Source organism: Hippoglossus stenolepis, chromosome 11, assembly GCF_022539355.2.
Source record: "Hippoglossus stenolepis isolate QCI-W04-F060 chromosome 11, HSTE1.2, whole genome shotgun sequence".
Taxonomy (NCBI): domain Eukaryota; kingdom Metazoa; phylum Chordata; class Actinopteri; order Pleuronectiformes; family Pleuronectidae; genus Hippoglossus; species Hippoglossus stenolepis.
Genome location: NC_061493.1, coordinates 3,440,945 through 3,585,123, shown reverse-complemented (window position 1 = coordinate 3,585,123; position 144,179 = coordinate 3,440,945). Strand labels below are relative to the sequence as shown.

At 40.2% G+C, this 144,179-nt stretch overlaps 3 protein-coding genes across 9 annotated transcripts in view; 1 reads left to right on the top strand and 2 right to left on the bottom strand.

Moving 5' to 3' along the window:
- Positions 1-9,263, bottom strand: part of klhl20 (kelch-like family member 20) — a 13,510-nt gene extending 4,247 nt beyond the window's left edge. The window contains exons 1-14 of one of the 2 annotated variants that reach the window (XM_035170001.2): positions 9,138-9,263; positions 6,953-7,016; positions 5,381-5,638; positions 5,193-5,301; positions 4,642-4,848; positions 3,457-3,615; positions 3,194-3,288; positions 2,982-3,097; positions 2,657-2,840; positions 2,393-2,536; positions 2,054-2,187; positions 1,246-1,454; positions 926-1,032; positions 1-4 (exon numbers count right to left, since the gene is read on the bottom strand). The exon at positions 1-4 is cut by the window's left edge and continues 4,247 nt beyond it. In XM_035170001.2, the coding sequence (XP_035025892.1) occupies positions 1-4; positions 926-1,032; positions 1,246-1,454; positions 2,054-2,187; positions 2,393-2,536; positions 2,657-2,840; positions 2,982-3,097; positions 3,194-3,288; positions 3,457-3,615; positions 4,642-4,848; positions 5,193-5,301; positions 5,381-5,638; positions 6,953-6,975 (1,749 nt within the window). In that variant the 5' untranslated portion in view covers positions 6,976-7,016; positions 9,138-9,263. Of the gene's footprint in view, positions 5-925; positions 1,033-1,245; positions 1,455-2,053; positions 2,188-2,392; positions 2,537-2,656; positions 2,841-2,981; positions 3,098-3,193; positions 3,289-3,456; positions 3,616-4,641; positions 4,849-5,192; positions 5,302-5,380; positions 5,639-6,952; positions 7,017-9,137 lie in introns of those variants that run through there. The other variant, XM_035170002.2, reaches the window with a different exon arrangement.
- Positions 9,264-11,424: 2,161 nt separating this feature from the next.
- LOC118117627 (LIM/homeobox protein Lhx8) lies at positions 11,425-16,959 on the bottom strand. Of its 2 annotated transcripts, none has more exons than XM_035170003.2 (8): positions 16,634-16,959; positions 16,107-16,265; positions 15,257-15,378; positions 14,559-14,779; positions 13,371-13,474; positions 13,001-13,096; positions 12,297-12,477; positions 11,425-12,036 (listed from the first exon to the last, which is right to left on the bottom strand). In XM_035170003.2, the coding sequence occupies exons 1-8, from the start codon at positions 16,703-16,705 to the stop codon at positions 11,960-11,962; spliced, it is 1,032 nt and encodes a 343-aa protein (XP_035025894.1). In that variant the 5' UTR covers positions 16,706-16,959; the 3' UTR covers positions 11,425-11,959. The 2 variants fall into 2 exon arrangements, with proteins under 2 accessions (XP_035025894.1, XP_035025895.1); XM_035170004.2 differs by having other exon boundaries at positions 12,297-12,465.
- Positions 16,960-39,903: 22,944 nt separating this feature from the next.
- LOC118118215 (microtubule-associated protein 4) lies at positions 39,904-136,896 on the top strand. Of its 5 annotated transcripts, XM_035171226.2 has the most exons (16): positions 39,904-40,031; positions 58,552-58,751; positions 75,718-75,804; positions 78,409-78,648; positions 83,434-84,642; positions 112,241-112,608; positions 114,195-114,374; positions 116,473-116,587; positions 118,335-118,394; positions 118,673-118,920; positions 122,298-122,357; positions 126,373-126,465; positions 128,765-128,846; positions 128,945-129,054; positions 129,227-129,419; positions 130,336-136,896. In XM_035171226.2, the coding sequence occupies exons 2-16, from the start codon at positions 58,562-58,564 to the stop codon at positions 130,338-130,340; spliced, it is 3,240 nt and encodes a 1,079-aa protein (XP_035027117.1). In that variant the 5' UTR covers positions 39,904-40,031; positions 58,552-58,561; the 3' UTR covers positions 130,341-136,896. The 5 variants fall into 5 exon arrangements, with proteins under 5 accessions (XP_035027117.1, XP_035027123.1, XP_035027122.1 ...); XM_035171232.2 differs by lacking the exon at positions 83,434-84,642; XM_035171231.2 differs by lacking the exon at positions 114,195-114,374.
- The last annotated feature ends 7,283 nt before the right edge of the window (positions 136,897-144,179 follow it).

Sequence of the window (144,179 nt, the reverse complement as noted above, 5' to 3'; positions counted from 1 at the left end):
CAACCTGGAGAGAGACAAGCAGGAGTGAGATTATTTATTTACACTAAGGTTAAGTTAAGTGGGGGTTATCTAATAGTTAAGGATACAAAAATGATTATTTAATTACAACCGATATTCTTTCTGAATGGCGAGAGTACTGGTGTAACTATCGACAGTGTGTTGCATTATTGTTGGTTTGTAGCATCACTGATGCTAGGATAGCAAGTGTTTTCAGGTTGTCTATAGCGAGTCTGTGAGAGTTTATCAGCTTTAAACATGTTTGGGTAGTTTAACCTGCAGGAGTTTCTGATTGCTACTCTAAAATCTCTGATATAAAGCTAAAGCACTCCTCGGGATGGACACATCAGCAGGCTCTCAATGACAGGCACACAGAAAGAACAAAAAAACTTGGTAAGACTTAATTCAAATGACCAGAACGACTATGACCCAGGGAGAAGATCTCTCTCTCACACACACACACACACACACACACACACACACACACACACACACACACACACACACACACACACACACACACACACACACACACACACACACACACACACACACACACACACACACACACACAGTAAAAGATGATGAGCTCAAAGAGAGTGACCTATGAGGATTAGTGAGTTATCTGTGAGAGAATATAATTATGCGAGTACGAATGGGAGAGCATCAAACTACAGGCTTGCATTTCTTTTGTTGCTTTTTTTTTTTTACAAACAATCTCATTGACGTCAACCTGCTCCTGATGTGACATGGGGAAAATGCAAATAGACATAAATTGCAAGCATTTTAGCCTTTTATAATAAATCATATTTTTAAAATTGTGTCATGACTAAACTATATTTATATCTACATTTTGGGCTAACTGCCCAGATTGCTGCATTGATTAGTTTCATTTTATAGTGCCATGTAAACATTTTGTGCCACATACCTCCATGTGTTGGCGTCAGGGTCGTACACTTCTATAGTTTTGAGATACGTCGTCCCATCAAAGCCTCCTACTGCCATCAGCTGACCGTTGACCACAGCCAAGCCCACCTGCAGGTACAATTTCACTTCAGTTTCAAAAACACAATGAAGCTTTTTTTTTTTTTCACACAATGACTCATCAGATACCATGTCATTAAACCAGCTAACAGAATAACTGCACTTTAAACTACATTAGTTATTGATATATGTGAAACACCTAAAACTACCGACAACATGTTTCAACCACACAAAATGTCAACACATACACACAGTCTCCCTTACCCCGCTCCGTCTTGAGGTCATGGCCACCACAGGAGACCACTGGTTGGTTCTGGGGTTGTATCGCTCTGCACTGCTCAGCTCCGTGGTGTCGTCCCTCCCTCCAACAGAGTAAATCATGTCCTGGTAGACCGCACAGCCGAGGTGCTTCCTCCTGGTCCCCATTGGGGACACGGTGTGCCAGCGGTTCTCTTGAGGGTTGTAACGCTCCACTAAGAGAAAAGAGACACACGGAATAATGAGATTCAAAACAAGAGAATAAGTGTTGAAGGGAAATTAATAGAGATGTGGGAAACAACAGTGCACAGCAATGTGTTTCAATCACAACAACAGGGTTATAATTTTGCATAGTCCTCCATCCTCTCACTTATATATTCTCTCGTTCCGTATCACTTGAGGGAATTTGGAAACATTGTACTTTTCTATATTAGGTGCCTTCAGTGGTAAATGTATCATTATTAAAAGCTACCAAGTGGCAGTGACACACCAATATGTGCAGCAATGTGCCAACAAAGGCAAGGAAGAAGAATACTTCAATTCGGGACAGCAAACATAACCAGTATTCTATGTGGGACGTATGATAAAAAAGATTTGAATTTTTTTTGTTTGGAAGGAAATGACCTTGACAGGTTTTGTTGAATCTCAAGGATACAAACCATGCATTTTGTTAAAAAGCACAAAAGCTAAATGAAAGGAAAATAGGCAGATCATGTGGATCACCTCATTTACACCTGTCTTCTCATTTCTCGCCATTAGTACTGTTCGGTTGAGTGTTTGTAATAGTTTAACTTCTCATAAATAAGTGCAATACCTGTATTTAATGGTGACGTTCCATCCGACCCTCCCACAGCATAAAGAAATCCCCCCAGCACAGCCACAGCGACACCCAGTCGCCTGGTGCTCATGGAAGCCACACGAGTCCATTTATTTTCCTTAGGATCATATCTGCGGGACAGATACAGATACATATGTATGTGAAGTGGGTACATGTCAAGACTGGTAAGTTAAAGCTGTAACAAATAACAGAATGATGAAGCTTAACATGCAGAGAGGAGGCGAGAAGGACGATGGGAAAATTTGTTCTCGTATTTCAACACTGAAACTAATGAAATAATTAAATCCAAGCAAAAACACAATTTGGGGTTGATACCTTTCCACAATGTTGAGACAGGAAACACCATCCTGTCCACCTACAGCGTACAGATAACCACCGAGGACAGCTACGCCCACACTGGTACGACAAGTACTTGTAGGTGCCACATCACTGCTCCACTGGTTTGTTTTAGGATCATATCTGGATGACAGAGGTGGAACAGAAAAATTATTTTACTTTATAAAAGTGAGTAATAAAGAAGACACAACAGATAAGTAAACAGAAATATCTTCGGTGAAAACTTGAGCGATCATGCCGCACCTCTCCACAGAGTTGAGATACGACGAGCCATCGTGACCCCCCACCGCGTACAGCAAGTCATCCAGAACACTAACGCCGACTCCGCATCTCCGCTTACTCATCGATGCTACCATTCGCCACTCGTTGGTCTGAGGATCGTAACGCTCCACACTGGAAATGGCGTCTCCGCTGCACCAGCCACCAACTACAAGACACGCAGAAAGAGAAACAAGGTAAGTCTTTTTACAGTCGTCCACAGCCGCAGAGTTGAGTCTAGATAATACTATCAATTGACTGAAAAAGATGAATATTTCTGTATTGAATTATTGTGCCTGGAGGTACTGACCTGCAAAAAGTACCTCTCCACAGCGGATGGGTTTCCTCGGCCGTGTTCTCGGTCCTTGCATAAGTGGTCTCTCCTGTGGCAGCAGCAGGTAATTTTTAGCTTCATCAACCAGGTCTCTGAAACAACAGAATCACAAGTATATGATGCAAGTCATAAACCATTGTGGCATATTGTCACTGTATTTCATTCCAGGGTCTACAGACAGAACCCACCTGCACTCCTCGTCACTCTTAATGAGGGGATCTGAACCCACGGTGCCCACCAGAAACTTGGGACTGAGCAGCGGCAGACGGACATGTTGCAGGACCTGTACAACACACGAAATCCATCTAAATCCCCCAAAGTGTCCTTAAACTACGGCAGATTATGTTGTAATATTCAACTTAATATAGAGAAATGATGTGTGGCTTGTGCACTAATGGCCACACTGGCTGCAGTAGCTGGGATGGTTGTGTTAGCACTTCGAGAAACAAACCTGGGGCAGCTGCGGTCTGCGTTCCTGGATGCTGTATTTCACCCAGGCCATCACAGCATTGAAAACCTGCTCCTCACTCCGCACGTTGAGCTCATCGCTGGAAATGATGTCAATCAGCTGGTTTGCTGGCAGCAGCATGAACTCTTCGCTTTCCATGACCTACCAAAGAGCAGAGTAAAACAGTCAGCCAGCAGCTTGACCACAAGTAGAGGACAGTGTATTCCAATTCTCTACAAATCAATCAGTAAATCTAATTAAATATATATATTCCGATCATTTATATCAGTAACAAATTTAACTGATGATTTACAATAGACTTCCTCCCAAGTCAAATCAGGAATAACACAGTTGTTATAATATAATATTAATAACATTAATAAGGATTGTGACCTATATAGTTTTCCAGTGTACTGGTATTTTGCATGATGGCTCAATGGTAGGACTCAAGAGTCAAAACGTCTGCTGCCCATCATCAGCGTTAATAATCATTATAATCATTTTAATACCACCAAAATTCATGTGTGCCACTGGTTTGCAGAAAATGCAATAATTTAAAGTGTCCACCAGATGTAGCTGTCAAACTGTGGTTTGAATCTAAAAAACAGTCAGACTTCAGATAGTTGTTGTGCAAAACATATTTTTCAACTTCAACTTTTAGTTGTTGGTTTCTGGATGTCTAGAGCTGACTATGTAAGTTCAAAAACATCAAGAGCTACATGAGGCAAAATGTATAAAAATACAAAGCGGTGCTAAAATGGAGACATGATGTTTAGAATCATGACTGACTAGACTTCCATGTTTTCAAACCGCATTGTAATGACACTGTGAACAGAACAACAAATGTCTTAGTTACAACGTGCACACATTCTGAGGCTTGTGATGTGATGATAAAACATAACATGTACACATGTTATAAGAACCAGTTGTTCACATTCACAGGATCCATGCTATTGCAAATTTTCCAATGGTAACTTTTGTTCACATGCATACTTTAAAAGGTTTTTAAAGTATGCATGTGAACAAAAAACTCAGACTCTTATCTGGGAAAAAGGGTTTCTCTCAGAGCATTCCCTTTTCTACACTGTCTAAATGTACTTACATAATCTTTATAGCACAGTGCAACATGTTATGTTAAGAATTTTATGGGACTTTGGACTTTTGGACATACATTTTCTATGTTCTTACCTCTTGAAAATTGTGCTGGGTGAACTTGTCTGCGATGCGGAGCAGCTCGCGGCAGGAGTGTGTGTCGGCGAAGGCCCTGATGCCCAAACAATTGGAAGGATCTAGCTGCCTCTTGAGGAACTCGCAGCAGGCCTCCTGGATCTCAGCCAGCTGGAGGAGGCAGGCAGCAGGGAGCAGTGTCTGCACATTCCCCTCCTCTACAGTGACCTAAAGAGCAAGGAGGGCAGGACATCACAGATTTGTTATATAGTTTATCATAAGGCTACAAGTAGCAGGGCGACAGTTGACATGTCACCATCTCAGTCACAGAACTCGGCATCACCTTCTTACTGCCCCCCACAAGCCTCCTGAAGGCCACCTCACAGACTTCCTGTTATATCCTTGTATCCTTTCTTGTATGTTATTTAAGATATATTGGTATACTGTGCAACACTAAATCAATCCAATCAATAGTGTCTCGTGGCATTTTGTGAGCATTCATATTAATGCAAGCAAAACAGCACCAATCCCTGATGCCAAACCTTAATAAAACATGATGGTAGTGTTGTTACCTGGGAGGTGTAGGCAAAGTCAATGAGCAGCTCCATAGCCCTCTCATCGATGTCACGGATGACCACCTCAGTCTGCCTGCTTTCTGCCAGCTCTCCAGTAAACATTGCCCTGTGAAGAACATTAAAGTAGATCATGAGATGTAATGTTACAGCGAAATTGAACAATTTCCAAATAAAACTCTGGGTACCTGAAGTAGGGGCTGCAGGCAGAGAGGATAACACGATGGGCATAAATCTTCTTGGCCCCCACCACCAGCACCACGTCACAGAGCTCACGGTGTTTCCTCAGCAAGTTGATCACCTCCAGGGTCTGCCGCGGGTGTTTGTCTGAGACGTAGGGCATGCGTGCAGGCTGGGGGACCCCTTCAGGCAGTTTGTTGGGGTCCCCCAGAGTACAGCGGCTGGTGATGTCCATTCCAGTGGCGTCTTGGCGTGCGCTGGTGACCCTTGACATTAACCAGATATGCAATCATTAAGTGAGTAAATATATACTTGGGCTTCACTTCACATCTTGTTGAACCGATCAGGTGAGTTGGTTCTGTCAATAATGGTGGAGGGTTTGGAAACATTTTTGTAGGATGTCATGTGGATTACAAACTGCTCTAAACGCAGCAGAGAGAACTATGTGAGGAAAGATTTATTAATTTTGTGGGATGAGATATAAGAAGAAAGGAATTCAACATGTTTTTCTTTTGTTGCGACTATAGCCAAGCAAAAAACCACTGGGTTCTCCTACATATGGAAAATGCAAACAGTTTATCTGTCAGCAAATACAATGTTAAAATTTGCTGATAATGTTAAAGTACTGATACACAAACTGAAGTAATTTCACTAACTTTTATACAGATTTAATTTTATTATCAATAAAATCATAATCTAAACCATGCAAACTGTGTAACATTCAAAGAAGGAAGGTTTCAGTTAGCTAAAAAAGCTTTTTGTTTTACAATGAAAACTTCTTGTAATGCAGGTTTAAATACAACCTTAAATAAGTAAATCAAATGTGCATATAAAAACAGCACCACCATTATGAAAAAAGAATGTGTATATAAGAACACCAATGTAATCACAATAATATTAACAAATTTAAATGGTAGAACTAACAATCAGGGAATTTACCACAATATACTGTGAAACCAGTAATTGTTTCATCCCTAATCATGAGCTAAGAATTTTCCAACTAATCCTAATGCCCATTATCTCTTTTCCTTAATAACTTACCCCTTCCCTGTAGTAGTACTTCTGGTAATACATTCGCTGGAGTTTTATTTTTGGGTTCTGGACCTGGATTTGGTTTCGAGTCCACACTAGTTTATTTTTTACTACACAAGTGTTGCTAAGACTATAAATAGAACACTATTTTCTGCTCAACATCATTCCTTCACCTAACTGGCCATCAAGCTATTAACCTGTTAGAGGACAGACACTGACCACAGGCTTAAATTAAAAGCAGAGCTGTGGTCAGACCCACCCAGTCCTCTGGGGGTAGGTGGAGGGGGGTTGTTTGTGGAAAAGACTAGTCTTCAAGGGGAAACTGTATTGGTTTGTCTTGCACACAAGCTTAAGTGGTACCAGCAGGACGGGTGTCAAAGATTGAATACATTTTATTAGTGGCTATTTGTGATCGTTGTTGTGAGAATGAAGTCTTGAGTTTTGATTAAAAGGACTTCCCGTTTAATTGTGGAGAAAGACTCAGAAACACAGATTTATCATTCTGCAAAAGATCACACACACACACTCCTACAAACGTCCACACCTACCTGCGCATTGGCTTTGCTTCCATGCACTGAAGAACAATGTTTGGTCTCACACCTTGAGGTTAACCTACAAAAGCCAAGAAAACAAATTAGACTTTCTTTGTAGTCAGTGAAGAAATTGCATATGAAGTCAGCAGTGTTTACCAGGGACCAGGCTGACTAGCTACGCTCGCTACTTTGGAAGGCAGACTAATTGCCTGTTTTGTTCATTGGAGATTCTGCCAAGCCTCTGTCTAACTACCTGATGAATTTGCCTGGTAGCATTTTTTCTCAAAGAAATACACTTGATCTATTTGCCTCCAGTGAGTCATTATTATTTTTAGAAACACCTGTACAATCTATTGTGATCAGACACAGTCACCCTGCCTTTGTAAAGTTCATGATTAATGTTTGTTTTTTTTTACACTAAGTCAAGCAGGTGTTCGATCAACTCTGCTGTTTTGGAGACTGTAGTTTGTTGTGGTAAAGTTTCTGTATTATTGTTTCCCACCTTGTATGTAAATGAGGGACAGTGTAAAATAAAACCTTTCAATACAATGTAATCTGAAAACAGTGACCACAGATCTGGTACTTCATGTTTTCTACACAGACACAAAAACACAATATCCACAACAAGCAATGTAGCATTGATATATCTTGCATGTCATGGGGGGTATGATTTACTACACGTGCATAGACTCCTAAGCAATAGCTAAAAACAAGTCATATCTCCATAGACAACAATATATAAAGAACAACAGTTATAGATCTGCATTGAATGATCTTTTAAAGGATCTTTTGTAGGGTTAGGGTTAGGAATTTGGTTTGAAGTCTTGAATTGCTCAGGAATATTCTCATCAGCTGAGTGCATCTTAAACATAAATACACATAATATTCATATAATAAATAGTAAGAATCTGTTGTTTCAGAAATGGAGGGGCAGATGAGCCGTGTGACTGATTGGGTTGCGATCATAATAATATCATTCCTGGAGGACCAGCGTTCTATGTAAATCAGTAAAAAATGTACTTGCCCAAAATATATTACAATATGATAGAGATAAATTAGGCTGTAATAAATAATATATCTTACAGATTTAGTTAGTACACTGTTCAGAGTGTTTCACTTAGGTGTTCAATTTGAGTTGCATGATATCTAATACATTTCGGACGACTGCATTTCCCTATACTTTAAATGAGCTGGTTGTGTTTAAGTATTAAGAGGATAAATGTGTGGTTGAGCTGTATTGTAAGGGTGTCAGTGAGTTACTGAGAGCATATTTTACATGATTCTTGCTGTTCTGGGTTTGTACCCTCATAGATGAATGCACTTCTGGTAAGTTGCTTTGGATAAAAGCGTCAGCTAAATGAATGTACTGTATTTTTCCTTTTCTGTTGTGATTCAAATAGGAATCTTCTAATAACCATTGCGTCATCATTGAAGTAATTGTCTATTTGACACTGAAAACCGATTGGACTCCAAACTAGCTGCTGACAGACTTTACACTGACATTATAAACATGATCGCAGATTAGGATTCACGACTGTTGAACAAGATCAGATGGTCACTTAATGCTAACATCAGCTTTGTGTCAAAATGTCTCATGATGGCTCCTTGTGTTTTATTTGTTTCTATCCAGATAAATGATTCCCATGACTATCAAGTGGCTTAAGATAGACTGAGCGATTGTTGTTAGCAATCAATCAGATAGACAGATCCCGGGTGCGCACTCTGCCTATCAGTTAGCTTCTTACAGTTTCCAATGGCTTGCTACTAATGAGGATTCACTGAGATGTATAGATAGTTGCAGCAGAAGCCAACTGGTTAACTGAAAGAGACTGAGTAAAATGCGCAGACTTAGCAAAAATAGTGAGCTAGCAAAACTAGCCGAGGATGTCGGGAATGCTATGTGCTGTAGCTAGCCCCCGAGGCAGTGGCTCCACAGGCGAGTCTATCTCAAAACACAACAACAGCCTGACATTTACTCCACACAACCACGTAACACAACATAACAATAGCTTAAGGGGGTGATTTCTTAGCAGAAATGTCCAGGGTGGCCCCGGGGGAGTCTCAGCATCAGGTCAAATATATAAACTGTAATGCTAACGTGAACTAAGTTAATGTTAAGGCTTCAGAAACGCCCGCTGCTAACACAGTTAGCAGTGAGAGCTAGCTGACAGGGAGAAGGTACGGTAAAGATTGTGTTTACCTTATATTTCCATCCTCACGACACGTTAAAGCCGCCCAGGTCGCTAATGTTTACAGTTTTAATGTCGGCTCAACACTGGGGGGCTTTTCTTCCTCGGTTATATGCACATGCCAAACGCCAAACGCCACTTCCGGATCACTCCTTTTCAAAATAAAGGTATGGCATGACGTCATTGTGCGGTATACCTGCAGACTGTGGATGTGAGTTCAATAAAGACATTACAAAGTTGTTATGTTGTGTGTTATTACATGAAGCACGTTGTGTTTGTCTACACCTGATATATATATATGAAGGTCAGATAATATTTTATGGGCAATTAATGCAGAAAACCAGGTCATTTATGAGCATTTAAAGTAAAATAATACTAATATAAGTAATATATAAGTAATAATACTGAGTCATTTTGTTGGTTGGCTTAGGTAATTCAATTTGATAATACTCAAAACAAACGGTTACACAACTGCTTCACTATTTTCATGGCCGCACTAACATCTCTACAGGGCCCAGAGTAAAACCTGAGCTGATGGGGCCCTTTAACCCAGATTTGCAGGCTCCTGGCGTGTTCGTCAGACCATCATCTAGCTTTGCACCAAAGTTCACCAAACACTGCTGCCACAGTTTTAACTTATATTGTGCTAAAGAGACAAAAGGATTGACAACACAACCTCCTTTGAGGAGGTAAAGATATCTGTAGGCCTGAACATGCACTAATGCTAATGCACTGCGATGGCTCACGATCAGCGCGCTAAAGGTGGAAACAAACTGGAACGACTACCCCATTATGACCGTCATGTTTTATTCAACTGAATTCAACCAATTGTTCAAATGTGGGTAAAAAATGAATAAATAAACTGTAATGACCTGTTCACATTCAAAATATACAGATGAAGGCAGTTTACTTTGTGATGCAGCAGAGGGCGCTCATAAACTTCACTATCAGCTCCATCGATAGTGGTTGAAGTCAGAACCACTTCACTTTTTGCACACTTTATCTATCTATCTATCTATCTATCTGTCTATCTGTCTGTCTGTCTGTCTGTCTGTCTATCTATCCATCCATCTATCTATCTACATTTAGATGTCAAATGATACTGAAAATCTTAAAATAACAAAGTGAAAACACGTATGTTTCTATCATTTTGCTAATTTATGACACATCCCCCCAAAAAGTTTCTTGAATGTCAGTAATTTATAGAAGCCCCCCCAAGCACCAGTTACAGCTACTAGCTCTGTACAGCTGGATTTAGGTTGTTCCCCTCATTCATCCCATCCTATTCAGTCACATGGGATTTGTAAAAGGCCATGATCTGACAAGCTGTATTGCCATGTTTTCATTCAGTTGAATCTAGTTTTGTGTCATGCTCATTTTTGTATTCTTTTATCTGTTTTCATTACCACCAAATTTAATTGAGGATTTTAAATGATTTTATTTGGGGTTACGTTTGGTTTAGTGCTGATTAGTTTTATGTTAAACTTGGGGATATTGTTTCTGTCAATGTTTTTATCAGGTCCTTTATATACAGTATGATTAGTTGTTACAATGCACATTCTTTCCACTTATTAGTGACACTGACAGCAGTAATCTGATCAGTTCTCTAACCTCAGCTGACATCTCAGCTGTTGAAAATTAAAACTTGTCTTTATGACATAACTTTCAGTTGTGTTTTGTTTTAATCTCTTCAGGTCTTGTTTCACTAAGAGGTCAGCCATTAAACTGTTACATATTCACCATATTGTCTTTAAGACAAGGTCACTGTAAACCTTCAGAAAACCACTGATTCGCTCAAATCATGTTTATTCTCATAAGCATCCAAGTTGTCTGCCTTGCTCCCTCTCTTCTTCTCCCGTCCACATTTCACTCAGGCTCTGGGTGCGGAACAGTCAATTGTCCTGGGCCCTCGGCATCCATGTCTGTCAGTGCAACTACAGATGCCATGGATCCTCTAGACGTGTGAATGATGTTTGTTTTGGCCTCTTGTGTATTTGTGTAGTCTGTCCTCTTTGCAGGTTTTCATGGTGGAGAGGTGGTTGCGTGGCTCATAATCTTGTCGCCATTCTGTGCACACATCTGTTGCACGTTTGTTCATCCTGGAAGTGGGATGTGTCATTGTTTCCCCATCCTCAGGTTTCTTCCATTTCATCCAATTTTTTGAGAACTAAAATGTACTTTGAGAGAGAAAGTTGTGCACATGGCAGGAGGAGAATGTAGGACATCCATGTGTGGTGTTTATGGAAATGCCTGTGCTTGTTCATCTTGTCAATTAGACTAAGAATGTTTCAGTCAATGTACCTTCTCCAGTGGTTTTAATACACAGTATAACCAAATGCTGTATTTTGCTAGTAGTCTTTACAAAGAGAAACTATTTGAGTCACACTTGTAAATGTCACAACTGATATTTTCTCAGTTACATTTAAAAAAAAGTTTTACAGAAAACCAAAGATATCTTATATTTTCCAACAAAGTGCCTCATCTCATATTCTCCAAATAAATTAAATTTATAACATATACATCTTAGATTAAGTTTTACATAAAGTTCCATCCCAAGAAAATCAACAATTTACTTGACAATTTCAACTTATTCTCACCTGTGAATCCCTGTGTGAATGAATGAAATTAATTCAGTGACTTAACAGTCACACAATTGTTCTCTTTTTAACTGTCTGCTCCCAGATTGGTCAGTGAAAATGTTATTGTTTCATAGCTGTTCATTTGCTAATGTTAACGAATAAATCCCATTCAATCTTTGACTTTTTTTTTTTTTTAAACCAAGAATAATGAGTTGCTTCTTCTTCCCATCAGATCTTCATCAGTTTTCAGGAACTCAGGCATGGCTGACTGGCAGCTGTGTCAGGGAGTGGGACATAATTGGCTGAAGCAACAACGGATCTGGAGTTTGGACTGGGCAAGTAAAAAAAAAAAAGAAATAGATTTATTTAAATCAGAATTTTACAGTTATTTCCTATACAATAAATACTGAACCAATTGCAATATGCTATCTCACAAACTTATATGTAAATTGCCTCTATTAGTTTTACATGGCAACCAGACAAAGGCTTTACGCAGATGATTCAGAATGTAACACCAAGTTAGCTGTGTCTGGTGCATCTTGTGTGACATAACTCTTGGTAATGATAGTGAAGTGTGAATGTGTTTCTTACCATCCATGTAAGTCAATGTAGTGAGGAGCGGTGTGTCTGGGGAAATAAATGTTGTATATTGCAGATCGTCCATCAAAGGTGGTGTCAGTTGACCAGGGGCAAATGATGTCATCATCGATGAGGAAGCAGGATGTGGGCAGACATGTTTCTTTTGACGAGCTCGGCAGTTCTGAAACCACACCTGAAGGTGGTAGAATGATTTAGGTGGTTAAACCATACACTACTTCACCCCTTTTCACACAAACGCATACCTAAACAATATATTTGTGTATGAGACATTAACATTTCTTAGATTTCCCACTGTTAACAGATAACACAAGTGAAAATCTGAATTCTCCATGTTCATGAAGCTTAACTTTTTAAATTCACATACATAAAAATAAACCCTGGTGGCATTACAATATACAAATTCAGAACGTTTGAAAATTTCTGATTTCTGGAGAATTATACCTGCAAATAATACAGCTTTATCTAATAATACTAAAATCGTATTTATTATATAATAAAAGTGTCTGTCAGGCACATCTCATCTGGCTAATTTCAGTGGACTGATTGACAGTGATTATAAGGACTTATCCAGTTTAAAAAACGTCACCAGACAAAGCCATTATTTTTCTGACCTAACTCCTGAGATCAGTCAGCATGTTTTAAATAATTAAATCCCATAAGAGCATCTCTTCTCGAGTTAAGAACACTTGTTTCACCTGAATAACTCTGCGGCTGAGACCAGTCATCTCTGCCAGTTTCTGGAGAGTCTGGGCATTTGGGTTGTTGTCTTTAGCAAACTGAGTTTGCATTATCTACAGATAGAGATGACAGAAGGGGACAGGTTTATATGGTTCACAATATAGTCACATTTGAGGAGTATTAAAGTTTAGAAGAGAACTGCCCAACAGTATAGTTGAGCATTTGCTCAGGGAAAAGCACCTGTGTAATGCAAACTTATATTATTTATCTCATATTTTGGAGACAGGCATTTTACTGTTGTGGAAGTCAATCAGATTTACTACATTTAGAAGGAAAACTTAACCTTAACAGACATACACAGACACACACATCCCTATTTGGCAATACCTGTAACTGGTCAACAGTGAAGCTGGTCCTGGCCCTCTTAGCAGGTCTTGGCATGTTACTGGAATCATCTTTGTCTGCCAACTCATCCTCTGTTTTGGGTTGCTCTTTTAGACAAGACACATAGTATGTTACCAGAATCGGGATGTTTTGACATGTGGGACTCACTTAAGGGTCCTGTTTCACATCACTTCCTCCTGTTGGCATCTTTCAAGTCTGTAGGCCATATACTAGTAAAGTGACATCAAAGACATATAGATCCATTGACTTTATATGGTACTGGGAAGAGTTCACTGTCAAGTATTCGGACACAATTGCCAATGATTGTGTTGAGCAGGTTGGTGATGTAGGTGTTTTTGGGAGATGTGAGTTATTGATCATTTTTTTTTATAAACTTTGTTACTGTTGCCTTCACCACAGACAACACTAATAAAGTTTCATGTGATTTCTACATTGAATCTGTAGCAGGTGTTGGCCTGATGTATATTGTAATACATTAGGAGACCACATCATATAATGTGATTTTAGCTACTTAATACACATGCAAGCTGTTTCCATTAAAATTATTGAGTGTATGAAGCCCTGTAGATATAGTTGAGGAGTTTAGGTAAGACATTCAGGATATGTCAAATTTAAAGAGTCTCATCTTCAAATCTCTATTCATGTTCATAGTAGAGATGACTAGAGATGACTGCACATGTCTCAAATTAGCTGAACACTGAAGAGCAATTAAAGAATGCAGACACCAAATTACTGGACATTTAACAAATGTTTATTTACATTGTGAGTTTTATTAAACTAAATGGTATTTTCCACATGTTGTGATTCTATTGATCCTCAAACGAAATACAGCATTGCTTATGTACTTTAGTTACAAGTGACAAGTGCCTTGGCACATGTAGTTGGTGTCAGTGTCATCATGACCAGACTGTAACAGGATCCATGAATTATTTTGATTATAGGGATATAGTGTTTGAATTAGGGACAAGCTAAAAACATGAGCACTATGTCTAAATGCCTGGCTAAACTCAGGAGCTCCGAAGGATGGACACTATAGTCACCAGTTGGATAAGACTATTATTAATATGCATTATCTGACCCTTTATACTAAGACTATCTTGACTTTACCTCAAATTCATATTTGGTAGGGCAATTAAGTGTAATATTTAATGACTTTTTTAGCACACTTACCATTTTCTTTAGCACGTTTGATATTCTCCATCATAATATCATAGTGTGGCCGGCAGAAGACCCTGTTCTCGAGAAATCCACATTCCTCTCCAGTGGACAGCTGGCGTTTGCAAGAGGTGCAGGAAAAACAGGCCAGGTGGAAGGTGCTGCCTCGTGCCCGACGCACCCAGTCAGTAGAGTGTATGTTACGGCCACAACGAGCACAACGAGTCCCGTACTTCCTGAAGAAAAATTAATGAAAAAAAACAAAACAGGAATGGGTGGAGTGTGAGGGTTAACAGTCCCAATCATACATTCAAAACTTAAAGAAGCATTAAATAAAATGTTGCTTGTATCCTGGCATCCAGTGATCCAATATATTAGAAATCAGACCTGTGGAAGAACAGCCCTCAGATTCCCCTTTCAGCAGACCTCGTCATACAAAAAATGATTTTCCTTTCTTCTGCTATGTATTTTGTCGATTGTGTCCCATTTGAAATTCCAATTTTTCCAATATGTATTATTGTCTTCCTTTTAATCACAGACCATATAAAATGCATATTTTCAAGTGCAATCTTTGTCACCATTATTCTCCTTAATTATATGATCAGGTATTATAATATGTATTTAATGAGTCGTCAAAAATAATAACTCCCCACACTTTTTTTTTATTCATAAGAGACATGCTGGAGATAAATGATGCTATAGCTGTGACTGACCTGAAGTAGTCGAGTTTGCAGAAAACCTGTTTATCTTTGATGTAGCAGCTCACGTGTCGCCCCAGTGATGTTTTACACACACTGCATGAGAGGCAGCGCACATGCCAGCAAAAGCTGTTCACCTGAGGGGGAAAAAATAAGATTTAAACAACAAAATGGTTTACTTTAACTGTGTAACGTATAGCTGGCCAATTATATAATACCACATGTGAAATTCATCCATTTATGTATGTACTTGCATACCATTTTTCACACATATACATTTATACATAAACACATGGAATTTTACATTCATTTTGTATACCATACCTGCCTATATACACTCATAGCCACTTGTATATGCCTATATAGGGATAAGTCTATTTCAATATCTCCTTATACTAATGCACAAATACAGTGTTCATTCTTGTGCAATCATCACGTCCCACTGCTCTTAAGTACATTTCCCAACAAACAATATTTCCTTAGTCAAAGGTGTTTTGTTGCATGTTTATTTGACACACACACACACACACACACAATATATATATATAAAATTCCATTCAGTTGCCTTTTTGTTGTGTTGGCCTCTGTAACAAGTGTTTTTTCCCGACTGGGGATGAATAAAGTTTCGAAGACATTGCTTACAACCAGGTTTATGTTAATCTCAATTTAGATTAAGCAGAACAAATAAAGAAAGGTGGAATAGCAGTATAGGGAACTTAGGTGAAGAGTAATACAAAAGGTTAATATACAAGTCAAGACAACAGTAGCGCTGGGTACACGGATGCTTCCTTCATGGCCTTATAGCTTCCTCCTAGTTAGCTACAATCAAAGTTATTTGACAGTGTAGACATGATGTCGGTCTGACCTTGAGCAGGTACCGGTCCACTATCTCCTGGCCGCAGGAGGTGCAGAGGGTTTTCCCCTGCAGGGAGGACACAGCGTGGACGGAGGAGGAAGAGGACGAGGAGAGGGAGGAAGGAGAGTAGGAGTCTTCCTCGAAGATATCGTCAGGCCCGGAGGAGCCCTGGTACAACAGAGACCCCACAATGTAAAGACAACCTTCAAAACACACTTCTCACGTTCTTTGCGTTATTGAGTATACATGTCTATATCTTAAAATGAGAAGCAGAGTATCAGTGACTTATATTTTCAAGATGTCTGAAACTACTCAGCTCGGGTAGGGTCGGTTCGGACGGAGTTAGTTAAACAGAGCAAAATGCTACATGCAGGTTCCTGTGTATTTACTTGGCGGCACTCTGAAGTGCGCAAACTCCCATTCGACTGAACCTCCCCACTCCCACGGACCGAACTAACAGTGTCTCACGTGGAAACTGAATTAAAAGTGTTTAACATGGAAGCAGAGAAAAGCGTGTTTCGCGTGGAAACACCTACTGTGTCGACACAGCCGTGTCCGCGCAGCAGCTCAGTGAGAGCAGCCTCAGGTCCCCCTTCGTCCCCCGACATGCTGTCAGACACTGGCACGCGCAAACCGACTGACGAGCAGGTACGCTAACGTCGCTGTCATCTCCATGACAACCACCGAGGTCAGCCCACTGCCCCAAAACAGGAGACTCCTGGAAAACGTTCCATTCATCCAAACTCTTCTGAAGCCTATCCCTGCTCCTGTTTATTTCACGCGCCGCCACATTTAATGTACAAACACGGCCGTGCACTTCTTCACTTCGGGTCAGATGTCTGTGGAGGGGTTCTCCTCCATTTTCTACCTGTGTTCAGCAGGTACACGTGTGCGGGTGCGCGGACAGCGGGGGGGGCGGCGCGGCGGCCCGAACGCGCTCACAGCTGCACTTCATAAAGGCAGATTGCGTCCACAGCAGCGCACGTGCACATGATGAGGAGGAGGACGGGACGGTTCCAGTGACGCTCGTGCAGGTGTTCGTGTCTTCATGCTAACAGCAGCTAAAGGGCAGCCGCCGTTACCGACAGTTAAAAAGCAAACTAACACCGAAATAACAACAGAAAGGACACATTTAAAAAAAGATTCATATTTTGAATAAGTTCACCCTGACACCATTTGCATTATATTTAGCCAGAAAGGGTCAACATGTGTTTGCTAAGTAGCCTGTAAGCTACAATAATAGTGATTACTAGCCTGTACCCCTGTTATTATCACTTTTATGTCTCAGGCCTATGGTCTCAATCCTGTATATAAAGAAGGGCCTGCAGGCCTAACTTCACTAAGACTTTCTACCTCTGTTCACCAGCAGGAAATAATATATGCTATTAAATTGTATAAAACTGGTGCTTTTAGAAAAGGCTGATGATATGTCACCAAAATCCAAAACAGTATTAGTTCTTTTATGAAACTAAACATGTAGTTTAGTGCAACTAAACGAAAAATAATGATGAAGTTAGTCGTGCAATAAAGTATCAGTGACATGAGGACATTTTAGTTTTAAACTGCTGTAAAATTCAACTACTAAAGTACGTGTCTTTAAAGTTTTAATTAGTGGAACAACTTCTGAATCATAAAGTCTTTACGTAAAATGTAGGAGTTGTGTAATTCTTTAGAGAATTATTACGAGTTCATGCAACGTTGCATGTAAAAAAATACACACAAAAAAAAATGACATGCAGCACACTCACCACGCTGTTGGAGATACTGGAGTGAAACATCTTCCCGCAGCCTCCGCCGGCTGCTGCTGCGCATCCCTCTGCAGCCAGGTGTTGGTGCTGCACAGCAGCCAGATGTTTCTTTGTTAGTCCACTGTGGTGCAGCTCGTCACACACCTCTGGTTCGCTTCTTGTTCTGAGGAGAGCCGCGACCTTTCCATTTAAAGCAGCCCCCTGTGCGCCTCCCACCCAGACGGCCTGGACCCGCCCGCCCCAGGGACAAGTCTGGGTTTATATTGTGAGGGGATAATGTGTAGGCCTAATAATGACTAGTGCTACTTATTACTTTAATAACAACAAAATGTAATTATAGTCTTTTCATTACTGGATCAAATCTTTTTTTAAATTTGTTTGAGATATCTGTCCACAGATATAAACTATAGGCCTATGCGTTTATTGTTATAGTCTCCACAGCCTTATAAAACTGCAGCACTTAAAGAAAATCTTTAAAAACGAATTTTCCTGTGAGCGACACAAAATCCTGCTTCTCAGTGTTTCTCATGTTATTTAGTTTTCTTGCCATCAGGGACATTATGAACACAGAACCGGTCATGTTTGGGGAATGATTAGTATTTGTTTAGTCATCCACACTGTCTGTGCAGCACAGCTAAACCTGTTCATTTCATTCTTTGTGTAGATGCGTATTCCAACAACATATGTTTCATGGGTAAATTGGCTGAGGCTTGGAAAAATTCTATTTTTTGACATGCAAAAAAATAATAAACTCCTGCACACTGTCAACACTGTAAATATTTAGGACCAACACATTTTTCATCAAATGTTGTGTGTGGGGAGTTGATATTATTTTGTAAATGACACTGTTTTTTGCAACCTTGAATAATGCTCAATAATCTGCATCTTCATATTCTCTGAATACAAAGGCTATTGAAAAATCCTTGAACTTTATTGTACATTTTTTAGAACACCCATGATTTAAGGCTATAAGCATTTGTTCTGGGTCAAGAGGGGGTCGCCAGCACACAGTGATCTCCCCTCTCTAGAAAAGACGGAGTGCTGTGTCAAACTGTTAAGTGAAGGTGATGGCAAGCCAAAGACCGGGGGTCAAAAAGGCATGAATGAAAACATTCTCAGAGGCCATTTTGTGGATGGCAAGTTAAGAGACTGGGTCAGAAATCTCATGGGTCTTTATGTCTGTAATCCAATAGCCCAGTCCCCCAGCCTGTATTTATAATAAAATGAATGATCTGAAAGTGTGGCACAGAGTGTGTTTAGGCCTCAAAGAGAAAATATAACAGGGTTTCAAATCTAAAACTGAAATAATTAACAGCATAAATATGATGTTTTGTATCTAGCCCGAAAACAAAAGACAGAAAAAAGAGGATGAGGACCTTCACTCCAAATGTTGAGGTGCAATCATTCTGTAACTTGTGTGCAGCACTTTCAGGATTTTCAGTACTAAACATGTTTTACTATTTATTCTGCAAAAACCTACACCTACAAATGTAAAACTTTTGCAAATGTAGAAATTTAAAGCAAATTTTAGTTTTATGAATCTATCCAGTGAATTGTAATTGAAATTAAAATTCTTAATTTTGATAGACATGGAAATATCAGACTGTCTCATTCTAGCAGTAAAATACATAATGAATAAACAAAACACATAATAAATAACAAAATATTAATATATTGTATATCAATCAAACCAATGGGTTAAATTTGAGAACAAACTGATCTAACTCAGAAATAAAATCCTACCTGTGGTTAGGACTAGTTGGACAAATATGGAAAGTCTAATTAACCATAACTGATCCATGCTGGACTTTTGTTGTCACATTAACAATGATAAACATGCAGTTAAATTTGTGGAATTGTCACAGTTTGGTTTGGTTTAGGCACAAAAACGATTTAGTTAGGTCTAAATAGCTACTTCCTTAGAGTTACCTCACCTTCGTCATCAGGGTTACAATAATAAACTCAGAGATAAGACTGGCGATGGATAAAATAAATAACATTGACACGGGAAACAAACCCCAGTTTCTGTCTCATGGGAAAGTCTTTCTAAATTTGTTGTATCATTTAGCGCCACAAAATAAAAAAAATATTAATGAAAAATATTGTTTTTAAACCTATATTATGGAAAATGTAAAAGAACCCCATATCAATTTCCCAAAGGGCAAGCCAACCTAAAAACCCAAATTCTTTATAATCCTAAAAGATTAGAAAAAAAACATTTAAAATTACCTAAGTGATTATCAAAACTGCTGCAAGTATTTTTTTGATTAACAAGTTGATAATCAATTCACTGACTATTTATTGAACCAGGGTACTTGTTGGTTTCTCAGTTTCTATGCTGCCATGTGAAGTTGCAGCCAATGGGGGCCCAACAGTTTTTGCTCAAGGGCCCCAGCAGGTTAATGAAGCCATGCTTGTGGCAGACGACTCCACTCCTAATCCAGGCTCTTCCCAGTGTTTGAGGGTTTAGGACAACACTCCTCACAGACAGCATCTGCTGATCCATTCAGATCGACAGAGGCAGCTGCCACATCAGCTGATTAACATCATGGCAACAAGAGAGATGCTAAATGTGAATTTTGGTTTTTGCTTAGTGCAGTTATATTTTCCTTTAGAAAATAAATAATGGTTAATTGATGGTGCGGCTGCTCAAAATCTGACTCCTATTATGGTCTTAAAGTGTTATAGTTTATGGCATAATTGCTGTAGACGGGGGAAATTGTCTGGCTGCCTGAATTCCCATTAGTTTAAAATTGTCTACAGGTTAAGGGGGTCATAGAGCTTTGAATATCTACTCACACCTGCTCCTTTCAGAGAATAGTGGGTCATTTAACTGTCAGCCTGTTAGTGTGCATGAACACTGGTCAAACAATCAGTCACAAGACATCAAACAGGATTAGATTATGTTAGCACTGATCAGATGCAGCAAGAATATACTGTGCGCAGCCTACTGTAAACCTCCAACATTTACTCTTAAACCTTTCTTTAAACAAACATTGGTGTGACTCTTGGTGTGAATATTATCTAATAACAAAAGTGCAGCGGAGTCTCCCATCTTCTGAATTGCACGTTTATCATGTTGACGTCAGCGTTCGTGAGCAGCGGCAGTGTTTGTCCGTGGGCTTGGTTTCCCTCTTCAGCCAAAAACAATCCCAGCATCCTACAAACACACAGTTGTTTGTGGTGTAAACCCACACCCCAAGTTTCTTTTAGTTTGACCACGATATTCTTTGGCTTATCTCACTGCTTGTAATACATAATACATGCATGTGCGTGTGTGTGTGTGTGTTTACATGTGTGTAAATTCATCTGAGATTACTAAAATAAATGTCAGAGTTGCTGCTAAAAGATTGAATGTGTTCGTGCGTGGAGTTTTTGAATTGAGAAAGAGAAGGTGAGACCTCCTTCCATTGCTTGTGTGTGTGTCTGTGTCTTGACAAATATATTGATTGCAAATAATTATCAGGCACTGACAACATATACAATGTAGTATGTTGTACAGTAGATAATGATACCAAGAATGGACCTAAAAGACTAGATTATACATACAGTATAGTATTACTGTGTATTCTGAAGTCTATAGTAATGTTTTATTCCAATCCATTCCCTCCATAATTCATAATTCATACATTTTGAAATGTCTCTAAAGATTCTGGGTCGTCCAGTTCATAGTTATCCAATTGAATCGAGAACAACTGGACCTGATTGTCGATACTTGAAGTCGTTGAACTTCTTATTCAAGAGGCTTCTTCAGTTCAGAACTGAATGAGACCTGGAGTTGTTTGCTGGTGTTAAATCAAGCTGCTCCCTGTGGCAAACAATGGATCTGAATCAAGCACTTGTGACTATTCAAAGCTACATGAGTCATGTGACCCACATTGTTTTAAAGGGTTCTGCTCTCACCCTTAAAAGGCAAATAGTTGCTTTTCACTTTACACTATACCTTTACAGATTAAGTTTTAAAATTCGAAAAGTCGGGCGCCATGCAAGGGTCAGGATTATCTTATTCTAAATAAACAAATAAACAATATAGGTCCATCTCCAAGCAGCTTCATCACTAAAATAATGTGCATGCTCTGATGTTTCAGTAGCAACACTTCTAATAACGTCATATAATATATCAGTCAAAGAGGATATAATAAAGACTTTTACTTTTGATGCTGATACCTATTGTACACTTATAATATTTTATAATACTATTATAAATTATATTTATATACTTTTGAAAGTATATAAAACTTTTGAAAAATTACATAAATGATGCATTACAACAATCTTTCATAAATATGCTTCGGCCTTGTCTCCCTCTGTAGAGAAAAAGGGTTTTTATCACATGGCAGCTGTAGCTTGACAACTTTTCTGTCCACACAGTCCACAGTTTTTAGTTTTTTAGTTGAATGAATCAGTTTAACACATCAGTTTAATACATCAGTATATTGATCATGTATGGCTCCCTGAGTTAACACCTTTTACTCTTGTGATTTCAGTCATTTAGGGAAAAAATAACAATGATTTGATGCAATAACAGACATTATTACGCTGAACACTAATTGTTTCAAGTAAAACTCCGAACCACAGAGATGAACTCACAGCTTCAAAACTGCGTCTGTCAGTTGATGTACTGTGAAAAGCATGTTGTTATTGGTGCTGACAGACTTTCGTCCCCTCCCCTTTTCATCAAAAAAACTATATCATATTCTGAGTGTTGTTATAAATGTTAAACATGCAATGAGTGAGTTTCTTGCTGTGCACCTCCATCTGTTGGAGTTTGCATGTTCTCCATGTGCCTGCATGTTTTACTCCCACAGTCCAAACACATGCAGACTGGAGAGAACTGGACACTCTAGATTGTCTGTAGGTGTGAATGTCGACGAGGATGTTTTTATATGTAGCCATTGTCAGACTGAACTCTAGAGGATGTCTCCACAATTGTGTCTGGACTTTCTCCTGAGTTTCAACAACGCAGCATCTCATCCTGAGATTGTTTTTTAAATTTTTGCATCTGCAAAGTTAGAAACGTCACGAACCATTCACTTGCTATGAATCCTGCAGAGAATCTCCTGCAGTGTTCTCACATCGGCTCTTTAGGAAATTCTCCTGAGTTTTTACTGGGGGCTGGAAGAAGAAACTCTGCAGAAAGTCTGCATGCTCTCACATGGACATTTGCTTTCTCACATACAACTCCTCCAGAGAATGTCTGGAGATTCTCGGTAGTTCAGTGCTGTCTGTAAGCAGCATCAGCCATGTGATGAACTGCCGAACTGTCCAGGATGTATTCTGCCTCTTGCCCTGTGTCAGCTGAGATTGGCTACAGCCACCACATGACCCTCAAAGGATAAGCAGTATAGATAATAGATGGATTGATGGATGTGCATATAAAATCTTTGTTCCAATCTTTGCAACATCAGCATTTAGTTATAGTCATATTTTGTGGTTGCCTGATGAATGTAGCTGAAAACAAGATTGATGAGATTGGTGAGACCGAAACAACCTTTGAGGCTGAGGGCCCTGAAACCAAAACAATCAACATCTCTTGTGTTACTTTGTACATTCCACAATTGTTATTAAGAAAATATTTGAATAGTGCAACTTTTATAGTCTCTTGATCCCTCAACAGTATCCTGCGACCCTCTGGGATGTCCTGACTCCTTGGTTGGAGTTCTAGTTTTTATTTGTTATCTACTGAATCACATTTAGATGAGTTGATGGCTTTAGAATGTAGAAATCCTAACGTCTGGCTTTTCATCCTATCTCAATGCACACATTGTCAGTTTACACAACTCTGGATAACACATTGTCGGGATTTCTCTACATGGTAAAACTATTAATGTTATATGTTTATTAACTTCCAATATTTTTTGATAATGAATGAGATAAATCTAATATTTTTCTGTTTGTCTTCATCTCTCATAAGAATCAAAGGAACAGATCAAAGTCATGTCTGTCAATCTGCTGACGAACTCTGTTAAAAACCACAAACTTTGAGTCACTCTTGTTATCAGAGAACTTCCCTCACTTCATCTGCCGCGGCACGCACAGCGAGCCGCCACTGTTTTATCAAGTTATATCATAATCACAACAAACCACTTTATGTCTAAAAGTAGACTTCAAAGCTGAAAGGGGGGTAATTTTGGTTTTCATTCCTTCTTTTTCTGTTTCTTTATTTCTCTCTGTAATCCACCATCTGTACTTTCTTCCTTCTTGCTTCATTCTTTCAGTTTCCTTCCTCCTCTCTTATATTCTCCCATTTTGTCAGTCTCATTCACCCTCTCCACTTACATTTCACTTTACTTATTTCTCTCCCCCTCTCAGCCCTCCTCCGTCTATCTCTCCATCCATCTCTGTCTCCTGCTCTGGCTGACATGTCTCTGTGTTTCCTGTCTTTTGTGAAACCCTCCTCTCTGTCACATCTTGTTTTCCTCATCCTATCCTGTTTTAATCCAGCTCCTGCCCCCCACCCCCTTGCACAGCAGAGTCACGCTATTGGAGGAAACGGATGAATAGTGGCTGCTGAGTGACAGGTTATTCTGGGCTGACTGTGGAGGTAAACATGGCGAGGTAATGGAGGTAAACGTCTGGTCTTTTGATTGTGTGGTACACAAACAATGGCCAAAGGTTTTTTGAAGGGCAGTAATAAAGTCTGGGGTCTTTATCAGAAAACTCACAAAAATGTGTGAAAGTTTGTCTCTACACTGCTCTCAAAGATGTGAACAATCTCTTAGTTCATGCTCCAACCTGACTGTGGGTCAGTTATCTGTAACAACATGAATCCAAATGGACCAATCTGCTGCCTTCAGGCGTGTTTCAAGGGACCTGATGACCTGCAGACTGTCCATACACATAAATACTTAGAAAATAGTAAAGTTTAAATGCAAACCCCCACCACCATCATGCAAATGCATTTAGGCAAAATCCTTACATTTTCGTATGCATTCCAATGGTAACTCATCTCCTAATCATGTAAGCAGTTGTATCATTGTAAAATGCAGAGTTTAACTGCAGCATCACTTGTGATTGATTATCCGTGTTGTGTTCTACACTGGTAGCAGAGGCTCATGCCAGTTGTTTTCCTCAGGAAGGGGGTCATGTGATAGGAGAATGATCACTGGATCTGTGGAGGCTACAGCGACTAAAATGAGTGAGTTTTCAATCTAAAGAGTAGTGTGGACACCTGGCGTATCCGTATAGAGTTGATGCAAATAGACACATAGAAGTTTGGATATGGCATAAAATCAAGAATCTTTTGGTAGAAGGTTTGTGACATGGGGCCGAGGTAGGGGGCGTTTAAACCATGGTGTCATTACAGTCTACTGTAGCCTATATAGGCAAACATATGGGGTTCTCACAAAGTTGTCGTTACTGTCTCTGGGGCCCCCTTTCTCAGTTTGTGGGCCTCAGGCTGGAAAACATTTTTAAGTAACATAAAGACAATATGCAATAAGCATTACTGGCAAAACTTGTTATGTCTGTTGTTTTATATAGACATTTCTCACAGTATCCTTCTGTGTTATTTTCAACATGTTGTATCATATTAGTCTGTGTAGCTTTATTTGTATAGCACCAAATCACATTATACATAATCTCGAGGCACTTTATTTAAACCTCCAACAGAACCAGACACAGAGAGAGAGAGAGTGTGTGTGGGGGGTCTGCCTCGACCGGTTGGGTTGAGATGATGAAAGAAATGGGGAAGAGAGAAGAGGTGAGGGGAGAGCGAAGTAGGAACAGTTTTGGAACAGTGACAGTTCTTTGAGATGAACTGACACTAGGGAACAATTTTACCTTGTGTCTATTAGCTCCGCAGGATCCGTCATAATTCTCCCTCTGAATGAAATTTCACTTTCTCAGATATTATCTCTCTGACCACAAAACTTGCTTGTGTGTCTCTGTCACAATGTGAGAGCTGCCTGCTGGGCACCCAAACTCTTCTGTAAGTAATTACTGTCTGCAATTTATCCACACTCCCAGAGGGAATGTTGGCATTATTCACATTGGTTTAATTGAGAAGCCAAAGATCATTTCATTTATAAACAGGCACAAGACATAGTAGCAAATAAAAATAGAGTTAAAATTGATTATGTCAGTTTATGTCATTGAAAATGAAACTGACATCAATATCCTGCCTCTGTCAGAAGGTGTTAGGCCAAATGGGACACACACCCACACAGAGGAAGTGTGTGAGGCCCTGTCAGTCTGGTAGAGTGGAAGACAAGCCTGAGGAGGGAATGGGACCACTCTGTAATTTATTCACACTGCTGGCCAATACAAACCAAATCCTTAAAGTAGTACTATCTGATCCAGACATGCAACAGGTCTGTTTTCCTACACACATATGCATGCATACACACACACTGTCATGTTCATTAAACCAGTTTGTGACTTGTGGCATCTTCCTGCCAATCATCTGCAGCCTCAGAAGAAATCCAGCTTCATCAGACCAGGCTACATTTTTCTATCTTCAACTGTCCACTTTTATTCATTGAGGGGGATTTGACTCAGGAGGCAAGGGGTTGTCCACTCTAGGGTCAGCGGTTTGAACCCATTCTCCCCCATTCCAAGTGTTCTTGAGCAAGATACTACACCCAAAATTGAGCAGTATGGTTTAAATAGTAAAAGATTATAGTGAAAAATCCATCACCAGTACATCAATTGCATTGGATTTGGCTCCAACACTGTTTACCCCTGAGACTCCAAAAGTGTTTTGTGGACTCAAACACTTCACCGACCCCTCCATCGGCATAGTGGTGAGTAGATAATGAGTGCATTTTCATTTTTCTGTGAACTATCCCTTTAAGGTAAAGGAGCAACGGTGCCAGACAGAAATGATGCTGTCACATCTGAAATTCAAACAACCCCAAATCCCTGGGTTCATAGGTTAAAGGATATGAGGGTGAATGTTGGAGAGAGCACAGGGAGAAGGTTATGGTTTCTTAGGGGAAGTAAGGGGAGACCTCTAGACCCTTTCTGAGTGTTTATATAGTGGTGGTAGGATATCCTGCTACATGATGAAATCATTACAGACCTCTGTAGTCTTGGTTTCTCTGCTTCTCTCTCGGTCTCTGTGTGTGTGTGTGTCTGTGTTCCTGTACTTATATCTTTGTGAGGACCATTTTAAGCATAGACCCTACAGAGTGGGGACATTTTGACCAGTCCTCACTTTTTCAATGGGCTGTTTGAGGGTTAATACTTGGTTTTAGGGCTAGAATTAGGTTTAGGTTAGGGTTAAGAATTTAGTTTGGATGGTTAAGGTTAGGGTAAGGGGTTACGGGAATGTATTATGTCAATGAGTGTCCTCACTAACATAGAAGTACAAATGTGTGTGTGTGTGTGTGTGTGTGTGTGTGTGTGTGTGTGTGTGTGTGTGTGTGTGTGTGTGTGTGTGTGTGTGTGTGTGTGTGTGTGTGTGTGTGTGTGTGTGTGTGTGTGTGTGTGTGTGTGTGTGTGTGTGCACCTAAGGTTAGAAGGTCAAAACCCTTTGTTGAAACAAACTGAAGTCAATGAGCCAAATTAGCTGCAGCTTGCAGATCTGAACAACACAGTTACAAAATATTGTTCAAATTTTCAGTTCACTTCATTTGCCCAAATCTTTAATTTGAAGTGTTATTTTTCGTTTTTGTGTGTCTTTTGTTTGTTTGTTTGTTGCCTTTTTTTTGCGTGCGTGTGCGTGTGTGTGTGTGTGTGTGCGTGTGTGTGTGTGTGTGTGTGTGTGTGTGTGTGTGTGTTAGATCTTTCTGCTGCATTCACCATCAGGCATGAGAGCAACATGAATTTTCTCATCTAACTCTCAGCAAATAATTATATTTCCCCAAATGTAGAACTCCCATTACTATTGCGAGATAGGGCATTTTAGCAGCACACACACACACACACACACACACACACACACACACACACACACACACACACACACACACACACACACACACACACACACACACACACACAAATATATTGTTAAGAATTTATTTTGATATCTGACATCTTTAACGTTAGCTCACACAAACAGAAAACATGTACCCTCATGATTAGGTTTGCATGATATATATCATCATCATATATTTTTGTCAAGTGATGTTCTCGTTCATGTTTTGTTTGATGATTACAGTTTTTACTTCAAGACACAGATACTCACACACACCACTACTTTGTGTAAGAGGCTGAATGTGCCTTATCAAGTGTCACACACAAAAAAAGGAAAATAAGAATTTCCTGTGTCTGTGTTTTTCTTGCACTGAGTCGCTGAGATTCTTTGAAGTCACTGTTATAGTGCTCTCTCTCTAAAGTGCATGTGTGTGTACGTACAATGGCAAGCCCATTCATACGTTTCCCTGTCCAGCCAGAAGGAAATTTTACATTTGTCACCCTCATGTCCGTCTGCGTACATGTTTGTGTGTCGGCGGAGGTCTCCTTCATTGGCCATTTGCTCTCTGACCGCATAAAAGCAACGTGAAGAGTGCAGAGATGCTGACAAGCAGAGCTACAACTTGTCCAACAATGAGCCATGCATCACCCGGAGGCTTAGTCATACAAACATGGAGTGAAAGAGGAAACCAGAATGAATGGGATGATGAAAGAAAGCGAGACTAAGATGCTGTGAGGCCAGGAATGTGTGAGTTACTGAGTCCTGTGTTTATTTAAGTAGAAACTCTTTTCTTTTAAGAGCCAGACTGATATTTTGTACCTGAGCAGTGATTTAAAATTATTATGTGAACTTACTCAAGCACCGGATTGTTTACCGCACTTTAGAACAATGTTGAGATCCTGGGACTTGATTTTCTATTACTTTTTAATCTCAGTTATATTGTATTTTAACACCACAACACTTTATATAACAGCTGGAGTTAATACTTCCTTTGCCTAAAACAACATGTTATGTATAAAGCCAATATTTCACAATTTACAGCAAAATTAGAATAAAAACTTTTCCATTCCATTAATCATCTCAGAACCTCTATATTCATCCTGTGACTCTGGGCACTCGACCTCTTCATTGGGAGCCGGTGGTCTTTATTGCATAAAAATTAAGGACCTGAGTATTTAATCTCACCACTGTCCCGAGGTGACAGAGTGCTGTGTTATGAGAGAGTCGGCCACTTCATCAATCACATAAAAGGGGATTTTTTCACGTCACTCTGATGACATTTAAATCCCTTGTGGGTGCATCTTGCGAGGTAGGCTAACAAGCATATTAGATACATATTATAAGCTATAAGCATTAAACACACATTAGCTGCCTCACTTTGAAGATCCTCTTCCGGTGAGTGTGCTGAAAGCTGCGTGATCAAGTTCACCAACAATGGAGTAACACAAAATTGTGAAACAGAAAATGTGTCCTGACCCATTGTTTGCCGCTCAAGCTCAGGAAATGTCAGTTCATCACAGTGTTACTGCACAATCTCATCCGTCATCACAGAGAGTAAAACTGTTAAAGACCTGAGTTTCCTTGATAGCTTGTCATTCTTACATTGTCTCACCACTACTCAGAAACTCTAACTTGTATGAACCTGCACTGATCTTTTCAATTCAAGAAATGTCTGTCAAATTGTTTCCAAGGGAGTGTAACTGTTTCTGTGTTATCCATGTAATTACTTTGGCACACGTGTTGCTGGTACAGTTTGGCTTGTAAGCTACTTTGGAAAGTCATGAGGAAGTTAACACATGTTGTTTTTTCTTTATATTGATCTTCAATTCCATCTTGCTCCTAAATGCAACAGCGATTTTATCACTATTTCAGCATGATATGTAAAATGTATTTACTACAAACTACATTTTTACTAATTTACTAATTAAGCAAGACCTATAATATTGTAAATTAATACAAAATTAAAAAATGTCCTACATTACATCAGTATAGTGAGTTTTGAAATATGTATAAGATGTGCTGTATATTTTGTTTATAAATGCCATATAGAGGGACTAAGAAGATCAAAACTATGTCAAAGTTGCAGAATCCTGTCCGCTAGGTGGTGCTGTATGTCTATACTATGACTGTGTGCTGTCCCACTGACAGATTGTGTTGTTCTGTTTTTACAGCAGCAGCAGGAATGTGATGATTGACCAGATGATTTTGTCTGAACCCAGAAGAAGAACACATAACCGTAGCAGTTGTTTACCTAAAAATTTAATCTAAAAATGTTACTTGGCCTAATGAAGCATAAATTATTCAGATAATCAAAAATTATTGTGAAATTTATGGTGATCAAGAAATGGATGTTTTACTGTAGTTGCTATAGCTAAATGATTTAATACAATTTTATTACAGGAAAAACGTGTTGTGTTTACATACACTGCAGTAGACTGCCCAGAACACAACACGCTCCCCCACCAGTAGATGTCTCTGTAAGACTGTAGATACAGATACAGTCTGGACTAATGGAGCATGAAGGAGACAGTAACAGGTAGTGTGGTCGAGTGAACTCTTGGATGATGTAAGAGAGCTGAACACAGCGTAGCCTCTCAGCCTTGATGCCATTTCCACCAGAGGCCACTGGTATTAGAATGAACAGGGATCACCACAGTTAAAGCTACTGCTGACAAGACACCTCAAACTTGAATCAGCATACGTTATTAGTCTATCTATTATGTAGGTTTTATATTTATCATTAGAACCTATACAATACAGTTTCAAGTTTCATGATGAAGACCACCCTCTTCTCTTCCTTTCTCACGTTGGTCAGTTTAAACAGAGCCAGAAAATATTTGACAACCACATGCTGGTGATATATACACGAGGAGACATATGGTCAGATACAAGGCAATATGAATTTTTTACTACATTGCCTGGGCCTGCAGGGACAAGGGCTGTTCTACTCTTTTACAGAACAAGGTATGACATTTGTGAAGGTCATAGCTGCACTTGAAAAGCTCTGTGTTCCTGAAGTCAGCGTGGTAGCATGCTGAACACATTTAGACAGCAGGCAGGCAAAGGGAGTATACACTGAAGGTATGGAATTGCCTTGAAGCTTATACGCTGTAGCCTGACATGCACATTTTTTTCTTTGTGTGAGCAAGTGCCAGAAAAATTATGCAATCAATCCACATAATCATCTTTTTAAAATGTTTTCATCGACCCTTTTGGGCTATATGTCTCTACAAGTCCACAGTGAACTGTAATTGGTCAACTTGGTAATGATAAGGATAATAGTAGTAGTAGTACATAGTAGTAATACTACTACTACTAATAACAACAATAATAACAACAACAATACTAATACAAATAATAATAATAGTTGTAATTCAAAATCCACATAACAAACTGCTAACCATGTCTGTCAGTGGCCGCACACACACACAAGGCAGTTGTATTTAGCTAGCTCATTTTATACAAAGTATAGTAAAGTGCTGCACAGGGACATTAATTAAGACAAAAGTAAATGAGAACAATTTACAGAGCACAGTTTAAAAAAATTTTGGAGAAGAATAATTGAAATAGAGTTGAATAAAATAGAATAAAATACAATGTCTGTGAAGATTCTCAGTCATCAAGGTCATGGTATAATATGACAAATATAGTTATCAGGACATCAAGTCGAGTTAAACCTTTTTAGCACTTGGATAATAACATACAATGATGGTATGTAAAATAGTTTACTTAAAGCCTCTTGTAAATCAAAAGGTTTTCAATCTGGTTTTAAAAACTGCAGTGCATGGAGCATTCCTGACCATTGGGCACTTGATTCTAGTATAATTTTACACGATACCCACCCTCCTTCAGCCTCCTTTGGTTCAGTGGTTGTACACCATCATCAACATGATCTGATTCATTACATGCACCCCTTCTTTTATTGTAACATCTTCATTTAACAAAAGAGCAGAATTATTTGATTCTATAATGATCTTCTACATTTGTGTTGACAAATTATTGACATCAAGATTGTAAATCAATATTAGGAAAAAATTGATTAATAATTCACTCAGTACTGTAAGAATACCATTAACATACATGCCCTTAATATACATACCACTAAAAAGCTGTGTGAAAAATGTAAACACCACAAAAAGGTGAAAGTGTTGACCACTGAGAGGCACATGGAGGTCAACTGAATCACATACAGAATACATTGTATTACCTGTATATGAAATCCCAAACAACCAATCAGCCTCCAGAACATCCCCAACAGACCTGACCTTTTGTATTTTTACAGGATAAACTTTGACATGAGCATTTTGTTTCATTTTGATATGCTGTATCAGTGAAGGCAGAAATGTCAGACACCAGGGGATAAATGTCAATGGTCAGGTGCAGCACTACCTGCCTCACCCTTCCTTCCTCAGCCCTGCCTGACTATCCTGCCTTCCCCCACCCATCTTCCCATCTCTAACCCAGACACCCCCTGTGCAGCTTTGCCCCAAATCCTCCCAGAACCTTAAAACTCTTCCAAATCTGCTTTCTCCCAGCCCCAGCCCCACCACCCCCACCCCCACCCCCAATTCAGTTCTGCCAGTCATCCACTGCTAACTCTCAATTATTGAATTTCATTATAGCTGTTGGCACTGGCTCAGAGAAACAGCACAAATTCTTTCTCTCATGATGATAATGAGTCAAATAGATGGGATGTGGAATAGTGTGTGTTTGCTGCCGCCTGTTTGACTAAGAGTGAAAGTGTTAATGTTTGAGTTTTAGTGGTATAGCATGGCATATCCAGAGTATTAGTGTGTCAGTCCCTCAGCTAAGCCTCTGCTCTACAGGGGTTCTCTACTTATTTAGGTCATCAGATCTCTCCCAGCTAAAGTCAAAGAGAGGAGTGAGGGAGGAGCGACTTTAGAAGGTGAGACCACCGTGAGTGTCACGAGGAGAATCGATGGACATGTGGACTGATTGAACAATGGTCTCTATCGTATATTTGGGGTAGCTATAGGGAGGAGGGCAGGTGGGATTCAGATGAACCCAATTTTCAAATTCCAGTGGACAGAAACAAGATAAATTTGATGAGGAAGAGATCCTTACACAAAATATGTATTTTGCTGGAAAAATGGCAGTATCAACATCACATACCTCTCAACAAAAGTCTATACCACTATGTGTGCAGCCTAATGAAAAAATATGTACTCCTATACAGAGGTGGTACTCATCTTAACCATCATAACCATAATCAAAACTAAAAGTGATTCCAAAAAACACATTTCTGAAAACAGAGCCAAACTAAGTGAACACTAGATATACTTTATATTTTGATGATATTGATAGTTATAGTAGTTATGTGTTGAACACCATTAGAGTCCACAGTTGACATCCAAGCATTACCTCTCACAGCACTAAACATTTGCATGTAATCGCACAACAAAGCTTATCTGGATAATGCAAACACTGCCCGCTCCAACCCATTGAATCTTCATTTGAATTTATCACACAATCAAATAACTGGTTCGAATAAACATCGTGACATCTGTAGTATTTACAATAAAGGGACACATTTCATTGAAATTATTAAGAGATACCATTATTTCTATGTTTGACAGTGAGCTTACTCTACCAGTTAACGTTAATTTGAATCAGACATATGATTTCAATGGGAGTTTTCATCACCCTGTAAGAGAGCATGACACATGAAGAGACTCACTTGCATGTACATGGTGCAGTGAGCAAGTAAACTCTGATGCACATGATTCAAGGATACTACACACATAGTAGTACACGTAGGTGACGTTTATGTTAGACTGAGTTTGAAACCTTTCCTTGCAGGAGATATAGGGCAGCCTGTTATACATTAAGTGTAATAGAGGTAGAAACTCCCCCATGTCCCCCATGCAATACCTGCTCAATTTGTATGTAAACATATTGATTTCAGTAACTTCACTAGACCAGATTGTGGTGTTGTGTTATTCCACCCTGCTTTGTATGTTATTGAAGACCTCTTAGGCACAAATCTGTACTTTTGTATTCTTTAGAATTTTTTTATGCCTATGTGCCAGTGACAGCCAGGGGCTGGAGGTATTATGTTTTCGGGTTGTCCATCTGTCCCATTGTTATGAACACGATATTTTAAGAACACCTGAAGGGAATTTCTTTACATTTGATACAAACGTTCAAGGTTACCTCATGTTCTTGTGAATGTAATCAGGAACACTCTTAGTGAATGTTTGTGCATCTTGCACTTGGACTTATGGATGAGCTGATTGGAATTTGGAGGTCAAAGGTCACTCTTACAAAAAACCATTAACGTTTAGCTAAAAAATGCTTTAAAAATCTTTAAAAAATGTGGCTAAGATTTCTACTTAGATGTACAGACTAACTGATTAGATTTGGATGGTCAAAAGTCGAGGTCATGGTGACTTCATATGAGTTTGGGAAAATAATTGATCTAGACTGAAACTGCACTGGTTTTGGCGTGGACACCAGTGCATGTTTTTTTGTGTTCTTTTTTTGTAATGCACTGGTTTATTGTTTTAATGTTGTGGAGCTGGCTGCAAGCTAAGTTTTCCACCAGGAATAATAAATGACTGAACTGAATAAGTTGATGAACCTGGTAACTCCACACCCACCAAAGCTCAGCATGTTAGCGTTGTATTTATGGGCATGTTAGCATATGTCAATCTTAACATTTAGCTTAACGCACCACTGTGCCTTAGTAGTCTCACAGAGCTGTGCACATGGCTGTGGACACTACTTTTTTTGTGTATGTGTGTATGTCTGGTATGTGTGTGGATTTTGTCAGTGCTTTGCCAGCAGTTTGGAATGGTTAGTTTAATTACGAGTAAAGAACGAGGTATACATGACAGAATGTATGAATTTTGTATCACATACTGTATTACTACAGTATAATGATATCAGTAAGAGACTTTTTTTATGTAATTGTCAGCATCTGAAGTAGGAGGACTAACTAACTTTGAATTCTGTGCCATCTCTTTAGATTTTACTGAGGGGGCAGAGGGAGGATTTCTGGAGAGGGTGTAATGATGAGAAGGATGGAAAAGAACGAGGTGGAGGAATGATACACTGAAAGAGGAGAGAGGGTGTGACAGACTGAGTTTGAGTTAGACAGGAACAGAGATGTGATGACAGAGAGAGAGAGAGAGAGAGAGAGAGAGAGAGAGAGAGAGATGATGGTGGCACAGTATTATGTAACACTGTGAGGAGAAGAAGAGGTGGAAGGAGAAAACAGGGGGTGATGCAAGGATAAATGGAGGGATGGACAGGCAGTGAAGCAGTGTCTAAATGAAAAAAAAGCAGCTCTGACTCCTCCTCTGCATGAACCTGATGACGATACGCCACACCCTCTGAGTCATCAAGATCCGCTGCTGCTGCTGCAGAGACTCAGTTTACAGGACAGATGAGATGAATGAAAACACATCTTACAACAGGTTCATGCTTATTTTCATTTAATCAGGTCAAAGGCTTTGTTTGCATTGGGATTGAACTTGCACTTTACCTGAAAGTCTCCTGAGATAGACTTCTTCAAGAGAGACCTGCAACAGTCCCGAAGTGAAGAAGAGTTCTCAATCTTCAACTATTCAAATGAAAAAACATTAATTTAGTATTTAGTATTTTTGATGAAGAGAACTGAAAGTGAGCTGACCACAACTCTATTTAAACAGATGAAGTACAATATTAAAGCTGCATCAACCAGCATTTTTACATGAACAGTAGATGATGTAAATGGGTTGCTCGGTCAGGAATAGACCCATAGAGAAAGATCACCGAATCTGCAGTTACCCAGAACTTCAGTCTCTTTCAGCTCATTGTTTAAGGGGACACTAGTGTCACTCTTTCCTCTGATCCTGACAGTCTTGTTTTCAGCAGTAAGAGTTCTGATAAACCCACTGTACTCTGTACCAAGTTAGTGACTATATAACTGGACAGGGGGGTATGGTGTAAAGCCATCCATTTGTTTGCACTGGAGCTGGGTTGAAGCCCACAGTTGCATCACAGGGTTGGCACCATCTTGAACGTTTTTCATGCTGTATGGAAATATGTCCCATTATCTCAGACAGACAACAGAGACTTAAGATACCTAACCAAAGAACAGACAAATATAATTAACACAAAAACCAACACAACACCAAAATCTGACTAAACGATACCAACTCAGACAATACATATTATAGGTTATTGCAGTCTTATCAACAGGTCCGACAATAAATAAACAAACAAAATAAATGAATAAATAGATATATAAATTGCTTCATGTTATTCCCTTAGATTATTAGGGAGAAAAGCAAAAAAGTGAACCTGGTACTCGACTACAATGAGCCATTGTGCTGCTAGCAATATCACAGAGCAGGTAATACAGTTTACAGCAGACTGTATAAAGTAATTGTGTGTACTTGCGGAAATACTGCCAAGGACACACAACATAGCTTTCGTGCTATGTGTGCCATGCTAGCTGTCCATGCAATACTTGTCTACATGGGAAATAAACTCCACAAACAGCTGAGCCGACACCAGGTTCATGGGAGCCAAACACTGTCATTACAATGGCTACTTCCTTGCAAACAAAACCACAAAAACAGCAAAAGCTTGTTGTTGACTGTGCGATTGCATGCATAATTCAAATCACAACCTGCCGTATTCAGTGTATAGATTGTAGCACAGAGATTGCTCTGATTATTTCTCAAAGCGAAGAGGATTTTGAAAATGTAAGGGGACACAGAAGGGGAGGAGAATACTGCCAATGGCAGCTTATACCAATGGCAGCTTATACCCTCAGTTGTACATATGGCAAATCAGACCAGCCATTGACCTAGACATGGTGTGGGAGTAGAATGTCATGCATCAGATAATTTACCCAAAAAATCCTATTTAAACATGCTCAACAGATCAGTCACTGTAACTTACAAAAGTAAGGGATGACGCCGCTGTTGATGCAGTGGAATCAATACGTTATGTCCGGCCTCCACCTCCCCAGGCAATACCCCTCACCTGAACTCTCTGAACCAGAGACTCTCCTGCTACGTTGTTCAAAAGTGGGAGGCAAAGTCCGGGGGAAAGTCTGGTCCCAAATCATCCAGACATTTTCTGACTAATAGATCATCCTCAGTAAAAGAGCATCCAGCATCCAGTGGTTCAGTTGGGATGTGGCAAAATGCTGTTGCAAAATACCATAACAGGAAGAAATGCATTCTCATATTGTTCTTATATCGTGGTTAGTTTGCCAGTTTGGACCGAACACCTGTTAAATAAAAAACCTGAAGCATGGAGAAGATGAATGTTTTAAATATATAAAAAGAGGACATCTGTTATTTTGGCATGTGTATTTGTTTACTGCATTTTTGCTCTTGTGTGCACACAGTTTGTGATATTTGAGAGATTACAAAACCCCCCACCAAATCAAATGGGAGCCATAATCCCCTATAATCCTATAGAAACCTCTGCCTCTCCAGCAGCCAGTCAGTCAGTCATCTGGCTAGCTAGCTTCATCAGAGAGCATCGGAGACCGTCATCCAGTGCGAGAGTCAGTCAGTGAGGTATCCAGGCCCGTCAATCTTTTAAATGCTTCAATTCACCATAAAGGAAAAAAAAGAGATTGGAGGAAGATGGAAGAAAGAACGGTGTCCAACCATGAGTTCGATTGTCGAGAAAATGTACTCACACAAAGTCCAATATTAAGATTTGTTTATTAAGATTTACCACCCTCAGCTCTGGATGGTCCACAAGAGATTATTATTGTAACAAACAAGCACAAAGCAGGAGAGCGGAAACGTAATTTTGTGTAAAAACAAGTTAATTCAATAATTTATGGTACTTTGATTGTATAATATATTTTTGTGTATTGTACTTTTGAAAAAGTATTTTCTTCTTGGGTTTTGAATTGTAAATTTTCTATGATAAATGATGCATTTTAAAATTTAGAAAAGTAAATGATCGGCAATTGACTACAGACTTGACAGTAAAGAGTCCAAAGCATATACAACTGTTTGTGATCACGTACAATTGATAGTCACATCAATCAATCAATCAAATTTTATTTGTATAGCCCATATTCACAAATCACAGTTTGTCTCATAGGGCTTTAACAAGGTGTGACATCCTCTGCCCTTAACCCTCAACAAGAGTAAGGAAAAACTACTAAAAAACCCTTTCAACAGGGTTAAAAGAAGGTAGAAACCTCAGAGAGAGCCACATGTGAGGGATCCCTCTCCCAGGACGGACAGAAGTGCAATAGATGTCAAGTGTAAAGGAGAACATCAGAAAGATAAAGGTTTTTGCAGCATTGATTAGAATAAACACTTTGTAGCATAATGGAAGGTCAATGAATTGGTGGATTATTGTCAGTGATGGTCGAGTATCTGAGGAGAAATATTATATATCAAGCAGTCCTGCTGTAATCATAGTCTATGGTCAGCAGCCACCACGATCATGATCCACCATCAAGATCGGATGCCACTATAGTCCACAGTCATTGTCCACTGCCGCCATCAGGATCCACCATCAGCTGCCACCTCGATCGTGGTCCACCACCACTATCTGATGCCAACACGATACAGGATCCGCCATTATTATCACGATCAGCCAGCACGATACAGAATCCACCATACTGGATCCACCATTACGATCTCTGATACGCGATCCACAGATCATAATCCACGATGTGGCCGCAGCCGCGTCCCTGGATCTGCGGACGATAAGGCAAAGGGACTCCAGGGAAGAAGTCAAGTCAGTAACATGTATTGATGAGATATTAATTTCTTTGATGTGATAAGGATGGAGAAGAGGAAGGAGAAGCTGGGAAGAGAAGCTCCGTGTGTCATGTGTCCCCCGACATTCTAGACCTATAGCAGCATAACTAAGAGCAGGTCTAAGACAAGCCTGTACTGGCTCTAACTATAAGCTTTATCGTAAAGGAAGGTTTTAAGCCTACTCTTAAACGTACAGATGGTGTCTGCCTCCTGAACTGAAAGTGGGAGATGATTCCACTGGAGAGGAGCTTGATAGCTGAAAGCTCTGGCTCCTACTCTGCTTTTAGAGACTTTAGGGACGACAAGTAAGCCTGAATTCTGGGAGCGCAGTACTCTAGTGGGTTGATATGGTACTAACAGCTCTTTAAGATATAATGATGCCATATTATTAAGGGCCTTGAAGGTGAGGAGGAGAATTTTAAATTCTATTCTAGATTTAACCGGAAGCCAGTGTAGCGAAGCTAATACTGGAGAAATGTGGTCTCTTTTCTTGGTTCTTGTCAGGTCACATGCTGCAGCATTTTGGACAAGCTGCAGTCTTTAACGACTTCCTGCTGGAGCCTGATAATAAGGAATTACAATAATCAAGTCTGGATGTAACAAAGGCGTGGACTAGTTTTTCTACTGTGCTGTGCTGGTCACATCCAGATGATTCTCTGGATCTGCACCAAATTGCTCACACTCATACGTCTGTGACTTATAGAAATTGACAAAAAGCTCAAGAAAAGTCCTATCCTGCAACATTAAGGAAAGTGATTTAAAAAAGATTCCTGCATCCACACCAACGCACAGGGAGGTTGTGGTTCAGGAGGTAGAGCGTGTCGTCCACCAACTAGAAGATTGGTTCCATTCAGAAGTGTCCTTGATACTGAATCCCAAAATTGCCCCTAAAGGTCTTGTGTGAATGGTCTGAATTGAAGTGCTGCATGAATGTGTGTGAATGGGTGGATGACAAAACTTGTAGAGCACTTTGAGTAGTCTAGAAAAGTGCTCTAAAAATACAGATCATTTATCATTGACACAAATGTGACACTTGACACCATTTATTGTTTTTTTTCCTGGCTCATGCCTCATTCCTCCTGTGTGGTGCCGAGGTTTACGTCAGGCTTCCTATGGTGCATGGTGGCAGGTTATGGATGATTGTTACATGTTTGATACATGTTTGCCATTGCTGTGTTTCATCATTGTGTTGCCCAGTTTTGTGTCACCTGATGTAATTTCCTTGGGTCCATGTTGAAAATGCATGTCCTGATTTGAGCTTGTCATTCCTTGGATTTGCTGTGATGGATTTCACAAATCCAATAAAACAAATCAAGTCAAAACTCTCATTTTTTTTATGGTGGCCCATGAAGGCATCACCAGCTGCCTGCTGCGGATTCAGATTCCCCCCCCCCCTCCTCGCTTCTGATTGGCTGAGGCGGTGGTCCAGGGGGCGGGAGCTGTGTGAGTGTTGGCACCAGTCTGCCTGGTTCACAGAGAAAGGTGGAGACATTTCTCACCGTCACACACTCCTGACTGTCACACACACTTTAACACACACTCAGCCACAGGATCGGGACGCAGCTGAACGGTGAGTAGCCTTAAAAACCACATTTATCGTGTGTCATCGCGTGATCGCGGCTGTATCCTCGCGTTGCGCCGTCCGGCCCCGTGTTTATGAATGAATGATGAAAAATCCCTGTCATATTTACTGGGTTATCCGGACAGTGGTGCGCGGGTACGGGCCTGTGTTTCCACTGCATGGCGGATGATGGTGCGCGGTGTTTCCCATCTTAATGATGGAGGGGTAGTGGGCGTGTGAGGGGCGATGGGAGGAGGAGGAGGAGGGCGGGGGTCTCATGCGGAGCTCCGTGGATCCGTGTCTCTTTGTTATGGTGGTGCCGCAGTCAGGATGGTACACCCCTCCTGTACTATCCCGGGGATACAGTAGTACAAAGCTATCTCCATGGCAGCCCCGCATCAGCTCCATGTGCTCGCCTTTGATCATTGATGACTGCAGTGTGGCCTCACGGCATCTAACGACATTTCACATCTTAATATTAATAATCCTGCATAAGTGACCTGCACTGACCCATGACAGTGACTGTGAGGGATCTACTGGCCCGTGTAGTGTTTACAGTAGCAGTGCATCTTTGTCGAAGGCAGTCAGGTGCAGCTCCACAGCTACAAGGCCTTTGTTACATAAAGGGTCTTTTTCCCGGATTGTTGCACAGCATATGCCCTACACCAGTTTTGGGGATATTGTGTTATGCTCTATATAGGGACCAAATCTGCCATTATACAATAATACCCCACCCCCCACCAGCCCACTTGACACACACATTCACACAAATGCACACAGACACACGTACAGTGCATCCTCTGTCTCAGTGTGGATTAGTACACATTGTTCCCCCAATGCTCGTGTCTTTCTCTCTCTGTGGCAGTGTCTGTCGCAAAATGGATCAGGCTTCAGTCTATTTCATATGTGAAATTGCCTGTGCAGTGACTGAGGAGGATTAATGAACCGTAGATTCTGAAATGTAATAACGTGACGTAGGTGTATGGACATTTTTAATCATCTGGTGCTGAAGTTTGAGTAAACATTGTAGTATCTGTCCTATATCCTCTCGTCCCTGCGCTTCAATGATGATGCAACACTGAGATATTTTCAGCCAAGACACACGGCTGCACTGTTACATAAAAGGGACACATTCTGTGCTTCAGCTACACGTTCCGGCTACACAACCTGACATGTTCCGTATATGTTCCGCATCCTGTGGGAGGTTGAAGGTGTAGAGAGGAAGTGTGAATTATATGATGTTTCGTGTTGGCAGGCTCTGTTGCATCCTGCAGGGTTGAAGAGGTCACAGTCATCTTTTCTGACACTCCATGCTTGTGTGTCTCTTTATGTTGGTCTTCTGTCTCTCCATCTGCCTACCTGTTGCCTTTTTACTGACAGTCACATTGTATGTAATCAAGACATTAAACCTTATTTATCTTTTGACATAACGGCGAGGCAGAATTAGATATATCTGATTCAGATGGTTGGAAATGAAAAAAACATTCTGGTAACACAGGACATAGCAGATGAAAGATCAAATTTATCTTTCTCTCTCTCTCTCTCTCTCCCTGTCAGTCACAGTGGAAAGCTGCAATTGGCCGTTGGTGCGCAGTTGAAAACATCCATAAAGTTCAGCGATGCAACTTCTAGTGACTGTCTGCTCATTGGCGAGCTGTACAAATCTTCCGCCATAAACAGGCCAGGTCTACTTCTATCCTCAACAGAATGCTTTTCTACTGCTTTTAATTCAGAAATAGCAAGATGTCCACATGGAGTTGGTGGAGTTAGTCTAGTGGTGTTCACTGTGACACTCACGGCAAAGAAAACCTTCTCAGAGGGTACAGACATCGCAGGATCTTTTTAAACTGCTTGGCTGAAATCCAAGCAACAGTCTGTGACATTAGCACCAACCTCCGCATGAAAGTGGATACAATTTCTCAATCCATCATCATAAGAGGAAATATATGGGCTAGAAAACAAGATACAAACCACTCAGTAGCATTAAGCATTAGAAGGCCAGCTTGGAATTCGCAGAAGCACATACAAGGGCTGCAAAAGCTTTGGAACAACATTTTCTAGACTGATAAGCTCCAAATGAGCCAAACCAAAGTGATAGACAGGACAAAGATTGGAGAAAGAAATGATCTGCTCATGAAGAAACAAGCTCATTTTGAAGCGGTGTCATGGCGGCTTCTGAAACAGACTCACTAATCTTTATGGATGATGAAACTCATGATGGCTGCAGCAGAAATAATTCTTATGTCTACAGAAACATTTTCTCTGCCAATTTATAGAGAATTGCCTCCAAACTTCTTCATGCAGCAAGACAATGACCCAAAACACTCTGCCAACACAACAAAGGGCTTCATCAGAGGGAAATAGGGGAAGGAACAGAAAGAGGCTGCAGTAGAAGGCTGGAAAAGCACCACAGATGAAACAGTTATTCCCGGCAAGCTTTATTCAACCAAGGATTTACTTTGATACTAATTGTTCCTTTATTTTCTTTTTCAAAATGGGACAATCTGACACAAAAGGTGTTTGTCTATACCAGGATATAAAAGATGAAATTCCGTCTCATATTCATCTTTTGATCAGTGTCCAATAAAAACCAAGGAATTGGCCTTGACCTCCAGGTCGGTTTGCAAAAAGGAAGGCCTACAACAACATCTAACCACTATTGTTATTATTGATTAATCTTCAAGTTGCTTCCCAGCCAACAATCCATCATCCCTAACACGTTTAATAGATCATATGACTGTGAGAAAAGCAATGAGTCAATTTTTGAAGCCTGAACTATGAAATATTTAAATTGAATGAGCCCTTATTCACCAATCATCTCATTGCCTCATTGAGTGTAAAATGCTAACTGATTATCGGAACATATTGCAGGTTGTTTTTCTGGGGATCAGCTAGTTCATGTTTGAAAATATTGAATGTGCCCTAGTAAAAAATAGCTGAACAATAGGTAGCCTATAGTTTGCCTACAGGGTATGTTGCTACTAATACCTGAAAAATATAAATACAGTGAGTGCTCCACAGCACAGATCCTCAAGCAGGCTGCCAGGTTCTCTGCTTGAAGCTGGTTTCAAAGGCCTTTTTAAAAACTTGATAATAAACACATATTTCAATAATATAAAGATTTTTTTATTTTTTTTATGCTTTACAAAGTGAAGATCTTATTATGTTCATCTGACTGAAAATGGGGATAACTACTGTAATGCCCACAAGAAGGCTCCGGCAGGGGTTGAGGTTGGCCCACTCATACTCCCTTGCCAGTGGACTGATGATCTATTCCTGGTTCTGTGTGTTGTGTGTGTATGTGTGTTGTGAAACATACAGTAGTTAATTTACCCACATTGAATGCCCCAGTAAAGATCCAGGGAGTGGAGTCCTTCCAGCTTCCTTGATGATCCTCAGAGTCTGATTTGTGCCAGGAATCACAAACACTGCTGTTTACTCACATGGAAACCACCCTCATTTCAGTGAATTATTTAAAACAATGTAATAAATAGATGTGCCCATTTTGCATGTCTGTGTAGTGAGTTGACATTGACTCATTGACTGATTATGTAAAGGCATTTGGGACAAACATCACGCGAATCTGTATGTGTGCCTCTGGACATTTTCTCATCGTGTGTCTCCTCTTTCAAGGCTCAAATGAGTGCACTCAGGTTCCTCTGTAGGGTCTTGATGGCCTCTTACTGAGACAGAGGTGGTGTTTGTCCTTCACTTCCTGGAAATGTTGTAATTAAATACATAATTTGTCTTGATGGTGGTCCCTGAAGGTGGCCATGCACCTTATATCATCTGGTGAGTCCTTGCAGGCCAGGGCCAGTCTGTTTGCATCACAAGCCACAGCCCCTGCTGGACAGATGCTGCAAAACCCCTTTTCACTTCATTCATAAGCATGGGATTCAACAAACAAAAGAATCTCACTTGGGCATAATATAATTACCCATCACACTGGCTACCTCTTCAGCTCTGCAGTAACATTTCTGTTGAAAGACCCTTCTTCCAGATTACATTCTTAACAGCTGTCTCAACAGTATTTGCTCTTTCGTCGGCTATAGGTACCCGGTCTAGGAAGAGATTGAACATGTCCCTCTTTATCACCGTATATAGCGAAAGCATAGGCAAGTAGTCAGTTAGGATTTACTTAGTTAGGAAATTAAGGGATTCTGATGTCAAACGTAATAAATGTTCCCATCCTAGAAATGCAATGTAGCCTGGACATAGATGCTGGAAGTCAGTAAAAACACATCTGTATTGTCGCCTAAATGCTTGTTATGATCTGTTCAGATTCTCAGATTTGGTTTCTATGGTGACTTGAGCTAAAATCTTAAGCATGTCATGATACGATGATACTTATTATTATTCATCTGGTCAATGTTCACATTGGAAAAAAGGATTTATTTTTTATTTTTTAATGAAGATATTTAATTTAGGCATGGGCATTATCTTAGATATACTTAATATACATAATATATCCAAGCTGTTGGCACATATGTTTACTACATTACACACACTTGCCCGCCCATCAAGGCCACTTGAATGTGTGCCACGTACATATGTTAGTTTTTTAATTCTTTTCATAAAGAGATAGAGCAATAGAAGCAAGGAAGGCACCAAAGCAAATTGATACTGTAAGTGTTGAGTTTGGAAATGGTAGTCAGATGGAGGTGGTTGTGGTTCTGTAAAGACCTTCTGTAAATCCATTGTCTGACAGTTGTTTGTGTATTCCAAGGAAGATGTTGAGCAAACAACAGTTATATGCAAAATACACAGCAATAAAAGTAGCTGTACCACAAATTTGTTTATCATTTGAAATGCTACAACCTGCTAAACCAAAAAATGCATAAAAATCCACGTCACTTTAGCCATTTTCAGACATGAACTCAGGAAAATGTCCAGACCCAAATGTCCGTTTACATATTAACAATGTGGCAGAAAATCGTCTGGGTCAGATGTGTTCATCACGTCCAAGTGTGGGTTGGCGTCTGGGTAGAGCATGCAGTCGGCAGGACATAACTCATAAATTCTGTATTAGACATCACAGCATTGGCCCACATCAGCAAAAGCTCTTGAATCTTGTTGTCTTTCCAAGTTGACATCTTCTCCGACATCTTCAAAGTATATGGTTCTTCTTTTTCATCCTGAGATATTTGTATTTAAGTTTTTTTTCAGTTCTGCATCTCCTGAATGGTAGAAACGTCATCAACAGGCCCACTAGCTCAATGTGAACTCTCTGGACAAAATCCTGGTGTATTATCACATGGGCTCACTCAGAAAATATCTTACTATTATTAAAGTTTTTACTAGGGGGCCGTCAGGAAAACTCTGGAGAATGTATGGAGCAACTGACTCGGACATTTGCATTTTCACATACTGCCCCTCCGGATAATATCAGGAGTTCAGTGCAGGTCTGCAAGCAGTCTTTGTGATGCTCACAGTCATACCAGCATGATGAATGTAGTAGTCCCTGCAACATATATCTGAATTAAATAAATTCTGTTTATATTCAGCTGTGGTTTCCATTAGAGAACAATTGTAAATGTGCATGCAACAAGAGGGAAATCACAACCAAGTTAAATTTAACAGCAGATAAATGAAAATAAATAATGACCTTATGTACTGTAAGCCTACACACCTTAGCCTAGCTCAGCACCAGAAGCCATGTGAAAGACATTTGATAACTGTGTTAATAAACTGGAATCTGTAGGTACACAAGTATTAACATGTTAAACTTAACAAACATTGTAAGCATGCTAACTGTTAACAGTTGCAAAGGTAAAAATAGATAGCAGGCTACTGTATTCCACAGTGGAGGGTGATATTGTAGAGCTGTGCTTGGTGAATTGGGTTTGAAGTGAGCCAAGGTGGCCAATGCAATGGGTAGTGTGAACAGCTACACTGGAACATGCACATCTATGAGGAGCCAAAGTTAGTGGGATGAAATAGAGTAACGACAGACTGCTGATGCTAAAGACTACAAGCAATGAGCTTCATGGATTATCAGAGATGTTCTAATGCATGCTTGTTGTGATAATGATGATGCCATGATTTCTGATTTAGGGATTGGTGGGATTACATGCAATCCCTCCCAGATTACCAGCCAAGCACTGTAGGCAGGAAGTCAGGCTAGCAGTCATCCAACCAGATATGGTTAACGTTTTCAGGCAGTGGGCCATTCAGAGGCGGTTATCCACCCAGTTAACCAATGAAACAGACACGATAGTCACCTAACTGGCCTACATTGACTGTATAGGTCATTTGTTAAGCACAACAGTGATCAGCTATCTCTGCAGGAAATGTGTAGACTCATTCATTAAATCAGTATAAAGATGCTGTATGGAATGTGGAAGGTAAAGTCTTCAAGGTTCACAAAGACAGTAGTGATGCTGAGTGCTTGTTGCAGAGAAGTGCAGAGAGGATGTCCTGAGTTCAGATAAGAGGATCTGCAGACGACAGCTGCACAGCCAGGGAGCAGGATGACCAAAACATATGGATTTGCAAGCAGTAAAGACATGGAGGGAGAAAGTGAGATTTGGATTTAAACAGCATTTAAATCAGTTTCTATAGCATTTAGGCAAAAGCATTTTATCTGACATTTACGGTTTTGGAGGTGGTGAACTCAGGAAGGAAGTTAGCAGTTTCGAGGTTATGGAGAAATGAGAAGGATCAAGCTGCTGATTTTTACTAGTGACCAGTAAGAGGATGCATGAGATAAAACATCCACACCTCTCACCACCATGTAGGATGGTGGACTATGAAAGTGGTCTGACAAAGGAAGCCTGGTTTCTGCAGCAGAGGTGATGTACAAACTGCCCTGTGTTACCCAGTCAAACGCTATAGAGCGTAACAGTTACTGCCCACTTATACCAGCTCACATTTCAGAAAATTCTTATAAAATATGTTTTAAGTCAGGAATCAGGCCGACCAGCTACGAGATTAATCATGACCATAAAACATTTGATCCAGAGCAAAACAAAGGCAAAGGTACAAGACTGTACATAATTATTTTAAGGGTGATGGAACTATACGCACCCCACAAACCATTGAGAATGATCCCCTTCGACCAACTTCCTGCGTGCTTCGGGAATTTATTTTTAATTTTACACGTCTTTTATGTATTTATTTGTATAGTGTTTCATATACTGTCTAGTATAGTAACTTTTAAAGTGTGGTAGTGTAACCATAGTGTTGTTAGTGACATGGTTCAGTGCTTTGTTCCCACTTGCAATCATGGGAAATCATGGTTGCTCTTTGGTAAAGGTATTGAAGTAAATGTATTGATCATTGCTGACATGATTTTTGTGGTTATGGTAAAAATTCCATAGTAACAGTGAGCACCACCAATCAGAGATGTCGCTCTTACACCAAGGATTCTGGGTAGTGGAGTACTTTTCCGTGACATTGTGAATTAAACATCTTTTTCATAAAACACAGTTGATACCAAACAGTATTGTGGCTTCTGCAGGAGCAAATAACACTGTTTCACAATCTCGTAGCTTGTGGTTTCAATATTATGGCTGATGATCAAAATCTATATTCAGAAAATGAAAGGGATTTTTACTTCCGGAACCATGATGATGAGCTCTGTGTGCCTATCAACCTTGGAATACAGGACATATATCTGTTTTAATTAATGTTTTGTCTGGATGTGCCCCTGGAGTCCGGTGAAATCCCTCGCTTATGTACACTCCACGCCCCCGCTAAGTAGAGCTCAAAGAGAGAGTGATTAGTCGGGGTTCCTAAAATACCATGACTCCTTCCTGTATTAGTCTGTCCAGCTGGATATGCTGCCTGTTTACTTACATAGGCACCGTCTTTTAGTGAGTTGGTGCATTAAGTAAATAATAGAGTTGGTGTTATTCACCTGCAATATTGATCTTTTTAAACGAGTTAAATAGGCAGATGGGATGATGGGTGAGATGGGCTGGCCAGTTCATTGGAAAGTGAAGCTGGGCACTTAGATCCTGATTTTCTAATCCTCATTTTCTATCCATCATTCTATGATACAAGTAAATAATTATCGAAAGTTGAATTATGGCAAATGGCAAAAGAAAAATATAATTTAAGAAAATGTTTGATTGGTTTGTTGGTTTTGTCCTTTGACAATAGAAAAAAGAATATTTCAACCATACAATCATAAATGGCATTCAGTAGAGCACCCAGCCCCAATATTCCCCTTGAATACTCAAAGCTGCACCATATTGTCTGCATTTTAGGTAAATATCTGAAATCTGTGAAAATGTCCAAAAACTTGAAGTATGATAGAAAGTGGAAAAAATTTAATCCTGTATCCACCTCTTTGTCCGGATCTGCCCCAAAATGGGAAAGGTTATTCTTTAGCCCTTTACCAAGTTTTTATGGAAATCCATTCTGTAATTGTGTGTTATCCTGGTAACTTACAAATGGAGAGGGGTGAAAATATTTTGTCATTCTTCTTCCATGAAAGGAATGAAAGCAAAAGAGAAGGACAAATGTGGATCTGCAGATATTTCAGTTTTATATCACAGCACAGTCCAGACTGCAACATGTAAATAACATTAACACAAGCTCTGTGCAGTTTTGAACAGATCTTTTGACAGCTGCAACAAGGAAAATCCTGCTGCACACAGCAGAGAAACATTTCTGACGGGCCACCAGAAATCCATCCCATCGTCACACAGCCACATCGATCAGGCACAATCAATCAGTGTGGCAGTTAATGTAGTGCCATGACCCCACATAAACAAGTCAAATGACAATTTATCTGGCAGATGTTCAGCCGCATTATAAAATGAGTTGGTTCTGAACTAGGGTTTATTCTGTACAGTGTCTGTTGGGTTGGGGGATTTGCATCTGGAGAGAGAAAATCTGATTGGTGTACCGCTGGTTTGATGCTGTGTGTATGTGCATGTTCAGTAGGTGAGTGTTGTGTGTGCAGTGTCAGCAGTAATCCAACCTGCTGCTCATCAGAAACACTGTGTGTGTCCGTCTAAGGAACTGCTGAGTCACCATGACAACTGGCTGGGCAGCCATGACAGTACTGTGTTACCACGTTAGATGCAACACATCTGGGATGTAAAAGTTTCAGCTTTAGATGTGTTTTTTTATTTTTATTTTGTCCTCAGAGTTTAACCAATTGAGCAAAGGCTAACACCATCATATAATCTAATTCCTATCCTCTCATCACACAGTATCCCTGCCATCAGAATCCAACATGTGTTGTAGTGGGTTTTTATTAAAAACATAAAAACAAACATGAAAGGGAGATGGAACTTTCTCCATCAGGCCCATAGACACGATTCAAACATTTCGCTGACTGTCGACTTTCAGAATCGACATCTCTGAAATGAAAACCTAACTGACTCCCAGACACATTTCAGCTGCCCAGATCGAATAAATGAGGCTTCTCATTTATCCTCTGGGTCTGCCGGCCTTCAACATCAACGCATTCTGTCATTTTGGGAAGTTCTCAGTAGTAGTTCTCTTTGTAACCTCACAGACGACATTAATATTCAATCTTCTTAAGATGGGGAACAAAACTTGGTGGAATGTCAGGGAAGAATCCATAAAATGTTGGATCTTGATCAGGGGCGGATATAGGATTGTTTTATCGCTTTGTCTTAGTAATTGATGGATCTTGATGACAACAATCAGGCATTTTTAGGGGACTGATATCTATGAGTGTGTGTAATATGGTACAGATGATTGAATTTAAGGAAACTATTGGTGGAGGTATGCACTCTACTGAGTATAAGAATAACATTTCTAATAAAAGAAAAGGCTCCTGTTGGTTTTTGGAAGAATGAGGCTGGTTCTACTTTTCTCTTCCTTTCAACACAACATATGACAAGTTCAGAAGCAACCCAAGTCTGTCAGACTTTTTGATTTCCTTAATTTCTGGGGCTCAGCCTCATGCCCAAAGACTGAGTTCTGCTGAAGAGATACAAATCTTTAGAAGAAAGATCAGAAATATTGTATTTAGGTTCATTTTTCTTTTTCAGGAAAATAGTTTTGAGACAGCAACACACAGAGTGCAATTTGGTACATCTTGGACTGTTGGCGAAGGTTTATGCTCTACATTCTAGTTTTTATTTGTTATGTTCATGTTTATATTGCCAGACGAATGGTTGAATGCACTTTTTCATATACTTTAGTTTATTTAACTTTCTGCTTCAAATTCTTTCCCACTGAACTTAACTTGTAGACGAGGACTCATTGGTGAAATTCCAGTCGCACTCACTTTCAGTCTTGTTTCTAAAGAAAGTAGTTAAGCTGATCTCAATACACAGTTTTTTTTACTGCTTCTGTTCTGATTCCCAGTCCCATTTGATAGACAATTTGCTTTTTTGACTAGCGTCAGTTTTATAATCTGTTGCAATTTGCTCAGATTTTAATCCTATGTACAGTATTAGTTGTGTGATGATGAAGAGAAAATCAATGTTCATGAAGGCTTGTGAAAAAACTGTTGATTTAGTGTCCAATTATTATCTCATGTTGACCACCTTTAATTTATCACAGTAGGACTGGTCAGTCAAGTCAAATGTATTATATCAGATTCACAGTGATCAACTCCCTAATCTTAACTCCTCTTCTTGACAACAGTTATTCTTGCAGCATGTCCTGGCGTCTATTTATCTGTTGCACTACATGTGAACCTTCAGTGGGGCTGGAAATGAGCTGCAGTGTCCTTCAGTCAGGTCAGAACTGGGAGGAAACTGATGTGCTCCTCTGTTCATCAGGTCACATGAATCTTTTCTGTGCCACTTTGCATAATACAGTCCTCATGAAGTCTAGCCATAAAAAGACGTCTTGTTGATTGACACTAACATATAAAGTGTCATAAAGCATGATATATTGTGGCTAGTTGGCAATGTAGTGGGTAATCCATGTCATGATGTGGCAACAAAGCCGAGATTTATGGTTTTGAAGAGAGTTGATGAAAGCAGGAGGAGGCAGGTTCCCAGGGTCACTAACCTCTCCATTCACTGCTGAAGCATCATTAGCACAAACACTCAGCAGATATATTCTTCTGTGACTCACCACTGAACCGGAACTGACCTACGGCTGTAAAGACATCTCACATCATACTGTGGAGCCACAACAGCTGTTTTCTGTTGAGTTGTGAAAGCATATTGACTTGAGGTGTTTGTTAAGCAAGGTCGTTTTTTTTTAATTTATTTTGGTTAAAAAGACAAAATCCTGGAAGTTGGATGATGAACCACTTTTTTTCGTACAACTTAACAACAGTGATTGTCTGACCAATGACAATTTGGGCAGACGACTATTTGTAGTTAAATATTTAGATTTAGATTTAACGTTGAGAATATTAAGATTTAGTAAGTGATGAGGAGTTAAAGTATTCATGTACATTTGGTTAAATAATGACTTTAAAAAGTACACACCCCTTTTTTTTATGTTTTGGAGTGGTTATTTTAAAACATGAGCCGCTTAACAATAATCTTCCCATACAGATGAACAGTTGGTATCGATCAGGCTCAGCTGAGCGATTTAAAGGGATAGTTCACAAAAAAATGAAAATTCACTCATTATCTAGTCACCACTATGCTCATGGAGGGGTGGGTGAAGTGTTTGAGTCCACAAAACACTTTTGGAGTTTCAGGGGTAAACAGCGTAGCAGCCAAATCCAAGCCTGGAGCCGTGTTCGCACCCTCGCCTCAATGCTCTTGCCAAAGGGGCGTGAGACGAGATCAGCGAGAACTCGCGATAGCTGCAGAAGCGAGAGCTTGTGTTGTTTGTGTGCCCCAACGTGAAGGCAGCTCCAGAGGAGGATATCAGAGAAACATTTTGCCTAAAAACATGCTATACCACAGGAGCAGTATGGAGGCGTTTTCTGTTTTTTTCAGTAGTTTTTTTAAGTTTGAAGAAGTGGTCGCCATTTACATCAATTGAATTGGATTTGTCTGCAACGCTGTGTACCCTGAGACTCAAAGTGTTTTGTGCACTCAAACACTCCACCCACCCCTCCGTCGGCATAGTGGAGAGAAGATAATGAGTGAATTTTCATTTTTGGGTGAATAAACTCTTTTAAGACAAGATCAATTATGTAACAGTTTGGTTCCCTTTGGCAAACTCCAGGCGTGCAGTGATGTATTTTTAGAACACCATATCTGGTTGAATAGCATTCAGTCATGCCAAGGACACCATTCTTCATGCAACCATGATGTCCTTCAACCTAAACAACAATATAATGTAGGATGTTGGTCCCTATAAACCCTGATGCGACCCCTGAGAGCATCTCCTGAAATACTGCCCCTTTGGTGGCAGACGCACTAGACCTTCATTGTCATTGATACAATAATGAACGCGGTTAAATGGTCATTTGGATAGGTTTAGGAAGATAAACAACTTGGGATAGTAAATAATCATGGTTTGGGTAAAAATATATATTGAAGTTTAGAGTACCTTAGTGGTCATGGTTACGATAAGGAACATGTTTAGGTAAATTAAATGTTAAATGTATTTATGTAGCACTTTCCAGTCTTATCAGCCACTGTACTCACACACTGCCATCACGTGTTACCACCAGGGGCAATAGGACATCAGTATCTTGCCCAAGGTTACTTCAGAGTTCAGACTGAACTACCAACCTTCTGGTTAATGGGTGGCCGGAACTTCACATGCTATTTTTTTCTTTTAGTTTCCGTTACAGATCTGACATTTTTACCAGTTCTCATTCGAAAAGCTGTTCAAGGATTAAGACTTGGTTTTAAGGGTCAGGTTAGAATTAGGTTTAGGGTAGGTTTTCAGCTTCGATGGCTAAGGTTTGGGTATAAGGGGCTAGGGGATGCATTATGTCAATTAGTGTCCTCACAGAGATAGAAGTACAATTGTGTGTTTGTGTGTGTGTGTGTGTGTGTGTGTGTGTGTGTGTGTGTGTGTGTGTGTGTGTGTACTTGCGTGAGAACTGTCAGTGTTTTGGAGAATGAGATGATTACTCAGAGAGGGCGGGGTGGTGGATGTTGGAGCAGGGGATTGTGGGTACAGAGATAGTCTTTAATCCCTCAGAGTGCAACAGCTGTCCGACGATTCCTCCTCATCGCCATAGTTTTATCTCTCTCTCTCTCTCTCTCTCTCTCTCTCTCTCTCTCTCTCTCTCTCTCTCTCTCGCTCTCTCTGTCTCTCTCTTTCTGTCTATCTCATACACACACATATACACACACTTAGCTTTTTGCTAACCACCAGTTACGCAATGTTTGTGTGTACCATTCATTTTGAGCATCTCTGAGCAAGTTCAAGCTGACCTGAAGTCAGTCATTGGTGTTGCAGTTAAGACCTTAATGGTGAGTTGTTGGACCTAATGAGTATTTTCTTTTGAGGCTTATTTTGTGGATGTATCGACTGATCGACAGAAATGTCCGAAAAGATGAAAACCAGTTGCATCGTTGTTTATTCAAGCTCAGGAAGACTCATTTAGCTAAACTTAAATATATTGACCTTATTGCTGTTCAAAGTTCAAAAAGCTATTTGATAATATTTTATCTTCAATTTACATTATGAATTAATTAATTAATTAATGAATAGACTCATTATTCCAGCTCCAAACTAAATGCATCATCACTGTAAGAAATTAAGTTTTCTAGAAATGTATTTTACAAATGTCATTCTGAAGGTTTATTCAGGGTTTTCAGCTAAATTTTAGAAAAGTCAATCTCATCAAATTTATTAAAATATAAAAGTAGTTTAATACAGACCAGCCAGAAGGAACAAACACAAAGCACAAATGGTAAATTATTTGCTAAGTTGATGAGACTATATACAGAAGTTTAGTTATTTGTTTTCTGAATGTAGGTGGTTTTGGTATTACTCATGTTGTGACGACCTGAATCTGTGTGCACAGTAAGCAGACATGTCTTCTCTATGGGGACAAAGAGTCCACGTTACATGATCTTTACATTTTAAGGCGTTCTGAGGTTAGGTCCTAGGTAAAGGCTGGACTAAGTCTCTAGGAAATCAATGCAACTCAATGAAGTGTGCTCTGAAGTCCAAGTTTCATGAAGGAGGTAACTGATCAGCCCAGTCTGAAGTCTCCTATGCATCACAAAGCTCTTCCTGTTCCTGTATTCATTATGCGGTGTAGTATGGGCTTTGCTGAGGTCCATTCTCCATGTGGTTGCTAAAGGACTGGAAGAATCAATAAAAACAAGGTCAAAACTTTCAGCAATTTATTTTTTATATACATACACAACCTGTCATGGATATTTAAAATATGTAAATTAAATAAAAAGGAAAATCAAAAATGTGATTCTGAGTAATCTCAGGCCTAATGGGTGAGAGAAAACATAGAGCAGCAGGTCCAGCCTCCTGAATATTCTAGCTTATGAAACCTCTCCAGTGGAGCGGTAAATATTGCAGAATAATAGGCCAAGAGGGTAATGGAGGGTAGGAAGCTCCAATTTAGGATTGGTTCATTTTCTTATTGAAAAGATTAAATTATTGAGTTCATTGTGTGTGTGCTGTGTGTGTGTGTGTGTGTGTGTGTGTGTGTGTTTGGTACAGTCACAAGACAATGACAGCTTGTTTGCTTGGAGGGTGGATGGAGGGATAAACACAAACCGCAGAGAGAAAGGGAAGTTTGTTCAGGGGTCATGCTGTCTATGAGATGGGACCAGTTTATATGTTTTATGCTTATGGCATTTGGCAGGAGTAATGAAGTGTAACTCAAATACAAACTCACTTTGCAAGTCATTGACAAATCATTAAGATTATGTCAAGATGAAGCAGATTGACTTTTTCACTTTGTCCCTGTTTGTCTTTGCAGTTCTTTCAGAAATCACTCCGTCACAGCTCATGTGGCAGATAGGCTGGTGTATTTGCATCTGATTTCTGTAAATATAGAGTCATGTACATTAGTATACAACAGTATGTGACACTAATTAGAACAATACCATAGTGAAAGCAATAGCTCTCCTTATTTGATCTCAGAGCAGCAGTTTTGTCCCATTAAAGGACCGTTATGCTACTACAGTATAAGTGTCCTGTTGACAAAGTCTGGAGCTTTGCATCTTCTGTATATTTATGCATGTACTGTATATTAACCTACTAATTCCAGAAATCTCTGTCTGTCAGTCTGTCTGTCTGTATTTGGCCAAAGTATCTCGAGAACCCTTCATCTTATCGGCTTCACACTTGCTGGCACGAGTATTTTTAAGGGCCCAAGGAAGTGCAATGTTGAATTTGGTGTGCATTTAGACACATGATCAAATTTGAATAAACAGTCAACCAGCACTCTGTAACAGTGGCGGTTGGGACTCGTCGTGTAAGTCCTCAGTCACAACAACAGCCTGCTCATGATAACTGCAACAACAACTTATTCAAAACTACGGGTTTCTGCATACGGAGTCGAGCTTCATTTTGAATTTGAACAGTTGAACAGCTCATTGTGGAGCAGCAGTGGTGCAGCTTCAGGGTTCTGTAGACCGAGTCCTGCAGCAGGTCTTTACTTGCTGCAGCCTACTTTTACCGTTTCAGAGAAATAGAACAGGCAGGTTAGGAAGGGGCAGTGCACTAGTTGTGGATAGTCCTGGGATCTCTGACGGGTGAACGGCTATAGCTAGCGGCAGGCAAGTGTGGTTTTTAAAGTGCACTTGACTCAGGTAAACGTGGAAGTTACAATGGGACTTATCTCAAATTGGTTCAAGTTTTCTTCTTTCCACCTTGGTCAGACAACATCTCTGTTGATCAAAGTGTTGCATTCTCTGTATAAGATGTGCAGTAGGTTCGAGAAGTTTTAAGACAGCATATTGAGGAAGTACAGGGTCCCGCGTAACGGAATCTGTCAATCAAAAATATTTTGAAAGGACATTCGATGTCTTTGCAGTCAATTCAGGGAAATGATGAATAGCAGAAAGGTGAAGATAAATTTAATAGAAATGTACTATAACTAAAATGAGGTATGTTTCAGTCTGGTCCATAAAGTGAGGTAAACAGCTGTATCGTACACTGAGTTGTTGTGTTTATCTAACAAGTGAGTGAAGGTGAAAAAATAACCAACAGGCCTCTCATGTTCTTTTACACAGTCTGCTCCTCCCTCAGTGAACCCTCTATTGAGACTTATCCGAATGTTTTCGTCTGGGAAGTTAAAGAAACATATGCAATAGTCAGTCTTTGACTGAAACTACATTAAATGGCAATTCCCTCAATTTAAACACAAGTGCATAGATTATAATATCAAAAAATATGGACTATTTGATGGTATATATTGTTTCTAGGACATTGGGGTTTCATTTGTTTACAGTGCTGAATACAGTTGATTCAGGGGTTTTACCATCAGAGGCTTTTTCAATCAGATCATCCAAAATTCATATTTTAGGTTTGACCCTCACTTTTCTCAGAATAAACCCTGTCAACCCGGTGCTTTCTTCTGGGCACTAAAACTAATCTAATCTCTGAAAAGAGTCATAATCTGAATCAAATGAAAAAATCCAACCATCTTTTTTTTTTTTTTAAACCTACAATTTTTATATGGACATATTGACTCCTATTTTCTACAACAGTCCAATAGAACTGTATTGAACCATTTACATGTTTGAAATATGAAAAACCTATACAAGGAGAAACAGGGGCTGGATTGTGGGTAGGAATGTGAGGGAGGAGTGGGGAGTGAAGGCAGGAAGGTAGGATAGGACAAATTATTGGTTATTACAGGAGAAGGGATGTCCTGCTGTTTTTGGATTCTGTTTTTCGTATTCAATTCTTTACCTTCACTCATCTTTGTCTCCTCCTCCACCTTTTCATTGTCTGTCTTCTCCATCCTTTCTCCCTTTTTACTGTTGTTCTCCTGTTCCTTTTCTGTCTTGTTCTCCTCCTACTCGTTCTGTGTGTTTGACAAGCTTCTGAAATAAGAAATAGTCTTGTTCAGCATGCAAACACAAATTCTCTATCAATCAGAAACAAGCTAGCCGTTATTCTGCAGTGAAAGGATCAGCTGAAGCATCGCACCTGCAGCTGTTTGGAGGTCAGGAGGCTGATCTGCTCGTCACTCTGACTTTCTCTCTTCCTCTATTCCTCCTCATTCTGCAGGTTCCTCTCGTTTTCTACCTCCTGCACTTTCCTCCTCCAGCTTTCATCTGTCAGGCAGCTCCTGTTGCAGACTCACCTCTAGTGCATCAAAACAGGGGTTTTACCACTACACATTTTTATCAAACGTATCAAAAGTCTGTTTGATTTTGGAATTATTGTTTTTCTAAGCTCTCAAGTAGAGATATTGGTTGGGCCATATATACTGTACATATAGTACATACATAGCTTATATATAAGGTCGACTAAGTAAAAAGCCAATTTCATTCTATACAAGTTGATTAAGTCTAGACACAGTCCCCCTCTGCTCCAAGTTTTGCTTTTTGTTACTTCACTTGAATGTTGGACTTTCACTGTGCAGAACAATGTATGTGAAGAGTTTCACACTAAATGACTGTTTTCACATTCATACACAAGAGGGAAACTCCTCCATGCTCAATTTAAACCTCAGTTCAAGTTTGTTTGAACCTTCCTTTCCAATCTCACTTCTCCTGCCTCTGAACCTACATTCACAAATGCTCTTGACTGCTATTTAATAAGGATTATTTTTGTATCTGGCATAATGAAAAGAAATAAATTTCAAAGGAGAGCATTGTTTTACCGAAGTGAGTTAACAGAGACCGGAGAGAGTGAAACACTGGAAACAGAAACCTTACGGCCAGTATGGCTCCATATACTCTAATATGTTTTAATTTGGTAACACATCACTGTTGCTACGTTTTTACCTGGTGTCCACACAACTCCAGAGTTTTTGAGCTGAAACTAAGACTTTTGGAAATATTGCTGGCCCTGTTTCAGTTTAATAACCCCGGGTTGAGTTTTTAGTTTGGATGTGCAAAAAACAGATGTTTGGGAACGTTTGCTTCCTGATTGGGTCTTATGAGTGACAACTTGAACTACCTGCGGCAAATGCCAAGCGTTGTTAACACTTTCAGTAACAGTTTCACTTCCGTCATTTGTACAGGAAAAATAAATCCCTGCTCTTTCTTTTCACCATTGTTGCTCCTGATTCGTAGACAATCTGCTTCCTGTTTTACACCGACACACGCACAGTGTACGTGAATGGTCATGTTAATGGTCCTTACTCTTGTTGAGGGTTAAGGGCAGAGGATGTGACACCTTGTTTAAGCCCTATTAAACAAATTGGGATTCGTGAATATGGGCTAAACAAATAAAATTTGTTATCACGTGTGTTACTCTGGAGGGAGATTATTTCTGATACGTAACCAAAATGCTCATCTGGGCGTTATTACGTATTAGTTTGGATGTAGTCTATGATGTTTCAGTTTTCTTTGTTCTTGGAGGATTGTTATTATCAGACTGCACCTGCAAGCTTTCGGTCAATTGTGTGAACTAGTCATCTGAATTGGGTTTGTAGAAGGTGTGAAGTGGTGAGTCTCACACCAATGACATGTACGGTGAGCCTGTGAAGTGGAGTGGGAAAAGAGATAATAGAAAAAATAGCAATAAGCAAAGAACAATGAAAGTAATCACACCTATTTCTCCATTTTCTCCACAGTACCAGGACTATGGACCTGACACTGCGAGATGCTCTGGGTGGGGGTGGAAGTGGGGTCCCAGGCGGGGCCCCTGCCGATGCCTTGCTAAAGAGAGACTTCATGGCCTCACTGGAGAAAGAGAGCTATGATGACAAAGTGGCAGAGACAGTCTCCAAGAGTGACTACCGACCTTTACTGGATGGAAAGGACACCAAGAGCGGTATGTCCCCCTGAGCGTCTATGAAAGATTTGAACAGGGAGTGAGGGCTTCTTTAGGACAAATATTTGTCTGTGGAGGAGTTCAGGCACTAGAATATCTGTCTTATTGCTGAACTACCTCATAAGAAAAGAAAGTCACATCTGGATCTTGAATCAGGCCTCAATAATGTATCTGTATCAACCTGTGTTTCACCATCATGCGTTACCAGCTCATCATCTGGTTTATTTGGAGCAATATCTGCATTGCCACCACATTAACTTTTGCAAGGAACTAGTAATTCTTGCAGAAATTGTGTTGAAAATGTACCACTGAGGAAATGCAGGTGAACAATGTTCTGCAGAACCTTTTAGTTCCTTGAAGAATGTCCCAGGTACTTTGGTCAAAATGCAGCTCATGTCAATGGATATACAATAAACTAGGCTCATCTTAAGCTTTTTGGGTGGCTCTTACTATTCTTTGATTTTTGTTTTCTTCTTTCATTCTGTTGTTATTTTATCGGCTTTTACTATACTTATTATATTGTTTTTATCTTCTCTTATTGTGATTTTATTTTGCAGCACTTTGGTCAACTCTGCTCAAAAAGGTCTCTCCTCACCACCACCAGCAGCATATATCTCAGTCAGTTTTGCAGTGTAATTGAAAAGAAAGCTGAACACAAGTCCACCACTGTATTAAGTTTAGAGCTGGGTGGTCATGAGGCCAGAATGGGACCCACATCAGTCACAATGGTTGATGTAGGAAAGGTAGCAATAGTTAACATTTTCCACGTTGCTTGGCTCCAGGGATTTTACAACATAGGTGTATTAAGGTTCATCATCGGTGTCAGAAGACCAGTTTGAACTGTGTAGTTATATCATGTATCTTTTTTTTGTTCTATTCTTTAAAATCTAACTTTAATTTGTCTTTTATATTGTGTTGAGTTTCTTTTCTTAATGTGTTTTTGTCTCACATATCAACTTGGCTCTCCAAGCAAAGGGCTTGAAGCTGGAGCAAAAACACTCTTTTCAATAAGTGCCTGCCTCTGCCGTCCCTGGCTGTGACATCCATTCATTCTATCTCTTATTCCTTTTTCCCAAACTCGTGTGTTTGCTCTTTCTTTCCGTCTCTGTGCCACTCCTTCCTGTGCTATGTCATCCTACAGTGCTGTATTAGCATCCTCACCATCACACACACACACTTGGCCCTCAGCCAGTGGCCCAGTCTGGTCCAGTGGGCTAAATGTTGTCTTGCTGTCAGTGTTCTACATACAACAGCCCAGAGCTGGGGCAACCAAGAGTTTTGCAACAGCTCTAAACCATGACACTGGACAACAGGCCATGTTGGTCAAATTCTGTTTCGTTAGAAGCCTGACCACATGAATACGTAATATTCACCTCCTGTGTTACATGCTAACACTCCAAACCAGCATGTCATTGTGACAAAATAATACCAATGCTTCAGGGGACATATTAATAAAAGCCTGGTCAAATGGGTCGAGCTCCTTTTATTAACAATATATATTACCAAACCATTACAAGCACTATATCACGGCACATAACAGAGTGGAGGAGATGGACATTGTGTGGATGCAGATCTGCGCATTAATATGGAGTAAACTAGTTTATTTAGGCTTTCACTCCAGCCATTCTTTGTTTGAGGGAAGTACCACAGGCATTCAAAACAAAACTGTGTCTTTTCTGACACTAAGATCAGTTTATTGAAATCACCTTGTATCTCATGCATATGTCGTACAGCCTCATAACTTGCTCATCATGATTCATGCTAATCATATAGTATAAAGGTTAGTGACGGAGAGCGGATAGCGTCATATATATGGATAAGATGTTGGCAGGTTTGACGTATGTGACACTAAACAAAGGTGGCACATCAGACTCTGTTGCATGCAAACCACCAGCCTGTCATAACCTCTCACATAGCGGCTGACATGCCAATGCACAGCTGGTATGATGATGATCACCAATAGCAGGGCACATATACTGCGGCAGTGTGTGACACTGTGTGTGTGTGTGTGTGTGTGTGTGTGTGTGTGTGTGTGTGTGTGTGTGTGTGTGTGTGTGTGTGTGTGTGTGTGTGTGTGTGTGTGTGTGTGTGTGTGTGTGTGTGTGTGTGTGTGTGTGTGTGTGTGTGTGTGTCAGTTTCTCGGCCCGACTTTTTAAAACCCTGGTGACTATATGGGCCTGTAGGCTGCGTTCCTGTTGATACTGTGGAGCAGGCTGTGAGCTGACAGCAGATGTTTTACCACAGGGTTTTCTCAGATGTTTTAATAGCACTACTCCTCAGTCCAGCACACATTACACCACTGAATCACATGTGATGGTATTTTAACCAAGGGGCCAAAGGTTGAGCCCCTGAAGGATCCATTCTGAGTCCAGCACTTTCCTTCTTCAAGAGAACAAGTATAGAGGTAATTTGATACTTAGGTTGTGGAGATGGGTGTTGAGCCAAGGCTGCTGTATATTGCAATGTGTCATCTCTATAATCCATCAGCGTCAAGGTCTCCTGCATTGGTCAAACATTAAATAGTACCCGCTTAACACAGTGGTTTTAACAGCTCTTTACATTTAAGGTAGATGATTGTCTCTTGTACAGGTGGTAAAAGTAGAACTCTGTTGTTTGACAGTTTTCAGCTATACAGTGATGAATTAGACATGATTTAGTTATACTGTATTAGATTTTTTGTAGAACCTCATTTTATTAGAAAATGGAGTAAAGTATGTAACTTTTAGTTTTGGATTGTAGTTTGTACACAATACAATGACCATTGGAGGACTGTTTAGGTTTTGGGAGAACAGGGAAAACAGATGATGGACAGTTGATTTGAGCTATGATGCTGTTTGTCTATAACATGCACAGAGCTGTCTTCACTGCCTCACTCATTCCAACTGGACAAAATCTTGCTCAGACAGTAGGTTGCTACTTGACGATGCGCTATTCACAGGTTTTTTGTCTCACAGCATCAATAATTGATATGTTTGAGCAAAAACACATTTTGTTGTGTTGCTTCTGCTGCGCAGAATGGCGACAATAATATGATATGACTGCAGGAACCAAGTCCTACAATTTAAGTCTCATGTCCCTTTACCCACGGATGTAACCTATAGGAGCGCACGAGTGGCACGTGTACTGGACCTTTATTGCAGATGAAACAATAAGTCAAGTTTGTGGAATGGGAACGGTCTGATTAGGTTTAGGCAAGAAAACTATTTGGTTAGTTTCATGACAAGATTGGGGTTTGACTTAAAACAAACAGTTCCCAAAGGTAAGGACCTCATTGTTAATAGAAACAATGTTGTCTCCTGTGGGAAAGTCACGTGTTTTGACTTACTCCTTTGCTCGTTTCATAAATACGACGACTACTAGAGGTCTTCGGACAATTAAATGCAACTATGGGTCATAATAAGTTGCTCACACTGGTGACGTATTGGCTTACGTACAGTCCCACCGCAGATGAAGCATATTCTATGGTTATCCGAATTTTGACTGATCAGGGTACATACCTGATGAGTGTCTCCCCATCTCTCTCCCTTTTCTTTGAGTAACTGTCTCTTTTATTTTCTTCATTCTCTGCCTCTTCCTCTTCTGCTTGTTTCCTCATTTAACTTGATTTACAAATGTGTGTTTTTCCTTTCATTTCTGTTTTAACAATGTGGAGGCCATATAGCAATTTGAAGCTGCAGCAGTGAGGAAAGGTTTAAATAAACCTGACTCAAGCTCAAACCTCATCTTTTCCTAAACCGCTGCAGCTGCTTTACCACCACCTTGTGGACTGGAGTTGCTTAACCCAATTTTCTAGCCCAAGAAAACTTAGGATGAATGGATTCAGATTTGTAATTTGTCCACACATGTGTGGCTAAATGTAAATGAATGTGTGGGAGTAACATCTGGATTTTATCTGCACCTACAATGATGCGCTCTCATTGCTGTGTGCACATCCTCTTCTCTTAGTAACAGTCAGTCTATTTATTACTATGTGCTTACTGAGCTGTAGCAAGTGCTTTGGAACTATTTTTCTTTGCCCAAAGTTTGTTTCTCAGGCGACATAAAGGCTGCCAAGCAATGTTGACGAAGGGCCTTATGCAGCCTGACAGAAACTCCTTCATACACACCCTTTAGGCAAATTGATCACTAAGTGGTAGATTACTATAAACGAATTGTGTAGTCCCAGAAACTATGGGTAGGGTAACGTCAGTTTTTAAGATAAGGATGATATCACATTACTATTATTAATATCACTAACACCCTGACTAAGCTGCTTACTTCTCTCTCTCTCTCTTTCCCTCTTGCACTGACTTGCGAACACAAACACAGGTGGACAACTCTGACCACATAACGATCGATACTTTTCATAAATGAGTAAAATCTTTCTTTATAGCTGCGCATTCATTCATAATTCAGCTTGTCCTGGCTTGGCTCACGTTCTTTCTCTCTCTCTCACATTGAGACACACACCCTGATACACGCACTCACACACACAAACAGATCGGACACATGTGTAAACTCAGACTTGATAATAAAGACAGAATTTGTAAACTTAGACTATGTATGGAGAGCCAGTGGACACGACGGGGCGTGCTCGGTTTGGCTCGACTCGGTTGGCAGTGAGCAGCGCGAATGATACAGAGAGGAGCAGTAAATAACTGAGAGAGACGGTAAAAACTGTAAAAAATAACAATTTTACTGTCCAAACGTGTGAAAAAAGACCCAAAATGATCACTGTAAGCAGATTACTTTATCACTATAATTACTTAAACATCATTTGTTTAGGATCGATTCTGTCCCAAACTTTTTGATCCATATAAACGATTGATCACTATATCCCTGATCTGGTTTTCACTGTATTTCAGTTTTTTGGTATGCTTCAATTATAATCATTAACAATTTGTAATTGATTTGATGTATATAAAAGGTAGAAATAAAATGCTTTATGTAACTTCTGTAATAAATAGCATCTTTTATCATTTCAGGTATTGTTTTTTAATATTTTCTCTGTGGCAGCCTGTACTTCTCCTGTTTTAAGATAGTAAAGTTAACATGTATGAATGTGAATATTTGCCCTGCAGCCATCGTTAAATGTGTGAATGTCACAGATTATACTCGTTCTACATTGTCATTTTTGTAATTAACATATGCAATTTATGTAAAGTTTGACCATTTCACCATTCTAAACTTCCTTTGTTCGGGTGTACAGTGTATATGGAGCCTGATTGAAATCTAATCCACTGTGAGATCCTGTAGCAGCAGAATAGAGGTGGAGTTGCACTGCAGTCTGCTGCTGCGTTTGCTGAGGCATGATAACACATCTCCGCAGTGTGTGCGCATACAGTATGTGCACTTGAGACAAGGGGGGGAGAAAAGTGGGCGTGTGTGTGTGTGCATGTGACCAACACATTGAACTCTGCAGTAGCATTTGTATGTGTGTGTATCTGAGGCTCGGTTTGACCAACAGTAGCTTATAGTTCATCACAGAGAGGCACTGAGGCAAAAGAGTAAAGCACAGGTTGTGGCATTAATTGACTTCCATACCTGACACACAAACTCAAACCAACTAATGGAAGCAACTAGCAACCAGCTGCCTTTATCTACAGGCAATTAGATGTAAGAGAAATCCGATGGAGTAATACATTTTACAAAGCTCCACCTCCACTGCGCTCCCCACACACTGTAAGTAGGATGCATCACACTGATATAGATTTGTATAAATTATTCAGTAGCACAGCTCAAAATAGTAACACAAAGAGGGAGTGTTCCTGCTACGAGCAAACAACAAATAGCATTGATTTAGCCCCGGTTTAAGAGCTAAAACCTTTAATGGCTTTTTGGGCTTGTAATGTGTGACTTGTAGCATTGTTGCACAATGTGATGGCTGGAGCTTAAGAAGGAAAATGACAAGTCGTTCATCACAACATTAATTTGATGTTGTACTCACCAACATAAAAGCTGGGATGTGGGAATATGGTAGAATCATTACAACAATGGGAGGCTGGACTAAAAAATGTTTTCAGTCACATCTGATCTGAAACTGAATCTCATCTGATCCAAATCATTTGAAATCTCTTATTGAATCTTTCTAGGGTGTTGTGAGGGGAACTTAATAAACAACAACAAAAGCAATAATAACAATTAAAAATAGTAATAATAATAACATATTCTAAGACTTTCTAGACACCTAAGGGCGCCTTACAATATATGAAGAATAAACTGTATCTGTATAATTACTGCACACTATTCCTTCTCCCTTAATCCAAAATAACAAGTTCTTATGTGATCATGATGAATTATGAACAGTGTGCGCAAGCAGAGGTACGTTGTTTACCCATTTGATGTAAGTACGTGTCTGCAAATTACATTTCACAGTAGTGAAAAGTTGTCACCGTCTCTGGAACAGTGAGTCAGCCAAGTCAACTGTGTTGCTGAGTCAGCACATGTTGGAGTGCGTCACCATTTTTTTTATTGTGCAGACGCTTGTCGTGTCACAAACAGGCCAGAAAGAAAACCTATAAAGGCAGCAAAGCTTAATGAATGAATTTGACTCATTTTTAAATCTATTCTACAAATTGAAATGGTTCATGTCTATGTAAAGCATGGTTGAATTGACAGTCAGACACACTGTGAAAATGAGAACGGAACAGTTCTGGAAAGTAAGGTTGAGTAAAAAAGGGTGGGTGTCAATTTATGAAGGACAATAAAGTTAGTTTTTTTTACATGAGATGCTTTAAAGGGGACATTGTATGCCCATTTTACCACAAGTTGATATGGTTCCTTGGGGTCTTAATGAAATGTCTGTAACATACTTTGGTCAAAATACCACAAGGATCATTTAAAACAGCACCCTTTTTACCCTGTATAAAACAGCCCTCCACAGAGTGACCTTATATATACAGTCTATGGGGCTGAGGCGCGGAGAAATGCTCGTCCCGTGTGAACAGCCAGGCGGTTGCGCGCTTGGGAACGGCGCTGCGCTGCCTCGCAGCCTCGCTGCGTCCGGTGTAAACCGGGTGTAACGAGTGTGGGGGACGGGGGGATGAGGTGGGGGTGGCCCAAGGCCATGTAGGAGACTTCCAGTGCCTTGTTAAACAAAACCCAGGAAGCTCATTCGAGTCACTCAAGCATGATGTTTCTGACTTAGAGGAACTATAACAAAACGCGAGTGTTTTTTTCCCAGGATTTTGGGTTGGTAGACATGCCAGATACCCACATTAACCTGTAGAAGCACTAACAAAGTGGAATTTGCATGCTATGTCCCCTTTAAGTTTCTCATTGACAGTAATATGAGATTTCCAGGTTACTGGGCTCAGGTCAGACCAACATGATGCAAAGAACCGAGACATTAGACATGTCAAACCTAAAGGTGGGTGATAAAACAATAATAATAGTTATCGGAAATATCCTTTCTATGAAAAGCAATATAGTAAAGATTCATTATATACTGATATAATGCTAGTGTAGACACCGTGAGGAGGTATAACACATAATTGATCAACCTCAGATTTGTTTGTGATTCTCTGCTCATAAAGAAGAGCTTGAAACCACAACCTGCACTCAGAAACAAAAATCTGTTTTTAGACTTCAAATAAATAATAATATGACATATGGACGATTCCATCAACCATCGACATGGCTGGCTGCCATCATGATGTTGAGCCAACATTGAATCGATCCAAACCGAGCACGCTGCCATCTCCTCCTTCTCTCCATACATTATCTAAGTTTACAAATTCTGTTGTTTTTACCCATGTCTGAGTTTACACACATGTCCGATGACACTGTGTGTGTGTGTCGGTGTGTGTGAGAGAGAGGAAGAGAGCGAGCAGAGTCAGTACGAGCTGAAGAATTTACTCATTTAAGAAAAGGTTTGGATCATTATGTGGTGATCAGTGTTGATATTGTGGCGTCATTTCAAACAAATCCATGTACAAACTGTAGCGGGTCAGAGACGTCAGCTGAGTCTGTGTCGGTGTGTGTGTCTTTCTGCGTGCGCCTCCGAGTAAAGTAGGAAACTTTGTTTAAACCATTCCCCCCCGACGGAGTTGTCCATTGCGCTGTTAAGTGGACATCGCCCAACCCTGTTGGTCGTATCGTTCAACACGGGTCAGGCTAAATCTAGTGAGACCCTGTAATCACTATAAACACACATTTTGCTTCTCTATTGCTGATTCTCCTCTCAGCTCTCTTGACAACGTGGAACCACTTAGTTGAAGGGCGGTTTAATACGCACTAGAGGAAAGAGTATAATCCTGAGAGGAACCTGTTTGTTAGCGTAGAAAAGCAGATCTCCCAGAGGTATCAGCACTTTTCAGTCTGCCAGTCACAGGATTTGCATCATGTACTCAGTGGCCCTGGGACTGCTCCAGTATTACACAGTGTCTGTAGCTCGTTGTGATGCTCTTAATGGCATTATTTGAAGTATTCACCATATGATATCACACGTCTTTTTCTCGCACTTTATTTCATTGATTTGTTATTTTTTATGTATTTCTTGCAACGCGTGCTCACTTTATATATATCCCACCATCACCTTAAAGGGATAGTTTACCCAAAAATGAAAACCACTTATTATCTACTTACCACTATGACGATGGAGGGGTGGGTGAAGTGTTTGAGTCCACAAAACACTTTTGGAGTTTCAGGGGTAAACAGCTTTGAAGCCAAATACAATTGACGTAAATGGCGACCACTTATTCAAAGGTAAAATATCAACAGAAAAAAACATAAAGTGCCTCCATACTGCTCCTGTGGTGTCATCAAAGTGTCCGTAAGCCCCGACATTCAAATTCAACTCGAAACGGCGTCATTTACACCATGTTTTAAGCCAAAATCTTTGCTCTGATTCTCCTGCTAGTTACTGCTGCAGTAACTGCAGCTATCGCAAGTTCTCGCTGATCTTGTCTCGCGAGAACTCACAAGTATTTCGAGAATTCACGATAACTGCAGCAGTAACTAGGAGAAGGATAACAGCAGACATTTAGGCTAAAAACATTTTATAAATGATGCCGTTTCGAGTGGAATATTTTTTGGGTGAACTATCCCTTGTATAATGATAAATTCAACTCCTCTACACCACACCCTTTTCCTCTCATTCCCTGTCCTCCTGTCAAAAAATGATCAATAGAAGACCAAAGTTGTATTAATTGGCCACTGATGAAAGTCAGCATGAAATGTATTTCCTGTTCGGTGTTGCTTTAAGAACCAAAGCCCTCTAAAAGAAACATGAACCAAAATACAGTATTTGTGACCCTTCTTTCCAAAAAACTGCATCTTTGGCAGAGACCCAGTCTCTAAGCATGAGGCTGAGCTAGAAACCAGATAAGAAAATCTGAAAGTATGACAGACTTTTTTCTGGTCCGCACGAGTCCACTTTTAAAAGGTTGCACCCATAAACCCGCCAGGACCGTTTAACAAATGTTACCCGTGATTAAACACACATGCTGACGACGTGCCTAGCTTGAGGCTATTAAGGCTAATCTTTTTGGGGGCTTTTTAGCGCTGAGAACATATTCACCACTGGTTATTTTTGTCTTTATGCGATGCATTTTGATGTACGGACTAGTTACTAGTTCGTTTTGGTAGTGACAGTTATTTGAGCAGAAGTGAAAGGTTGTGTCTTTCACAATAAAATAAATCCTTGCGGCTGATTATAGGCTTCATTACTACACAATCACAAAAACCTGCTTCACTTCTTACTCACCTTTCCCCCACATTAAGCAATTTTTTACCTTTTACCCATGAATTTAATATCAATATATTTTTTACCCATTACACATCTTTTCTGCAGGGTAACCCAGTTCCCTGCAGCTACCTGACCCAGTACAGAACCCAGGGTCTAAATTGTTGTGTTGACGTGAAGAAAAATGTAGATTTCAAAAAGAAATGGGAGCTTTTTCTTTACGGGCAAAAAAATACTGTTAGAATCTATTTGTTTCATAGTACCGACAGTACCTCAGCTAATATACAACAACATTAAACTGTTCATGTGTCAATGATATGTATCTAAAAGGCAGTGTATCACATTCAGCTGCCCATTTAATGAAGAATCATTTTTATTAGGTTCCTTCTGACTACAGCTCAGAGCTTTTATTATCTGTCCCTCATCACTCTGTCTGTTCCTCTCCTCTCTTCTCTTTGTCCCTCTGCCTTTCTCATCCCTCTCTTAATTTTCTTCCCTCACCCCACTGCTCTTTCCCGCATTAAGCGCTTGTCGATCTCTAGAGTAGGTGACAGCTGTGACGGTGGATGGGATGCCACTGTTTGACACTAACCTCCACTGTCCTTGACATGAAGAGCGAGAGCAAGAAAGACTTGAGTGTTGTTGACAACATGCAGTCTGCACACAAATATTAGCTGCATGAATTTAAGGCCACAGAGCAGGAGAGCATGGTGGAGCAAGATGGGATTTCACTCTGATATTTCACCTCTATTTTTACTATCTTTTGTGTAATATTTTCAGGACTTGGAGAATCTTGCTTAACTCAGACTTGCATGATTTATTTAACCAACCTCTTTAACGTTAACCCTTTTTGGCTATTTTGGCGATTTTTAATGCTTTCGAATTTGCCTTTGTATACCACATAAAATGTGATGACATTGTTTGGTGTCTTTTGTTAATGGCCAATATTGCCTATAAAACACAAATGTAAGCATTTGTTGAAGTTGAAAATGTCAGTGCAGGTTTTAATAAATAAAATTATCTTATAGACAGATTATCAAATCTTAATGATTACAGCAGGACATTTAGTTTGAAGCAAATAAAGCAGTTTGATGCTGACCTTGTTGTCCAACTGTAAGTGGCCTATGAACATGTTTACATACAGTGGCAGCAGATGGACCGCCATCATCTGGAACTGCTGTGAGCTGAAGTGCAACTGGATTCAGTCCCGAACGGTTCACTCGCAGTGCACTTCAGAAAGCCCCAAACCACTCCAGAGGCCCTGCACAGCCGGCTGCCCTGCCCTCTGACCTGTGCAAAAAAAAATTAGACTGTCCTCCTCTAAATAAACAAAACCACAGAGGTCATCTTAGCAAACAGCTGATTACGACCCATAGTTAGGATTTAATGTCAGATGATGTCTTGTGGTGGTATTATGAAGCAAACAAAGAAGTTTGCTAATGTCTGGAAGGAGGTCATGGTGGCTGGATGCACTTTCACACAGGAGACTGCTGTTTGTTTTCATTGTAAAACCAATAACTAGTTTTGTATCTTTGATCCATGATTCTTTTTTTTAATTATTATTATTACATCATGGTATATATTGCTCTGTATAGTGGACTATATATTGATTAGTGAGTGATTTAGGACAGGCCATAGTCTTTTCCTAAGTATTCATCAAAAACATTAAACAAACAAAAAAACTACACACTCAGACCAGTGTGCTGCAGTATATAGATGCTTTTTTTTTTACTTTGCCATGCGTTAACCACGCTAATAAAGGCCTTTTGATTTTTTCACAGCAAGAGTGCCTGCTGTGGGTAGACTCCTAGAGGTTGTTACCATGAAGACAAAGGTCTAAATACACTTTTCTCTATCCTATGGGTCATATAAAGTGGAACAAGTGGCTTATTATTTAGGTTGGAGGAATTGTTGGAAGAAACGTGTAAGATACACACTATATCAGCTCATTTAAAGGTGCACTCAAATGACTAAAATAAAAATTAATAATAATAATCTTCCGTACAGTTAAACAAAAAAAGTAATTTTATTAGAGCCAGTCAGGTTTATTTTTCTCAGAATTGACAAGGCCACTCCAAAGTTTGAAATTTCAGTCAAATTAGCAATAAAATCAATGTGGTATTTTAGTATAAATATAAATATTGCTTTCATTAAAGGACATGGCAAGAATATTTAGTGTCCTTCTTATTGTAAACAAATCCTATCATTAAATACACCCTGACTACCTTACCCTGTAGTTGGCACTTTGCCCCAAGCTATTTTTTAATCTATTTGAGGTTAATCTTCATAAAAAGGGTTCCTGTACAATTTTTGGAAATCCTCAGTAATTTCCTAAAAGAGCTGGGCACCGCGATTTTTAGCAAGCTTGACTCAAACATTAGTGCATTTGTTGGGGACTATAATTATCTGCAGATTAATACACATTAGATGCTCTGGTGCGTTTTCCCAGCAGCAGGAAGGTGTATGTGGGCTTGATTCTAATAGTGCCCATATTCTGTAACAGTGCAGTGCAACCAACTGACTGCTTAGTGAGTTATGACAGAACACATTTTTTAATATCAATCAGGGTGTCAAAACCCAAGTGCAAAGCAGCAATTATGGAAAAAGTACACTTGCTGATGCCAAGTACACTTGGTGATATATATATATATATATATTATATCGCAATAACGCTGAGGCTAAATGTAAATCTGACTAGCTACTGGCTTGAATGGCAGAACTATGAAAGCCATGTGACCCACTCAATAGATCCAACATCATTACCTCCATGCCTTTTTAAACTAATCACCTACTGTCATAGGCAACAAAGTAAAAAGCTGTCCCATTTAAGAAATTACATAAAATGCAATTGTAATTAAAGTAAGATAAAAGGAATAAAAAATGTATATATATATATATTCAGAATTGCCTCATATATAGATTCTTGGCCTACTCTTCTATTACCTGTGTGTATGCATTTTGCTAAAATGTTTTGACCAACACTCTCTGCATTCTCAGAACTTTTTACTCTGTTTTTCAAATTTCCATACAGAAATCGTAAAAAAGGGCTTTTGCTTATTCTGTACCTGTGGCTTGGAATATGATGCAGAAGGAACTAAAGCTCACAGAAAACCAGAATAAAAGAACTGCGGCAGATTCTATAAGATGTTGCTGTTTTTAACTGCTTGTGTAGTTGGTTGTGTTTTGCTTCTTTAGATCTTGTTTTCAGTTGTGTATTTGTCCGTCACTATGTGTTTTTGCCTGTTTTATATGTTTTTATCTACTCTACTACCTGTCTTTGCCAGGTCTCCCTTGCAAAAGAGATTCTCAGTCTTAACGGGACCTTCCTGGTTATATAAAGGTTTAATAAAATAAATAACCATACTACATTCTGTGCTGAAAACCTTTTGAAATATTCTTGAATCTTCCATCCTAACTGATCATCCTCTGAAAAGCACATATTTATAAATCCATTTCCCCCTACTATTCAGCTAAACATGATTTAAACAAGAGGAGCTAAATAGGGAAGGTCAGCTTTGCATCTTACCAAAGACTGCAATGAAATATGCAGAGTAATGATGCACAAGTAAATGCAGTCGGTATCTGGCTCAGGATGAGGCCATCAAACTGTATTTCTTCAAACTATGCAATGGAAGATTTTTAAAAATGTATTTTGACTTTTTTTCACTTGTGCAAAGTCTTAAGGAGCCTCCAGCGCAAAAACGCTCTAAAAAAAGTTTGAAAAAAGAAAAGTTTGACCTTAAGGCTTGATACTGGCTGCTCACCTCAGAGGACTGTCTAGGTTCTTACTGCAGGCATGCATACGCACACAGTGTGTGTGTGTGTGTGTGTGTGTGGGCGGGGATGTCTGAGAGAGATAAAATAAGAGAACAAGAAGGTAAAAGGATGAGAACAAACTTTTGAAATGGAATTCACCTCATGCTCCACATGGGTCTAATTTATTTATTCATTGTCATTGAGGCTCTACAGATAGGGTGACTATGATAATGTCAAGCCCCTGAAGCGTACTGCACCTTCATGCATGGATGCCAAGAACACAGCATTTTCGTAGCCGAGTAGCCTTCAAAGGTGTACGTCTCCTAGAGCTCACTTTTAATATCATTGTATCTTATACAATGACAATAAAGCTGTCTATTCTTTTCTATTCTGTTCTATTCTAGAAAAGACCAACTGTCTCTATGAGAGCTAACTGTTTGCATACTGCCCTGTTCTGTAATACAGAGGCACCATCAGATTCTTGCCTATGACTCATCGGCTGGCAACGGCCTTGAGAGCCACACATTGAATGAATGACAGTGTGGTCCATTTGGTTTTAAATTGAGGACAGAACATATTTAACATCATGTTAGTCCTGAAAACAGGTTTAACATAATAATGACTATTTTAATCAAAGTGAAAACTGGGACAATGTGGTAGACATGGGCAACACAGTCAACAGAATGAAGGCACACTGCCCTCACCCCCCCACGGCTGCTACAAAGCGCTGGTCCCCTATTTATTACATTTTTTATTAATGTTGAATGTATCGCATGTGTAAATTGCTCCAAACACGGCACTGCACTTCCTTGGGCAATTTACAATACACATTTCCAAGTGTGAATTTGATTAAATGAACGCGAGATATGCGTTTCACATACAGACAGACAGACAGACAGTCAGCGTTTACGGAATTAGTAGGTAGATGTCATTTAGAGAACAGTGGAGGCATTAATTTGTGTATCGTGTGTAGCACAACACATTTACACAAATTTAACTGGAACATTCTTTCTAAGCTTTTCAGATACTGAAACATCCTGCATGCAAACATAGAGAAAGCATCAAAACAAAGAATGCAAAGCAGTACTGTAAAGTAGTGGCAGCTGAAGCGTGATCGACGAGGGGGAAAGTAGACTGAGAGAGAAAAGAACCCTGTGGCGTTCGGCTCAATATGACTCTGCAGTTAATGCGTCTGCTCTTTGTTTGTGTGGTTTCAGTTGAACCTTTATAGACCGCATCCATAAATAAACACTTGCTGTCACAAACACACACAAACACTAGATCCAACCTCACATTTAATGCACACTTGTTAAAATTTCATGATATCCACCACAACACTGATATTGTCCTTGTGCCAAAAATAGGTTGTTTATACCAAATTGATAGAAAACAGTTTTTCAGCTAAATTCAAAACTACTGTATCTCTTTAAAACAGCGACATATTTTAGATATAAAACATGAATTGTGTTGCATGTGTCTCAATAATATGTGATATACCTCTGTACAAATTGAATCATATTTTTTATTGTGTGCCACACTGTCTCTCTCCCCCCTGGTATTTCAGCACCATGGACAGATCCATACTGGGAAAGAAAAGAAAATCACATTGCACTTCATCAAAGTGTTTTTCATAGATGTTATTTTCCAACACTGTCTGGATCTGTGTCTGGCAGAATATTAATCCTGATAATACTTTAATTAATATACATCTTGAGGTTTTCTATTTCTATTTTATGCTACTGAATATTTCAGTCTTACTATGTACGTTTCACAAGAAAATATTGTACTTATTTCTCCAATACATTTATTTCAAATCTATGATTGTTTGCTATATATTAAGATTCATGGTTTACATATGCTTACGTGTGTATTTAATACACCGTAGATATACCCTTCGTGCATTATATAATCCAGCTCCTCCTTAACCAACTGCAAAAAAAAAGAAATGCAGGAAATTATTTAATTTAAAGATCTTGACTCAAAGTCCAATCACAGCCTATTTCCAGAGGTTTTACAGCCTTCATCAGTGGGCGAATTTTGCAATGACATGTTGCAAAAAAACCCATTGAAACCAAGTGAGGGGGAGAGAGAGAGAGACCTGTATGAGGGTCCTTCCTGCTATTCTAATTTATGCTTCCTTATATCCTCCCTCTTCTGTGACCCAGAAACCAGTCTCAGTCTGCCACCATCAGAGATGTTACAACCCTTATATGTGTCTAAGTGCGATTAGAATGTGTTTATTGGGACAGTGAGAGGAGGGGTCAGGCTGTGGTAGATTTTATTTATGTATCATGTTCACAACAAGTAAACTCAATGGCCTAAACATAGATATAAACATGAGGAAATAGGTAAGTTGGCAACATAAATATAAGAATATAAGCATGAGTAAAATGCAGAAACTGAATCAATGAAGCACCAAGATAACATACATCAAACCACACAGCAAAATAAACACAAAACTACAACACAATCAGGAAGTTCCACCAAAGGAGTTCATATACACACACACACACATACAGTAGCTAATATCTGTGGCCACAGGGCAGGCGGTATATCAGCAGCACCTCTAATTCATGTTTAATTAAAAAATAAAATTAAAAAAGCATCTGTTGAATCAGAATCTTTCTTTTCAGCTTTGTTTATTTTTAATTAATAAGTAAAAAGCCTTTTTTCTTCTTCTCCCTCTCTTCTTTTTTGAGCTGAAATAAACATCTCCAGTCTGATACAATCACACAGTTACAGTTATTATTCCATCAGCCTGAGCCAGGAGAGTTTATTTTGCTACTGCATTTGTGCACATTTGACAGTTGTGCAAAAACAGCAACAGTAATATTAAACATGTATTTTCTATTCATTTCTTAGATTTATTATTGATGTATATGTGTAAATGCTGGTATGTGTCATATACCAACACATATCGTTTCTCTAAGAAACGTCCACCATCAGCAAGTGTTGTCTAGGGAACTGCAGATGCTGGCATCCTCCTCCTGTGTAACCATGGCGATAGTCCCCTCAGTGACACACTGTGTCTGGTTGCATCACCATCAAAAAGACCTGTACACACATACATGCATACACACACACACACACGCTCTCACACACACATACACACACACACACGCTCTCACACACCACACAACACTAACACACACACACACACACACACACACACACACACACACTACACACACACACACACACACACACTAACACACACTGTGGTTGAGAAGCGGGACCTGAAAAAGCAGTTCACTGAGCAGAGTGACACAGGGATTTCGGTGCAGTTTTCTGTCTGTCTCAATGTGGGGAGACAGAAGAAAGGCTGCATCATGCTGCATCATGCTGCATCATGCTGCATGTGTTTTAGAGGTCATGAATCCTACATCTTGGTTGAATATCTTTTTCAGATATGTTAAACCTTAAAATGTGTGTCATAAATAACCTGGGCAGATAAAGAAAAGGAAAAAGAAAAACAGTTATCACACATCAAAATAAAGCTGCCCTGTTTTTGGTGATGATGGCGCTAATGCTCTATATCTCCTTCAGGTCCGGGGATGATGTCATCAATGATGTCATCAGGCGGATACCAAGACCCACCTGGGCAGCCTCCCTTCAGCACTGGCAGCCTGTCTGGTAAGCGGGGAAGGGGTGGTGGTTATTATTCACACAATTTTCCCACTTTCTAATAATGATAATGAAGATATATGTATACAAAATAAATAACAACATGCATTATCAAAGTGCCACCTGTAGGTCAATCCTCAAAATAACAAAACAAAGAAACAAAAAAATAGGAGATATCCCTCTTAGCATATACAGTAAACTATAAAAAGGTGGTCACTTTATTAAGATCCTGTTGGATGTTCCCATAGTCTGACGTGGGCATGGCATTTTCTATCCCATAAATTCATCCTGCCTTTTCACTCCTCCCTCTCATTTTCTACTATGTGAAAAACGTCTCCATCATTTCACTACATCCCTGAAGGCAGCAAGACACATGTCGATAAATCTGCACCCTCTGATTTGAGAAGGGCTGTGCCAGAGCACAGCACCATTACACATGGCTGCCCACTGTGTTTACCTTTAATAAATTGAATGCGAATGACACCGTGCTGCCACAAAGTAACCTCAAACAACACTGCACATGTCACACTGGTCTGTTATGACTCAGTATTCTGTTGTTTAATGTCACATCACAGCGGCTCAGAAATCCTGTGTCATTGCCATGTGCGTCAGATTTGAGGCCAGTGCGTTGAGGATTTACTGCTCTGCACCATCTAGACCACAGCATTAGAGAAGCCTCTTTCCATTTGTTGAGCTGTGGTCGTCGTGCGTCACTATGAGGAAGTGACCAGCTCAAAGTCAATTTATTAAATACCACAGTCTTTATTTATATCCCAGTTCAGCCAGCCTTTCTGCACTTTGCACTGCTGCACCTACAAGAACTGAAATAGGCACCCATGCGGACTGTTCACCCACTTTGCACTGGTCACCGCTCTCACTTAATACAGGGCCCTCTCAGTGGAGTCAAAGAACAGTAGCCAGACTTCTTTTAGGATCCACTTTACCTTTTCACCTCCTGTCTTATTTATTAAAAATGGTTACTGCATGAAGTCTTTCTGTTGGAAAGGGTTTTTAAAACTGTGATAATACTAAATGTTTTTCTTTTTTAATTTTAGTCATTATTTGGGTTGTCTGTCCATCCCATTCTTGAAAACCATATCTCAGGAAAGCATTGAGGGAATTTCACATGGACTCACCGATTAACTGATTAGAATGATGGTAAAAGGTCAAACTGTGACCTGATAAAACACTTTTTTGGCCAACTTCATAATTGGGCTCGTTATCACCAAAGTTGACACAAATGTCAGATATTTTATAATTAGGACGTTTTTACATTTTATCTCCAAAACGTCAAAAGTCAACTTGACTGTGAACTTAATGTAAAACTAAATTTCATTATTATCATTAGTCAGCACCATAACTCAGAAACAGAAGTGTAGATAATAACCATAATTTCTGAAGCTTGCCTGGTTGGCAGTGTTTTGTTTTGTTGCCATGGTCAAGGTCATGTGCTCGCTAAATCAGTTCATTATCCAGTCACAGGCCGAGCTGTTAAATAACATTGAAATTCATGATTATCTGTGCTGTGATCATGAAGGAGGGAATCAATATAACCATAAACCTTGATATATATATAGAAAGGGTTTCATATATACACTCATACATACATAATGATAAGAAGTATGCAAGTGGATCATTTCATTAGCCTTCTTATCTTTCTTTATCAGCCTTTTGTAATCCTAGTTAAGTCATTTTATAGAACAAACACCTTTTTGTTTTCTACTGTCAATATACTGTACTTGAAGATATGATACATAGTATGTGAGGTTAACTTTACGTCAATAGACTGTGTGATCAATCTCAGTGGATAAATCAGACAAAACGTTTTACACATGTAGAACAAACATTATTAACACTTCATTTTATTTTTAATCACAATTTGGATTGAGTCATGAATCTTGGATTTGATCCCACATTAACACAAAGTGATATGGGAAACTGGTGACAGCTCTGTCTGTCACTTATCTTCATTCTTATATAAAACTGCAGTGATATTTTATCAAATATTTATTTTTTATTAGTAATCCCCATTTAAATTGGAACACAGGCACCACATTTACAGTTCATAGACCACCTCTAATTTCTACAGACAGGTTTCTGAGCTATGTCAACTGTGAAAGACAAGCTCCTGAAAGGGTAGACTGATTTGTTGGCGGTTGATTAAGTTGCTTTAAAGAAAACACAAGTTCACAATTACCGCTATCAATTTGTCATTGTGACCCTTTGTTGTGTCCATGTTGGATTTTGTGCTACGAAGAGAAAATGTGTAACTCTGGACAAAAGCAATTAGTCTAAGTCAGTGTGTGTTGAATTATGTGATTGTAGAATGTTTCAAATGATTCTGACACGATTTATTACTGCTGGTAGAATATAGACGTTATACCACTGAGTGGGTGATTGCGCTGCCTTATTTCAAGATTTCAAGAACTACTACATCAAATATCATAACAACCATTTTTACATATACTTAAATACAACCAGTCTTGTCATAGTTTACTACCAGCACAACAAATGTATGTACATAATATACAGTACATAGCAATTATGTGTAGATTTTCTATAGAGGCAGTTGGGTGATGATGATGTAACTCTGTGTTTGTCTCCATCCATCAGGCTTCTCTCAGTCTGGGATGGGAGGGATGATGGGGTCCAGCCTGCCACCGTTCCAGACCAGCATGAGCTCCACTTATGGCATGCCTGGGATCGGTTCAGCTATGGACACCCAGAAAGGTTCCGGCCTGTTCGGAGTGGAAAGCAAAACCACCAGTAATACCAGTGGAAGCAGTCCGTTTAAGACCAGTGATCCATTTTCTTCTGGAGGTCCAGGAATCCACACTATGGATTTTTCTGCAGGTATCGGTTGATTGCATGCGCCAGGCTGCGTTCACACAGACATATGACCTGCGTGTAAAAACGCAGCACTTCTGATTCATTTGAAGGGGGGGGGGAGTGGGCTGACGCAGAGCGAGGGTATTGTTCAGCTGAAATTTGAACCTGGTTCATCGTTTGCCGCAACACAATCTGCCGTCGTCTGGCACGGTACTAGGATGGCCAGTCACACACGTGTTCCTCCAGTCCCTTGCGTTGTTTTAACACAGGCCAACCAAATGTCTTTCTGAATACGGCCGTGAATCGTGCTGAGCAGCAGAGGAGAACAGAGTCAGGAAAATAGAGACCGCATAAACTTTTCTCGACAAAAACCTGAGGTGAATAGTTTCCCTGACACTTGGGATCCAGAGTAAAATACTGAATAGGAGTTTTCATGTATGTTTGAGGAGGGGTTGGTTGGATTTGTCATGCAGTTAAGAGAGGAGGGTGGAGCTAAAGCTCTGGCACGAATTGATAAATATAAGTTGTGTGAGTCTGGTCATATCTTGTATACTTGTTATTTAACTCAATACAACCTAAAATCTTTTTTGTAGCTTTAGAAATTTGGCCTGTGTGTGGCAGGGCAGCCGGGGTAAGTGATGATAGTGGTAGCGTAAACGCATAGGACCAGCTTTTACCAGCAGGTGGCAGTCTCTTCTAACACGTCTCACTTATCAAGCTGGAACAGCTCCAGCTCCTGCTTATATGTTGCTGGTTGACTCATTGCATTGCTCTCCGTGCACTTTGTTCTTCTCTTTATCTGCTGAAACACTGGATCCACAGACAGACAGGATTCAAGGAGCGACTCTTTGAAATGATACACTAGCTCCTACGATCTGAAGAGGAAAACAGCCCACGTGAAATTTCGAGGAGCCTTTCATGAATAGTTAATGTTTATAATATCATCAGCTGTTTGAGTTTGAAATAGCTGAGCATCAGCTGGTTTCCACGCAGTAGAAACATAAATCCACTTTAACAACAAAGACAGAAGTGCACAATGTCTTTATCAGTCCTCCTGTGTAACTGTGCCTGAACACTACGCTTATCTAATAGAGGCTTGAGTAGTTATTTCAGATAAATGTTATCAAAATTTGACTTGTGTGTTAAGGTTCACATAAAAAAGCAATAGAACATTTATTTAACAACAGGACGCCAGAATCCTGAGCTGAACTTTTAAGAAGACTTTTAATATTTAAGTTTCTTCCTCGGACTCATTAAACATTTAGCCAGAGCTCTACTTTATTTTTAGCTCTTCTCCCCTCTAGTTTGTCGTCGCACTGAAGATGCTTCTGCTTGCTCAAAGGCAGGTTGTTATGTCCCAGTTACTATTTAAGTTCAGCCGCTGTTGGAGCAGATACATGATACATCACTGAGACAGATGACAATAAGCACAACAGATGTGTAGCCCAACAATAGTGGCTGCTGTCTCGTTAGAAGGAAACTGTAGATAGTTGGTTTAGCTATAAAAATATAAATTAATGCTTCCAGTAACATTTAGGTTGTACTGTGAGACAGTGACATGAGTAAATCTTTCAACTAGCTTATTTTTATATGTGCCAACACTACAAGGGGCTGGATTATAAAATTCTCAGTTAGCACAACTTGGCTCTTAATAAATGCTGACACAGTCACTGGGGAATGGCCTTGTTTTATGTACCCTAACCCCAACCATTGTATTATCCCTATTAGGCGTGGCACAATAAAAAACAAACAATAAATCCAATTTACTTCAACACACACTCCTTTATACAAACATACAAAAAACAACACTGGCTACCGACAGTAGTGGCTGCTGTAATGCCCGCCACACATTTCACTCTTGTCTTGTTAGAAGGAAACATGTTAAGCCATAATAAAAATATAAATTACTGCTTCAGTCAAACGTTGAGGTTACACTGTGAGACAGTGATATACCCCATGCTGCTACTTTACATTTCACACTAAATAGCCGCTGACATATTATAAATGTGCCAATCCTGTTACATTAGATGACAACAGTGACAGGGGAGAGTAAAATATAAGCTTTAGAAAGACAAACTCATTCATTGATCTTCCACATGTCATCCACAGTCTTGAATACAGACAGGAAAAAACACTTTACAATACTTTAAATAAGCACATGTTAATGTTGTGGCCCTGGTTTATTTAAATTGATGTGTGACACTTACAATTTGTAAAGCCACACTACTTCCCTCTGTCATTACTCTTCCCAACCAGCCGTCTGCTCTGTCTGTGTTGCCCCCTCTCCTTATGTCTCTGTGTAAATCCCTCTATATTCACCTTTTCCTTCTGCGTGTGCAGGTCCCACTCGGCTTCAGTGAACTGAAACCCATCTGCACAAAATGTCCACTTGCTGCTCTTTTTCATACGCAATGCCAGTGCTCCATCATTAATGTTTCTCTGGGCAGTTTTCCAGACTCCAGATTACTGAGTACTCCCATTAAACACCTCATCACATTAAATATAAATGGTAATGCTCTGGCCTTGTCTCTTCATTGAGCTGTTTTTAGCTCTGCCAGCATCGACTGTGGGGAGAAAATAGCAACTCATTTTGTATTGCAGGAGAAGGGGCCAGATTTAGAGGGGAATGCACCTTTTTCTAGACTCCCATTAATATTCAGTGATGAAAGATGGACTGAAAGGCAGTCTGGAGATGGGATGATGAAAACTGAGACGGAGAGAAAGTAATTTGGACAGGAAGAGGACATGATCAGCAGACTGAGATGAGCTGTGTTAGGTCTTCCCCTCTACCTGTCTCTTTCTATCTGTCTGTCCATCCCTCTGTCTCTCGTTCTCCTTTAGCTGATGAAATGCTCGTCTATAATAATAATTGTAATAAACATGGCTTCAAAGCAGAAAGCAACATTGGGAGATTGTTGGAACAGACAAATGAAGAGATCATATCAGCACACACTGAACATTTTTGTTAAAACCTGCATGTTTTTCTTTTTGTGTGATTCTGTATTTCATTCCATACATTCAATCAATGTGTAATTTTGGGTCATTTGAGTGTTTCTGCATGTGACCAAATGATCTGTGTTATTGCTATGAGGTTTCAGACCTGCATGTATTTATTGTTAATCATGCTTGCCAGATATTTGAAATACGCTTTATTTATTTACATTGTTAAGGTGCTTGAAAGTGTGTCTGTTTTGCTCTGTTGTGCTCTGCACCCTGGATGATGATGATGATGATGATGACCCCAAATATGTGTTGTTTGTCTGGCTTAAAGCACATTCAATTCCAGAGTCCATTCAGAATGTTTCAGAAAATATCACATTAGAATATATTATATTTGGACAATATGATATGACCGGACAATTAATCTTCTAACTTTTATTTCCTTGCATTTTACAAATATTATGATTCCTAAGATGTACTCAGATCAAAAGCAAGGATATTAAAATAGTGTGAGGCTTCTTTAAAACATAGATACATGATAGACCTCCAGCCACACTTTGTTTCTACAAAGTTAATATGAACATGTGGCGTAATTCGAAAAAGATATTAAATGTAAATTGTAAAAAGTAGACCCTGACGCAAATGACCACATCACAACCGTGGCACAGCCAAGCAGATACTCTAATCTGAAACCCAGTGCTGAGCCAGTGTGCTTCTGTAAAGCAGCACCTGTATCTGTCTTCACTTAAACTGATGATGCACTTGTATTCTTACTGAGCCATAGAACCATTGTCATAAACTGTGTATCACAGGTGAGTAAAAGAAGTTACTGGTTAAATGTACAGTATTTATAAAAGCAGGCACCATCACACAGATCACATCTTGGAAAATGTTCAAATGGTTGTGCCAAGAGGAACCTTAAAGCAAACAGACAATGGTTACTATGGGTGAAAACACTATTTGCATAAGCATTGTAGACGATGGTCATCATAAGGGTCATTGCGTTTTTGCATGGCAAAATGTGTCATCTGGGTGCAGCACTAACTCCTGTTGCAGTATCATACATCAGACATAAATTGTACTGTACAAAAGCACTGCTAGTATAGGGCAGCATTATTAGCAACTAATTGCTGCTGCAATAGCCAGTCTCAACAATGTCAGTTGATACAATGCAGAAGTTTAAAAAAGTAAAAAGTCTTTTTCTGACACTACTAAAGATCCTCCATCTCGATTTTGCAATCGTTAATATCCACAACTACCTTAAAATAATGCTATATCCACACTACTCCATTTAATGTTTGAAATGCATCACTTCTGCGTTGTTTAGGTCTGTCGTTCACAATACTCTGCACAGGCCCTCTAGCGGTAAAGACATTTTCGAGTCCTTGAAACACAGAATGTGGCTCGATTTTTGTTTTTGAAAACTGAACTTGAACTTGAATCAACGACAAAGTCATCCCTCCTCTTGCAAACACTTGAGTGGGAGTTTAGCTTACTTTGCCTACATCATGGTTGTCCATGAGATCAAGAAGTATTATCCCTCTATTTTATTCAACAAATGTTCAAACAACATCTAAAATCTTACAAAATTGTGCACGCAAGAATTACACACCTTACCTGACTGCGTGTGAAAAGGGGGAAAAAAACACTTTAGTTATTGGTCACTCTACAATCTCAATTACTTCAAAATATCACTTTAACATGTATGGATGTAGTAATTTTTATTAGACCAGTTCTAGCACCAACAATTTAGGCCAGAAATGAACATGAACCGCCTATAGTAACCACAGTCTGGTGGCTTTTTGGCAGGTGATTCTCTTGACAGTGTGTGATCGGTTCCTCCTCTTATAAAACCCTCCCCCTCGGCAGCTCCTGTCCTCTCTCCCGGCGGCTTAATAGAGGATGACATCAGTGCCACGTCCTCCAACTCCGAGGAAAGCCCAGAGAGAGCAGGGCCGGGGGACAAGGATGGCAAGCAGCAGCAGAGACGGCGCAAGAAGAGGAGGAAGGGCCGGGACGAGGTCTACGACTTCCTGGATAGCCAGGAGAAGAACATCGGCCAATCAGACAAGCATGGGATTCAGGATAAGGACGGACATGAGGCAGAGGATAATGAAGATGAGGAGGAGAACTGGGAGTGGGAGATCAGAGAGAGTGGAGGAGGGGGCAGGGTAAAAGGCAAGAAGAATAAGAGTAGGGCAAGACTTCCAGAGGAGTGGGGAGCGCCCCAGCAGCCTGTCTCCCCCACACCGGCTACGATCGCTCCCACCAGGGCTACAGCCGCTCACTCTGGTGCATCTGACTTCAAAGCTCCAAACTTGAACCCCAGCCCTGTTTTGCCCTCTGCCTGTGCACAAATACCCACAAATTTCACAAACCATTCCCATGCTAGCCTTGTAACAGATTCATCACCACGCTCGTACGAGCCCATGTGTTTAGACGATTTCCCTATGTCGGCAAAAGACGTGCAGAGGGCAAATGAAGAGAAAGTTTCCACTGGCAAACCTGAAGCTAATCATAGCACAGCAGCTAGTGCAATCACTGCCAAGAGCAGTTTGGCTGGGGATGCTAGCCGTAGTCTAGCGTTAATGACAGGGGACAACCTGAGCCCAGTTTCGCAGACCTTCTCTTTCCTTGATTCTGTCCTCCAGACCCCTCAAGCCTCAACACCTGAATCACAAACTACCACCCCCATCACCAACACCCCCACCCCTGCCTCGGCCCCCCTGACAAAGTCCGCCCCAAAAGAAACTGCCGTCCCTGCCTCAGAAGCTTTCTCCACTTCCAACAGCCTCACAGTCCTTACTCCAGCACCCACTGTCCCAGCTGCAGTCGCATCGTTGCTCAACGTTGACGCCAAACCTTTTGTCCCTGCAGCCACCTCAGCCACGCCCCTTACTTCAGCTCTACCCTCCTCAGGCCCTTCTACTTCATCACCAGACACTCTCCCCACAAGCGTAGTGACACGTCCTTGCTCGGCCACACTCCCTCCCCCCATCACCCCCGCAGCCCCTCCCTCTCTCCCTGCACACTCAGAGCACGAGGAGTCCTCATCGCCACAGCTCCCCCCACTGGAAGGTTGGTGAACTACAGGGAAGATTATTTAATAACATGGGGCTAATTTGAACAAGGGATTGTGGGCTGGGATAGCAGGAAGCAGCTATTGATATTCTACCTGTGTGCATGGCTCTTTGTCTGTGGATTGAGCACTAGGCCTGCTTGGTGCTTAATCTATTCCTATCTGTAATAACCAAGGCGCGAGAGATAAATGCTGAACAGCTTCTGATTTAATCAATTTTCTATTAATAATGTTTAAAACAGATCTAGACACAAATATATATCTTGTTACATTAAAAAAACAATAGAATCTCTGAAAATACATCCAGGAGATTCATCTCAAACTCCCACCAGAGAAACATTTGTGTCCAGGTATATCTCTCTTCCCAGCTGCTGGCATGAGTATGGGATACAAGTGCTGTGCTGATCGGGCCATGTATTAACAAAACTGCAAGGGGGAAACGGATAAGTTGCCCTATCTGATTTCCCTCCGCCTGCCTCTGTGTATCTGTGCCCATGATCATAGCAATGTTTCTGCTACTTCACTTGCTGCTTTTTATAGCTCTGCTGTCTCTGCTTGCTGCACTGTCTTCTGTTTCATGTGACTGTCAGCTCCATGTCCAACGTCCCACTTCCACTCTGTCTATAGAAAAAACACATATAACTCTGGTCCTCTAATGGCAAAGCGAACTTGCTTGTTATTTTAATAGACACAATAATAGTTAATAATAATAGTTAATATGTACTAGAGTATTTCTCATCAACTGCACAGAGCCAATGTAGTGAATGAGATGGTTATTGATTGAGCAATAATGTTAAACGTGTTTTAGGATTATAGGCACAACTTTCAATTATCAAGTTTTAGTCTTGATGGCTCTTGGGGGTATTATTATTATTGTTTATAAAGTATTTGGCTCAAATACATTTTTCTCTGTAAAGATAAAATAGAAATGGAGAACAATCAAATCAATGTGACAATCTGATTCTTCTAGTATGTTAGAAAATAAACATAAGTTTTAATTATAATCATGTGAATTGTTAAGCATACTGTATTTGCACCAATTTGGTGAAAGAGTTTTAATTTAACCATTCTAAATATCTTCCACCCAATCTCTCGACCTTCATCAGTGAATCATGGGACACACCCATCAGTGAGTGACAACACCTGAGTGACCATAGTTCCATATTTAGTTTTCATTTCCATGGCCACAACATGCTCCAGAAAAGAATTTGCTAATTAGCTAAGTTTGAGTTAAGAGTTGTTTTTTTTCCAAAGGTCAAGAATACATCACCAAGCTCAGAGTTACATTTTCATTCAGGTCACGATCCTTCAAATGCAAAGATCCAGTGACGTTTACAGGTGTAAAGAAAATCATAGTATTTGTTCCTGTTTAAAGCACAGTGGAGGTTAGAAATGAAAATTGAAATCATCTCCAGATGTGGTGGAGTTTAGAGACTGTGTTTATAAAAGTTCTGTCAAAAGCACAAATTTGACAGCTACAGCTGACCAGCTCATGTGTAATAGCCATGTAGGAGCCAACAGTCCAATGTCTAGTGCCGCAGCAGCTGCCTGACCCCTGACCTCGTGTACAGTGCGAGAAAACTGTGAGAGGATCTCAGTCTAATGCTTTTTCCTCCTGGTGATACTGTTTCCGTCCTGCGCTCTTCAGCTACAGCTCACAGTTTTCTAAAAATAAAAGCTTCATTTTCCAGTGTGATGGTTTGCCTCAGCCCTTTCTCACTGCTACAACCTGACCAGTACTTTGGTAGTAAAATGTGTGGGAAATAGTACAACTCACTAATTATTTTTACACTAAAAATAATCCAACCATGTAGTTTTAGATTTCCTACTCTAACAAGAAGTGCCTTTAGTCTGACAGCAGCAGTCACTAACAGCGTGCTGTGTTTCACAACGGCCCTTTAGCTGTAAAGACGACAAATGTCTATAATATCCTGTAACTTCCAGAAAGTCTAAATGGAGTTTTGAAGCAAGTTCATGACTGACATTGTTTAACAAAAGTTCTGACTAAGGCATTGTTAGGGTTTATGTTGAGAACTGTGTTTATACAGTGGTTCTAAATGAGCACTGTCTTATTTCTTCTCTCCCTCTTCCCCCCTTTCTTCTCTTTCATAATGCCATGATGTCACCCTGAACAACAGGTAAGAGACATTTCTCTTTTTCCCAGTTTGTATATTTTATTCTCATGTGGTGCTTTGCAGTGGATACGCCTGAGACCACAGCAGCTGTGATTATGTGGTGGATAATTTTTTTGTTCACTGACACAACTGGCTGGTTTGAGGGCAGTGGATGTTGCTTTAAAGTGTGTTGTTTATTTATTTAAGTTTAAGGCATATAACATATGATCAGGTCATCTTCTTTTGGCGCAAACTGAAACTTAGTCTCTGACCTGTCACACGTGACATATTTTGTATCTGGTGTCTAAGCATCTGCCTGAGGATCAGGAGACCAGGAGCTTTCCCTTCAAATTAAAGAAATTAGAAGCATCATCATCTGTTCCCCAAATTTAGTATGACTATATACTGTAGGACAGACTTGATGTGCTACTTACAAAGATGGTACTATAGTGTATCACCTGTGGCACAAGTTCAGGTTCAGAAAATACATTTCAATATCTGCAGCTTACAAAGCAGAGTTAGTCAAGTATATTGTTAGCCATATACAAACATATGATAACAGACATGGTGGACCATAAATACCAAAGTTAGCGATCCCACTTAAAAATGCAATATTTGCAGTAGCAAAACAAGTCCTCAGTTTAAATATTTATCTCCTATCCAACATGTTGAAGTAAGAACTTGAACCATTAGCTCAAGGAGGTCTTCGGCTCCAGCCTGTCACAACGTTTTCTTTACAAAATCTGATTCTATAAGGTTTTCAGATTTGATAAGCAGAGTTGGAACTAGACTTTGTCACACTTCTGCTGCTTTTCTATGAAATACGTACCTCAACTGTCCCAATTATCTGAAGAAATCATCTTTTGAAAAACGGTTTCCCTAAGTGTGTTTTTCATATTTTCCAAACATAAAAGGTGCTATACTATTGCATCTCTATGTAAGCAACACATGTACACAAACATTCATATGAACACAATATGAACCACCTCACATTTGGCTGTATCACAGTGCCCTATAAAGTTGGATATGGGTCAATATCAGTTTTAGCCAGTTACAATTAGAACATTTCTACTTAATCACTATTGCCCTCCACTCAGTGAAGACTGAAATGAATGAAACTATAAATTATGAAGAACATCATTGCCATTATGTCATTGAGCTGTTTTTAGCATTTTTAGCATAGCTACCATTGGTGTGAGGCTGTGGTCAGTGCAGAGCTACAGTTTGCGAGTATATGGTATATTTAGTAAATTTGTTCCAAATGCACCTTTAAATCGCCACAAATATGATTGTGTCTCACTTATCAAACAAAGCAGAAATAGCATTGTGTGTTTAAAGAGACTCTATGGTCCTTCAGTCACCTCTTTGCTCTGAGTGTGTCTCTGCTGCAGAAGACAGCACCATCCAGCTCAACCCCTCTGCACATTCACTTAGCACTAATTTGTCCCAGGGTGAGTGTGTTGCTCTATAGATGGTCCTCTCTCTCCAAACATATGGTGTTGGTGTAAACAGTCTTCTGTTTTCAAACACAAGTACAGGTCTGGCAGAAAATATAGTTTTTACATCACCAAGGTTTAAATGTGTATCAGAGGTGTGGCACCAACTTCTGAAACATTTTAACATTTTCATTGATGTGCTATAACATGTGCACACTATCTCGCTAACTAAATGACCCTCATCAGGTATCTGTCGTGCACTGGTGTTATAATAGTCCTTCAAAGGAAAATGTGGAGTGTTCTACTCTAAACCAGCAGCTACTGCTGGTTAAGTTAATATAATCTATCACAGACTAGAGGTTGTATGCTTTTGATGTCCATGAATTGTTACACCATTGTGTCTTTTCCTCTGATAAGTACAGACAGTGGCCTCTTTATAAGGGACGTCGGTACGATCTAATGCAATTAAATGCAACATCTCAGTCATAACTTCTACCTTTAGTTTATAATGTTCAGTTATTGTTTACATTCTCTTGAATGTGTAAATTAAGTTTTGTTTTTAGTACTTAAGTCATGAATAAAGATAGTGTTTTACTGGACACTGTTTTTATTATTGTCCTTTCTATTTCCATGCTTTAGAGAGACAGAATATGAGAAGCACTTCTCCATGTACAACATCATCATTAACTCTGAGCTCAGTGATAAACACCTTGCTGTCACAAAGCATATTAAAGTTGTCATGAGGTGTACTAAATGTAGCGACGCCTGCGAGCTAATTCAGGCAGCCAACTCCAGCTGCGCTGCTCTAATCATGTGACCTACATCATGTGACATACCTCACTCTCCACAACCATCTATAATACACACCCACCTTATCAGGTGGTCTATTTAAGCAGAGAGAAATTTCCCATCATCCTCTTTGCTTGCACTGCTGCTGCAGTATTTCTACCAGTTGCTTCAGCCCCTCCACCACCCCAGCATCCACCTGTAGGCTCCGACAGGGGGGTTACAAGTATTTGCTCATCACTCCCATCATTCCTGTGTAATCATATGGGGGAGTGATTAAGTTGGAGCCTATTGTACAGCTGGTGCAGCTGAAAGGTTTCGCATGGGAACAGTCACTCTGCAAACCTGTGTCACAGCCACTTGGGTAGTCTTGATTTATAAAAACATGGGTTCCACAAAACTCACCATAATCAAAACAACAATTTGTAGGCAAAAAAAAGATACACATATTAGAATATAGAAATGTTACTTTCTATACAAAGGTCTGAAATGTCGTGAACAAAATTGTATTGAATAGTGAATCTTTATTTACCTATTGGGCTAGATGTAATCAAATAAAACAAAGGCATCACCCAGTAAAATAGCCACAATAGTATAAACTATGCTCAGGATGATGAACCCAATTAGAATCATTAGAAAAACACTGGATATCACCAAAGTATCCTCAATTGTATCTACAGAGCTGCACAGTGGTTTTAGATTCAGAGAATTTCTACCACTTCAATGACAAAGCAAAACCAGACTGGTCGTCCATTCCAGCAGGTTTTTCAGGCTCTGCGTCTTGAGGCTTTGCTTGAGCAACTGTTGGTCTGCTCCCATGACATTATTATCGTTACCTGACATCTGTTTGTGGATTTGTTTAGCACTGAACCAATTTGTACCTCACTTGGTGGACGAATGAGGTGTGTTCCAAAGAGGAGCTCATTAAATAGTGGTGTGGATCTGGTTAAATGGGCGGGTCCAGGGATTTGTCATCACTTTAATTAACCTCTAAGGTTATAAATATATATATATCTATATATAGATATATAGATATATATGGTTTTGAGCTGCATGAGTTTGCTGCAGATTACCTCTACCTATTACATTTGCATTTATCGATATTGAGAGCTACAGGAGCTTAATTTAGGACTGTTTTGCTTTGCAGAGGTATGCGCTGGACTGACTACCTTTAGTTTTTAGTTGTGTCTGTTCCATGTTTATCTTGTCTGTCCATCTCCCTGTACATATCTTACATAAATACAATATTGATGACTGCAGCTACCTTGTTTAACCCTCACATAAAGCCTGTAAAATAGAAAAATATGATTGCTGTTTCTATTGTATTTATTTCTAGGCAAAGCAGTTTATCTTTTGATCATTGAGTGAAATCTCTATCTTTCTTTCTCTTTCTCTTTCCCTCTCTCACACACTCACAGTCTCCCAGACGCACACACACTGACCTGCTTTTGTCCTTGAAAGTGAGCCAGTGAGCCAGTGAGATTGAATCAAAGTGAATCCTATAATTTGAGATTCCTCACTGGGGATGCACATGTGTTGTGATTGGCTGTCCAACCTTGCTGATAGATGATCATGTTGCAATGTGTGTGTGTGTGTGTGTGTGTGTGTGTGTATGTGTGTATGTGTGTGTGTGTGTGTGTTTCTGGTTTGTGAAGCACGGAGGAGGTTGTTGAGCCTCAGCCCTGCTCTTTGACTCCATCAGGTGTCTGTCTGGAGAATTGCAGCTGTGACCATAAAGAACTGCAGCTAGAGTGAAATGGCTGCTAATGGTGAAGAGAAATGACTGAGCAGCATTGAACAGAAAATCTTCTGGATGAGGAGCATTTCCAGCTCAGAATCCTGTGTATATTAAGTCATATATAAACGTTTTCCAGTGTGTTCCCTCTGAGGAAAATGTAGCTTTTAGCTAAACATGTGTCACCATTGAATGAGGCTAAAATGATTAGTCAGTGTATTAAATTAGTCAAAACATAAAGCAGCAACTCAAGTCATTTAAGTTATTTTTCACACAGACAGTTAATGTCTTCTCAATGGGTTTTATTCTCTTGGCTTTGGTAAATGGGAATTTCTTTACAGAGTTGTATGGCATTTTCTTCTTGCCTTCAGTTATCATTTATCTGTAATCATTTCCCATAGACTAACATGGAGGAGGCAGGGTTTATGACCTTTACAGCAGCCAGCCACCAGGGGGCAATCGAAATGACTCGGCTTCATTTTGGGGAGATGTGATGTCTCGGCCAAATATGATCCAGGCCAGACCTATATTATATTATTACAGTTATATTTGTGTCTTTTTCCAGATTGTGGTTTATGCTATGTGTTAATGTAAAAAAAAAATGTACTGGCTGATATATATAGTCAACTCATGACTGTTTTTCCCTTTAGACAGACACTGGTTTCCAATCATTTCAGTTTACTTGTTATGTTTTGTGGAAATGCTTGAACAGAGCACAGAATATTTAACATAAGACGAGACAATCAGGTGCAGGAGTGTCTGGGTTTGAGGATTGGCCGAGGTCCAGATTGTTTCACACAATGGAGCATGCAGTGAGCGAGGTTGGCTGAGCGTGGCTGGATATTGACTGAGCAGGTAAGTGATGGACGGGGCAAGTAGTGACAAAGGCTGGTTAGGTTCAGGCAGACATGCAAGCTATAGCAACAAGAATCAAGCAGAGCTTTCAGCCGAAGCGATTCTAGCCACAGGCGGAGAGAAGATGTGGTGGAGTCTAATTGGTTGGCTGGCCCTTCAGGAGGGCTGTGGCTTGTGGTCTTGATTAAAAGATAAAACTCAGTTGTGTTGGAGTGTATATGGGGAGATCAGGAAACTGGAGGCCATGCTCAGCCGGGAATACACAGCATCAAGAGCAGGACTCAAATGAGGACATGCAGGCAGAGGAGGACAACTAGCAAACTCTCCATATTCCGCACATTACTTTCAACATAAACGTAGGTGTACTCGAAATCTGCTTCCACTAAGTATTCTATAACAGTGAATACACTCCCTGAGCATGTTTTTAGGAACACCATACTAATACAGAGTAGTCCCTCCACTTCAGGTTCACTGAACCTCAGTATCATGTTCATGAAACCAGTTTGAAACTTTTATTTGTGACATGGAGCATTATCCTGCAGGAAGTAGCCATTAGGAGATGATAAAGGGATAAATGATGACGAAGATGATAAATGTGTGAGGAAAACATTCTCCGCGCCATCACACCTCCAGCATCCTGGACTGTTGACACAAGGCAGGCTGGCTCCAATGATTTTACGCTGTTGACTCCAGATTGTGGAGAATAAATCTACATCCATCAGACCTGGTTATGTTTTTCAGTCAGCAACCGTCCAGTGTTGGTGAGTCTGTGTCACTGTGTCTTCACTGACAGGAGTCGAACCTGACGTGGTCTCTGCTGCTGTAGATCATCCACCCCAGGGTTGGATGTGTTGTTCACTGCCTCTGCCTTTTCTTTAACATTGCAAGATAGGGCGTTTTTCTACATTTTTCTTGAATTCTCAGAGAAAAATTCCTGGATCTCGATGAGAAAAAGCTCAGTCATGTTTAGGGGACTGATATTTATGATTGTGTGTCATTTGGTGCAGAGCCAAAAAAGAATCTGGATCTGGTGAATTTGAACGTGGTTTCACAGTTGTAACGATTTGTTAATTTACCCACTGTAGCCTTCTTGTCAGCTCCAACCAGTCTGACCATTATCCTCTGACGTCTCTCATCAACACAGAGTCACTGGATGTTTTCTGTTTCTGAGTAAAAACTGTTGAGACTGTAAAAATCTCTTGCAAAACATATGTGTTGTGTTTATATACAGTGAGAGTTTTGGAAATCAGAAATCAGAATGACAGCTACTTGCCTGGTCTATAACATTTTGTTTATGATCAAAGCCTCAGCAAGATAATGGAAAACCTCATGAGTGGTTCACTTCAGTCACTCATCACATTGTTCTCTCCTTACATATTAGAATGCTCTCTCATCATGAAGGCTCGTATAATTTCCCTGCATGTGATGGATTTATAAGGTAGCTTTTCCCTGCGTGATGCAGATGCAAGGTGGGCTAATGAAATCCTGTTTTACAGCCTCTTTTAAGGTGGAAGTTTTCCTCATGAGTGGGCCCGACATGAGCTCTGCAAACCAGGATCTTATTCAAGACACCCTAATGACTGGGTTGAACGTTGACATCTGTGTTTGCCATCTTTTGCACCATTCCTGTCAGTTCTTTCTAACGTCTGTACCTTATATTTATGGTGACTCTCGGCCGTTTGCTCCCTCTGATCTGTTGCTGCAGTTTTTCTTCCTTCTCCACATAACATAATTTGCAATGAGTCATCTGTTGAGACTGATTATTTAGGTCTTTTTTCTTGATTTGAGCTAAATTAGCTCTGGTTCCTGTAATTAAACACTGTATTCAGTCTTTTAAACCAGATTCAGACCATGGACAGAGATATAGAGCAGATTCAAGCCACTTGAGCAAGAAGTGGGCTAGTGCAGAGTTTGGGGAAATTATTTTTTCCCACTTGTCCTCTTTTTCTCCTTCCTTTAACCCCAATTTCTTTTTTTTAAATCTCTGCTCCTGCTGGTTACTGGTTCTAATTATAATTAATCTTCCTTTAACTTCTCTTACTTCTGCCTTGACTTTTTCCTGCTTTGCTCCTCTTTCCTCCCTACCTCCATCAATCTTCCCTTCATCTATTGCCCTTCATCATCTCCCATTCTCTATCTCCCTCATTCCCTTTGTCCAACGCTCCCTCTTCTCCCTCCCATCTCTCCCCTCTCTCCCTGCCCTTTCTCTTCTCATCTCTTTCTCTTCCTCCTCCATCTCAATGCTTTCTGGTGCCACTATCCATATCATGTCTCGTGCCCAGACTCCTTGTGTCACTGGCATCATAAGAATCGCTGCCAGGGGTGGGGGGGAAGCAACATGGTGATGTGGGTGTTGGTGGGGGAGTGGGGGAGACGTTGTCAGGGATACATGGGAGGCGGTTGCCGTGGAAACAAAGAGACTCTGCGAATGAGGGATGGAGGGATAGAGGAGAGGTGGACTGGGTGTGACAGTCAGCGAGGTTGCAGAGTAAAAATAGAAACGCTCTGACAAGAGCCCCCTCCCTCCTTCTTCCTCCCCTTGCCACACCTCCACCCCCCAACCCATCTCTCTCTCTCTCTCTCTCTCTCTCTCTCTCTCTCTCTCTCTCTCTCTCTGTATGGTCCTCTCTCTCTCAGTTTCCTCCATCTCAAGCTGATGTTCAACAATCTGTGACCTTCAAAAGGAGGACGTACAGTGACACCAGGAAATCATCTGTAATTTGAGCCTCCTCTGTTTCTTTCTTAAAAGACTTAATATGTTATTCTCCTGCCTTTTGAAGTAACTTGTATTACTTCATTTGCATCCCACAGTGTCTCTGTGGTCTAGCTTGTTAGTTTCCAGATTGCCAAAGTTTTAGTTTTTAGATATGTTTCATCCAGGAAGCCATATCAACCAACCTTAAATTTATAATCATTACATTTTCCAGACCAGATTAGTTAAATATAACATTTAAGCTGTTTTCAGACATGAACTGAAGAAACTCCAGAGAATGTCCAGAGACTTTCACTCTAAGTTCATTGCATTTCTATAACCATCAAAGTAATAATTGTATTGGGGCACAAACAGACACTTATTAAAGGCAGCTACAGAACTCATATAAGAGTGAAATGTGGAAGCTACAAAATCTAAATGCTGTAAAGAAGGGGATGTGAATGTGCTCTATTAATATAATACATTCATATTTATGCAATTACTTTATGTGTTTCTCTGCAATTGATGCAGCAGGTAATGGTTTAGTTTGAATTAACAATGAATTGAATAAGCATTAGAAGTCTGGTACAGAGCGACTGAATGGAGCCAATAAGGCCAACACACTCACTTGGCACTGTATTGGGTTCACCCAGCCAACTTAAATACAACAATCCTGCATCAGATCCTCCTACATGAAGGTTCTAATGTTCAGTTTGTGTTGAAACTAAGGTTGTTTTTAAGGTTGTCATTTTGGAGGCTGCAGTTTGCGACGTTGTTAAATAACAGACACATATTTCTGTATATGGTCAAAAGCACCAGAAAATATTTAATTAGCATCAGTTCAATCAAGACTTCGCTAAAACACTTTAATAAAAACTGATGGTAACCTTACTGAGGACACCCTGAGGGAGGATTTATCGCAGGACTACTTGCTTACACTGCATCCACTTCCCTGCTCTGTCACTATACTCGTCAGCCAGTGGCCCATTCTGTACCACTGTAGCAAGTCTATATGCTAGCAGCTCCGTCAGGCTCTCCCTAATGTAGACATATGATAAGAAGACAATGTGTTCACCATCTGCACTTATTGTTTTAGCATTCTAACATTGGCTACCTCACCTGAGTTTTTAGGCTTTGTTTCAGCAAACACTACACCCTGTTCTCAATTGAACGGTAGTAACGGTACGCCTGGGGATTTAACCGATGAATCAGACAGCGTAGGTTGGTAACCAGCAGAATTTATAGTCATGGGAAGGTTATAAATGAAAGATTCTATCATCACTGGACATAAAATGAGTAACCCCCTGAGTGAAGGATGTGTCATTAAACTGTTTTGCATGAAGAGAAAAATCATGGATTTTGATGTAAAATAATACATTAACAATTAACAGTGGGGAAAAAACTCAAAACTCATTTCATGGGGCTTCTGACATGATTGTAGCCCTTTACAATGATGGAATCCAGCAGTTCTGGGATATCATGTGGAAAATGATGTGGAACATGTGGTAGCTGAGCAAACATTTCCACAGGGGTGTGAATCGGACAGAAAATTGACATCTCCCCATGCAGCCGCAGTGAAACTGACATCAGCGGGAGAATCAGATAAAGGCCACTGCCACAGGCTTTCAGACATAATAATTTGAAAGTGAATGAACATACTATGCTGCTTCCCCAGCATATGGATTTTTAACAATCAAATTTGATCCATAATCACACGGAAGTGATATCAATTTGTAAAAAAGAGAAATAAAGTCAGAATTATGCAAATTAAAGTCAACTGTAACTTTCAAACTTGAGCTTCTGGAAAAAGGCAGAACCTAAGCTGCCATGTACACAGATTTCTCTGCTTTAACCTGAGAACCGATTTGAATGTTAAGACAAGCCACCTCTGAGCCTGACCCATCCTTTAACAGAGGGCATAACCGAGTTCTCTTGCATAACACCCATCCTTTCCCAGCCTATTTAATCTAAACAAGCGTCTAATGTCTTCCCTCCTCGTTCCCTTGGCTCCACTCTACTTTGTGCAAATGGAGGATTATGCAATAATCCTCATTCATCTTCAGTCATGCTTGACAGGAGGTTTTGGACCGTTTGGCACAGGCTGTGGACGTGTTGGGCTTGCAGAGGGGGTTGGTGGGAGACGGTCATCTGACATGTGCAGTGGGGGAAAAAATGTGTTGCCGATACTTTTCATCAAGCATTTGTTTAAAATAGAGTTTCGAAGCAGGGGGTGTGACCTAAATCAGTCTGTCTGACATTCGATTCCCAGTGGTTAGGGGTTAGAGATATTAACCACCGTCTGCACATTTACTGTCACTGCTTTCTGTCCCTGTCAAGATTATCACTCTCTGGCTGGCAAATCTTTTGGTGGCACAGACATAAAAAGAAAAGAATAAATTAATTAAAATGAGTTGTGTGATGGACATGACAATAAATGGTCTGTATTTATAGAACACTTTTCTTGTTTGTTGATGACCACTCAAAGCGCTTTACAGTACAGTTTTGCCATTCACACACATTCATACAGTGCATATATGTGCCGCACTTTCTCAGTGGTCTTTGGGAAATACTACCTCATGCTTTAAGCCACCAGTGGAATCTTCTGTAGAGACACTCTCAAGACAGATTTGTGAATTCCAGAAGGTTGCACTCCTCGAAGTTTACTCTTGCTCTCTGCAGCATTCATGCTTTTCACAATATGATGCACATAATGTCATGAGGTCACTCTGAAAAACATCATCAGCCAGAATGCTGAGAGTGTGGCTGCAAGTTTCATCTGAAGTTGCTTAAGCCTGCAGTTTTATGGAGATACAATGTGCTGATAGTTTGGAGCATCAGTACACAGTTTCTCAGTTTAGCCCAAAAAGTCAGTCTAAGGCAAAACATGGAGATAGGAGGATGCTGGAGACCCTTAGCCAGTTCAGTTTTGATCCTCTTTGCAAATATGTTGTATAACCCCTGAACAGAGTGTGGTGAGGTGTTGTGTTATTAGTTTAGTGCAAAAATCTCCAGTTCTTTTTAGGATAGAGGAGTTTATTGTAGTAGCCCAGACTGGACAAACTAAACACCCTTTGAGTTGTTATGAAAACTGAAGGTTACCACAGGTTCTCTTTCATGTTTGGAAGGGGAGGATGAGGTGAGGGGTATTCAGCTGCAACATGCAACTTCACCACTTTATGTCACTAAATTCTAGACACTGCAACTTTAAAGGCAAGTATATGTATAGGAAAGTGGACCATTGACAGTTGACTCAGACCATATTTCTTTATTTCACAAACAAGTATCCAGTTAACTAGGTAATGTGTTCCTCTGCCCCAGCTTTTGACACAAATGCTTTACAAATGGCGGCCATGCCATAATAACCAGTGTCATAAAGCTTATAATTGACAGTTAGACTGAGCGACAGGAGCTTTTTTCGGTTCTATGCTGTACGTCTGTGGAACTAAACTGGACAGGCCTTCTGCCTTCTTTACAGCAGATATTTTGATGTGCCACAGAAGCACCGGTGAATAACTGATAACATTAGTGAAGACCCAGTTCCATTTCGGTGTCCTAGTAACAATGTATATGAGCCACCCACATCACCAGGGCCCTTAAAGTAGCTCATTTAACTGTAATGCAGCCATGATTCATGTGTTATTGGCTAACCCAATAACCAACCGTTTAGGCTTTAGTGCTAACTTGTGATGATAAGTTGTTCTTAGTTTGTGTGTTTGGTATTTGACCCTCCCAGGAACACTTTGCAGTCTGTGATTGAATCAGTCAAGTAGTTATGGCTAACATGTTAGCAAAAAAGTACTATTCATACCATACTGTTTGCAAAGATGGACAACACGACTACCCCAAAATTAAGCAAAAGCATCTTGATCGACGCCTGGTGGCTGGCAGCAGTATAGGTCATAAACCCTCCTCCAAAGTTCACATTAAATATATTTTTCTCAAAGATGTTTTCTGACATTTTGGCTGCTTGCTATTACACTGATGTATGTGTAAGTGTTTTATTTTTCCAATAAGTTTGGTTTAAGTTAGTTATTTGATGCTATAAAACAGAGTGAAACAGTCTGAAAGCAATTTAAAAGTGTATGTTTGTAAACTTCATTTAATTTTGTAAGGTTCTTGACCAATGCACCTTCATAGAGATAACAGGTACAGTATGTGGCCTCTCTGACCCTCTGTCAGCTGCACCGTGTTGCCTTCAAAACCCACATATCAACCGGCTAATTATATGGCTTCTTCTGTAACTGCTGCTACTTGGCAATCAGGCCAACATGATTCACCTTTGTGAGCTGTAATGGTTCTATTGTGCCATTTCTTTACTGTAATGCTGAATGCGTTTCCAATGCGGTATATCCCATCACAGAAATGATATTGCTCTGGTATTCCTACAATATAAATTTGAGAGCAATGAAGCCATTATTTCTCATTATTATTGTCAATTATTTCAGATTGATACTGTGCACTGCTGGCCTTTCAGCAGTTTGAGCCTCAGCCCATTCCAACTTTATCCACCAAAAAAATTTATAAATGAAGTCAGCAGTTGGTTTGTGATCTCTGCTAAAAATCATAAAGCACTTGGTGCTTTCATTTTTACAATACATGGCAAAAAAATTTCCGTAGCTCCTCTATTCGAAACCTTATACCAAACGTAAAGCAATTTCAAAACATTGGCATTGTTACACCTCTACCCTGGCCTGTGCCTTCAATGAATTGCACCTTTATGTTATTGAATCCATCAATGTAATCAGATAAATCAGTTATAATTGTTTAAGTTAGTGGGTGAAATGAGGATGCTGCAAAGGGAAAATGTAAAACACAGTAAAATTAAGATACACAATTAATAATAAGGTCAAAAGGTTCAGGGAACACAGTAGCTTAGGGCACACAGTAATATTCCATTAATCAACAGGGTAAATTATAGTTTAAAGATATTTATACCGATTTTTATTCTTTGGCTTGGTATTGGCTGAAATAAGAAAAAGACAAAGTCAGGATGATTACAGTCTTCGGTGAAGTCTCACTAATCGCTGCTTGTGTCTCTCACTCTGTATAAACCAGTGAGCAGTGGCTGTCATATGGCGGCTGAGTAACTGTGACAGCCATTGATCTCTCTGTGTGTGTCTGTGTGTGTGTGTGTGTGTGTGTGTGTGTGTGTGTGTGTGTGTGTGTGTGTGTGTGTGTGTGTGTTGTGTGTGTGTGCTTGTGCACATTTGTTGCTAGGGTTAGATGCTAAAATCTTGCCTCTGCGAATGAGGGAATATTCCGGGCTGTCATGTGACTGTGTGATGTCAGAGAGAGAGAAAGAAAACAGAGAGAGAAAGAGGAAGAGAGAAAGAGGGAGGGAGGGTGGGAGAGCAAGGTGCAATTTAGCCCCACAGCTGATCCATGCAGTGCTCAGAGAGAAGCCGAGACGAACAGACACACACACTTACTCTCACACGCACTCGTTTTTCTTTGCCTGTAAACAGACACACACTTTATACACAACTGCACAGTTACACACTCTCAACTCTGAGTCATTACATAAAGAAAGGATACATTGCTTCCTCTACTTTGCAACACTTTGGATACTGAAGATATTTTTGCCTCTTGGACAAGAATAAAAGGACAGTAACTGGAGACAGAAAAGAGGAAGACATGAAAAAAAACTGAAGACGGGGAAGGACGATCTAAAACTACAAGAAAGACAAAGAAATAAACAAGAGAAAAGGGAGAGAGAAGAGACAAAACCAGAGAGAAATAAAAGAGGACCTGACAACCAACAGGAGAATGTCCTTCCTGTCTGGCTCGCCGTGGCAGAAGCCTGGTGTTATAAGCGCTAGCAGCGGGTATGGACAACCTTCCAGTGGGCATCAACGGCAGCTGCAGCATCAACAACAGCAGCAGCAACACAAATCTCCTAATGTCCTCTCTGGTGCCAACGTCCCTGCAGTCCTGGCCTCTCCGCTGTCACCTTCCAGCCCAGCCTCTGCCCAGCCCAGTGACTGGCACTGCCAAGGCCAGATGGCACTGGGGGGGCAGATTGCTGTGGTCACCACCCAGATGGGGTCCAAACTAACTTCAACTGAAGATGAGGTGACATTAGGGAGATGCAGGACTGAGGGGACAACAGCAGAGGCAACATCAACTCAGAGTGTCATCATGCCAGCACTGAAGATAGAGGATGAGGAGCCCAGATCGGGGGGGCTGACGGAGGATGGACACACATCAGGAGGCGCAGGGGTAGGAGGCTTATTGGGGAGTGCAGGACAAAGCCCCAGCAGCCCCCTGTCTTCCTACTCATCCTCTCCATCCTCATTACCCTCCCCTTCAATCTCATCTGGGAGGTCATTTCCAGGTTCTGCCCTCGACCCTAAACCTATTATAACCCCTAACTATGGAAAAAGCAATCTGCAACAAAATTATAAAGGTAGCAAAGATGGATTTTACATCCAAGGATTTCAAGTAATTTCTCAAGACCAGAGTTTGCCTCCTCCTCCAAAACAAGCCTCTGGGCTTGGGGAGAGAAACATATTGGACCCTTCCATCGCTGCAGGTACCACTTCAAGTCTAGATGATGAAAAGGAATCTGGTAGTTTCACATGTGGAGGCCTTCTCGGAAGTGCTAAAGAAAATTTAGTATCAGGTCTGAGTGGAGATCAAACCCTGAAGGCATCTGTAGGGAAGAAAAGTGTTGATACTGCTGGTAGGGCTTTGCCTACTGCTGACCCAACAGGGGGTAAAGCTGGTGCCCCTCCAGGGCCCACAGCAGGCTTACCACCGGCCTCAGCTAACAGAGCTAATGTTAGTGTTGGGGTGGGTGTTGTAGGGGAGAGTGCTATGGAGAGACAAAACATTGCAATCTCACAGAATTTAAACAGTGTTGAGGAAGGTAGAGTGGTACCATGTGCTACATTAAATAAAGAAACAAAAACTAGAGAGGGCAGCCAATTGCCACAGCGGACTACAGTTAGACGTGCGATGTCTGACTGCACACATCTGTCTGTTCCCATGGTAATGGCTGGAATGTACCCCACCAGTATTAGAGGCTCACCAGCGATGATGTCTAATGTACCAAATTTTGCCCTGATCGGTTCGACATGCCCGCAGAGAGTGCCATACCCACACGTTGCTGTGCGACGCTCCTTCACTGTCATGGACGGTGCCGAGGCGGCTGCTGCAATGGCGACAATGATGTCATCCCAGCTAATGGCGTCACCTGTATTGCCGTCATCCCCACCCCCTAAGAGGCACCATGGGAGCTGCGAGACCAACTTTTTACTTGCAGTTCCACCCCCGGCGGTTAAAAGCAACCAAGAAAGCAAACTTGAAACACTGGGTAAGAGTTTTCTCTTGTGTGCTAGACCTATAGCCTAGACCTTGAAACTGCCAACCTGATCTTCGATTTGTTCCTCACTTCTTATTGGTCTGGTGCTGTGCTCATTTAGAGTATAGTAGGCAAGATAAAAAAAATTGGGGAATATTATTTCGCTACATGTAGCTAGTTAGTTACCAAAAAAATATGAGATCCAAGTAGATAAACAAATAATCGACTGACTAAAATAGTCTCTCTTTGATCAATGCGAAAAAACTTTGTATATATATCACTACCTCACTGATTGGTTGGCAAAACAATACAGCAGTCCCAACCCGCACCACAAGACTTCCCTTGTCCTGGTACTGAATAGGACTAACATGCAGTCGTGAACATCTTTAATAATGCTGCTTAGGTTCTTTAATCTACTGTGTTACAGATCAAACAGCTTTGCGGGGTGTGCGCTCCATGAATTGGGAAGATACAGTACAGTATCTTATTACAGATACATGTATTAAAACTTGCTTAAAGTTATTTCAATAATCTTCACCAACACCAACACTGAAAAAAAGGAGCAGCAATTGATTCTGGTCTTTAAATGATGTAGCCATCATAGCCATAGGTGTATTTTCCTGGAGGTGCACATAAGCTATAATTTTGCCATTGAAGCTGTGTGTTGCTGCTACACCATAACACCTTATTGTGTAACTACTGCAAATCAAGCTTCAAATTCCAGCATTTGTTCCTGCAGGTAATTTTGGAATATTTTAGAAAATCAAGGAGGTTGCCACGCAGTTATTTTTAATGAAATAGCTAAGAAGTTATTTTGATGAGAGTGTGAGCAAGAAAGGGTAAGACGGCTGAGAATGGAAGAGACTGAAGCCTCTCGTTACTGATTGGAATGACCGGTGCAAGCAGCACCCAGACCCTTTCCTGACCTTGAAATTTGCCACGCCTGTCCATGTATTTTGGTGCCAAGCTGTGCATGCACTGTGCACAAGAGAGAGGTGAAGGAGCAAAGAAACAGGTGGCTGGTTTATTCAAATAAAGGACTGCAAAGTCAGTTGTTGGTGTGATTTAACCAGAGGTGCGTCGTCACGTCACACCTCTGGTTAAATCAGGCAAACTGATAAAGCCGTCTACGCTGATTTTTAAATGAAGATGATTCTTACAGCATCTGTTATCCACAGCTGCTTTAAAGCTCACATCTTTATACTGCATGAAATGCTTCTCCCTCAGTTCACTAAGTCCCTGCAGCGAATTCAAGGCAGCAGGAGACTCTTGATAAATGTGCAGCCACGGAGCATAGTGTCATTAGACACCACCATCCACCTTTATTAATTCTCCTGAAGATGACACTGGGCTTCGACAGAATAACCACACAGACACCTCTATACACTTCAGACTGGTCAGTAAAAACTCAGCCACAAGAGCTTATTAATCTCATACGTCATGACCCTTCTGTCTGGCTTTGTTTGCTGTTTTCTTCAGTGGGTCATTTTTTATTCTTGAAATACCGTTTGTTGCAAAGTTTGCAATGATACAATCATATAAAGCACTTCACCAATTGTTCCCGTTATTTTCTTCCTGAATTAGCAACAGATTGTGGTGTTGTATGATCACATTGTGCTGCCCTTTTTCTCGGCAGAGGCAGAGTCTTCATTTGTGGACCTGTCACTCTTCACTGTGATTGGCTCAGCTGTTTGTTGTGAGAGCATTGTTGTGGTTGGCTGACAGCATACAGCTGAAAACAAGCTTTGATATAACATTTGTTGGTTTGAATGTTATCTGCAATATTCAGGTTTTTTGTACAGGTAGTGCACTCTTTCTAAATGTTTGCATCATGTTTTACTAGGCTGAAAAACATTATCTCAGCAAACATTGTTTTCTGGGTGTCTTCAGTTTGTTTTTCAGGTTTAAAACTTTGTAAATGATGTCTGAATACTGTTGCACGTATGTTGGAAACTTTAGTTTTGAAAAGGCAAATCTTTATTTAAAAAATATGTGCACGCACACCTGCACCCCTATTGCAGTCTGTTATATCAGAGTTGTGTTTAAAATACTAATTTCAGGGATTTGTCCTCACGTTTGTGAGCTTACGAATCATGTGACCTTTGGCAGCGTTGTCCCGCAGCTCTGATCTAAAACTCTAAAAATGATGGTCTGGGAAAAAAGATAGCAAATAACAAACTGATGCACTGGGAGAACCGTGACAAATTTGAAACTCTGACAACATGTTCGAGAAACACTGTATAAAGACCACAGTTTTTTTTAAGGAAGGAAGACTGAAAATGTAAAAAATGGAATGATTTTTTTTTTTTCAGCCTATCAAAACACCATGCAAGGCTTTCAAACTTAGTTTCAATCATGCAAAACCCTTTTTTTGGGGGGGTTAAACTTTCAAACAGAGTTTCAACCTTTTTTTGTTCTGGAATATGGCATTACATTTATCCCATCATTTTTAACTCTTAATGTCAGTAAATGTATGCTGTTCTCTAATGAGGCTTCAGCTGCCCCCCCCTCTAAAAACAATACCTTCTGTGGTTTCTATTGATTATTGCACTGAGCTTTGCTGTGGCAGGAGTCAAGTGAGTGTTGCAGAAAAGTTGAGATGGTGAAATCACACTGACGTCAGTAAGACGAAAGATATGCCATGAGTGTTGTTTGACTGCTGTGTTCTTAGAAAGTGTACTGAGTGAATTTAGAAGAAGAAAGTCCTCACTTCCGTTAGCAGAAAGGTTAAAGCCCTCTCCTCCTCCAACAACAGGTTTATTAAGGTGAATTGATATCGAGAAAATAGGTTTTGCCAGCTGGTTCAGATCATCACAGTATTTCATTTCATTTTTATAAATGTCGCCCAGATATTATCACATCTCCGTATTTTGTTGTCGTCTTTGAAATGACAGTTTGATTTATTTTTTTCACAAACTGAGGCTGAGAGCAAAGTAAGAGAGAAGCAAGAGAGTAAGAAAGAAAGATGGAGAGGTGAGTGAGGCGAAATGGCAGAGGATTATGGGAGGAGCAGCTGACGGGTTTAGAGCTTGATTGAATGAATGCTGATTTGCACGATAGACTGATTATATGTATCCTAATAACAAAGTTAATGAATACTGACCCATCCATAGATCAATTCCCCCTCATTGTAATCTAGTCTTCTATTCATCTCTATACAGCATATACTCTATTTTTATCTGTCTACGTAGTGATTCACACACCCATCTATAAGTGTGGCCTGTTTTTCAGACTGCAGTCGACAGAGAAAAGCTGGGGCATTGATTAGACATTGACGCTGTACTCATTCAAATATAGAGCAGCTATTTCTAGCAGCGCATGTGTGAGCGCACATGGTTATGTGTGTGTAGGTGAAGAGCTCCGAGTGAATTTTACAGATTTTAAAGGCACACACCCCCACAGTCACAACGACAGCAGACAGCGTGACTGCAACTTAAGGTGTTTTTTTATTGAGCACAAAAATAGATCCCAGCTGCACAATAACACACAGTGGTGCACAAAGAAGTACACACAGCTATAACATAGGCCTCAAACAGTGATAATACACAAACAATTCATCAGGCTCAGCTAGTGGCAGTCTTCATTTAACGCAGAATCAGATCCCTGTCCTTTTTCTAATCTTGTTTTTATAGATTTGCAATACAGCTATGAAGGGGATGGCATTTCCTTGAGAGACAAATTACAAAATACAATTACAATTAAAAACAATCAACTGATTACATTAACTTTTAGCTTGTAGCTCTTTGTGTGTTGGCATCTCTGTGTGTTTGCAGAGGAGTGAACAGCTGCACTAGACAGTCAGGAGGTCCACACAGCTGTGGGAGGGACTTTCAACAGTTTGTTTTCAAGGAAACACATTCAATGCACACAAAATGAAATGTTTGAAACAATCAGGATTTAATGAGATCTATCAGTGGGAAGGGAATACAATAAATACAAATGTTTTCATTGGTGTATAACCTTAGAGTGAGCCCTTTACTTTGGAGGTGGGTCCTCTTCCAGATGCTGCACCAACATGTTTCTACGGTAGAACAGACAAACCAAACCACTGGCTTTAGGGAGGGATGTTTACATGTCACCTGAAGGCCAACATAGGTTTTCCTACATGCTTGGAGGAAGGAGGGTTGAGGGGAGTGGTACGCAGTCGGTTGCAGTCTGCTAGCTCACCATTAGAAGCGACTGTATCACACTCTGGTATCAGTCATTCACTGACTGTAAGAACAGTTCCTGTCTGAATTGTATGGCACCAAGGGATACTTGAACACATAGAGCTACTTAATATCAATTCATGAATTATTCTTCAATGTAGAGAGTTGCTAATTCTCTGAAGAATTACACACGCAATGGGATGGATCTAATCTCTTTACTTCATGCAGTATCAAGAGAAGATGGTTGTTCTTTCTGACTTGGTTGATTAAATCAGTCATTTTTCCATCTGGCCGTACTGAGTATAATGGCCCTTTCATGTTACCTTTCATTTGATTGTGATCTGACTCTCATCTCACAGTGTGAACACAGATCGCTCAGACATCATGTGACTACCCCCCCCCCAAAAAGATCACATGAATCATTACATTTCCTACTTAAAAAATAACAGAGAGCTTAATGCGTCAGACAAGTTTTAGATTTGTTAAATTGTGATGAACCTACTGAACTGATAAGTATTTCAAAGTCATACATTCAACACAACACTTCTGCAACACATCTCTGTGACCAATACAAAATCCTGACACAATGTGACAAAATCCTTTGTTTAAAACATGTTTTGGGACCAAAATAAACTAAACTAAATACTTCATAGTCTAGGTCCACCATATTGAAACTGCACCTCTTTACAGGTGAAAACATTCTCCAACACTTTCTACTTAACAAATATAATCAGACCCATAATTTAGTGCTTTTTAGAAGCACCTTTGGCAGCAAGAGTGCTTCAAGTCTCATCTTCTAGATTTGCTCACTTTGATTTGGATAGGCTTTGGCTGAGCCACTCAAGGGCAGCCATAGGCTTATCCCAAAGCCACCCCAGTGTTCTCATGGCTGTTTGCTGTGGGTCAATGATATGCTGAAAGGCTGAAATGTGCCCTTGTCTCAGGTTGCGTGAACTCTGCTGCAAACTTCTTTACCTCGTTGTTTTTAGCTGCATTCATCCTCCACTTAGTTCTGACCAGTCTCCCTGCCCCGGCTGCAGAGAGGCACCCACCCAGCATAGTGCTGGCACCACCATGCTCCACCATAGGGGTATTAGCCAGGTGATGAGCAGTGTCTGGCTTGCACACATAGTGCTTGGAGTTTGATTCAATTCAACACTTCAGAGCGGCCACTGTGCCATAATGGTCTAGTGTTAATGGAGTGCTACTGATTGTCCGTCCAGCTCTCCAACGTCTTGCCCGGCTAACTCAGTTTGGCTGGATGGCTAACTCTATAGGAGGTAGTTTTATATGAACCTAGTTTTTCATGACACAGATGCAATTTTCATTTTACTTTTTAAATAAACATGAATGACGTCAGAGGTGCTGTTTTTGCTGCCCTCCCTGTGTCTACATATAGGCTTTTATAATTATTTAGTGATTAATACTACAGTAAAACTCTGCAACAAAATATCCTTGCACCAGGTTCATGTCTGTGTTAGTCATGCTCTGATTTACGTGGCAGTCAACTCCTTCTCTCTGTTTCTCTCTCTCTCTCTCTCTCTCTCTCTCACACTCACACACACACACACACACACACACACACACACACACACACACACACACACACACACACACACACACACACACTCTCTCTCTCTCTCATACCAGCAGCACACACAGCTGGTTGCCAGCAGCTATGTATTGCAGTGTGGTATTAGATGGATCATCTGTGCTCTCAGCCAGCAGTTTTATTTTGGATGAGTCATAGTGGTGGTCTTGCAGGGCGGAGTGATACAGTGGTGCAAACTACCTTGTGGAATCAACCTATCGATTTGGTTTAAAATGGTACAATTGTATAATATTGTAGTGTCTTGATTACAGCATATTTCAGATAAATCTGATGGTGCCAGTTTTATTGCCTGCAGAACCATAAGATGACATATCCAGGTGAAAATGTGTGCAGCCTCTGTGTTGCTTTCAGCTTATTCAGTCCTGGCTTAAACGTGCTCCTTTTACATTATCCACAGCACAGTTAGGTATGTAAGTACAGTTCATTGAATCTGATGACACACAATAGGGCAAACTCCACTGATTTGACAAATAAAAGTCTGTTGACTGGTCTTGGAGAGTACAACTGTGTATGAAGAAAAGGTTGTATAAAGCCCCATCTCTAAATGTGTTTCTTCAATTTCAACCATTGTCTAAAAAGACTTTCAATTACAAAATGCTATAGTTGTTATGTTTTTAATGTGCTTTTAAACTCAAGAGCACAAGAGTGGAGGCAGGAGTAGGTTTATTGTAGAACTTTTGACTATGTGACATGGGCAGGTGATGGTTGTAGGTCGAGTGATGTGCTGTAGTTTGGTTTCTAGGAGGCAGACAGGCAGGTGAGCAAAGTCCCAGTGTGTCCAGTTTCAGAGCAGGTTGAGGTTAAGTGATCCAGATCCAGGGTTCCGGCAGGAAGGCAATGGTGGACCTGAGACTCAGCAAACAGGTATTTATAAATGAGTAAGGTCAACAAATAGTGTGTTCTCAAAGTAGAGCGGACAATGATTTAGTTGTTTTTTACCAATTAAGGTCAATGAACAATCTGGTTCTGATTGAATGAGTCGAGTATAAATAGAGCAGGATAGTTATGGACTTAGATAATTGGTTGATTCCATGATGTCTAGGTGAGGTTATAAGAAGTCGGTTGAGTGATTGCCACCCCCAGTTATAACACACACAAGACACTTGTGGTAAACACAGAAGAAAACTAGAAGGGCACTCAGTAGAGTGCATATCTTCGCCAAGGCTTTTTGTTTGGATCCGCACCAAATTTTTCCATTAAGATCCATGAATTATACTTTGAGAAGTCAAGGAAAATGTTGAAAAACACACTTTCTTGCATTGTTAAAGGAAGTGAAAAGACATTCCTGCATCTGCGCCCCCTGATCCAGATCTACACCAAATGTAATGGGTTCTTTCCTGACCCATACTACTACAAGTTTTGTGGTAAATGGGCTGTATTCATATAGCACTTTATAGTCTTGATGACCACTCAAAGCACTTAACAGTCACCCATTCACACACATTCATACAGTGTATCTATGCACAGCACTTTCTCTATGAGAAAGGGCGATTTTCTGGCGTTCAGTTTCTTGGCTCAGGACACTTTGGCATGTGGAATGGGGAAGACTCAGATCGAACATCCATCTTCTGGTTAGAGCACTGTGTAGTAATTGTTTGCGTAACTTTGCTCAGAAACATACAAACCAACAATGGACATGGATGAAAATATGACCTGCTTGGTCGAGGTATTAATGATGAGACATCCTAACAATAGAAGTGCAATGCAGAATCAGTGGACTAATCATTAATGCCTGGACTTTCATTTTCTTTGGTGGTCAGGACCACAAACTCCCAGGATTGATTTCTGTTTTTACATTTCTCCAAATATAAATGAACATGAGAGGCATTTTCTTTGTAATTTAAGGAAGTACCAAGCAAGATTTTGCAGATTTTTTCATTTGTTTGTTTGTCTAGAGTATAACGTTTTTGCAGTTCTTTTCCTGCTGTGTATTAAATATATAATACTGTTGCATATTTAATATGTCAGACAGAAAATCAGACAGGACCAAACACTGCAAAGAATCTTGGAATCAAGGACATTAAAATTCATGAAGCAAGTAGGTGCCACTGTGAAGCCTCGTGCACCAGCTGCAGCAAATCAAGTCTGTTTTAATGGGTTTATAGTTACTGTTTAGACAAGGAAAATATGCTCCCTCAGCAGAGGACAGAGCTGATATGAGGGATGGAAGATTATTCTGTTTGTGGTCCAATCTCAGAGAGGAAAGTCTAGATTTAATAGCAGCATCAGAAGTGAAATGAAGAGACCGACTAAAGCAGCCCTGTTAATGCTGTGTCATAGTCACTGAAATAAAGAAAAACTCATTCTATGTGAAAGTAGTTTAAAAACTACAACAGGAGGAGGTCCAGGTCCCTGTCTCTGTCACTAATATGAATGAAAAAACAACTGCAACACTACACAAAGTTGCACGAATATGCTTTCTGTTAGTGCTGGATCCGTAGTCTACACCTTCATCCATTGCAATATTACAAAATCTGACATGTTGTCTCTGACGTGTAGATCTGCTCGCCACCACCCGTGTCAAGGCTCATCCACCCGGCCTTTACAGCACCAATTACGTGCTCTACCACAGCACAAATATGACACTTGTTGTGTGAGCGCTCCTCTCTTGTCTGCTGGTTGACAAGGTGTCATGTGCCTGGGAGTTTGAGCAAAACATCAATCACCTAGATAAAGTATTGAATTTGGGTTAAATGATGGGAAAATTGCTTGCATTGCATCTCCTTGCACACCCTATGCAAGATGCTTGCCAATTATTTTGTGCGCTCACCATCGTACGACAACAATCTGTTGCAGAGTTGAACAGAAAAATGGCAACATAATTATTACGTGTAATTTAGGTATTTATTTATACCTCAGTAATGAAATAGACAATCCATTAGTGAAAAACACATTTCATTGGACTCCTACAACAGGTCTGGGCCCAAATATGAGAAAATTGGCAGGTTCTTTTAAATCACTCATACACACAATCTAAGAACAGACCTTTTAGTACCAATGGTTCTTGCATGAGGCCCACTGAATTGATAATTGTAAAATCAAGTACAAAGTGTAGGATGTCATTTTCTGTTACACCCTGACCTATGTGTGTCAATGTCAGACAAGTGTATAAATACGCTTGTACAACTCTCACTTAGGAGATACTCGTATAGCTGCTGTGGGATAGCTACTTGTATTTAATAAGCTCAGAGGAAATGACTTCATCACCGACTCTTCATTGCATTAAAAGTTATAGTTTATTGACATGCCTATTTAAAATTATGTAAAATAGAAGAACAATGTAAATGAACACTGCACTGCTAATGTAGATGTGCAGTGCGATTGCGTTCAATGACAGGAAACGGTCATCTGCACAGTAGCAACCAGTTCATATCAGAGGTATGCAGCCAGCATCAGTAAGCGGCCTGACATGCATCATGGCAGCTCCATGCACCTTGTCCTGCTCTTTATTAAGAAAGTGCTGATACAAACAAGGTTGAATGGTGCCAGGTGCCACCCTGGAGGGACCTGTGATCTTGTTAAGCTTGTTAATGAGTGGTCAGAGCCAAAGAGGAGACACTGTTTCCTGCGTATGAACAGAGAACACTTAAATATCTTTTGTAAAGTTCTGTTTTGGCATCATTAACTAAAGTCAGAAGAACTGACTATGGACAAACATTGATGCTTAAGTTTTGAGGGGAATTCCTGATGGTCAGATCTTGTCTTGTGCGCAGAGAAATTCAGCTTCAGCTAAAAGATATATATCTTTTCTGAAGAAATGGTTTTGTTGCTCCCTTTTATTTGGTGTGGGAACTGTTTCAAAATGATGATCTCCATTTGTGATTAGTCATCGCCCTCAGTCCTACAAAATTGCAACAAGAGTGTAAAAAGTCGTGACATTGAATATGAAAACAATATAAAACTGCAGAATGTAGTGGGACATCAGCAGTGGTGGAGCGGTGCATGGAGAAGTTATACAATTATTTTATGCCACATGTTTTTACAAAACTCCATGTGTCTAATATTATTGAGGTAAATCAACAGGGCAGGTAAGCAGCAGGTGATATTTTGCCCCAAATCTATAAATAACAAAACTGCAGTTTGCAATTTCAGCTAACTGGAAAAGAACATTCAGTATCTGCAGAAGTGTCAGACAGTGAGTCAGTTGCATGACTGGCTGATAAATAACCGTGTGCAGCTTTGTCGAGTTTGTTCTTCTAAGTGGAAATAAGCAGCCCATTTTTAGCTTGAACAAACTGCCCTCACAAATTCGAACTATGTATTCTGACCCCTGGATTGGTGAGAGTGGGGATTCAACACTAACGTAGCCTTGTAACTTTAGGGGGTGATCCAGGATACATGATCTAAAAGTACAATATCATCTGTTGCAAAAAAAGGGACCATGATCTATAGAGAGAGTGATGAAGTGACTGTACATTCAGCCAGTGAAAACTGGTTTTATGATGTGATTGTATGTCACATAATGACAAAAAACTAAATGACTATATCTCCCTTAAACATATTTACAAAACTAACAAAACCATAGCAGTTGCAAATTAGTAAATACATATTTGAATTGCCCTTTATCTTTTCCATTGTGGCTTATCTGCTTGAAATAAGTTACTTTGCATGTATTAAACCGTCAAAAGACTTCCATTGATAGCAATGGTAAACATTTGCTCTATATATCTCTCATCAACTGTGTCAATAACCATAATATAAGCATATCCCTATTGGTTTATCACACAAACTCCATTGAAGCTCTGTGTCTGTTTTATAACAATCACAAAGGTTGATGTACAGTGACAGCTTTAAAGATATTTATTACAATCAAGTTGTGCTTTTTTTCTTCCAATATTTAGTAAAAAATATCCATTTACTTTTTATGGTTTTGATCAAATAGAATAACAGTGACAATGACATTCTCTCCCTCACAGTGAAATCTGACAACAAGGACAAACAGCCGAAGATGGACATCATGTCCACGAAGACAGAGAAGACTGAAGCTTTCGACAAGAAAGAGAAAGAGGAGCAGCAGAAGAAAGACAATGTGCCGGACAAGAACCAGAAGTCTGAGAAGATTCTCAAAGACGAGGAAAAGACGGAGAAGATGAATGTGGAGAAGAACAAGGCCAACGAGAAGGCAGAGAAGGTGGACAAGCCAGAGAAGACCAACAAAGACGAGAAGAAGGAAGAGGAGAAGAAGCTAGCTGAGAAGAAGGAGGAGAAGGGAGGGAAGGGCACAGCCAAGTCCCCAAATAGCAACGGCAGCAAGACCCTGGCAAGCTCAGACAGCAAGAGCAAGGTGAGGCACACACACACACTCACACACACACTCCAGCAGAATACTAAAACACACTGCTGTCCAAATCAAATAGCTGCATACAGATACACACACTCAGGTGGAGCAGGGGTGTCCGGTGGTCACAGTGTTGAACTCTGCCACAGCCACAGTGTAACTTATAAACTGTGTTGCACCATCCACTCTTATTCTCTGTCTGAGTACAAGAGAAGAGAAGAATGTTATTTACACAGTTATAAGGAAGATTTCAATGATACAAATACATGACTGGAAAAATGAGCTTTCACTCACCTTTAATCTTAGTGGTGGGAGATGCATCATGGGAGTGTTATGATTTACCAGTATTTACGATAACAGTGACATTTTATGTTAATAATACTTATAAACAAACACATTCACACTCCCCTAGTGGGTATTAGTATTTTTTTTAATATTCAGCCAACATCACACAAAATACACAATTAAGTGAATTGAAGATGAATAGCATTATTTTCTATAGATATCCTGATACTATCGTTATCGTGAATCATTTTAAATATGATAAGTATGTAGTGAAAATCTCTCACCCAACCCCAATTGAAATCTAATGAGCAATTTGAATTTTATTTTTGCATAACGTGTAAAATTTCGACGTCGTGAAAGTCGAAAGATGATTTTAAAGTGTATTTTCAGTCAAAAAATGATGTAGAATGATATGAACTCTCAGTCACAACAGTACAGTAAATAAGTTACACAACAGCTGCTGGACTCCAGCTGCAGTTTATGGGACTATTCCAGGGATCTCTCCTCGACTCTGGGGATCTTCCTAGAATTGAAGGGTGGCGACTATGAGATTTACAGACTGAAAAAAAGACACATTGGACAGATTCTAGATCTTCAGTCTGCTCCACCTTTTATTGCTCAGTCTGCGCTGACACTCACTACAGGTTAAGGTGGTTTACCTGTAATTTTTCAATGTACGTAACAATGGATTTAGAGGAATAATATTAATAATAGTCATCACACTCTTTTATATGAAACCCTCTAGAATTAAGTCTTTTGAAAAATAATCAATTTAAAACTATGATTCAAGTCCAAGTTTTTTTCAGCCATATTGCCCTGCCATGTTTTATTGAATAATAACACGAGGAGTAAATGCTGCAGGACACTACAGAACTAGCCCATTTAGAGCTGCTTACATCACCGAGCTTCTAGCTCTATCTATCTTTCAACTTTACTACTGAGTCAGTTGTTGTTGGGTGTTTGTGGTGTTTGAGTATGACAACACAAGACCAGATTTCCAGATCGCATTCTACTTTTAGACTGCTGCTCATGTTTTCACATTTCAAACATAAATGCTTTCTTTTACTGCTCATTAGCTTTTTAAAGTGCTCATAAATTGCATACTTTAATGGCCTGTTGTCAGATGGTTGCTGGCTGAGCTGCCATATCATGCTGTCATTGCAATCAGTGATTTCACTTCTGCTTTTTCTTTCTCTACGTGCTGGATATCTCCTCTCTATCTTTCCAACTTTTTCTTTCGCTCCCTCCCTCCTCTTTTTTTTTTTGTTGCTGTTGTTGTGGCTTCCTTTTAATTGCATAATCACCAGCCTGACATGGGTGCAACCAAACCAAACTCCACCAAACCCCGTCCATCCACCCTCTCCACCAATGGCGAGGCCACCTCGACCAAACACCCCTCCCCCACCCCAGCCTCAACTAATAAAAAAAGCCCTGTAGCCAAGGCGACCACACCTAACGCTGCCAAGCGGCCGCCTACTTCTACCAAGGTGAGTATACTGCATGTAGTATTATAATAAACAGATTGTACATTATAATATAGAAAGATTAGTCTCATGCCTCTGTTGGAGTGAGGGGGTCTTCCTCAAGTTTGCCCCTCTACCAGAGGCCTGAGTGTTTGCGGACTCTGGACAGTATTTCGTACTACGACTGCCGTCCTCTGGACAGACTTCAGATGTTGTACCTGGAAGCTGCTGGAGCTCCTCTCCCAGTTTGGGGGCCACAGCTCCCAATACCCTAGTACCACATGGGACCACGTTGAACTTCCACACCTTTTCTAGTTGTCCTTTCGGCCCCTTCTTCTCATGCTCTGCATTCCGATGTTGCTGTATTTGTCACATCTATCACAACTGCCCTCTTCTGCTGCTTGTCACCTGGTGTCTACACTACTCTGGAGTTTTAGAGCCGCTCAAAAAAAGAAGTGTGACGCTGCTGGTCCTGTTTTAGGTTAAAAACGCATTTTAGTGTGGATGGGCAGAACTTGAGATGTTTGAATAAGATGACATAGATAGATAGATAGATAGATAGATAGATAGATAGATAGATAGATAGATAGATAGATACATACATACATACATACATACATACATACATACATACATACATACATACATACATACATACATACATACATACATACATTGCAATCTTTTTGGTCACGAGCCACGACGTAGACTTGGCTCCTATCAGATGACCCCACTCCAGAAGAAAGTATTCGGCACTTCAAGCCCACAGTTTACAATGAGTTTGCAATTCCTGTGTACACCGGCATACATTTTCAGGTGTGTTAGTGTGGACGGGGACTAAAACTGACACAGAGCCCAAACACTTGTGTGGACAGAGATCAAACACAGCGTTTTCATACTATAACGTAATAGGATGGATGCAGCCTAAGATGATCCTGTACACTCTCCAAGCAACCTGGTTATGCCTCTTGGTGTACACTGACCCAGCTTGCATGTTACACCCAGCTACTGTTTGCTGGAGTGTCTCAGGGTCATCTTTGCGCAGCCGGCACCTTGGGTCCTCTCTCTATGCTAGACCCCAGCCCCTATAGATCTGCTGCTTAGAGCCTTTTCTCTCTTAATGCCAGCCACTTACTTTATCTGGAAATTATACATCCCTTAGAGTGGCTTAGTCTTCCATAATATTTTCGTTTCCTCCTCATCACCGCCTGTCCTCCGCTGCCTGAGGCGCTCCCTCACCAGTTCATCCCAGGGGTCCAGCTTCCTCATATATTCATGGTGCGCCTTGTTTTATCCTGCATCTGCCCCTCACTAATCCTCACCCTCCTTCTGTTCGTAGAGGGTGAAACAAACCCTCCATGCATTATGAGCACTTTGCTGTGCTTAATAATTCCAGCTGGGTATCTGATGACTGGTAGAGTGAACATATTGACTGTTATTATCAGAGTGTTCATTGTTTATATCTTACTCCTGCCATTGAATTGGCTTCTCAGCACTTGTCTCTGAAGGTATTAGGCTGTAGCTAACCTCCTTGAATCTAGGATACCCTAGATACTGTCTTGAATGGCTGCTATCCTACATCCTAGTGACTCCACCATTCAGCGGAGATCACCTTCCCTCTTTTTGCCTCCACCATGTGGCCACACACCAAGTCCAAATAAGATGGAACTGGAACAGTATCTGTTGACCTCAACTTGCATTAAACATAGTTTACAGCTTCTTATTGTAAGGAAACCATTGAGTTGAGATCATCTTCAGTTACACCGTCAGTGAGAATTCTGTTGTCAGGACGCTAGTGGGAACCTGCTGTGTTATATTGAGGAGGGCCTTTTGTTACCGCTCATAAAATGTATGTATTTTTATATAAATCTCTTTTGCATTTTATTTTTTAAATGCTCTTATACTTACAAGATCCAATATTGTTATAAATCAAACAATATTAAGATCTTAGTCATTCCTTCCTCCCTTGCTATTTGTGACATATTTGTCTTCACCATTTTTCATTCTGAACTAAAGTCATGGTTGCATGATAGGCCACACAAACATAAACATATACAGACATGGCCATAGACTCTCGAAAATGCAAACCTACAGCTAATTTCTGCTCTGTTCTGATTCTTAGACTCCGGACAATGGCACGGCTGAGAAACGCCCACCTGTTCCAAAGGCCACAACCACACCACGTGCAGCTGCCAATAAGAATGGCTCCTCTGCGACCCCTGCAAGCAAAGCTGCTGGTACGTGCTCACTCACATGCACTGACACAGCGTGTCACATCTCTTTTATTACACCTGTGACTGCCCGCCCTCTGTGCCTGACTGTGTGACATGAACATTGTTGTCACAGACAGTATCTCCGGTCCGCTTTGGCTGGATCATAGTGTGGCCATTGCACTGTGACCTGAACTCTCTACAGTAGCTGGAAAAATGCAGCCTGCTACCACTCCAGGCAACAAGCGAACTGAATTGCTGCCATATGTTACTCTTTATCAGATTCAAGAGTTGGCTTTTGAGACACCAGACTGGTATTTTTATCACATCACAAACAGTATCTCACCTCCCTGCGTGAGGGAGCTATGACTCAGTCTGAGCTGTTAGTCAAACAGCCATTTTGCTTTTGTGCACTGCAGCTCAACATCCTCAGAGTATATGATTCATTTATCCAATTCACAGCGATGTGAGTTTTGTACTGCAAGGTGCATAGTTCATTTTAGCTGAAGGAGCGAACTCCATTATTTCTGCAACTGTTGCCCAAGTGGCTGTTTGGACATGCTCTCACACCTCCATAAACTGTGAAATTATTCACTTTTGCTCTGACAGCAAGTAACACATTCTTCTTGCTGGAAGCCATTGAATCTCCTGTACAGTTGAGCAATCGGGAACATGTAGCTAACACAGAATATCCACTACAGGAATTTGTCAGACAGGAGATCTTCACCCTCTACGGATTATCAGCCATTACTGGCCCCATTTCTGCAATTTTTATATGAAGAATTATATAATTCATTGTTGAGCCACAGGGGGGCACAAGAACTATTATAAAGAAGCCATGACTAATACAGCAAAAAGTCTGTGTATCAGACACGGATAGTAGCATTCACTTGGAGTTGTGAGTCTCATTTTTAACTCCTGGGGAAATATTTACCAAACAGCAAATGTGCTGCGAAACCACAACTAGGAGCTAAAAGAGGCATTGTTAATGTTACAATTTTCATCTGTGCAGGTTTTATCTCAACTGTATTTGAATAGCATTTGCATTGATGCTTTGTATCTGCTCTAATGTATTATCATCCAAAACCAACAACTACTCAGCCTACCTTTTTGATTTCAGATTGTTTTGCATTAATTCCCCAAAAATATCTTTCTAGTATCTGTCTCTGAAGGAGGAAACTAGATTTCAATATAGCTGATGAAAGGCGGTAGACTCAGCATTCAGTCATACTGAGGCAGCGGCCACACACAACCCAACTCACATTAGCTATCGTGCTAAAGCCTGGTTCTTGTCTATCGCACAAACATGAGCAGTCTTGTCCGACAATTGAAGAACAGAAGTCAACAGCGATGTAGTGGTCATGGTGTTATATTTCAAATTTTTGTTTTGAGGATTTAATGTAGAATAGGGGCAGGAAAAGACAAGCATGTTGTTTCTTCCTATTCCTTTTGGGTGGAAAATGAAATATGAATCTATGTTCATTTATGTTGCTGAATATTTTTTTTTGTCCTTTTTTGTTTGGTTTTTACTACTACTTATGTTGCGGATATCTATAACAAATTTACATAACTATATTTTTTATTTAACCTTTATGATATGCTCAAAATAATTTGAGCTAAACTAAAGTATTCAGTACTACTGTTCACTAGATCAGAAATTTTACTTGGAAAGACACAAAATTGCTCACACTCAAAAATACCAGTCCCCAAAAAATTTCACAGCCTGAGTTTCAAATGAGTGTTATTAAGGTTGTGTGCTTTCCTTACTACACAGTCAACAAGAATGAAAAGGCTGAGAGCAAGACGGGAGAGGCCAAGAAACCCAAGACTACAGGTAACTAACACAGAGATTGGACACAGACTAGAAGTCATACTACTGAGTATAACGTCTTTCCTTCCCCTTTACTAGCCATATTTACTTGTACTTACTATTATTTACTTTTAATGATGCAATTACATTGTCACTTTTAAACCCTTTGAACTCTACATTGTTGCTAATACTGGTTTTCCAACAGGAATATAGGTTATTGTGACTGACATTTAAGGTTTAGCTTTTATACTTTTACAAAGAATTGTCAAAGCTTAATTCTGTAACTATCCTTTTTCTTGTAGCCCGTCCTCGCCCAGCCTCCAACACCACTCCTGCTACTCCGGCTGCCTCCACCAATGGTGACAACGCCAGTCACCGCCGCCGGGTCCTTACCAAACCCCCTGTGCCCAAGCAGGTCCCAATGGAGAAGAAGCCGCCAGTGCCCCGTGCTAATCGAACCCCTCGGCCTCTCAATGCACCGGACCTGAAGAACGTCCGCTCCAAGATTGGATCCATCGACAACATCAAGTACCAGCCCGGTGGAGGAAAGGTAGGAAAAAACAGACCGGTATGAATGATTATTTCAGGATGATCAGAATCCAGATGCCTCCACACAGGTGCACTGCACGGTACCATGAGGCAATTGACATCCAATCATGTTCTGATTTCAAAATAAGATTGCAAGAAAAAAAGATCAAAATGATTTTGAAAGAGGATTCATTGTTCAGCATGGATTTCAGGAGCTTTAGTCACATGCTGCTAAACTGACTCGAGTTTAACAGGAACAATAAGAAAGGTCACATCTGCATTTAGGTCTATGGGAAATCCTTTAGTAAACAGGGTTGAAGATTTTGGGAGACAGAGCACATGTGACCATGATGCTAATCCATTAATGTAATAATATATACAAGGAATATATAATATATAAGCAATATGGAAGGAAAAACAGAAGAACAACTCTTCCTCAGGTGACTGAGAATATCATTGCAGGACTTTGATTGAAAAAACTGTCGACAGTTACTTAGAGAGGGATATTATTGTTGGGATTCTGTGTATAACCCCCTCATTACAAACATCAATGCACATCTGAGAGTTTACTGATGTACACAGATGTGGAAATGAGTCATCCTTTGCCTTATTCTCGACAAGTGGGCTACACCGGCCGACGGGTTCAAGGCCTGAATGCTTGACACCCACAGTGAGGGAATCTGGGGGGCGGCAGTTTTGATGGCTTGTGTTGGGACCACTTGTCCCTAGAGGGATAGGACCCCGGGATGGACCCAGAACATGGTGGAAAATTTGTATATATTTTAATCATCTATCCATATTTAAAGGACAGTTATTTAAGTTTGTGACTTTAATTACCAAACAAATTGTTTATTTTCATTGAAATAAACTTTCAATGTGACAGTAAAATCAAATCTCAACTTGAAATAAATGTGAAAACGTTTATTGCATGACAGTTTTGTCCAGTAGAGAGCAGCATAGACCTGCCCATACTAAACGCAAAGCAATGTAGTTTTCATGAGGTTGTTAAGAGGCTTTTTCTTCAGTTGAAGATACATTTTTAGAAAAACAGTCAACTTGAGGATCTAATTTCAGAAAGTTATTGTAAGATGGAGCCACACCTGTCAGTCATTTTATTATATTAGACAAGAATAAACAACAAAAGACAAATGAAGACAAAAAGATTAAAGAGGCCACAGAATAAAAATGTGTCTAGATTAGATTTTAAAACCGGGATAGACACACAAGAGAGAATTGTCAGATCTAAGAGACCGAGCTGAGTCTCGGTGAATAAGGTCTGTGATATAAGATGGGGCTGAACCATTTTAGCCTTGAAAGCAATCAGCAGAGTGTTAAATTGAATTCTGGCTCCCGGACTCTGTGTTCATTGAAATGACCAAGGAGACAGTGAAGACAGGCCAGGAAAGGGTTGATGTGCTCGCACATCTTTTGCAGCTGCGTTTTGGACCATCTGCAAGCAAGTTAATGAAAAGTGCAGGGAAGAGCTAAATATAGGGAATTGCAACAGTTCAGTCGTGATGTGATTTTGGTGTGATTTGTTTTTTCAGTAACATGGAAAGACAGAGTTTGTTCCTGATTCTGAATTGTTTTGGTTTTTTTAGAACAGAACTGGTTTGTTTGTTAAGACAGAGCTTAGAATCAAAGATGAGATGTTATCTGACTTCACATAGGGGTGAGGTGACTTAGCTCACTGCTTCAGGCCTTATACCTGTAAGATGGCTGAAGCTGGAAAACATTGCAAGCAGCAGAAAATGGGATGGAGGCATGGAGGGTTACCAAGTCCCATCAAGTTTCTCACTAAACATATTTACCAGGAGTCAGAGTTGCACATTCATCCTTTAGGGCCGTTCAGGTCTTGTGAACATCTGGTATTTGCATGTATCTCTTGCATTTGGTTTTCATCCCCTTAAACGAGTAACTGTAAGCTAACACTAATTTATTAGCTTAGCTGCTAGGCATCTATGCTGCCCTGTGCAGGACATCATTAATGAATTAGTTCAATCTCATTTATATGTAACATTCAGACTCTTGACAAGAAAAATGTGTGTTCGAAAAAATGGTCAAATCTTGCCACAACATGGTGGCCTTAATTTATTGTTTCAGCTACTATTTTTTTTTCTTCTTTTATGCACTTTCCTTAGGATTTTCATTCTGATGCATACCTCCATGTATTTACATGATTTTCAAGTTAATTTGTGTTCTTTCGCATGAGTCATAACTGCCTGTAAGTCTGGAACTGCTTCATCTTGGCTTCAATATGTCGATTTAAAGGTTCATTAGAGGCGCAGGTTTAAAATATAACCTTCCATCTTCTAAAATAAGTGAATCCTCATCTCCTGTCTGTCACATCGCTCCATCTTCCCTTAAACCTCTTCTGCCTGGTCTGACTGTTGGAGCAGGCTAACATATAGCTGTCAATGGCTGGATACAAAAAAAAGCAGGGTGTACAAACCATTTAAGTTTTGTCGGGCTCAGGGTAGACATCATCTCCCAACTAGTTATACAGCATGCATGCTCCTTTCTAGCAACAGCCTGTTTCATATTCACAGTGACTCCTCGCTTCCTCCTCGTGTATCATTCAGACATCATCACATGGCCAATTACCTTTAGATCAGCATCGAGGAGGAAGCTGCTGCTGTGTCTCCAAATGGTTATGACCTGTTTTCTTCTGCGCAGGTTCTCTTTTTATCAGTGTCAGAGTGACACAGACACATCACCACCCTGCATCATGAGTGGCAATGGCTCTTTCAATCCCCAGTGATACAGTTGTGGCTTGTCTATTATACATTTTAATGTATAATATGTCAAAAGCATCTTATTGACCTAACAAACTTTCCATCCGCAGTATTTAGGTTTTAATTGGTGTTGTTGGTGTGAAAAATACTACACACTTCAGTAATGTGACATTTGAAGTGTTGTTTCTTGGTTGTGCATTTGTGCTCATTCGTTGTGTGCTGATATTTGATTGGCTCTTGCCTCAGACGCAGTGGATTTAAAAAGTCTGACTGTAGTTCTGCTCCAGTTTTCAGATGGTGCCATCATCCATCTCATACAGTATATTAGATGTGTGTACACGTATCAGTTAATCCTGCCATTTGATTGGCCCATAATTAAATCTCACATGTAATTGGTGTGTCTATCAATTATTTAATGTTATTCATACACCCACACATTTGGCTAATGGACTTGATTGGTTTTGATACATGTAGGTTTATTCCATGCTGTCATACAATGAGTTTCCCCCTTTTGTTTGGCTTTAACAGCCCACACACTCATCCCCCACCCCATCCATTTTACCAGCCCCATATCCCCACCACTCCACCTGCTGTTCCACCCCATTGTGTTGTGGCATGTGGTTTGCTGGAGGGTGTATTGACCAGGGGGTGGTTGTCTCCCCAGGTCTCCTCCACCCAGAACAACAAGACATCAGACCCCTGCACCCCTGCAGCCAAGGCCAGAGTAAGTCCCCACCATCGACACCCTCACACCTCACACGTAGCATCCGACCTCTTCTCTGCATTCACCACATACACAGCCCATTCTACATCCACACCTTTATTCTTCCCTGTTAGCAGTACATTTAAATATATGTAAATAGGACTGTTAGTCAACACTGCAGTTTGGATTCTGTAAATAATGAATATTATAAATGAATAGTTTTATTAAAAACAGACTGAAGGCATTATTGCCATAGTCGCTATCTTCTGATAAACAACTTAAATAATTGAAAATAATGTATTCAAGATTTTACAAAAAAAAAACTATACATTTTCAAGAGTAGAAAATTATCCCTTTGCCCAACAGTGGTGCATTTATAGTGATGCAGATTAATGTGCATTGTCTGAAAAAAAATACATTTTGATCCTATCTATTATAACCTTTGCTGAACAGTTGCCACCGTGGCCACAAGCAGTGTTTACAGGATCCTTGGGCTTAGATTAATTATCATTAGTTGACTTAAAGGTCCAGTGTGTAGAATTTAGTGACATCTAGTGGTGAAGTTGCATGCTTCAGCTGAACACCCCTCACCTCGACCTCCCCTTCCAAACATGACAGAGAACCTGTGGTAACCTTCAGTTTTCAAAAAACTCAAAAAGTGTTTAGTTTGTCCAGTCTGGGCTACTGTAAAAAAAACATGGCTGCCTCCATAGAGAGGACCCGCACCAGATGTAAATATAAAAGGCCCATTCTAGGGTAAAGAAAACAACAACTCGTACAATTTAGATGAAACACACTAATGAAAATTTGATATTCCATTTCTGCCAAAGATCCCTTTCACCTAAATCTTACACACTGAACCTTTAACTGAGAGCGAGACCGAAATCATGGATACATTCAGGGCATTGGCAAATTAGCATTTTGTCCCAGTTGTCACCTGTGGCACCACAATAATAAGATTATTTTTGTCAATGAATGATAATAAATAATACATTTTATTTTTTGACACTGTTACAAAATATCAAAAACAGTATAAAAAACACTTAGGAACTGTAAATAGGGTGAATTATTGCTGTATTAATGTCAGTTACACATTAATCCATAGCAAAAGTTAGCTACCAAAAGTTACCAACTTTAGCCACAGGTTTGAAATCAGAAACAAAGACCTGATAATTTTTAGAAATAGAAGCATTACCGTTGTTGTATGCTTGTATTTAAAATACTGGGATCTGTCCCGAGTAGTTTCCCTAAATGATAACATTCTCTGTCATGATACAGTTTTTAATGTGCCTATTTTAAGTTGTTGTGTAAGCTGCATCAGTCTGTGTTTATCTGGGACACGGACACATATTACAGCAGACATACTGCCACTCTGGACACTACAGATACTAAAACTAATGCAAAAACAATGTGAGAACAACCCAGGAAAAACACTATCTGGATAAATACACAAATATCGAACATACAAGTTAAAAAACAAACTCAAAATCTCTGCTCTTTAGCGCTAGTATTGTACACAGCAGTCATCAAAACTCTAAAAGTTCATCAAATTTACGTTTTAATTTTCATACCATCCTAACATTTCCATATATTGTAAACCCCATTCAACCAAACTACATCCGTTTTCACCAATATCATCTACTACACTTCTGAATCCATCTTTCCACCTCAGTGGGCACTGATGACCCATTTTACTCCTCGTACAAAATAGAATTGACTGAAGAGGCAGCCATTGACGTCATTGTATAACAGACATATTGACTGTACACCCCATTTGCACCAGTCCATGTGCTCTTGCAAGTCACCACTGACACCACTGACCTCATAGCTCCCTCCGAAGTGCAACAATAACAAATAAAGCTGATATCGTTTGAAGACAGGACGACGCAGCAAGCAAGTACAAGAGACCAAAACTACACACATGTAAATGCCATTGCTGGAAGTGTGGAATAATACAACAGGAGCTTTTTGTCTATTTCCTGTGCGTTAGTTGTAGATGTGTCCTCTGCAACTCAGAACAGTACATTGCCACAATGACATTACTGCAGTATGTACACATCCATGGTAGTGAATAGTGTGCACACTACAGCAAAAGAGACGTTGCATGGACAGACACAGACGGCATCCAGAGAACCAACTAACCAGAGAAACTGTGTGTGTCTGTGTCGTCTGCGTTTGGAAACTTTCAGTCATTGAAATGCAGTAACAAACCCCTGTCCTCCAGTTTCACTTAAGCTTCCCTTTCTTGTCTTGTTGTAATATGGGGAAAGCTATAACTATTATTACTATTATGATGGGGTAACATTTTCATTGCTAGTATTAGGATGAGTCCTAATGGACAATATAAAGGCCAGATTAACCACAACGTTGCACCAATTGCAGGTTTTTGAAATTAATTTGGATGTTTACAGTGTGCCATTAGAAAGGGAAAAATAAGAGGTGAAGACTTCAGCCCTATATACTGGTTCCTGCATTTTGTGTGTGTGTGTGTGTCTGTGTGTGTCTGTGTGTGTCTGTGTGTGTGTGTGTGTTGCGCACACTCACACATTAAGCATATTAGTGCTAACTGCTTTCTGAGTCATCCTTTGCTGGTGCTCCCTGCGTCATCATGCCACTTTTATCCAGGAGAGGGAGGCTAAAATAGAAGACAGAGAGGACGGAGGCAGGTGTCTCGGGTCGGCTGCAGGGGGTTTGACTGCAGGGCTGGGGGGGAGTGAGGGGCTGTGGGAATAATGGGCGTAGAGTTCCAAGTGTTCTGATCCTTGCTAAACTCTGTGTGTTAGGTTTGACTAAAGATTGTATATAAAGATGGACACCGCGTCATTTGCAGCCAGAGTCTGCGCAGTGGCAATCGGAGGATGGAGCCACAGTAGCGAGGTCCCACCGATACATGTGCTGGACTACTAATGAGTCAGTCTCAGCTGTCAATCATGACGTTTTGCCCAATCCATAATGCATTAAATGACTAATTAAAACCAAACTTAACAGAAAAAAGGAATACTTGGACATACATCAGTGTTAAGACCTAACTTAAATGGTAGAAATGATCTTGAGGGAAACATTTTTGATGTGTACTTTGACTTTTTAGTTTGTCCCTTGTCCCATCCACTAACATGGAAGAGACCTAGGCTGCAGTCAGTTACCAGGTGGCAATTGAGATGCTATGGCTTTCCCTTTGGGGAACTGTCCTGTCGTCCATCTTTATGCAGTCTAAGGGTTTGAATCCAGATGTGCAGCTAAAAGTGAGGCACATCACAATGAAAACCCTCAAAAGATCTAGATTTTTTTCAGGTCGTATCGTTTACTATCCTTAATATCTAGTTCAGATCTAATCATTTTTTCACTAATGTCTCTCCATAATCATGCAACATACTCTCAGGTGTTGTTCTTTGGCCATTATTTGTGGAACATCTGCAGTGGTCCACTTGAACTGTACCTCAAAGTAACCATTGCCATTCGCCTGTATTAGTCGCTTGCAAAAGCTTCTGTTTACAACAGCATGTGTTAACGCAAAATCACTTTTTTGTCAAGTGTTAAATTATGTTGCATGTGTTGTGCTGTGTCTTGTTTTACAGTGTTTGTCCTGTGCTTGTTCAGTTTTAGTTAAACCTGTAAATGGAAGCGCTCTGTTGTTATTCAGTCAGCATCCTCTTCTTTTGGTAAACCACACTGATTCCTTTATGGTTATGTCCCATCAGCCGTGCCTTCATTTTAAACCACAATGTTTTGTTTTATTATTTATGAACTGATGAAATTACAGACACTGCTTTCACTGAACTCATGAGCAGGAATTGCAATTTGATTTGAATCACAGAATTTCTTCCATATTTACAGTACAAGGCTGCTCTGTTTTCTGTTAACTTCAGCAGCCAGCTGATCTGCTCTTTCCTGCTGCTCATGACTTCCTTTCTTTCTTTCTTTCTTTCTTTCTTTCTTTCTTTCTTTCTCTCTCTCTTGCTTTCTTTCTTTCTCTCTTGCTTTCTTTCTTCCTTTCCTTCTTTCTTTCTTGTCTGTGTGTCTGCCTGCTTGTCTTTAGGTTCAGATAGTGCACAAAAAGTTGGACTTCAGCCATGTCACGTCTCGCTGTGGCTCCAAGGACAATATCAAACATGTCCCTGGAGGTGGCAATGTAAGTACTGCTGCAGCTGGAGGCAGACCCTGGTTAGGATGGACACATGTCATATTTTATTCAAATTTATCCTTGTTTTGAACGTTCTTGCTCAAAATTGCTTCCACCCGATTGGGCTGTATTTACACAGAACTTACTTCATCACATATTCACATGTTCTACTTGACAAGTATTAATAAGGCTAATAAGACCATCATTATAGACACTCTATCCTTGTTTAAACAACAATGAGAAGATCTGATCATTACTGATAAGATCAAAATCCATAAATAATAAAATCCATAAATCTTTTGCCAGCATACAAATCCAGAAAATCTCATTTCAGTATTATCTGCGGGGGAGACTATTGAAGTTCAACTTGAACGATGCACAAAGTCTTTTCTTCCCATATCAGACATTGACGTGAAAAGGTTGTGATTTAAAAGTAACTAACAATCAGTGCATACTAATGAGCACATGATTGTCTCCCACTGTTTGCATATGGGATTGACTTCACTCGATGTCCCTCTGTCTACCCTTCCAGATGTTGTTCTTGTTTGCTCTATAAACACCTGCTGCACTATCACTGTGTCTTTGGCCTGCCCTCACATTCACCACTTTGCTGTCTCAGATTAATTCAACAAAATGCAAAACGTTACTGTATACCTGCTACATACTGTATGTGGGGCAACTGTAATTGGTAAGGCAATACAACTCAAATACAAGGCATTAATTCTAGAGAAAAAGGGACACAACAAAAATGTCAAAGGAAGATAGTAGCATGTTCTAAAGTTGCACCAATGCATTTTCTTTATTTATTGAAGTCCCTTTCATTGTGTTTCCTTCCACAGAGTATTAGGGCCACTTAAATGAAATAGATTTTGTGGAGTAGTAAATGTTTGGTAGTGGTTGACTTCAGGGATATTGGTGGCTAAATCTCTGTGATGTTCAAAATGGTTGCTAATCAAGATTTTGGATCGAGAAGAAGTGGGAATTCCTATCCATTTTTCTGTCTTTATTCTTGTGATATGGCTTGTTTCTCATTCAATTTATTCCTGTAATATTATGATTTAACTTCAATAATCTCATTCTTCAATGTGGCCCTAATACTCTGTCATAGCTACCTCAGTCGGAAATGTCCTCATGAACATTTGATTTCCTGGTCAAGAGTTAAAATATTTACCTTTCTATAATAAATTTGGTTCTTTAATGTTTTAACTTGTCATTTAACCTCTAATGCTGCTAATATCAATCAGGCAATCAGACTTAATGATGGTTTGTTTGCATATAAAAGTTTGCATCTCTGAGGGTCATGGTTGTTTTTAAGTCTTCCTGACTGTCATCAAAGAAATAAATCTGATTGACCTTACCGTGCCCTGTCAGGAAGGTCGGGGCGGATGTTCTTTCAGACTCCATTAGTGCCAGCAGCTGTCAGAGCACTCAGTAGTTCTCCCCGTGATCCTGAGCACACGCTCTCATGATGTGACAACGGCCTAACAGCTACCTGCTCCCGTCCTCCAATTTCAGCCTGTCCTGATTCCTCAGCATAAATGGTGCATCATTAACCAGCTGAACAAAACAAAGGGGCACCTTCACTAAGAATAGAACAGGTCAGAGTAGGGAATCAAGCACCGAAGGTCATCCTCTCTTTAAATGCCCCAGCTGCATGATCATGGATGACAGGGAATTTCTTAACTATATACACTATACATTGAAATATATATATATATATATATATATATATATTATACAGCAGTAGTATGTATACATTGAAGTATATACAGTATACACTAGGCGTGTACACAGTGTACATTAAAGTATATACATTATACATTGAAATATATACAGTGTACAGTAGTAGTATGTTTATGTTGAAGTGTATACTGTATACAATAGGATTATATATGGTGTACATTTAATTATATACAGTAAACATCGAAATATATACAGTATACAGCAGTAGTTTGTATACATTTAAATTTACAGTGCAATAATAGTATATACAGTATACATTAAAGCATATACTGTATGAAGAAGTAGTATATACAGTAAACAGTAGTAGTGTGTATAAATTGAAGTACATACAGTATGAAGCAGTCATATACATTTAAGAAAGTATAGTATGAAGTTGTAGTATATACAGTTGGATACATTGAAGTATAAATTAAAGTACATACAGTATACATTGAAGTATATACAGAATGATTACTTGTATATACAGTAGTAGTATTGACAATATATACTGTACATGTACAAATTATAGTAGATGCATTGTACTATTCCATTGAATGTGGTCATTTTAATCTCTTCTTCTCTCCAGGTGCAGATCCTGAGTAAGAAGGTTGATGTGAGCAAGGTGACCTCCAAATTAGGCTCTAAGGACAACATCAAATACAAGCCAGGTTCGACTTAGACGTCTGTTCTCTTCTCCTCTGTTTTCCTCCATTTAAACACAATTCCATTCCATTCTATTCTGTTCTGTTATCCTTTTTTATTCTAGGTGGTGGTGATGTGAAGATTGAGTCCCATAAGCCAAACATTAAGGCTAAGTCTAAGATTGGATCTCTGGATAACGTGGGGCCCGGCAACGGACAGACCAACGGACACAAGGTCAAACTTAAACCAAATATTATCAGACAACAGGCCGGGAACGTCTGTGGTCCTGCTGAATCACTGTGCTTTTACCGACCTACACCACTAGATGGTGTGTTTGCATGAGAGCAGTAAGCTATAAAAAAAACGGTTGTTCTTTGTGTGCGCTTGTGTCTATATTTTGCTACAGGAGGAGAAAGCAGAGGAGAAGACATCTTCACCCCCAAGTGGCACTCCAGCAACAGGACCAGCGGGCGTTGCCAAGGCAACAGCACCTGGAGGTGTTGCCAAGGAGAATGGGGCGAAGGAGCCCACACCTTCTCCTTTCGGGGGTGATGGACTGAGGGAGCCCCTTAGCATAGACAAGCGCATCACTGAGACAAGTGAGTGGAAACACACGTGCACACACACAGCTGCTAATTTGCATATCTGTGATGTCATGAAGTCCTTACTGTAATACAAATATATATACATACATTTTTATTGAAAGAAAAATAAAAGTAAAAAAAAAAGTCTAAATAAATGTAACTGTTATTGTTTTTTCAGTTGCAATCATCACACCAATTTGAATGTATATGCACCTCGAATTTTAGATTTTTTTTTATGGAGGCTGTTTTACAAACTGTGGATCTGAAGCATCATAGAAGATCCAGACACTAGAATAACTATTTTGAGGGGAAACAAATAAAACTTAAAAAGACAAGTAAAAAGTCACCTGGATCAGGTCATGAGGTACACACATTGAACACGCTGCTGCCTCCTGGCCGCCACTTGTCAAAGTCCGTCAAAAGAGCCACATGACCACATGAGAGCAAATTCACTGAGAGATATTAGCAACTCTCTTCAAGAGACTGTCTGAGATGAACGTACATAAAAACTTAAATGACAAGAAGAGGGAAAGGGCATGTTTGTGTGGGCCTGATATCTGCTACATGTCTGAGGGAGTGAGGTGGCCAAAGTAGCAGATGCTTTTGCCACCAAATTCAATAATGAAGGGCCCTACAGAGCGGAGATCAGGGGTTGTTAGGGGATACATTTATCTCTGGCACTACAGCTGGTCTCCAGACCCTCTGAGTTCAGAGAGACAGCAGACTTCTGCCACCTGAAGCAGTTGCCAAATTCAGCCCTAATTGATGGATGCGCTGTAATGCTAATACAATCAAAAACATGTTTCATAATGGCAATGACAGCCTGTTTAAGACCATCTGGCTGGTTAAATCTTCCACCTGTCTCTGTATTACTTTCTCTCCTTTTATCACGTTCTTCTTTCTTCTTAATCCAGTTGGTTTCCTTCCACAGATTGAGTCCCAGTGACCTGTAGAGTTTGGTGGGACACGCATGCCCCTCGCCGACCTGCCAATCAACAGACCAACCAACCTACCACAGCGCAGTCACTTCCCTGTCGCCCCGCCCTTCTTCTCGCCCACCACAGCACCAAACTGAACGATCGCCTCTCAGTGTTTCTCTGGGGTCTGCTTGCCAGCCTCCCGCTACCAACCCTGACCTCTGACCTCTCGACATCCTCGGGGTGACCTTTGGCCTCACCTGTAACAGAGAACAGCACTTGCTGTTTGTCTTTGTTTCTCCGTGTGGGATTCCACCAGCTTCTCCACTCATAAAACTCCCTGTAAGCACTTAGATGACCTCAACCCCTATACCCCCCCCAACGCAATAAAACCACTATCATAGTCAATGCTGTATTAACTTTATTGAGCATAGCCAGGTTTTTCATAGAATATTTCCATTTATGAGTCTAATTCTTGTTTAAACACTTGTACTTGTGGCCCAAACACCCTCACAACAGAGTTTTGAGGCTTCACTCTGCTCCAGCTTTCACAATTCAAAACCACTTTTATCTTTCAATGTCCCCAGTCCTTATCCATTTAGCCCTAGATCACACTAACCAGCTGATGGCTTGCTAGCAGCCAGCAGCAGGACAAAGACTGTCAAGTCTGCTTTAAATCAACACATTCCAGCCTCCCAGGCAGCCAGCAATTATTTCCAAATCTATATTATCTACAGCTCTGCACAATGTCTGATTATTGATCATTCAGATATAATCTTACATTACTTCTCTTGGTATCATTGCACCAGTTTATCTCTAAGAGTTTAGCATAAGAGTAGATTAAAGTAGATACGGAAATTTATATGAAGAAGGTCAGTGCAGAAGGTTTTAGGACGTCAGATAATTCCTGTTGTGTTTCAAAAAAAGGCATTCATTGGCAGTACTTGCGAGGCACTTTAAAAGTTACAATAAAGTGAATGAGTTTGTGATAGTCATCAAGGAAGGTGGGCGTAAAGTTATAGGGGATCTCCTGTGCTTCTGGGTAGCCTTGGCTTGAAGATGATTTGGCACTGAACACAGTTATTTGATACTGGAGCCAAATATTTTTCTAAGTTAAGATGTGTTTGACCTTGAAGGAGTGAACCCTGATTCAAGCTGAGGGAGTAATACTGAACAAGAGCAGCTAACAGTTGATTATTAGTGTTAGATCTTGCAAGCTGCTGCACCCTTAATTGAAGTAATGTGATAGCATTGATGCACGGTGTATTGTATGTAGCACTTTTCTTGTTGTAGACATTGTGAACCACTTCGCTGCAAGCTGCAGTTTGAAGTCCAGAAGACACCACAACTTAAAGTGGTGAGATGTTTTGGCAAAATCACTTAACTTCAGCGGATAATCAGTGGTTTGTCTGTGGGCAAAGAAAAATCATGCAAATGTTTCATACTGAGTTTTACTTTGAGCTGTGAATTCAAAAATGGTTTTAAGTTTTCATATCTTTTTTTCAAAATCTGTTTTTATTTAAGAATCCCCTCGCAGAGTATAAACTGACATAGGAGAGGTCGGCTTTGCAGACACTTGCGACAGAGTAGTCCCTGCATCTCCGAGCCTCTAGAACCATGCTGTGGATGAGTTTACGTTTTGCCACTTCCTGGTGTGACAGGGCTTCAATTCACAATAACACAATATCTCGAATATCTGTTGGGCTTAACAGAGATGCTATTTGGATATGTCAGCACTGCAGTACTCTTCAGTTTGAATTAATGAAAGTATTAAAAAAAGACAAAAAGCACCTTATATTTAATATTATATTAAAAAATATAAAACCGTGTCACTTACAACCCGCCAACTTTAAATAAGCTCATACATGAATATGCCACAAACCTAATGGGCACTGAAACGTTTAGTCTTTTCAGTATGTCTGTTTCTGCCACAGTACATGTAACTCTCTGTTCTCCCACACCATAATATTTTGATTCTAGCACTGTCTGATCTCTCTGACAGCGAGACAGAGACCAAACCTCCCTCGTATACTTCAGTCCCACTCATACACCTGAACAGAACTCCCCTATGAGGGGAGGGACCCCAGCAGTCACCCTGAGCTGTGTCTAGTATTTATAGCCCACATGTGGCTATGGACAGACAGACAAACAGACCGCACCATCCTCTTGCGCATGTGGCACTTCCTGGTCATTTGGTCTATCCCAGTGGGATTAGGTCCTCCCACCAGCCAGTGCGTCTTAGAAACCCACTCTGTGAAACCTGCTAACTTTCTTCACACAAACACACACATAAATAAGCACAGATCCATCCATGAAAGCACACACATGCTTGTTAGTGTGCATACACACACACACACACACACAAACAGAAAGCAGCCCATATACACATATACAGTATGATACACAAACACAAGGCAGCACCCTAAAATAAAAGCGGTATACTGCTCATAAAGACATTTCTCTGTTGTAGAATGAAACCAACTCTTTATTGTGTTTTGGTGGTCTATGCTGATATTGTTAAAACAATGATGAGCTGTGTCGGTGTGTTGTTCCTGCCATAGTCATTGTCTGACATAGGCTCACCTCGTGCTGTCTCATTTTTGTCTATTTCCTCCTCCAGTGTTCCACTCCGACATTGTTGAAAGCTGTACAGTGATCTTAGCTGTGAACGCTTCCTGTTACCCGTTCATACATATGAGGGACAGACAGACAGACAATGACCACAGAGGTTGAACAGGTTAGAAGAGCAGCGAATTTACTTGCAGGAAGAGCCGTCAGTTTAAGGGAATAATGTTACATTCATGGCAAGTCTGAAATTATCTTTGCAACTTTTACGTTATTTACTTATTTATTTATTAGATACTCTCTAGTATCTAGTTTATTATCCAGTTGAACTTACTAAAAGCTACTACCAAGCCAATTTAGGTTACTACTGCACAGCAGTTTCTAGGTACCTGTTTCTCTGTATACAGTAGTGTATATAGATGGACGCAAATAGCTTTTTAAAATGCTGTTTTTTTATACACTAGTGAAGCCGTGTTTGTACTGATATCATAACACTGGAGTTACAATGGAAATGTTCAAAAAGAGCTATTAAAATTCTTAAATTATTCAACTTCACTGGACGCAGCTCCAAAATGCCATGAATGCAGCAGTATTTCAGCGAGGCAAAGAAGGGCCTGCAAATACGGCAGCTGGCACCATCCACAGGTCTTTCTAATGAACAACTCTTTCCTTGGCAAATAGAGATCCACATTTTAAATGATGAACAATTTAAAATAGTCATAGCACACAAAATCAAATCAATGATTAACAAGAAATAAGCTCTAAGTTGTAGGGAATGTTATTTTTGCAGTTTCCACAATTGTTAAATGTCTTCAATGATCTACCATGGAGAAAAGGGGGGACTCGCATTTTTTTTTGTGTCTGTCTTTATTATTCTAATAAATCACCTAGTTTGGGCATTTTAGATTCTATTAAAACAACACTGTGATGTGACTTTAATTTACAGAACACAAGCGTTGTGATGTGTCACACCATTAATATAAATCTAAGCAGCGTCTTTAAGGAGACGGCCCTGTCTATTCACTGTAATTCTATGCATTATGCACTATAGGCCGGGATGGACTCCACTGAAACTATGAAGGATTGGTGACATGTTTGTGGTGTTTTGCCGTACCTGTCAGATGTGTGAAGTGTTGCTACTGCAGTCATCCTGCAGAGAGTGTTGCTTAGCTTCTGGAACACTGATAGTCTGGCTCTGAGACCAAACAAAGGCTGGCTGAGAAACCTCACATCACCATTAAAGGAACTACTGTAGAGTAACACGCTGTTCTCATTTAAACTAGCTTTGATGGCCACACTATATTATTGTGTCTGGAATCGTACAGCTATCAAAACCATATGAGTAATGTACAGTTTCCCCTTACAGCTCTAAAGTCCTGTGCACTTTGAACACACTCTTGATACACTGAAGCGATATAAAAGTTGCTCATATTTAATATTGTACTGTTGCTCCAAATCATCGTCATGAGATGCCTAAAAGTAAAGCATGACGTGGATCATATGTCAAAAAAAAATGAGTGGATCTTTCATCAGGAAAAGAAGAACATAGGTATGAACGCTCTTTGATAGGCGATAGCGGTGGTTTGTGTGTATAGAAGTAGGAAGAAGTTCTAGTCTTAGCGTGTGTTGGAAGCTCAGTGAAAAGCATCATATGATGGAATGAGTTCAAGTTGGGTGACACAATGGTGACCCTTTACTGTTTCTTGGTCAGCTTCATGGGTTTTAGTGGTACTTTGGCTATTTGTGTTGTGCTGTTGGTATTGATGGTTCAACACTGAAATCTCCAGTCTGCCATCACGTTGTCCCTCTTAACATTGATATTGGGCAAGTTTCCATGAAGTTCGGGAGCTATAGGCTACAAGAGGACTGGCATCAAGGCTACCTCCGCTACAGCATCATGAGTGTTATGGTTGAATTTCAGTCCTCTAGCATGTGGCATGTTAAGTAATGTTAAAAGGCGAAGATAGCAACTTGCAGCAACTTCATTTTAATGAGTTGCCTTTGAACCTATGAGGTCTCCTTCCTTGTAACATTGTGTACACAGGAAGTGAGTGAAGCCAGATAGACAGCAGGTTTTGGGTGTTGGTGATGATAAAAATTGTGATTCTGTTTTAAAATGTATGAAATCTACTGGCCAAATTCAAAAAATAATCAACATTGATTCTGCCTCCAAAATCTTATATCAGTTGGGCAATACTTCATAGTCTATGCTAAAGCAGCAGCACATGGATCTATCCAATAGAAGCAAATATTTGGTCCCGAAACATCACTTTAGATAAGGGAGTTTAACACTAATTGCACTAATTAAGTTAGGTATAAAGGTAATGTTGCATCTTTGTAGCTTGGATAAAAAGGAAACAACCAGATTCACTCAGATATCCATTCACAAAAGTTTGATTCTCCAGTTGAAATGCTGGAACACCACCTCCCACTAGTACGTCAAACTGTCCCTTTTGTGTACAGAACATTCAGATTCAGACCCCTTCACCTTTTTTAAACATTCTGTTGTTTTGCATCGTCATGCTAAAATCCTACAACCGCTAAAATATTGAATACCTATAACATTATGGGCTATTGAATATAGATTGATGAAATGAAAAATGAATTTACATAATTTTAGCATAATGCCGTATCATATCAAAATGTGAAAAGAAATAACTGAAGGGTTCTGAATACTTTCTGAATGCACTGTATTTACAACCATGTTTTTAATCATTCCAGAAGTAACTCAAATAAATGAAAATCAAACAAAAAAAAGAAACTTACTTACAGGGTGGATGTTGACAGATGAGGTTTAACATCTGTAAAACTGCTTCTGTTAAGATTCATAATGGTATTATTATAAGATTGAAAGCATAAAAAAAATATATACTTTTTCTTTTTGTCAGTTTGCCTTTTTCCCCGCCAAGAAAAGGGCTGCTGATGTTTCAAGAATGTTTAAAAATAAAAAATGTATTAAAGACGCAAAATTATGAAGTCATGTATGAGGTATGTCTCTGTTCTGTTTTGAAGCTACTGTAGGTCACAAATAGAAACGCTATTTTCTGGATTCAAATTGGTCGGAAGGGAGCCTGTGTGTGTCATGTATGACGAAACTGTCACAAGAATCACAGGTTTTCAGAATTGGTTGGAGAGCTTCACTAAAACAGAAGTAAACTTTACTTTGAAATGCTCTACATGTCACACCTGACACACACTGGTCAGCCCTTTATTCTGCCCAGCCCCACCTCCACTTAGACTAACAGTAAAGAGACTTAGTCTTTTGGCATGTGGTAGAAAGTAATGTTCTGTGTTAGATAGCTCCTATGTAGACACCTTGACATACCTACCAACTGAGTGAATTAAGGGACGTTTGGAACCAAATTACATTAAAAAATGTTTTGACTATTTTCTTTCTTAAAAGGGGCAAACATGATTTTAAACTTGCCCTGTCTTTTAAAAGATTGAAAAGACAGCGCTTATCACTAGAAATGTAACTGTGACTTAATACAAAACTGTGTTGGTAGATATGTTATCCAACTGTGTCTCCCACCTACAGGGGCTTCACAGCACTGAAAAGTAGCTTTCTCCGTTTGCAGCTTCCAGATAGACCAGTCATACCAACATTCCAACTTAGGAGCAGGAAATTCAATCTTTGTGTTTAAACTGCTTTGTTATGTCTAACTGTTGTATTTTGTTTACTTTTACTTTTGTTTTTCTGTACTTATTCAGCCACATGTTCAAATCTGCCATCAAATAACTGAGAGGAAACCGGCAAAAACAATCTACTTTTCAGTCCTGTGGAGTGGATCCACTGTAGTGTGCTGTATTATACTGTAGGGCACAACACCATAACCAGAGCATGCAGACATCAACAAACTGCTGGTTGTCAGAGGGATTTGTCCTATTAGATAGAGCTCATCTCCCCCTGCAATTCTGAATATTTCGTATGAAAGAGGTGTTCCTTGTGATTAATTGTTAACCTGTGATGTGAATATTAATCATGAAATAAAAAGATAAGCAAAAGATCAGGTAGTGTCCGGTAGTGTTAATTATTCTATTTTCCCCACACGTAGATTGACTGTTTTGTTGACACTCTACTTATTAACCTTGAAGATTTCAGTCCTTGCTGATTTAGATACACCTATGGTTATTGATAAACTTTATTACAGGCTCTAGACCCAATAGCAAGACATACACCATAAAGAAAAAAAGAAAACAGATACATAAACACATACAAACATACTCTTATTCATGAGAGTCTTAAAAGGCACCCATACCAATGTTTCCACAGATATGATTGATATCTGACCGAGCTGCACCTGGGGCTTGTGAGCATCATTATAATACAGTTTTGTGATTCATCAAGTCGAGACATAAACTTAAACATCAGGTTCCTCAAGAGAGCCTGTAAAGTGCTTAGCCCTGAGTCACAAAAGAGCTTACTAGCACTGCTACACCTGGGCTTTTTCAGCAGTATCCTCAGACAGTCATTGTATGCGACCTGAAGTTTGCGCAGGGTCTCCTTTTTGTAGCTGCCCCATAATGGGGCTGCATACATGGGGGTGCAGTAAGCACGAAACAAGCTCACTTTCACATCATCAGAACAGTAGTGGAATTTCCTGACTAACATGTTTGCTTGGACATACAACATTCGTCTCTGCCTGTACATGTCAGCATCATCTTCCATCTTGTCAGTGATGATGTGCCCAAGATATTTCGTACAGTTAGATACACAGAGGGATTTCCCTGACAGGTAAAACATTGGAAAGTGTAGCTTCTGATCTTCCTTGGTCCTACATATCAATACAACACTCTTTTTTGCATTGTACTGTACGTCAAACTCAACCCCATACTCGGAGCATATATCCAACAGCTGCTGGAACCCAACAGTGCTGGGGGACATAATAGCCAAATCGTCTGCATACATCAGATGGTTTAACAGAGTGTTCCCTATCAGACAACCTGTCTTACACTTCCCCAACTGCTTCGACAGGTTGTTCATGTATAGGTTGAACAGGGCTGGAGACAGAAGCCCCCCCTGCCGTACCCCATTGCCTACACTGAAGGGTGAGGATAGGCTGTTTCCCCATTTAACCTGCATACCTTGGTTGGCATACCAGTAAACCAGGATTCGTATGATGCATCCAGGCACACCCCTAAGCATGAGTTTAGTAAAAAGCTTATGGTGATTTACTCTGTCAAATGCCTTGGAAGCATCAATAAACCCTAGAAACATTGTAGAGCCCTGCCTTCTGTAGGATTCAACAGCTTCTTTCAAGGCATAGATACATAGATCTGTACTGTGCTTAGACTTAAAACCAAATTGATTTTCTGTGGTGTAAATGAACTCACTCAGTCTATCTAGTAGCATCTTTTCTAACACCTTTGAAAGAATGCTGGCTAAGGCGATGGGTCTATAGTTGTCCAAACTCCCTATTTTACCTGCCTTGTCCTTAATGACTGGCACTAATGTGACTGTCAGCATGGTGTCTGGCAGTATACCATGTGTCATCAGCCCTGTGAGGCAGATGGACAGCAGTGCTGCTACTCTGGGGCAGGCTAACTTAAGATGCTCCGCAGTGATGTTATCCTTGCCACTAGCTTTGTTATCAGCTAGTTGCTCTATAGCATGATAAACCTCGTTGGGAGTAAAATGAATCACTTCCTCATTTAACTTGCCCACACAATAGGGCTCACTTTTGATACAATTAAACAGAGCTGCATAGTGCTGCCTCCACTGCTCTGCTATATTGTCTGCACCAGATACACCTTCAATGTGGCATGGCAGTACTGTTTTGGCCCTATTTGTAGCTTTTACCTCTTTCCAAAACTCAGTGACATTGTTACCAAGCAAGTTTTCAGCCATAGAATGAGCTCTTAAGGCTTGCTCATGCTTCCCAACAAAGCGCACTGCATATTTATATCTAGCATTAGTAAGCTTCTTGTGCTCTAAGTCTGGCCCCTGTCTGGGTCTACCAGCTATAACCCAGGTCCTATGAGCCGCCTTAGCGGCTCCTTGGTGGTCTGCTACATACTTGTTCCAACCAGGCTTGGTATTCTTAGCCTTTCTGGGGTAAGTGTGTAGATGTCTACTACTGGCTTCATGTATAGCGCTCACTATACTATTGTGCATTTCACATAGGTCATTACAGTGAGTAACATCATCACAGTTAATATTTGAACATAAAATAGCATCCATGGGTAGCTGTACTTCCCTCAAGAGAACATCTGACCTCCCACAATAATACAAGACATCCTCTTTCGATAGTTTAGCCCAATCCACTTTGACCCTGTTGGCGCCATCTTCTGTTGAACTGCTGCAGTCAGGTAGGTTATCAACATTTATCATCATAGAGACAGGTAAGTGATCAGTGGTAGTCAACCCATACAAAATTTCAACTACTTCCAGACTTTCATGAGCATCGGCTGTACAGATTACATGATCCAGCCAGGATGTTGTGTGCCATGCTTCACTGATGTAAGTATAACTATCTACAGGCAGGAATTTCATGCTAGAAAGAACCAGTTTACTGTCATGACAGAACTGCATCAAGTGCTGACCAAAAAGAGATTTATCATCAGAGATGTCTGCATTCAAATCACCCATCACAAAAATATTTGCATATGTACATTCCTTAATATACGAGTTTAAAAATGCCAATCTATTCATATATTCATTTTCATTTTTGTAGCAGTCATATGGGGTATAAACATTTAAAATGATAAAAACATTCATATCATGCACAACTTTAATTGCAATACACCAGTCCACCTCTAATCTGATAATACTGATCATTGGATCATATTTCTTGCGCCACAAAATGGCTACACCTCCAGATATTCTACCACGCACCATTCTGGTGCTTAAATCCGTTGTGGACTCTCCTGCTCCATGGAAATCACTGTGGACAGAATTAAGTTTATCAAGGTCCTGTTTGGCTAAAAATGTCTCTTGCAAGCAGAGAATGTCTGTGGTCTCCAGTAGCTGGTCAACAACAACACGATGCGCTCTGTCCCCAGCACTCTGTCCTAGGCGCAAGCCTCGTGAGTTGTATGACACCACTCTGACCACCATCACTGTGGCTAGCACTAGGTATCATGTACCCCAGCCCCCATTACAGGCACATTCATCACTGACATTGGCCCCACTGTAGACTTGGGTTTGCGTGCCTCATAGAATCGCCGCACAAAAGTGCCTTCAGGCCACAGCTCTGGGTTGTACATTTCATCCACTTCTTTGCACTCTGCAGTTATTTTAAATGAACTGAACCGGCTTTGTACAGTTTCTATCTTTTGACAGGTTACATCACGCCCAAGTTTATCTTTCATGTAACTAGTCAAAGTCTCAGAGTCTAAATCAGGTGAGAATTTTGTTGCAAATACACTCACCAGCTTAGACTTTATGACTTGGATGTCTCCACCAGTACCAGTCCCAACAATGCCACCAGTTTTCCTCCCTTTAGGAGGATTCAGGCGAGGTTTGGGCTTTACTGAAGCATTTTCGGGGACCTGTTTCCGACGGTTGTGGCTCCTCTTGTCCTGGACCAGGTTCCAGGGTAGGGTAGCTGCCATGTCACTCCACTTCACACATACAGAGTGGAAGTTCACTTTGCGATTGTCACAGCTCAGTAATGTTGCCGTCGACCGGCTGTTCGAGTCTTCACAAAGTTCGAGTTATTGTTGGGCATTGGTTTGCAATCGTTTTTAATAAAGACGTCAGCCAATAATTGGCCCCCATTCCATCATTCTGTGAGCAACATGTGATCTGATTTCATGTTGCAGATGGCAAGTCTATGCAGGACACTGTGGCTGCTCCTAACTGTCCCATTACTCCCTGCAATATCTCAAATCTAAACTCACAGACTAACACAGTTCATCTTCCATCACTCAACTTGTGTTACACCAGTTAAATGCTTTAAGTATGAAATTCTAGGTTGTGGGTCAGTAGCAAATTCAATATTTTTCCAAAAATATGTCAGACACCCAGTCCTTCAAAATAAAAATACATTATAAAATAATATTGTAATACTTTAATTATGCACAGCTCAATCACCAGTTATTTAATGTTATAAGCAGGGGTCATTGCCTGAGTAACTAAATGTTCTGTTAGTATGATGCTGGATACCTACAGGCTGTTTGACATTTAGTGCCATATGGATTAATGTATTCATTTTAGAGTTTACTGTCCAGAAATACTTTTTCAGAATTCTCCTTTTATCCTAATTATTGTGCAGCAGATTAATACATTTTAGGTCTGTGTAGATGAAAACGGTCTGAAATCATGACAGCAGTTACACAATGATTTTTCTCTTCATTTTATTTTGAAGGAATGACAATACATTCTATGACTATTATATTAGTCCAAATGCTAATCCAGAAGTCACATTTTTTTTGTCATTTCTTTTAGTTGCTAACATCGCCTGTATCCTTCAATTGATGTGAACTATTTAAAACATTCAGCTCTTTCAGCACATTTCTGCTATAATGTTTGTTTTTTTTCAATACTCATACTGTAGAAGCAGTCACAAAAAAATACAACAATATGTCCCCTTTAACTTTACACATACATTACATACATTTACATTACAGCACCCTTTGTAAGATGATTTTTTTAAAGGAATGTGCCCCGGAGCTAACCCATATGACATGTGAACATACAACCTCACAGAAAGAAGAAACTTCTGAACTATAGGAGAAGACTGCAGGCTTCAACAATGTCACATTGGAAGCAGTGTTGTGCATGAACTGAACGAATCACTTTAAAAATGATGAACGAGAGAAAATGTGTGTGCGTTTCCTCGCAGACAGTGCATCCACAAGATTTCGCCGATGGCGCCGGGGAAAAGTGACGCTGCGATGCTTGAATCAGATGAATTTTGATGAAATTAATCAAAATCACCAGAGAAAACATGGAAGAAACGCCCTACTTTTGAAAATCAGGATGATGGCGCTAAGATTATGGTATGATGGCGCAGGAGGGCCCTGACAATGACAGTTAAGGAACTATGTGAAATTGTTTTAATAAAGACATCAGTCCAAAATTGTCCCTTTCCCATCATTATGTGTGCAACTGTGATCTGATTTCATGTTGAAGATGACAAGTCTGTTAATAGTAGCACAGAGTGAAAATAATTGGTTGCCTGGCTTAGAAAATGGAGATGTGTGGCCTGTTGACTGCACCTCTTTTTTTAACAGCTCACTGTGGTTGCTCCTGACTGTTCCGTTTCTCCCTGCAATATCTCAAACTAATCCCTTGTCAGAAAATGCCAGAAAAAACTGTTGCCTTGTTTTGTAGACATGTTAGTTGATGTTCAACCGTTAGCCTTATTTTTTTAACATGAATTCACTCTCTTCTCCTTCGCAACCAATCTTCAGAAAGAGCAACGGAACAGATAAAACACAAACGAGCTCTTGCGAGTATAAACATAAATAAATTACATTTAACTTTACATGCTGGCATTAATGAAAAACATTTTCTTACATACATCCTTATCAAAAGGCCGATGAAAGGCTGAACTATAGCTCGACTTCAGACATCTTGTGGAGACGCTTTCCTTTTTCACCCAGTTTCTTGTGGCCGAGGCGGACCTTAACCCTCCTCACCAATCCGTCTTTTTCCGTAGTGGTTTCGGAAACCCTACCCAATCTCCATTCATGCCTGTGCACGTCCTCTTCTTTCATCAGTACTATATCTCCAACTTTGTTTTGAAGCCTCAAGTATGAGCACTGACCATAACCCTTCAAGCTAGCATCGGAGAAATTATGCAACTCTGTCTTTGTGACCTTTCCAAATTCATATGGTGACATTATCTAGTTGCGCTAGATCCCTTCTCCACTGTTCCGATTTCGGACGAAGCTCATCTGGAAGAGTTAAGAGCGAGAGTTTGTTTTCCTGGTTCTTCTGAAGAACTGGAGGAATCGTCTCAGCAAAGAGGGCTTCTTTGGTTTGCTCTCTACCACCTTTATCATCTCTTCAAGGATCCTCATTCTCCCCATCATTTCTTCGACATACTTTACCTTATCGTCCTCCATGGCATCCAGAGCTTGATTAATGGTTTTGAGAGACTCCTCAAGTGTGGATATTTTCAACTGCCACTGGAATCTTTCCTTCTTTGCTCCTTCCTGTACCTGGAGCAGAGCTGTCTCGAGCCTGTGAGTTTCCTGACTATGTTTAGCCAGGATTTGGGACTTGTCCTGCTCCCACAGGCATCTTGACTTTTCTAGTTGGTCCTGGGCTTGGACCAGTGAGGTTTTAATTTTGGATTTTTCCTCAATCTGTCTGTCCAGGCATGTCTCTGCCTCCATTGCTTTCTCTCTTTCTGTGTGGACAGCTCTCTCAAGGTCTCTGAGCTTTTGGTTAGCATTCAACTCAAGCATCATCTGTGCTGAAAGTCGCATCCCTGTGTTCTTTTTAATCTCAGAAATATCTGTTATTTCTCGCTTTACATTCTGTGCCCTTCGAACAAGATCATAATTTCCTTGTACCACAGAGTGGATCCTCATGTCCTTCTCATACAGGAGCCGATTCATCTCTAGTTCAGGTATAAAGAGGTCCTGTGTGGTCAAATCAATCCCCCTTCCACATACAGACTGAGGCATAGATGCAGACACAAATGCAGATGCCTCTGTCTGTGCAGAAAGATCTTCAGCTGTCCCAGCAGACTGTGTTCCTGTGGACTGAGAAGTCGATGCCTCTGCCTGTGGAGATGGAGACTGAGACACTTTTGTTTCTTCCTCCATCCTCAGGACAGTCTGGTCTTCAATTGTCTCTGCTGGCTCCGTGCGCAGGACAGTCTGCTCTTCAATTGTCTCTGCTGACTCTGTCCTCAGGACAGTCTTGTCTTCATCTATCTTTTCTGACTCTATACTCAGGACAATCTCGTCTTCGTACATCTCTGCTGACTCCATCCTCAGGACAGTCTGGTCTTCAATTGTCTCTGCTGGCTCCGTGCGCAGGACAGTCTGCTCTTCAATTGTCTCTGCTGACTCTGTCCTCAGGACAGTCTTGTCTTCATCTATCTTTTCTGACTCTATACTCAGGACAATCTCGTCTTCGTACATCTCTGCTGACTCCATCCTCAGGACAGTCTGGTCTTCAATTGTCTCTGCTGACTCTGTCCTCAGGACAGTCTGTTCATCAATTGTCTCTGCTGACTCTGTCCTCAGGACAGTCTTGTCTTCATCTATCTTTTCTGACTCTATACTCAGGACAATCTTGTCTTCATACATCTCTGCTGACTCCATCCTCAGGACAGTCTGGTCTTCAATTGTCTCTGCTGGCTCCGTCCGCAGGACAGTCATGTTTGTTGCC

Coding starts and splice junctions, on each gene's coding strand:
- LOC118117627 (XM_035170003.2), bottom strand. CDS start 16,705: ATGTCGGGGGACGAAGGGGGACCTGAGGCTGCTCTCACTGAGCTGCTG. Junction 14,780..15,256: donor TGCAAACTCGACTACTTCAG/GTCAGTCACAGC, acceptor ATTTTTCTTCAG/GAAGTACGGGACTCGTTGTG. Junction 12,478..13,000: donor TCAGCCGCAGAGTTATTCAG/GTGAAACAAGTG, acceptor TACCACCTTCAG/GTGTGGTTTCAGAACTGCCG.
- LOC118118215 (XM_035171226.2), top strand. CDS start 58,562: ATGGACCTGACACTGCGAGATGCTCTGGGTGGGGGTGGAAGTGGGGTC. Junction 84,643..112,240: donor ACAGCTCCCCCCACTGGAAG/GTTGGTGAACTA, acceptor TCTCCCTCACAG/TGAAATCTGACAACAAGGAC. Junction 129,055..129,226: donor GACAGACCAACGGACACAAG/GTCAAACTTAAA, acceptor ATTTTGCTACAG/GAGGAGAAAGCAGAGGAGAA.